This window comes from Haliotis cracherodii, unplaced genomic scaffold (genome assembly GCF_022045235.1).
Source record: "Haliotis cracherodii isolate W230 unplaced genomic scaffold, xgHalCrac1.p SCAF_8, whole genome shotgun sequence".
Lineage (NCBI taxonomy): Eukaryota > Metazoa > Mollusca > Gastropoda > Lepetellida > Haliotidae > Haliotis > Haliotis cracherodii.
The window spans coordinates 12,610,254-12,748,159 of NW_027266341.1; the positions used below are offsets into that span (position 1 = coordinate 12,610,254).

Below are 137,906 nucleotides of genomic sequence, written 5' to 3' on the forward strand. Positions count from 1 at the left end.
ACCTGACATCCGACCCTTACCGGCATTGCAACCACGGGGAGACAGGACAAGTACCGTGATACTCCCCTGGAATCTCCAGGGGGGACAAGTATGGAGAACTGGGGACCTTTAGTTCATATTAAAAAACAAAATATTGCAAAATATTACAAAAGAAAGACTGGTTGGTATTATGTGTCTGAGTGGGGTATTCGTATTTTAGTGTGAAAAATAGTGTGAAAAATAAAACCAGCATAAGTCCTGACCGGTACAAATAGTTACGCACGCACACACAATTGCAATCCAGGGGGGCTACCACAACCAAAACCTTACAGAATGGTATTCACATAATGTTATGTGTGTAGATTCAATCATGCCTCTTCGACTTAACGTGCATTATCTTACCATTCAGGTATAAAACACATGTAACGCGAACACATGTTGTTATTGCTTAAAACTGCAATCATCATATCTGGTTACTTGTATTTCTCTAGTGTCAGAGATAGTAGCCGGTTGGCACTTTTGTGTAGCATTTAGTGTAGATATATTTTTAGACCAGAGAAAGGGAATTTTCAATATTTTTTGAAGATGCTTGATTTGACAAGATAGAGCGACTGTCTTTTGATGATCTTGCATATTTTGGAATTGTAATGTTTCCAAACTGACTTTACAATATAAAGAAGCGTTTTAACTAACTGTTGCGCACTTAACAAAGACAAGAACAAAGCTTTGGTCACATATCTCCCCCATCTTGAAGTCACAACATTGGATGCTCTCTCTTACCTACCAGTCTCTTCATAACACTGGCCCTGCCCATCTTCAAGCAATGTTTCTCCAATACAAATCAACCAGAAGCCACATGACCACAATCTCTCCTGTTTGTACAAAAATACAAAGTAAAGTACTTCGGTACTCGATCCTTCTCTCGTGATGGTAAGAATCTATGGAACTACCTTCCCTTCAGCCTCAAAAGTGCATCTGGTATGGCTTAGTTTAAGTCTGGGCTCAAAACATACCTTTCGGAACGCTACAGTTGAATGTGCATATTTTTGTTATCTCACTATCCCCTTTCTGTTGTATATATTTACATATGCTGAACTTGCGCATTGCGTATGCCCCTCGGTGATGTGGAATTTGGTGCTTTTCATTATCATTATGTACAGATTAAAATAAAAAATGCAGCAAAGAGTGTTTGGGTGATCCTGGCACAGTCAGGCTGGTTAGGCCCCTCATCGTCTCAGAGCCCTTGCCCTGTCTGTACGCAGCCCAGACAGCGAATGGGACTTCTTCCAGGAAGCGCTGCCTCCTCAAACCCACCAGAACTTTTCGGAGAATGTGAAGACTCTCCAACACTGCAGCCTTCTGCATTACCCAGATTGTCAGAAGGGCTGTATTCCTGGCAACAAACCCAGATACTCTCCAAATGTCAGTGAACAGATTTGGAGGTACCACACCTAAGACACCAAGAACAATGGGGAGTGGGACAACTTGGTACTTGGGATGCAAGCGGAACATTTCGAAAGCGTGGTGCGCATATTTGCAGTCTTTTCCCTGAATCTTGTCAAAAGGGACAGAAAATTCAATTACATAGGTAATTTCATTGGATTTATCAGAATGGACAAGACCAGTTTGTTGGGCTGGATAGGTCTGAGGCTGTATACAGCCGTATTCCAAAGAATTTTGTATTTATCATTTTCCGTGACGCCTTCTACATGTTCTGGGTCGTGCTATGGATGGACCACTGTGTCAAAACCACAAGCATGGCGAAAACGGTAATAAAATGATCGACCCATTCCATTATGTCGTTTAAGATTCTGTGTTTGTGCCAAAGCTGGGCATTCACTGACAATGTGTTGGACAGTCACATTAAATTCATTGCATAATCTAAATTTCATATCCGCATTTTGATGCAAAATCACACATTAGGGGTTTCGAGTGGGAAGTGACTGGTCCTGAGCAGCAAACAGAAAGCCTTCTGTTTCACTTTTCAGGTCAGGTTCAGCGTTGTTTACCTTCTTCGCACTTTGCACATAAACTCGATGCAGTGGTCGTTCAGATAGCCGCAGATTGTCTGGGGGGATTTGATATGGCACTTCGCTTAGTTGACAATCATTTCTGTACCGTCCAACAGTACACCTACATGTATCATCAAAATCAACGCTGACATTGAGAGATTATGTCACACATACTTGGCTCGTGTAAGAAAACTCTGGAATGCCTTGTGTTCATCATGAGTCCTGATAAGAGGATCATCGGACAAATACATGTGTGCAAAAATACAATTCTATCATGAAGAGCCTCCACGTTAATCAAACCACGCCCTTCCATTATGATTGGTAAATATAAGCGATAACGGGAAGAGCGAGGGTGGTTGGATCTATTGTCTTACTTGATTCTTCGTGTGGGGATGTCAATACCTTGTTTTCTTGTTTCGTCCAATCAACAACACCAAACACGTTGTTTTGTTGAAGAGAGTCCTGAACAAGTCGAGCAATATGAGGCCGGGCGTTGTCATGTTGAAAGGTAATGCCTGGGCCATGACGACGCAAAAAACGGTAGAACAATAGGGCCGATGATCTCGTCGCGGTAGCGCTGTGCATTGGGATTTCCCTCTACCACTATCAAACGGGTCCTCTGTCTTGCTGTAATCCCACCCTTTACCATAACGCTGCCGCCCCCGAACCGATCTTCTTCCATGACGCAATGATTGACGTTACGTTCACCTCGACGTCCGTACACTTGAATCCGTCAATCGCTGTGGCTGAGGTGAAAACGAGACACGTCAGTGAATAGAATTTGTCCCTACCGCATGGCCGTCCAGCGTAGACGCTGTCTGCACTACTGTAGACGTGCTTGACGTAGGTTTCCTGTCAAAATGGGACGTCTGGCGGGTCTTCTGGCGACAATCGCTGCACATCTGAGGCGGCGACGCACGGTTTGTGAAGATATTTGTCGAAGGCCAGGGATGCTTCTTGCAGTCACTGTTGCTGGCTAGAATCGATTTCGTAGGTGTGTTGTTCGAATCCAGTTGTCTTGTCGATTATTGGTTACGCGTGGCCTGCGGCTCCAAGGACGCATTCTTCTGTTGCCAACATTGCCATAAACAGCAAATAGTGTTTCTGTGGACGTTAAATTGTCTTGCAACATCACGTTGACTCGATCCTGCTTCAAGCAGACGCTCATTTTCGTACAAGCGTGGCATTTCGTATTGTTTAATAATTGCGTAATTTTGTTGTTTTTTGCTGAGTGGTTGTTGTCAGCACGATGCTAAACAATGCATATGAATCCCGTTAATGCACATGTTTTTATACTCATTCTCGGGTAGTGAAATGCATGGGGCTTGCATAAAAGTCAACTTTTGCATGGAATGCATGCTTTTCTGTAGCAGTTGCGTTTTTGTAACTTGATTCCATACATGTATTACAATATTGAAAACCAAACTTTACTTGTTTGAAAAATACACTAAAATATTGGTGTCACGGAACTTTTGTTGGTGAGTATATTTATTGACATTGTAAACAGTAAAAAGAAGTCGGTACTCGTCTTCCGTGTGCTCAAACAGCTGTGACATATACATTTGTACATGACACACTCAATGACGTCATATGTATCCATATCAACTGAACTCGCCAGTTAACAGATGTTGCTTCTTATAAAAAAAAATACATTTTTATGACATGTACTTCATACTCACAATTACATGAAACGCCTATGACAAATTTATCAGAATTGGCTGTCATGGCAGCTGCACATTTTGTTACATCATAGTATTCTAACAGTTTTAGTTTAATATTTTGCAATTGGAACGTTGGCAGTCTTTGCTGTTTATTTTCGGAGCCGAGATTTTTCACAAATATAACTATTATATTTAAACGGTTATTATTTTTTTTCCGGGAAACCAAAAAGTATATTCTCCTTGTTTAGAAAGTCTGCAGTTCGTGTTCCCATTTTCAAATATGTTGATTTTGTGGCAGTTTTTCACAGTTAATGTTGTGTAAAAATAACGTGATCTCTTATCTTATTTTAGTAAAGGAAGTAAATTGGGCGGAAGAGGAGGATAGTTCAATCTTCTGTAAATCTTAACTTTTGACACAGATTTGAAATATGTTGATACGAAACTTATTATTCTTAAGAATTCACGAAAACATTTGACATCCTAAAACGTCAGAAAATGGCCATTCATGTATGTTAAATCGTTAATGAACCGGACCCCCTTAATGTCTCATCCTTCATAAAACTTTCCTGATCAATTAAGAGGTCGTTGTTGTGCCAAATTACTTGACCGAGATCTTCATTGCGTATTGGAAGAATACCTTCAGTGAAGTCAAACCGAGGTTAAATAAGATCAAAACAAAATGTGAGAATATTTTGTTTCAAATTGTTACAGTTTACTTACAATATATCTTTATCGAATTTAATTTAGGAATATGTTTTTCTAACATCGCACAGCATTTTGATCCTTTCTTGTAGTATCGCCCTATTGTCGACAACTTTTGAGTTTGAATTAATTCTTTTTACTTTGAACCCTTCGTCTCTTGAGCAACAAATTATTTGTTTCCTTTTTATCATATCGGGCTTATTTCTCCCAACAAACTTTATATATTTATTTTGAAACTACCATTGGCATTATCTGGTGGAGTAGGTATAGAAGAAAACCGGTGGTTTAGTATCGGTAAAATAATGGATTTTAATATGGTATAAACATAATTTAAGTTGATGTTGATGTCGGTTATTTGATCAAGGTTTAAACTACATTTTATTCCTAAGAGTGAAAAGGGACTCTGTTCCCAGTCCAGTTACCATTGTTGACATTTTTTTATTCTTGAATATTTTTTTTAACCCTATCCATAGAATCCTTGTTTTGTCTGTGTTTACTTTAAGTCCAGGGAACCGTGCATATTGTTCTAGGATACCTGCATATGAGCAGTGTTCGGTACCATCTAACATGCGTGTGGTATCATCTGCAAACAGTGCCGATGAGTATCATTAATCCTGGTATCTGGTACCTGTCTGTACATTCCATCAAGTTATAGACACGACTAGTTATTTCTCCGATATATCTGCCGGGCATAAAACTTTTTTTATCTTGTCGAGTACAGATGTCATTCTTTTGGATATAGGGCGGTGGGCTAACCTAGAGGTTAAAGCGTTCGTTCGTCACGCCGAAGACCCGGGTTCGATTCCCCACATGGGTAGAGTGTGTGAAACCCACTTCTGGTGTCACCAGCCGTGATGCTGCTGTAACATTGAAATACGGCGTAAAACCATATTCGACCTACTCACTTTAATCAGTAGCCAATAGCGACAGTGGGAGGAAGATAAAAAACACACATGGAATCATCATCTGTCATCATTTTAGTTGTTATCTTCTGAGATTAAACACCCAAATATAAAACAAGGAGTGCTGAAAACGTATATATGGACGCACAAATGGACGAAACACTTTGAGTCAAGTCACATTTGTCAGCACGAAAAGTAAAGGTAATGTCTGTAGTTGCCTACCAAATGAGATTGTGCTGTTAACATGGTCGTCCGCAGGAGTAATTTGTGATTTACGCCCTCGGCTCTATCACTTTCACTAATCGCCTGAAAAGGGTTGGTCTTGAATTCTAATAATGCAGCAATTTGATAACCACATTGCACTCATAATGTTTAAAACATGGTGAAATGTCGCTCTTTTTCGTTTGGTATACATATCAACTATAACACTGCACTTCAATTGTGCTTGTTTCTAAAAGAATTAGATTTTAATGAGAAATAAATTCATGTTTTATCATTTTCAGTGAAGTCATTACAAGCTTCACAAACGACATTTGTTATGCATTCATATTTTCGGTTTATTATTTAATTCTAATAATGGAGCAATTGATAATAATTAGTACCTTACTATATTGTTAAAACATGGTGTACTGCAGCTCTTTTCGTTTTGGTAAACGTATGCACTATAAACGGAACTTGTTTTTAAAAGAGTTAACCGAGCATAATGGAACCAAAATGTGAAACAACATTTGTTATGTTTAGCATACCCTTATCATTTTGAAGCCGTGTCAAGTTCAGTATATAGTCCTGGAGTCAAGTAACGCAGCGTTCCGTGATAGCTTCGTGACCAGCCTACATGACCATCACTATAAGCTGCAGCTGAATAAGGCAAACATCTTCAAATACCACATTATTCCCTACACCGGCCACCTCAGCACTGGACAGGACAAACCATCGTCTGATTATAAGCTAGTGTCACCTATGTTCGCAATAAGGTTTATCATGCCACCATGTCAGAATGATGAGATCTGATTGGTCCACATGATCTTGATAAAATACTATGTAACCCGCCTTGGAGGGTAATACATTTTTCAGCGGGGGAATAAATCTCTTATACCCCGCCACGACCAATACAGGCTGCAGGTGCATTTCTGAGAGACAGAATAAATCCCTTATACCACGATACAAAGCAAAACGCTGCACGCTTTTTCCGAGTCAATGGAAGTCACGTGACATAGTACAAGTTAACCTCAGTTCAATCGAACAGCTGTTTTCTATCAATTTTGAATTTGTGTTTAATCACATTAACACATGTCTGTAAGATGAATTCGTTGTGACATGATCACTCCGGCTAGTGGTATAAAACCTAACGCAGGACGCAACAAACATGGAAGAGTCTTTGGTTCACCACTTTCAGCCTTTTACACCAGCGGGATCCAGGCACTCAAGCATCGTGAGAAGTGGGTGGACCTCTGAATGAAATGCGTAAATAATTCCCTTCGCGAAAGTTCCTTTTTTTATCTTTATGACACATCATATTTTGCATATTTACAACACATTCAACTTCAGTGCTGGAGTGTCTGGATCCCGCTGGTGTGAAAGGCTTCCTCCTGGTGCTTTAAGAAGACCTTCACAGCAGAAATGACGCCATTATTATTTGCATAATGCTTGCCAATGAGATCTTCTTAAAGTGTGGGAAGAGGTGGAATCTAATGGGCCAATTGTGATGAAAACGGAGCATGATCAAAAAGATCAGAGCCACAGTTCACTGCTGTTTAGTCTCTATCTGAAAGTGGTGAACCAAAGACTCATCCATCAACTCGTTCAACAAAATCAGCTCGGTTTGCTTCTAAACGACCTAAATACTCACTAGAAATGTTTATTCTGGAGAGATTCTTATCAGGAGACTTGGAACCAAGCCTGATGAAGCCTTTGTCGTGCTCTGTTCATTTCTCAGAATTGTATCAGCTTTGTGACGTGTGATGAGTCATCGATCGTCCATAATTATATTTTGTACTTTATCAACGTTATCCTAAGTGGTGGCAGATGTAGGTCTTCCTGATCTGCCTTCCTTCTTTGGATCATCTTCGGTGCTCCCTCTGCCGTTCCTGACAACCCCGCTGCCCACCTCTTAACAGTGTCAAAGGAACAACTTTCAATCCAACTACTCAAACCTGACAAAGATAATGTTGTCAATTTACTTTTAATATCGACAGAAATGGAAGTTTGAATGAAAAGTAACAAAAATGCTAGAATTAACTTTATCAATGATAAAAGTACGAATTACTCAAACATGTGAATGGATCATTATTAGTTACGGTTGTAGACTTTTACACAGTTTTTGTTTTTATTACGTTCAAAGGAATATTCGTAAGTATCTCTTTTGTTCTGGAATGTTTATTCTTATCATTAACTGAATTTGAAACCAGATATTATCTCTGGACCATTTTATTTTCAAGTGCAATCCTGCAAATGTGAGACCGGTGATAAGGGTGAACCTATTTCTAAAATATTAACAACTTAGTGTAAACGTCAGCGGTTTTTGGTATACACGTCATTGATAATTGATGTAAACGTCACCAGAAACGGGAAAACACGTCATTGATAACTGGTGTAAACGTCATCAGCTATGGGTACAGACGTAATCATTAATTGGTGTAAACGTCATCAGTAATGGGTTCCATGTCACCACAAGAGTATGCCGAGTATATTCCCGGCGTCCCAAGTAGAAATATTGCTTCAAAATTGACAATGGTGTCGTCATATATACTCAATAATCATTATAGACAGGACCTCTTTTAATGTGCGCCGAATTCTCATACCCATGCATGAGTAAGTAAACATATGTTATATGGATTTCATTTCTTATGTTCTTTTAATCACAGACAGTGCTGGCCATATCAAAGAATTATTTGCAGCACCACTTTGGTTGTCTGTGGGATAAGTGAGGGAATATTGGCTATAGGTATGTAGATCATACAGAGAAGAAACTTATTCTCTATGTTTATATTTCCAGGGTAATACAGAGAAGAAACTTATTCTCTATGTTCATATTTCCAGGTGTTCGCGAAAACATAGATGATTTAGTCGTCTGAGGCGGTCGTAATTCGCCCCAGCAAAAGTGAGAAAATGCAAAGATCTGCCGTCCTCTCAAATTAAAGGGGGCTTGGCTCAGACAAAGTGGCTGTCCAAGCAAATTAGATTCTAATCGTTTTGTTTGTGGATTGAAACTAGTTGGGTGCGGTGAGGTAACCTTGTGGTGAAAGTGCTCAGACGTCACGCCGAAGGCAGGTGTTCAACGGGTACAATGTGTGGAGCATTTTTCAAGTTTCCCGTATATTGGTGTCGTTTTTGTAGAAAACGGGGTAAAACCATTCTTACTCTGGATCTGTTTTAGTTATATCTATCATGTTTGTTTGAAATTGAATTTGTGATATCAACAACCAAAACAACTTTGCATATTTTTTATGATCGTCGCTATATGGTTGAAGTAGTACCGAATTGACGCTACATATTTCCTAACTCACTCTTAACTCAAATACCATTATGTATATCGATTGAACAGTTAACGATTATCCTTGGGGTATCTTGGGGGTTCCAGGATACGTTAGGTCCCAAGCAATCTGTGCTGGTCGTACGAGTTGACTTGGACAGTTGCTCATGATATCAACCACAAGATTGTCTTGTCCAGACTCATTTATTTAAAGACCGCGTCATAAGGCTGGAATAAAGCCGAGTGCGGCTTTAAACAACAAACAAACAAACAAACACAATATGACCCAGATTCGATTGTTCTCAGGCCGCTTTGCGCCGATTCATTGTGATTTTTACATGGAACAAAGAACAACAAACCCAAGTTTTCCTGAAACTACAACTGAAATACGGTTCACAAGATAACTTGAACATTAAACAACCTCTTTTCGTACTGAAGTAAACTACACCGTCTTCGTCCCAGTAGACGCGGCGTTTCAAGCGCTACCGGAGCAGATGATTTCGCAGCTATACCGGAAGGAGAACCTGCCCCAGTTGACGGATCTGGTCAAGTATCACATCGTGCCGTATACTGGGAACACGCACCGCCACTGGACAGGGGAGACAGTCAACACCCTGGCGTCAAAACCTGTACGCATGGTCACCTACCCCCACAACCAGGTCCGTCGCTGTAACATGGCGTCCTCAGTGTCTAACTGGTTTTGTTTCCCTTTCTCGAATTTGTTTGTTTATTGTTGGGTTTCCGTTTGTTTGTATTTTAATTCATCTTTGCATTTTATGTTTAATGTTGAAAAGTCTGCGATTTGGTTTGCGTGCAGGTGACTGTTGTCAACGGCGTCGTCCTCACGGAATCCAACCTGAGCGTCTCCAACGGACATATATATCTGCTGAGCACTACCCTCTATGCTCCTAGTGGTGACATTGTCCAAAGCCTTCAGCAGGACTCAAAGTACTCCATGTTTCTCACTGCTGTCGCCTTGTCAGGAATGACGAGCAAACTTAAAGGTTTGAATAACCTACACTGGTTTTATCTGAAGTTCTGGCACTGTGGAAAACGCTGAAAAATAATTATCAAAGCAGATACATGTATGTCGGTGTTAAATAGCTAAATACCATACGTTGACTTGATACGAAGCATTCAAGTACACAGGTAACCGTTGTTGACCAGTGTCATAATACGCTGCACTAAGTACAAAGGTTTACGATTTACATTGATATGATACACTGGGTTCAAGACACCATGTTAACATTAATGTTACGGTTAAGGTCGGAGTCCATTTGCTCAATTTCATTATGTTATACCATATGTCAATTCAATTTAAATGTTTATTTGGTGAATGGAAAATTGACAAACGTTTTCTCTACAGAAGACAACATCACAGTCCTTTCTCCTCCTGATGACGCATTTCTTAAAATGAATAAAACTAGAACGGATGCTTTGTTTAACAACATACCCCTGCTACGAGGTAAGTGATGCTTTGTTCAACACCATTCCCCTGTTACGAGGTGAGTGGTGCATTCGACAACATTATTCCAATGCTACGAGGGGAGAAATGCCGTCTTCAACACCACCCCATTGCGACGAGGTGAGTCATGCTTTCTTCCACATTTCCATGCTACGAGGTAGGTGATGCTTTTACAACTGAACATGCTCTTTCTTCGAAAATGTCAAAGAGCGTCATACTCTTGCTGAAAGGTTTTTGATCAAGGTTACAGCATTCAAGGCGTCAGTAAGAAAAGTGGATGACATAATCAAATTTGACGGATCTGTGACAAATATGATCTCCGATGCAATTCCCTAGTTTGATTGTACCATATGTTCCTGTAACGAAATCCAATTGGTGATGCTTGGACGTTTTTGAACTTTTGTCCATCGTTCAGCGCACGTCTCTCCCCGAGAGGGCGGCGAGGTGGTTGCTGATTTGGATTGAGACCGTGTTGCCGCACACAGCCAGATTCCGGATTATGAGGAGTTCCTTCCCTTGGCGACCATTATAGCGGTAGAGTGCTTTGGTCATGACAGTCTTGCTCAGAAGGTTTACTTTCAGGTCACACACGGATTAGGGCAACCGGCCAATATATCAGGCCACCTGTAAGGTAATTATGGCGACAGTCAGTCTCACCATTATTACCCACTTGGTTTCGGGTGTATGGGAAGAGCGGCCATTTGTTTCTTTTCCACGTGGTCGGCGTGAATTGTCGAATGTCTATGGGAGACATTGTGGAATTTGAATAAACCTGTGTGTGCTGAGATTCCTCTCTTGTGCAGTTTATTTGGTGATATATTATTGGAAATTTAAGTCGGGTTTGAAAAAAAACACTGCCACGCACCGTATGCTCGGGTATCTTCAAGTGATAATACACCGTAAGGCTTCTTCGAGTAAACAGTTGACTTGCTTTGGCATGTGTTTGGGGCAGGTTGCGTTAACCTTTGGGCGAACAACTGGTATCACTATGTGATAATGATTCATGAACGCATGCATATGAAACCGTCGGAATTGTACAATCGACTCGAGATTTGGTATGAATATGGAAATGATATTGTCGCTTTATTCATCAACCATCCCAAGCTACGAGGTGGTGGTGCTTTCTTTCAACATGCCCTTGCTACAGGATGACTGATGCTTTCTTCAACAATATTCCCTGCTACAATATGGGTGGTGCCTTCTTCAACAATATTACCATGCTACAAGGTGAGTGATGCTTTCTTCAACAATATTCCCATACTACAAGGTGACTGAAGCAACACGTCCAAGCAAAAAGGTGTATGGTGCTTTCTTCAAAAATATCCCCATGCTACAAGGTCAGTGATGCTTTCTTCAACAAAATTCCCATGCTATAAGGTGAGTGATGCTTTCCTCAACAACATGTAGTTGCTACGAGGTAAGTGATACGTAATTTAGAAACATTTCCCAGCTTCAAGGTAAGTGAAGTATTCTTCACAACACTGACCAATGTCTACACTCACATGAACTATGAATTCTGTTTTGTTCCTTCTCAAAAAGTACATCTGGTCATTAAAACATATGAAGGTTTTTTCCAATGCCCTGTCACTGACGTATTTATTCGCCGAACAATCTACTCCCAGCATTGGTGGAATTCCACATCCTGCCAGGCGTCTACTACAGTTATGGCTGGTATGGCAAAGAGAACATCCACGATGACAACCCAAAATATGACATTACCTACACTGTCCACGAATACGGCAAGTGTTAACTTCTTTATTTCACTGCTAGAACAAATGCCCAGTGGAGTTACATTCTAAAGCCATCAGTCAAGGGTTAACCTCAGTTGGCGATACATTTTAAATTTTCATACTGATTATGAGCGGTTTCCCTGCTCTAGCCCCGACCATACCTTGTACATCGAAGTGTTATGTACTTGATGGAGCAATAGTTTTCTCTCAACATTTCCTTTATAGTCTTTCTAAAGAACTGCCATGAGCACAAGCAGACAAAAAGAAGTGTCTCGTGAATAGTGCTCCTGTGTATGATTGAACTGTTCGAGTAAACAGCATATTTCACTGTCCACTAAAGGTCCACTAATTCTCGAGGTACATGCAGCTCGAGCGAAACATTTGTATAGAGGTTGTTGGTTGGGGTACAGTGTCGAGAAATACCTCTCCACGTGTCTCACATGACAAACACCCATTTGACCAAAGCCAACGACAGTGCTCTGAAGCGAGGATATTGGTACTCCCATGTAAGATGAGATATCTGTAGTGGCCTAAATAGAACTTTAAGTGTTCATGTTATAAGTGGCTTGATAGTTAACACTCGCCCACTCAACCACCAACTCACTCACTCAATCTTAACAGGTCACCATCATTTCTCGATTACCCCATTTGATGGAACCGTCTGGAACAAGGATTGGCTTGCAACTAATGACGTCATTCATTCCATCAGTGGAGTGAAGTATACATGGCCGTTCATGGGAGATCTTAACAAAATAATCGGCTAAAACCAAGGTTCGAGACAACATACTAAATAAAGATAAGTTGATGTTAACTACCGTATATTTGTCATTTGCACGGAGATAATCCCTATCGGTGTAAGAGCTGCTGGGGCTTCGGTCCTGCTCCACAAGAAAATACATGTTTCAAGCATACCATTATACGAAGCATACTTCTGAACACACTGCGGTGAATGATCATGTGGTGGTGACAGCATGTGCAACTGTTCATTCTGCTTCCGGAATCAACAGATTCGAGTGATTTCTCGGACGAACCATTTTATGGTTCATATATTATTTGTCTATAGTTTTGCAAAATGACCAAAAAATGCGTTCATTTTATTTGTTTTAAAAATGCAGGTTTAGAACGTCCAGTGAATTCCTTGTTCAACTTAACTGCAAGAACAATAGCATGACGTCATCGTACTGGTTTAAGCGTAAGGATGGGATGACATAGGGATTGTAAAACATTTGTCCTCGCAAGATGAAAAGGATTCACAAAATATGGTGATTAATGAAGATGACTGCATGTGTGCTGATACTTATAACGTGGAAGGGGGCACGGGTGGCCCAGTCGTCTAAGGCGCCGCGACTCGCTGTGTAGATTTGCGTCCCTTGGACACGTCAGAAACCTATGATTGTGGGTTCGAATCCCGGTTCGACCCGATTATGTTTCTAGGTTTGTCAGCACCATACCCGTGCTCGTGGGTTTCACCGAAGTTGTAAACGTCTTAGACCTGCATCACTTCGGGCTTTCCTCCCACATTGAGCTGACACGCTGCGATATAACTGGAATACTGTTAAAAGCGGCGTTAAACCCAACTCACTCACTCACTTATAACTTGGAAAGCCAGTTAGGTGATGAGGTGCATTTAATTTACTTACAGTAATGACACAATTTTCAAACAATGCTTTTCAAGAAATATCCATTTTGCTGGAGTTTTTGATCACATGGTTATATGAACGGTAAGGGTCGTCTGTCAGGTGATTGCGAGCGGCTTTTTTTACAGTGTGTGAACTGAAAGACAAAACTCGTGTAGATGTTGTATTAAGCTAGTTCTAGGTGCACGCACTGCTAAATATGACCGCTTGCAGTCACCTAACTGTCGACCTAAGTCAATGTCGCGTCCAAGATTATTGCACTTATACAGCGATGTGCATGTACGCGTGTGTGGCTGCTTGTTCTAGTTCGAACTAATGCCGATATTATAGTGCTAGCTTAATGAGATACCATAGCGCAGTTTATTATGACTACCCCACTCAGACACAGTATACTGACTCCGAGCCGACTAGTCCTTGTTTAAGCCCTGGAATGCCGAGCGCCAGACAGGGTAACAACAAGTACCATATTTTAACATGACGCGGCCGGGGATCGAACCCCGGACCTTCTGCTCTCCGGGCGAACGCTATACTACTACACAACAGAGACGGTCAACCTGGCTTGTAACAAAACGTAATCAAACCTCCCATGGGGAGATAGGAATGGGATGTTTGGAACATAATCCGTATAGAGAGATTAGTATGTGTACTTGGGACATATACTACCCCGAACGGGGCGACTGGCACAAGTACCGTGATACTATACTGCCCCTGAATCCTCAGGGGGAGACATGCATGGAGTCAAGAAAAGGGCAAGCATGTTTTGCTATACCACTAACACGTATCAAGGGACCCTATTCGAAAAGCCTTCTTAATGTTATGATGTATGTGAGGTGTATAGAGGCTTGAATGGTAAATATCCAGTATTAGGAATGACCATTGTATCTTGCGAGCCTTGAGTTTATTCCTTATACGGGAAGCCTGGTACAAGAGTGATAATTACTTCTTTATCATATGATATGTTTAATTCTGTCGTCGAAAAAAATGTTGTCATCTTTCACAAACATTATCTAAACATTGCACGATTTCCTGGAATTTGCGCAATGATATATACTACGTCAAATGGTCGGTGATTTATTAGTCGGACACTGTCGACAGCTAATATAATTCCAACTAAAACATGTTTCTTAGACAGTGGCCCAACTACATATAGGAAAGTAGCAATTGCCTACAGAAATCCTTTCAACGCCCGCAAGAGTAACTGCCCTTTGTTAAGCGGAAGTCACTCTTATCCTGGTCTATGGGACGTAACGTTTGTTTAGAGTCTGCCTGTCCTGTCACAACTTTACAAAGTGCAAAGTCAGATGTACACACAACAACAAAATGAACCAAGGTAGTTCCAACATAATTCAGCCAAATCAAACTTTTGAATTGGGGAAAAGGCCCCAAGCACCAGAGGTCTACAAGCACAGATATAGAAACTGATCCCGCTGGGCTGGTGTCGTCGCTAAACTGTTTCGCAATTTATATCTCCAAAGGTGACAAAGCTGGAAATGTCTCAGCTACGTCCCAGTTAGACACTGATTGTCGGTATCTTATTGTGATAAGGATAGCAATTAGGCCAGTAAAAAATGGCGATAGTTCCATGTATATACAATTTCTTTATTACACTGAATGCGACTTTTCGCCGAAATGCTAATAAACTTCAAATGAGAAAATGATCTAGATAGTCAATGCAGACCCAAGTAATATCCTAGCTACTCTATTCGTAACCTTCAATAAAAAAAGTTCTCTAAAAGTCACATTGGGTGATTATAACGGCGTGTCAGCTCATTGTGGAAGGAAAGCCCAAAGTGATGAAGGTTCAAGCCACTTACCACTTCGAAACCTTTAGCACGGAAATGGTGCTGGCTGACCAATGGTCATTATCATGGTGGATCTTGGATTGAACCCACTATCAGAGGATTCTGAAATGCCGAAGAGGCCTTACACATTGGGTCAACCTGAGTAGATTAGTCCCGGTCATATATCCTGATGTACAAGGTGAGCTACAGTAATCTGCTATCAGTCAGAGCCAATACATCTGGCATATTATCAGGAGCCGATAGACACGGTGGGAGGCAGATAACAACGCACATGTTTTTCATGGAGATATCATCTTGTATCACTTAAGTGGTTATCTTCTGAGATTAAACTCCCAATCATAAAACAAGGAGTGCTGAAAACTTGCACATGTGGACGAATCACTTCTTTAAGACCTCGAGTCAAGTCAATTTTTTTTTCAGTACGAAAAAGAAAGCTAATGGGTGTATTTGCTCTCCAAATAAAACTGTTATCCGTGTGCCTTGTGCTGTTGGCATGGACGTCCGCCGGAGATGGGAGAACTGTGATTGACGCCCTCAGCTCAAGGTTCGACTTCATCACCTTCACTAATTTTCTGAGACGGGTTGGTCTTGACAAGGATCTCACTACGGGTTTGTTGCAATATATTTTGGCAGTCTGAGGATGCTTTTTAAGAAAATGTACCAAGATACTTCATCAAATTTGAATGGGAAATAAATTTGGATTCAAGTTTTATCATTTCAAGTGGAGTCATTACAAGCTTTACAAACTGAGGCGCCATGCCGTTTGTGATGTATTCATGTTTTTAGTTTATTTTTTATTTCTGATAATGGAGCAACTGATATCCACTGATAAGCACATGAACTGAACTTGTGCTTGTTTCTAAAAGAGTTAACTGAACTTAATAGAACTAAAATGTGCAACAGAACACACTTGTATTTCTGATAATGGAGCAACTGATATCCACTGATAAGCACATAAACTGAACTTGTGCTTGTTTCTAAAAGAGTTAACTGAACTTAGTAGAACTAAAATGTGCAACAGAACACACTTGTATTTCTGATAATAGAGCAACTGATATCCACTGATAAGCACATAAACTGAACTTGAGCTTGTTTCTAAAAGAGTTAACTGAACTTAATAGAACTAAAATTTGCAACAGAAAACATTTGTATTTCTGATAATAGAGCAACTGATATCCACTGATAAGCACATAAACTGAACTTGTACTTGTTTCTAAAAGAGTTAACTGAACTTAATAGAACTAAAATGTGCAACAGAACACACTTGTAATGTTCAGTATACCCATATCATTTAGTCATTTAATCAAGCATTAAATATCCCCGTGTCAAGGCCAGTATATGGTCCTGGTGCCAAGTGACGCGGCGTTCGAAGTCCTACCAGACAGCTTCATGACCAGCCTGCATGACAAGCACCATAAAAGGCAGCTGATGAACATCCTCAAGTACCACATCATCCCCTACACCGGCCACCTCAACAAACACTGGACAGGACAAACCATCAACACACTCGCGTCTAAGCCAGTGCGGCTTGTCACCTATGTTCACAATAAGGTATGTGTGTTGGGTTAATGCTATATATTTCATTACCGTCGAGACAAATAATTTTGGGCATACTTACAACACATTCAATTTAAAGAAATATCATCGACAAAATCTTGATTTGTATCTCTGACATTTGGCAGTTTTTTGGATACAATTTTATTTTATACGTATTACATTTGGCATTTTATGCAAGAGTGGAGTAAGGTTTCTGAGCATAATTATTGTTCCCGAGCTTAACTATGTTGGGTTTTTTTTCAAAATATGAAAGATCAAATTAAGAGAACAAATTAATGGTTTAACCATTTATGAGTGAGTGAATATTCCAGCTATATCACGGCGGGGGACACCAGAAATGGGCTTCACACATTGTACCCATGTCGGGAATCGAACCCGGGTCTTCGGCGTGACGCGCGAATGCTTTAACCACTAGGCTACCCGACCGCCCCAACCATTTATGAATCAACGCATATGTCAAAACACTCGTCTCTCGTTGCAAATAATCTTTCAAACTACACATTTAATAAAATAAATGCATGAAATGAATTGCATAAATTTAATTTAAATTAGGACGTCCTTTTCTTGCAAAGAGACATTTGTCCAGCGACACAATGTCTTTGGAAACCCCGCCGCAAAATTATTTTTATGATACCACACATACACACGCGCGCGCGCGCACATCCAAATCAAAGGCCATGTATATCAAATAATTATAATACCATTTTTCTTTTTTATTTATTGGACCAATATTTAGTTAATGTTTTGAGAGGCTCAGTGTTTCCTCACAATATTACTCGTTGCCACAGGTCAGTGTTGTGAACGGCGTCATCATGAAGGAGTCAAATGTATCCGCATCTAATGGTCACATATACGTCATCGATGAGGTTCTAATTCCACCATCACAAAACATCTACAATGATCTGGAGCGAGACGTACGCTTCTCCTCTTTCGTTACTGCTGTCAACCTTGCCGGCATGAGGGATCGGTTGAAAGGTGGTACTAGATATATACCAGTCAATACCTGCTAGGGATATTCGCTCATAGTGGCGGGTCTGAACATCACTAGGCGAAAGTGACTGATTTTTTCAAGACTCCGGTAAACCTCATCAGAAGGAGTCTCGTTAACATTATGTTTAGGCTGAAATCACAGATTTGTTATATTCCCATTTAGTATGAACGGTCACTGTTACCGTATTAGTCATTTTACACTAACTGATGTCTGGAACATGACTGAAGTCGACTTCGTATACTTTCTAAATCCCAATCGTCAGAGCCACGAAACGGAATATTTTAGAATATCATTGTTTGTGTAATGTTACTTATTGTATTTATTGACTGGAGTTTTTGTATTTATGACTGAAGTTAGTGTATGTATTGCTGAAATCTTGTAACTGGGAAGCTTAATCGTTTATCGCACACTATGTACAAAAATGGCAAAGCATCTGTACGAGTTAACAGGGATGTAATGACATATATTTAGGGCAGAAATAGCCGTTGGGCACGGCTGCATATTGTCACCTGTTCTATTTCTATTGTATATTGAAGAATTGTTAAATAAATCATCTCGAAGGACCGTAGAGGAGTCTTGTTGACGGACACCATTAATCATCTTTGAATACTGTTGTTTTGCGACGATGACGCTATCTTAGCTGACATTACCATGTTATTACAAGAACTGAGAAATGGACTATTAATGGATACGCCATAGAGGTAACCTCAAACTACATTTTTTTAGGTATAATCTTTTTAAGCGGAAATATGTTTACAAAGGCACGGGATACAATAACTATACAAGCGGCGAAACCTTTTCATGTTATTAAGCGGTTTATTAGAAAATATAATATTAAAAGACCTCCAACCTAGTTAGCATTTAAATGTATTTGATTTGGAAATTCAGCTAATTCTATTACGGCTCGGAGCTCTGGGGTTTGAAGTTTCATTACTTTATTGAAAGAGTTCATTCAAAATTATGCAAAGTATTTGGAAGTATATACATGCTTGTACATATGCCTTTATGTTGCAGAGGACAACATTACAGTCCTAGCACCAACCAACGATGCCTTTCAACAACTGGAACATTCAAAGACAGACGTATTGTACAACAGCCATGCAATACTACAAGGTAGGAACACACCTTAAACATACAACCTTTTTTAATGAATCCGTAATGCTTACCACGAGTAACATACACACAATTATGAGAGTCGTTTTCTTGATTTCTTTGTGAACTTGTCAAACACGTGGTGGACTTTAAGAGCAAATGGGAATTAAAGATTTTACAGATACTATAGTAAACAAGAATGTTTTGTAGCCATTGTTTGTTGACAATTCACTATGTAATCTTTGTTCTTAGTCCTATTATTTGTAAACTCTTCTAATTATTGACAACTGGCATAAAATTCATGGTTCCATTAAAGTTATGTACCACATGAACCATCTGCTATATATAGATCGTATTGTACTATAGGCCTACATGTGTATGTCCTCTTCAGTAATAGTAAAGAAGATTGTTATCAACAGAAACGCTGACTACTTTTTTACTCTAGGCTTCGTCGAGTTCTACATCCTCCCTGGTACATTCTTCACGCACGGTTTCTACATGCACGAACAACTCAACATGACACACGCCTACGACCTTGTGCTCAACATTCGTCTCGATCGTAAGGATAATTCTATGACGCATTCCGCATTTTTGTAATGCAGCAACATGTTTTGGGAGTTTGAGAGTTCTCATAAACCGTTGGGTGGCTCGTATTAGCTGTTTTGCGTCACGTGAACTCTTTATAGTATCTGCCTCGCTTACTGGATCCGCTGAATGTGGTTCGAATCCTAAATGATCATCACATGTCACCTCATACGTCACCATCATACGTTTCATTAAAGTGGTCAATGAGAGACATAACATTCGGTTCTTTAATCTGGGTTTTCCATGGAGAATATAACGAAATCACTATTCATTTAAACGATGTAATTTGCTTTGGACGATAACTCATTGGGTTTTACGTCGCCTTCAGCTGTATTTCAGAAAACAAGGGACACCGGAAATTGCCTTCATACATTGTACCCATGTGGGAATCAAACCCGGCTTCGGGCGTGAATAGCGAACGCGTTTAGCTGCAAACCCGGCCCTTATTGCAATTGCATTTGTGCAGAAACGGTAGATAGGGAAATCTATACTTGACGACCTCCTACATATTGATACGTCCTACACTGGTTGACACTGACGAACTGAACGAAGGTACGCTAAACTTCGTCACGAGGATTGTCTTGATTATAAGATGCACCTGTAAAATCTTCCGAGTCGTTTCAGTTGACACAGCCACGGCCAGTATTCTGTATCGTTGTTCCTTTCACACACATTCCAAATCAAACGCTTAAGAAGAAAAGAGGTGTTTAAGCATCGAAGTTAGGAGGACCACGCTTTCTTGATCCTCCCCTACAACACCATTATTTTCTCCGTGGACCAAATGGTCATACACGAACGATCAATCTAAATATTAAATATTAACGATTATGAAAACAAAATTGGTTCGCACACAACGTGATTTGTTTGGGCGTACTATACACTAAAGGTAAGCTATGCATTACTTTTACGTTATATGGTTACTGTTTGTGGGTGATATTATGAGCGACGTACCACGCCTTCGCTGACACGCGTGTCCTGTGGATTCCGGGTTAGGAATGGTCCCAAGCAACCTGTGGTGGACGCAAGAGACTTCCATATAGATTAGTGGTCAGAGTCGTCAGTGGCTTAGTTGATTGCGTGTCATCTTACCCCGACGGCGTTGATCGTTGCTGATAATACCAATCACTGGGTAAAATAGGTCTTCAGCAACCCATGCTTGCCGTAAAAAGCGACTATGCTTGTCGTAAGAGGCGACTAACGGTTGATGCAGTCATCGAATCCCAATTGCGTGGATCGATGCTCATGAAATCAATCACTGGATTGTCCTGCCCAGACGCGATTATTTACAGACCGACTTCATATAGCTGGAATAATTCCGAGTGTGGCTTTAAACAAAGAAACAAACAATTGCCTGATCGATACCATCTTACGACAAGCATGGTTTACGGGGGACCTATTTCGAGCTTAATCAAGTTATATGATATTAATTGGGTTGATCTTACAGATTAACCATATCCTTTACATTTCAGATAGACAAATGGTGCACTTTAATCCTGGCTTCGCCAATGTGATTCAGCCGGATTGGCTGGCTACGAATGGCGTCATCCACGTCATAGATCACGTGATTCTCCCAAAATGGTTTAAAAATCACGTGCTCATTGGTTGATACAACACTGTAGAAACAACAAAATAAAAAAAATTATCATTATGTTTGCTGTACTTCATACAAGCGTTTTCTATCTCACAATATATAGTTCAAGAACTTGAAAAAAGTGTTAGATAATTTCCATATTTCGTTAAGTGAACACTGTTATGTACAAAAGGAAGTTTGAGAATTCCATATTTCGAATCATGTGATTTTGTCCCCAGTTCCTCGTCAGTCCGGAAAGGCTGCAAACACGACACTCTCACATTCTCACGTGAGACTTGAAACCTTCACGAGGGTAGATAAGTTACCCAGTAGAAAATATTAATGGCGATGAACGCGGCAGGAAAAAGAAATCGAGACACTTTGTCTATTTTACTGACACTGTTCAGTCCCAGTGCATTCCGAACATGCTTGTTGAACTTTCTGTTCCTCTTGTCCAGAATGCACTTGCCCCATTTTGTAAGGCATTGTAAACACCTGTTGCACCCGCCTTCTGTGAATATACCGCCCCCTGCAGTTGTGGCAGAAGTGAGATAACTCTCTTCAAGCTGAAAACAAAAAGTACATACATAGTGTATTGACTTTTAAACCATTTTAACAGTTTTCCATTTTTGTCGAATCTGCTTTTGTATGGAATATATTTTTCTTCTTCAGTAACGAAATAGTGATATTGACTTTTTTAATTTAGAACTATGCCATGAAGCAGACTGATTAATCATCTCATTTCCAGCACTCGTGTTGCTTTTGTTTGAAGACATTTGATTTGTTGTGCGCCAATAGACCTTTTTATGGTCTAAGTCCACCAAAACCCAAATATCATACCGTATTAAAACAAAAGTAATTCTCTGAGTAAGAGGGGCAGGCAAGGAAGCAGTGCTACTAAAATGAATACATAGAATCACAATACTGCAGAGCCATAGGCATGATCTTCCATTGTGAGAGAGCATGAAGAATATACTTTTATAATAGCGAGTTGGATTTAACGTCGATTTGAACAGTATTCCAGTTATATCACGGCGTGGTAGCTTTATGTGGGAGACAAGCCCGAAGTGATGCAGGTCTTATAATTAGACGTTTACCACTTTGGTGAAACCCACGAGAGCGGGTATGGTGGTGGCAAAGCTAGACATTATCGGGGCAAAAAAACAATCATAGGGTTCAGGCGTGGACAAGGGACGCAACTCTGCACTGTAGGTTGGACGACTCTGCCATCCCTAGAGTTTTGAACACAACATTGTTTCCCTCGTTCTACTCAAGGTTATTGAAATTACGGCGATAAACATCAACATATCGAAAAGTCCAGATTTGTGAACAATAACACGATATGCGTATAACGCTGTACACAACCAAAAGAAGCACATGTTATATAAGTTGTTTGTGGTTCATCATATAAGTCTACCATTTCTTCATCAGAGAGACCTGGGATGTGCTTTCTTCACACCGTAAATAGCTTAATGCGCAAATTCTACTTTCCCAGGAGAAATATAATATAGGAAACGGGCGAGGTTCGTACTGGGTTCGTACATTTTGTACAAACTCGTGTCAAATACATACTTGTGTTCCATAGACAGTTCTGGTTATGATTGAAATATACATTTTGAAATATCATTAAAACACTTATACGTCTCCAGCCGTGCCCTTCCCGATATAAATCTAAGCGTCACAGCCATGTTGCAATAGAGTAGTTACGGTGTAGCTTGGTGTGCAACGAGGAAGGCTGTCTCTTCACTGACACGAATTCACTCTATTTCCACTATATATACTATTTTTACTCTTTATCTTTCTCTCCCTCCTTCCTTTATTTCTCACTCGATCCCTCTTACTCTTTCTCCTTAACTCACTCTTATCAATTGTCCGCTCCTACCTCACCCACTGTGTCACACCCCTATCACTAATTCTCCAAATCCTAGTATCTGAGGCCCCTATAGTTAACTGTGCATCCCTTATGCCATCGTGGCTTCGACTTGCCCAGATTATGTTATTCTTTTATCAGTACCATAACCGAGCTCTCACCTCCCCCTCGCTGTCGTCGCTCATCATCTCCCGATCGTCGGTGCTGTATTTTGTGAAGTAGTGGACAGCGGCGAACTGGACAATGGACGCCATGACAAACAGGAAGCACATGACGACGTAGATGTCCAGTGCTGTGTAGTAGGCCACGTGGGGGAGGTCGTCTCGGTTCTCCAGTGCAAGGAAGGTCATGGTCAGTATGGTGGTCGTGCCTGCAGCAACAGTACCGGGTTAGAGAGTGACATGTCTGCCTCACTCGAACAAATTGTATGGAAACCAGCCTATGAATTTGTTTTCTATTGTGAGCGACATACACACACACACAAAAAAAAACACAAAAAAACACAAACACACACTAAAACACACACACACACACACACACACACACACACACACACACAGATGACAATGGTGGGACATTTTGTCAGTACACAATGCTCTTCAACACGATGGGCGGACATATTGCTTATCCTAGCGAGAATGGTTTATTGTGTACAAAGGAGATGTGCACAATCAATAAACATTTCTTTTGGAACGTCCCTAGTGAGAAAGTCTGCGAGTGGGAGATTGAAAAGTACCGAGCCTAACTATGATTGACTGCGTTTATGGAGTTGGTTCCTGATTATTCTTCGGAGTACGGAGGATGTTCAATGAGTTCCAAGACCTTGCAGCCATGGTGACAACAGACGAAGCAACACACCGCGACTTTAAGCCTTGATATTCTCACACAGGTGCCCGAGCATAATATTATCTATTATTGGTAGGACCCTTTCGGGGGGGGAGGGGGGTACTCAACCAGAAGTATTCCTTTCCATTGAATTCCCTGAAAACAGGATCCATCACCTTCCAAGATGATGGAACAAACTTGGCCTTCTTCGTTAGATGTTTCCACTGCTTTGACTGTTGTTGATGGTGGTGAACTAAAGATTCATCCACGGTTACAAATCGCACAACAACATCAGTTTGCTTCACAACGATGTACATTCGCGCGAGAGACCATCAACCTCGAACATTTCGGGGTCCAAAGCACTGGAACTCAGCGAGCTGAAATCTTTGTCCAATTCACCGGTCAGACTGATATAGGCCATGCAGTGTGTGGTGAATCGTCGATAATCCATAATCATATCATATGTGTTTTGTAATCATTTTCCTTAATGGTGGCAGTTGTAGGTCTTCCAGGTCTTGGATCGTATTCGTGGCTCCCCCTTTCCCTCTAGAACTTCGCTGCCCACCTCGTAACAGCAGCAGTTCATCCCTCAACATTGACACCATGATCAGCTGGAGGTACTTGATGACATCGGGTTAGACAGTTCTGTCCATTTTCATCAACAGAGAATATTTGATGCCTGGTTGTGTATGTAAGCATGCGAAGTATTGAACCATACATCTTTTGTAGTTGGGTTCAGAACTTCTTCGCCACTCCTCGTATGTAGAAATATGGGTTCAACGACATCAGCGTCGATATATCTGAATGTCATGATCAAACCGAATAAAATCTCTGACATGTTTATTGGAGCAACGTGAGAGGTAAACACATCGTAAGCAACTCTGTTTTATCGCGGTAATCTGGTTTATTTAACGCGGCCACTTATATAATGAACTCTGACTACATATTCTGCACAATATGTGCAAGGACGAACGATGTAAGTGTACATTGAAACTCAGAGTAGGTATATGAAACAATCAAGTCCCTGTTATATAGCAGTTTCAAGTCATATATCATTGCAGAGCAATACCTTTTCAGTGTTAGTCTAAGAAAATTTAGTTCAGCACTTGCAAGATTCCGATGTTCATCACACGATCTTTTAATTGAAAAAGGTAGATATCAAAATATTCCGAGAGAAAATAGACTCTGTCCACTGTGTGACCTAGGATTAATTAAGGACGAGTATCACTTTTTACTGGTATGTCCGCATTATGATGAACTAAGAAAAGTATATTTATCAAAATATTTTCAAGTAAACTATTGTACATGTAAGTTTAAAGTATTACTGACCACTAGCAACATGGAAACCATAAGAAATCTTTCTATGTACATATCTCATGCTTTTATATAAAGAAAATCAAGTTTGGAAATTATTTGATTGTACCAATTGCTCCTGTAATCATGATTGTACTATAGGCCTGTGGCCTCCTCAGTACGTTGAATAAAGAAATTGAAATTGAAACAATCAACTTTAAACTGAACAAAGAAAACCTGACAAACAAAACTTTTCAATTCACTTAGAATATCGACCTTAGAATGAAATGGAATTTTCCAAAAATAAAACAATACTAAAACGAACGTTATCAATGCTCACATTTACTGCATAATGTGATACTCACCTTACATCAAAGGCGTAACTCGATGATGATATCTTTAGAAATCTTCACGATTTACACAACTCCATTGCTAATGGGCGCGAGTTTCTGTTTGATACCTTAATAGAATCCGAAAATAGCCAAACCAACGGAAATCAGAATCTTCCACACTGGTGTATTACTAGGTTTCCTATAACATCGAGGAACACTTTAACTGTATAACAAAGTTCATTACGACATGAGAGACAAATCACGTGAAATAACCAAACTGCTCTCTCAGACGTCAGATCAATTAACGGTCGGGTATTTCCGGAATAGCATGAAACTCGAGTGAGGTTGTTTCACCTTTTTCACTTTCCAAAAAATATATTTTCATAATCTATTCAGTGGATTATTGTGTTATTTGTTAACGATAAATATTGTCCTCTAGGCCTGTGAGTGAATGAGTGAGTGAGTGAGATTTTACACCGCTTTTAACAATATTCCAGAAATATCACGACAGAGGACACCAGAAATGGGCTTCAAGCATTGTAAAGACGAGGTGAAATGAACAGACTTCTTCGGCAGAACGACCGAACGCTTTAATGACTTGTCTACCAAGTAAAGCATGAGAGAACAACGGATGAATGCCTGACCTTCTCGTGAAACATATTCTGTTACTTGTGTATTACGTGACATCACATACAATGAACCCGGTGACGGCTAACCGGATGAGCACGTCCCGTGTATCATCAACACTGTAGGGAGACGTCCCTTGTGAGAAAGTCTGCGAGTGGGAGGCTCAAAAGTTCTGAGCCTAACTATGATTGACTGCGTTTATGGAGTTGGTTCCTGATTATTCTTCGGAGTACGGAGGATGTTCAATGAGTTCCAAGACCTTGCAGCCATGGCGACAACAGACGAAGCAACACACCGCGACTTTAAGCCTTGATATTCCCACACAGGTGCCCGAGCATAATATTATCAATTATTGGTAGGACCCTTTCGGGGGGGAGGGGGGTATTCATGTTTTACCGAGAGCGATTCTGTCGGACGTAGCCTCTCGGTTGATCCAGAAGGAGACCCAGGAGAGCACGACCAGGAGGCAGCAGGGCACGTACACCTGGATGAGGAAGTAGCCGGTGTGACGTCGCATGTGGAAGAACACCGTCAGGATGGAGTGTACAGCTGCAACAGAGACACCCGGTTATCAGTGCACCTAGTAATGGATCCATTAGAACGGGTAATAGATGGCACACACTCCCCTGAAATTCATCACAAGAGTATTAACGCCGCAGTCATATTCCAGATATTTAACGGTGGATAAATGCAAGTAATACTTGTCTATGCCAGACAAACCAGTGACAGAGAGTATGAATAACGAATCGATTCATAAGGGTACGATGGAAAGCTAACATGGAAGACCCTGACCGCCAGATTCCGTTTTTCGGTTGTCTCTTAATTAGGACAAGGATGAGTGAGTGAGTGAGTTGGGTTTAACGCCGCTTTTAACAGTATTCCAGTTATATCGCGGCGTGTCAGCTTAATATGGGAGGAAAGTCCGAAGTGATGCAGGTCTCAGACGTTTACTACTTCGGCGAAACCCACGAGCACGGGTATGGTGCTGACAAACCAAGAAATATAATCAGGGCGAACCTACAATCATAGGTTTCTGGCGTGCCCAAGGGACGCAACACTGCACAGCGAACTGCGGCGCTTTGACGACTGGGCCACCCGTGCCCCGAGGACAAGGATAAGGTACTAGGACCTATACTGAAGTTCTAGAAACTAGGTTTCATTGATCGGTACGTATCAGCCAGCATTACTCCCATATAACAATCACAAGCCTAGTGGTTAAAGCGTTCGATCGTCACGCCGAAAACCGAGTTCAATTCCCCACACGGGAACAATGTGCGAAGCCCATTTCGGGTGTCTCCTGCCATGATGTTGCTGGAATATTGCTCAAAGCGGCGTAAAACCATACACACTCACTCAAACCAGTGCCTGAGAGCTGACTAATGATTCTAGTCATCTAACAAAGGCGACCCTGACAGATTCCGTTTTTCAGTTTGGTCATCGGTCAAACATGAGGTACTGGGGGCCTACACTGATCCGATGATTCTAGGGGTTAGGTTTCATTGATCGATCTGCATCACCTACTACTACTCAGAAATAATAAACCCAAACCATTACACCAACCCTTATCAAAGGTGAGGGTGCCTCAATGGCGTAATTAGCAGCAATAAGCAATTAGCAGCAATAATGCTCCTTTGTTGTGATTTTCTACAGATTCATCTCTACAGACAAACAGGTGTTGCAGAAAGAGACACTTGAGGTCGACATTATGCTTGTTTTAGTGCACACCTGGAACACTTGTCGATAATAGTTGGAGGTGAATGTTTACCCAAATGACAATGTCAATGCAGGGCATGCTTACCCTCTTCGCAAACATCTCGTGTCATCACTGATTTTCAGTGATCCAAACATATATTTTTCACAGCTATTTTGCCATTCACGCAAAAATGGAATATATTTCGTCGGATAATCAGGTTATTATCTGGTTTTGACGTTTTGTATGTATTGGTAACATGACAAGCTAGAGAATAACTGACATCGTTGGCAAACCATTGGCAGGGGTAGGGAGAGTCGTTACTGCAAGCTTTATGATTACTAATGACATTTGCACTGCGCCTATCCAATTGCAACCATCGCGAAAGTTGTCCTTTTTGTCGTTTTGTTTGTTTGTAGTTTTAGGCCGCACTTAGCAATATCTCAGCTATATGACGGCGGTCTGTAAATAATCAAGTCTGGACCAGACAATCCACTGATTGATATCATGTTAATTGGGATTCGATGACCTGCATCAACCAAGTCATCGAGCTTGACCACCCGATCCCGTTAGTCGCCTCTTTACGACAAGCATAGTCACCTTTTACGGCAAGCATGGATAGCTGAAGACCTATTCTACCCCGGGTCGTCACCCTTTTTGTCGTATGTTAATGTGCAGATAGTATTTGAAGGAATAATCGCATAATTTGATCAATGAAATATACATGTCGGAAATGTACGAGCTACATTCATGTATTAAGTTTCAAATCCTTAATGATAAATTGTGTGCATGTAGTGTAGGTCTCTGGGTTTTACAATAGACCATGCATCTGTTATCTATAAACTCGTGCAATGGTAAAGTTAATTGACTGAGTCTTATTCTAAATAATGTGCACATAGATGACTGAAACAAATGAAAACCATCAGGATACCATTACGGAACGTTTTGGTCTTAAATCTCATATATGTTTGCAGTCAGAAAGTCTTGTATGACTTATTTCTTTTATACTGCGAACCAAATGATATGAAAAGACATTCATTGCTCTCTGTGGCAGCTTCTACATTCCATCAGCTGATTTAGATCTAATAAACTCGAAATTAGGTAATCAAAATACTACCAAATGTGCATCAATATACTTATAAAGATCGATACTGCCATCATGACCAAATTAGATCTGTGATTATACCTACTTTCGGAATTGTCTGTTTTTTACAGATACGTACCTCCCTTCAGGTATTTGGAAGCGTTGTTAGCAGGAAGACCAATGATATCAAATTGTGACATCGTTACATCCGGGTATATAGATATCGCCTCCTTGTTGCCATAGCGCCAGATGTATATGACATCGTCGTGGGAATAACCAACTGTTTGCCGGAATAATATGAGAATAAATGTCATTTATTTCAACATTATACAACAATGACATTTCTTTCTCAGAGATACATCATGAGATTACCATCATCTTATGCTAGAGTTACATTACTTTAATATCAGACTCTTATTGATATCGCGTTAGTCAAATTTTTTCCTTTATTCTACAGTTTTAAGAAGTTATTAAGATACCCATTCATTTGACATACGGTGGATAATTGTATCAGTAAACACAGAATTGTATCATCGCGAATGATATGTATATTCTTATCAAAGAAAGACATACCGTCGTCTAACATATTAATAGCTTCCCAATACACGTGTCATTATTTCCTTTACCATATATCTCCACTACAATGATGCTCGTACTCCCGTTTCAGATCATTTCATCCGATATTCTAATGCGTTAAAAGCAAACTGTTGGGCTATTGTCTGAACATTTACCGAAAAAGAGACCATTTTCATCTTTACATATCAGTTCAGTTATTTGATTAATTACAAGACTTAAACAGACAATCACAATAAAATGTACCTAATCCCCTGTACTTACAACTTCCCACTCTCAGAGGACATTTCTGAGTATCCATTGGAAACGATTCCAAGTCCATCCTGCAATGTGCCTTTATGGTCAGTCTGAAATGAATTGAAAACGTAGTCCTGAAGGAGTGAGTGAGTGAGTTGGGTTTAACGCCACTTTTTACAGTATTCCAGTTATATCACGGCGTGTCAGCTTAATGTGGGGAGAAAGCCCGAAGTGATGCAGGTCTCAGACGTTTACCACTTCGGTGAAACCCACGAGCACGGGTATGGTGCTGACAAACCTAGAAACATATTTGGGGCGAACCGGGATTCGAACCAACAATCATAGGTTTCTTACGTACCCAAGGACGCAACTCTGCACAGAAAAGTTAAAGGATGACGCTTGGAAAGATTGTCACTGCTGAACCATACGTCGTTCCCAAAGAAAAATCATGTGATACGTATTTGCATCAAATCGGAAACTTATTGGTTGTAAGTGACCAACATGTTTGAAAAACCATTCACACGTCACAATCGTGTACCATGTTAACCAAAATGTTGGTGAGAATAGATATCCATATCTATTTCTCGTCAACAGTTTGTCAAACTTCACAAACTTGTTTGCAAACTTTTTTCGCATTGTTCACACACACCAAACTCATGTCTGTACATATGAACCTGCGAACTTGAAGCCACCTTAAAAGATGCAACTGTGAAGAGCGATTGGCGGAGCCATAGATGACTGAACCACCTGTGCTCCCTGTTCCCAATGAAACATCGTCTCAAATGAAAGAAATATTGTTCTAGAGCATTTATACACGTCAAGTGTACACATCGATCGGACGTATACCTCATTTGTTTGTATCCCACGTTATGAGGTGGCTTACCTATGAAGGGACGTGTATGCACATGTGTGTGTTCGTGTGTGTGGCTGCTTGTGTCAGTCTGGAGTAATGCCGGTTTTATAGTGCGAGCCCACTTAGAAACCATGTCGCAGTTTAACATTGACACCTCACTCACACACAGAATACTGAGTTTGAGCCGACCAGCCCTTGTGTTATTCCCTTGATGTCGAGCGCCAGGCAGGGTAATAACAAGTACCATCTTTTAACGTCTTAAAGTATGACGCGGCGGTAATCGAGCCCCAACCATCCGATCTCCGGCCAGACGCTCTATCCACAACGGAGTAATCCGATAAGACATTGATTAGTCCTACCTCCATGTAACTATGAAATCAGACCATGTAAGCAAAGCCATGGCTACAACAGAAGAGTACTAACGAGCATACGATATTGTGTTTAGAGCTGTTATAAACAGAAGAGACTATACATAATTATGGAACACAATATGTGAGGTTGCAAGAGTACATTAATATCATTGTCTAAACTTTCATTGTCATGAGTGTAATTATATCAAGTTTGACAGACGTCAGTGAGTGAAACCCTCATATACTATTCTGTGTGGCTCAAATGGGGAACAGAAGTAATTAATATACCGCTGGAATTACAAATTGATGTAAAACATCAATAACATTATTTAAAGATAATTAATACAACTTGTCATGTCACCTGAATGTGTCAATTTTATAATACAGTAAAGTACTGTTATAACGAAATCAAAGGGACCACTCATTTTAGTTCGTTGTAGCCGTAGTTCGTAATATGCATATATACAGCAAATAGTCGGGACAAAAAAGTAAGTTCGTTATATCCGTCAGTTTGTTATAAGCGTGTTCGTTATAACCGTAGTTTACTGTATTTTAAAGTAAATGTGACTGTACCTAAATACAAACCCCTTAGGTATTTTTGTCCTTTCCAATCATAACTCATCAAAAGCTATCTTCAAAGGTATTCAATATTTCATGTGCAGCAAAGAAGCCGAAAACAAATTTCATACAAACTGTTTAACCGACATGTCCTACCCGCACAGATTTAGTTTAACAACAATATTTTTATTGCTCGAAACAAAAAACATTGCAGTAGTTGTGACACAAAACATGCTCAATGGTATCATTTGAATCTTCCATATAGAGGGGCGGTCGGGTAGCCTAGTGGTTAAAGCGTTCGCTCGTCACGCCGAAGACCCGGGTTCCATTCCCGACATGGTACAATGAGTGAAGCCCTCCCCCCCCCCCCCCCCCCCCCCCCCCCCCCCCGCCCGTGATATTGCTGGAATATTGCTAAAAGCGGCGTAAAACCTCACTCACTCACTCACTCACACTTCCATATTGATGTCCCATCTGTTCAATACATGGGCCTATTTTGGTGCATGGGACTAAGCTTACCACTTAATCAATTCATTACTAGTCGTTACAATATTAATGAGGAAAGGAAATGCCTAATGTAGCAATGACTAAAATGACATTTGATATTTGTAATTGAGTAGAATTGTCATAAAAGGTACCCGAGCTGCAATCAATCACACCAACTTGATGAAATTAATCCGCCACGTTGATCAGGCCGTTGCATATATCATGCAGGAATGTCACAAAGACATGGAAACCCACTCTTTCCCCACTCTCCGTTAACGACAATGACTCACCACGTGGAATCAATCATATTTACAACGTTAGCTTTCGTATTAGTCTCATGAACAGTTTGAATACAAAGTTGTTATATTTAATAATTCAGAAGGAATTGTTCAATTCATAGGTTATAATAATAGCAAAGCCGAAGACCTGTCAAAATTGTAACGTGTCGTTATTAATCACAAAGCGTGAATGTGTGCTTCCCACATCACATACGGCCTATACAAACTAAGGTGCAAAAGAAAGTATACCAAGTTTGTTTTCTATGAAATAGAAAATTGAAAGAAATGTTGCAAAATTTGATGATGTATATTCATCCATCAGTCATACCTGCAACTGTTTAGAAAATGTAATATGTGGCTGGGTAATGTTTGTGTAACAATAATTTTATTCAATGAAGATTGGGGTAAGAAATGAAATTGCAACCACATGACCCCTACTATGTTTGAAAAGTACATTTGTGCCGAATTCTGTGCAAATTTATTGATTTTAAAAAATGACTAAGATACCCATCAGCAGTTGCGAATTATATTTTTATTAATTTATATAAAGTTATAAATTAAATTATACATTTTATTAAATATACCCATGTCGAAAGTACTCTCTGAATGCTGACTAAGCACCAATACAGTTGGGAAGTTTTTATATAATATCGCTCACGTAAAATATTTTCAATTGAAAATCAGAAATATGATAAAATCAACCTCAGTTTACGTGTATGAACCGGACTGTTTTTTATTACAACTTTGCGAGTGTTCCAGGAATGTTGGTGACGTTGTGAATATTGTTTGTATCTGTATCAACTGACATGCCATATTGTATAAATTTAACATATTAGAATGGTAAATATCTAATATCTTTTTGTCAGCGCGCACAGAAAAACATATTGTACAAGCATGTGCTCTTGGCCATGAGTCCTTTTCACAGAAGAAATAAACGTGTTTCTTGTCTCGTTTTGAATTTGATTCATATTAAATCAAATATGTTTAACACAATATATATTTTGGCTCAGTTAGAAAATCCTGTAACAGTACAATTTCTAACGCAAAGACCAGAAACCAGAAGGATTGCTTACCGAATCTTATCCAATACATAAATTGTATCTAGTCTAGCCTGCCATAATGCCATAATTGCTGAAATGTCAGTATCATGACATGGACAAATTGGAGAATCATAACAGAATAATCAAATACATATCACACACTGACCATTCTATCGGAGTGGTGATTTTTCTACTTTTGGGATATTATAAGGATGTATGCTGGTGACACTGGATGGCCTACACGTTCATGCTCAGAGTAATGTGTATGTTAATTACTGTTGACTACCAGTATTCATAACCCCTTAAAAGCTATTCAGTTAAAAGTACAGAGCAATAAATCTCAAGCAAATGTGCCAAGCAGTACCTTTGGGAGAAATAAATATTGCCATCACTCTGTAGTCTGAAGAACTTGTTGGGCGAGGTAATGGAATGGAGATATGATCTGCCCCCGTTCAGGAAGAATGTGTCAGGATACCATATCCTCTCCAGCATCCTGCTACTGAGGGAGAGCTCTGAGATCCCCTGCATGGTCGCGTTAAAAGCCAGGCGAGCATCCTGCCAGAACTGCCGGAAGTAGCAGTCCATAGAATAGATCTGGAAAAACAATTTATGACATTGTTTAAACATTTAAGATCCTTTTGAGATTTGGAAACAATGACACACCTGACTGAACCTCAAGTTAAGGGAATCTTGGAAAATAGGTCGCTGTTCATGTTCATTTAATCATCGCCAGTATCATATATTACTTACATACTTTAGAGGAATCAGAATGGCTATGGGTTTTACCAAAGAGGGTACTATCGACATTTCTCAGTTGCTTGGGTACTTCACACTATGTACATCTTATTCAAATTTCATGGAAAGACACATTTTGCACAACCATGCTTTTCATCATCAAATGTCTGGTAAAGTCTGGTAAAGTAATTCCAAGATAATGACTGATTATTTTTTGGGCCATTTGAATTGATTTGTCTATCAATGTGAGGCACAAGTCAACTACTGGCCAAATAACACTGAACTTTGACGGACCCTTCTTTAAGAAACATATTCTCTTATACATTAATATGAACACATAACACACACTCAGTCATGATGTAGTGTCCTGCGTTACGCAAAGCATGCCACTGAGACCAATAAGAAAGACTTTAAAAGTGCATATTATTCCAGAGATGACTTTATTATACGAACCCTCGAGTGAGTAATGTGAAACACGTGACATATGTTCAAAAGACGTTTATGTACTAAATAGCAATTTACAATAAAGGGCCCCGGACGACGAGAAAGTTATGGTGGTAAGAACTCTAGAGATTAGTCAATGTTTAGTTGATAAGCGGTTTATTGTCGGAATATCAAGAGTACAGTCATTATCTGCATCATTTACAGATATACATAAAGTTAGCATCCTTGATACCTGCTGATGAGCGTTAGGGATGGGTGGTGCGATCGTGAGTGAGTGAGTTACAATTTAACGTGGCATCGGCATTATTTCAGCCAAATAGCGAGGAGAGCAAGTTCATATACATGTATGCACGGGTGAGTCATGAATGCGGTGCGATCGTGCGTTGTTATCTGTAGAAAAGTTTCTCACTGCTTTGGTTGGTTGGTTTGTTTGTTGTTTAACGCCGCACTCAGCAATATTCCAGCTATATGACGGCGGTCTGTAAATAATCGAGTCTGGATCAGACAATCCAGTGATTGATAGTATGTGCATCGATCCACACATTTGGGGTCGATGGCATGCATCAACCAAGTCAGCGAGCCTGACCACCCGATCCCGCTAGTTGCCTCTTACGACAAGCACAGTCGCCTTTTACGGCAAGCATGGGTTGCTGAAGACCTATTCTACTGCTTACACTTCGAACCAAATCTAACGGAATATCAATTAAAGCGTTGTTTGTTTTTTTAGTTATAAACACTTCATTCAGGCCATATCCCAGCTGTAAGACTCTGGTCTGTAAATAATCGAGTCTGTACTAGACAATCCAATGATGGACATTACGAACATCGATAACGCGACTGAGGTACGATGACAAAAAGATGTTTGACCAAAACGTTTTAGGTAACATTTGGAGAACATTTTCAAAGTTGCTGCATCAGTGACAAAAACAATGTCCGATGTTCCTTATTCCCTATTTTGACAAACATGTTTCCGGGTTTTGTAGGTGAACAATTGACTTGCCTTTGCATGTGTTTGTGACGGGTGCCGCTGGTGTGGCATGAAACGCTCCCCTTTACGCCAACACCTGGCTTCATCAACATTTGATAGTGATTCATAAATATATAATCATGATAAAGTACAATGGCTCTTTATATGATTATGGAAATAGTTTGGTCGCTTTTGTTAATAGTATTGTGTGTCAACCATATACCAGACAATAATCAGCATCAGGATAAAGGGACCGACGGAAGCACATACATTTATGACTGTATTTCTGCCGTTAAAAACAAGAGCTCAACTTTACATTTGTGTATCCAGCATTTGGATCATCGACGTCTTCACCGCGTCCACTAAATGACTATCATGGTGCCTCTGAAAGCCGCAGTGGCCCTTGCATCACCACCGCATCTTATAACATAACTTACGTTGGATTTTATTTAAGCTAAATACCTCATGACAAGCGGCAATTGAAACGAGTCTTGAAATCGTGCAGATTGTGCAACACGTGCAACTCCTGCAGTCTGTGCACCCCGTGCATGTGGATCTGGCAGCACTTGAGTCTGGAACTGTGTGCATTCTTCAGACACAGTGGCAGAAATTGAGATGGCGTCGGAAAAAAAAGACACGTACTGGGTGACTTTGTTACATAATCATCGATCAAACATATTTTCCTCTGCCCAATCATAAGCCAATAGCAGTCGGTCATTAAGTCAGCGTTATCTCAATACGTGTGTACTGGGAGCCTGTCTGATCTTATCGGACAATTTCACATAATTTACAGCTTTCACTAAACCACTTTGATCCAGAGACATTTGTTAAATTAATTTCTGTTGAATGCAGCTAATAATCAGGAGTGACGGTGATATAATGTATTATTCACTTCATACATTCCGTCCATGCCAAGAACCAGTCACAAAGGGATATGGGTACATGTATCCTGAAACACTAAAGAAACGCCGCTCCAATTACACACGATTTTAAAGGCGTTATAATTGCTTTATTCTACGTTTCCTCGCAACTATTTTGGACCGACTTGGCACAAATACCAAAGAGAATGGTATTGATCATATGACACTGTCACTCCCGGAGACAATGACAGAATAGAAGCATTAGGGCATTAATATCTGAAACAGTGGAACGGTTTATTGAATTTGTAAACACTTCATCATCGTGTTTTACTCAAATTTAACAATGTTTCAGCGTTTAGGAAAGCGCCCTGCACTCTGGGATGAAGCTGGTAATCCCCACCGAGTCTCCGCTACCAACATCGCTTAATCCTGACGTGTTTGTCATCTTTGGACTATGCACATGGTCAGATGTCACCATATTAAACATTTTGCTTGTTATTCATGAGCCAATAATGTACAGCATACACATAACAGTTCTCAAATCATGCAGGCGCATTGGTGGTGAAACATTCCTAGTATCTCTAATGTGTTTGTTTGTTTGTTTGTTGTTTAACTCCGAACTTCATAATACTAAGGATACATATGCATACACATTATCTCACCCTGGCTTCCCCAGTTAATAATGTATGTTTGTTGTTTAAAGCCGCCCTCAGAATATTCGAGTTGGACTTGACAATCCAGTGATTGATAGCATTAGCAATAATATGCCAACGAGGTACGAGTTAATTCAACACGTTGTATCCTACTACCAACATAATTTGCTTGGGACAAAAGCAGTAAAATTGAGTTGGTCCGCAAACGTCATCTGTTCCTGTTACGAATGTCTGTGTGTGGTTCATCCACATCACTACGAAGCCATTTGTCGGGGAGAGGGGGGGGGGGGGGGGGGTGAAGCCAGGAACGGTGGAGTAGCCTAGTGTTCACTCGTCATGCCGAAAGCCCGGGTTCGATTTCCGACATGGGAACGATGTGTGGACCCCGCTTCTGGTGTCCCCCGCCGTGATATTGCTGGAATAAACCAAACTCACTCACTCAAGCTGTTATTAAGGATGATTTAACTGGGAACAGTTCAGATAAACGCGGTTTCGCGTTTCACGGATCCCTGCTAAGTCAGATATGATGATTGTGAAGCTATAACGTGATCTCCCGCTCTGTGACAGGAGTGAGTGAGTTTGATTTAACGTATCTTGAACAGTATTTCAATTATATCACGGCGTGTCAGCTTGATGCGGGAGAAAAGCCCGAACTGATGCTGACCCTGTAACAACAGAACGAAATCTACATACCGTGACTCGGAGGTTCAGCTTCCGTCGCTTTGGTTAGCTTTGCATCGCGATATAACTTAAACCGAATTAAGAACGTTTATACGGACAGTGAGTGAGTGAGTTGGGTTTAACGCCGCTTTTTACAGTATTTCAGTCATATCACGGCGTGTCAGCTTAATGTGGGAGGAAAGCCCGAAGTGATGCAGGTCTCAGACGTTTACCACTTCGGTGAAACCCACGAGCACGGGTATGGTGCTGACAAACCTAGAAACATAATCGAGGCGAACCGGGATTCGAACCCACAATCATAGGTTTCTGGCGTGCCAAAGGGACGCAACTCTGCACAGTGAATCGCGGCGGTTTAGACGACTGGGCCACTCGTGCCCACTATACAGACATAGGTTGATTATGAAGTGTTTTTGTACGGATGTCATGAAATCACCGCCACTACAACTGACACTACATCTCCGAATGGATGTGACCGACCCACTTTGAGAAAACCGATCAATATAAGGCACTACCTTGAGATTGGTACGTACTTTCCATTATGCCTTACAGTTTTTGTGTGGAGTTGGCACACCATTCCCATTTGCAAGTAAACGTCAGTTAGCTGTTGACATCCATCGTCCTCATTTAGTTTCAGCATGTGTAGCCGTCCTCATATCCATGGACAGTTGTCGACTGAGGGGGATAATAGTCTCGTTATATTCGAAGAAGCCTGTCACATCTACACCTTTTTTGTTATAGAAACTGTAGACTCCCTGTTTTATAGAGGTGGCACGTGTGGCCCTGTCATCAAAAGCGCTGAAATTCACTTTACAGAGTTGTGTCTTTTTGGCGTACCAGGAATCTATGATTGTGAATTCGAATCCTGGTTCGCTCTGACTATGTTTCTAAGGCCGTCAGCATCATACTAGTAATTGTGGATATCACCAAAAGGTAAACGTCTGAGACCTGCACCATGTCCACTCACTTGAAGCTGACACGCCGTGATATAACTGAAATACTGCACACACTCACTCACTCACGCTCTCACGAACTCACGCACTCACTCACTCACTCACACTTAGTTTCCGTGAACAGCGACATACGTAAAGACGTGTCAGGAGACGACAGATCATGCATTCAAATTATTACAGTAACCTGCTCTTTAAATCTTAATTCTCAATTTATCTGGTGTTGAATGTAGATAACCTACACACCTGAATCACATGTACTCAGTCATCGATCCTTCCAGTCGACTGGCTGCATTATCCCGGAGGATATCACATTTAAAACAATGCAATATTATTTGTTTCTTGTTGTCGGTGTGATTAATCCTCAGAGATTGTGTTATGGAAATACACCAATACGCCGAATGAATCATCTGATCAAAATAATTAATTCCAGTCAGAAGAGATACAAAAAGCTTTCATTCACATTGAAATTTGTAATTATTTATCTATTCTAAAACGACAGCGTAAATCAGGATGAAGGGAACTGCACCAAGTAGAGGTCATTCCTGAGATGCTGGAGACTGAAGAAGTGTAGTATTTCATGTTTAATTATTCCGTATCTATAAGCAATTACTGTCGGTTGCTGACGGATGGTCGTGCGTAAGTTTCGTATTATTTTATTAGTATCATATTTATTTCAACGAAATTAAATTTCATTTTGTATTGGTATGTTTGGACCCAATAAGAAGTGATGGTACTCAAAATGTCCATGTGGGTCAACGGGTTTGCCATTAAGCTGTCTTTCTGAAGTGTGCGTTCATATTTATTTCAAAATATAACCTTGAAAACCGAAAACGATTAATTTTCAAATACAATACTTAACATAGATGAATACAACTTGTCTCATTGTGACAAGGAACTTAAGGCATGTTTTCTCTTTTCACGACCACCTGGTGTCATCACTGATTTTCAGTGATCCATTCGCCGCTATTTTGCCTTTTTCGCCCGATGGAGCCCCCAGCTTGCTGATCTGTTTCTTATGCACACGAGTCGGAGTTTCTGTTCGGAATGGCAAAGTCAAAACCAGGTAATTTAGTCAAGAACGTTAACTTAAGCTTCAGGTATTCCGATGATCTGATATCGTTTAATAACCATCAATTGGCCAATTCCCTTCTGATTACCCACCTGAACAAGAAATAAAGGAGACCCGTGGGTCCGCCTCATCTGTTTCATATTTAGATCTATGCATAACGATTCAGAGTGACAAACGCTCTCCACAAGACTGTATCACAAGAGGGATGACTTCAACCTTCCAATAGTCAACTTTCCCTTCATGTCGAGCAATATTCATGCTGCTCAAGCCATTGTTGTTTACATTTCACAACCTTAGAGATACAATCGAGCATGCCCTTTCTACTATGATTTCAGGGGCGTCGTAGGACTATTGCTGAGAATTTGTTTGATAAATGTTACAACATTAGACCTCAGTAAAGCTTTCAAAAGTTTTATGGTAGACATGTAGAGAATATTTCCAAATTTGACGCACCGCTGACAAAAATGATTTCCGATTCAGTTACCTTTTTTTAATTGTACCACATGTTGCAGTGTTTTGTCACGCGAACATTTGACTTGCCTGTGCATGTGTTTGTGACGGGTGCCACTGGTGGGGCAGGATACGCTTACCTTTTCGCGAACACCTGGTATCATCACTATCTGATAGTGATTAATAAACGCATATTCATGGCCTTGTCTGGTTTCTTTTGAATATAATAAGCGTTTTGTCGCTTTTATTTATACCGCAGTGGTCATATGACGATGGTATGTAAGTAATCGACACAAACCAATGATTGATAATATAAGCAACCCTCCACGCCTCCTGCATCTTCCCGAGGCAAGAGAGTTAACTGACTTTAAAAGTCCAGTTTCCACCCTAGCCGAACTAGGCTGGAATTCCTGGGCTCGATCGTAGCGCCACCAGTGGCTATTACGAGTAATGTCCTTTCTATGCCTCTCCTATTGACCAATCAGATTCAAGCTCTCGTATCACTTGCATTTGTTTCAAACAAAACGGTGGCGCCCAGTCAAGACGATCTGATCGATAATCAAGATCTATATTGTGATGAAACGAGTCTTACATGGCGAAGTGCATCAAATCACGTGAGAACCTTGATTAAAAAGATGAATAGATTTAGAAAATATCTGTTGACAACGAGTTAGCGGTCGACCAAAATCTGCATGACACTTTACGAACCGAATTTCGATTTCGGTGCGCGATTTTGATTGGACTATGACTCGTTAGCCCAGCCAAAATGTAACTCCATAATACCAGCGACAAGGGTGGAAACTGAACTTTTATAGTGAGTTAACTCTTGCTTCGGGAAGATGCATGAAGATAGGCATGACATACCAAAGATTATGACCATCACAACCGAAATCACCACAGTCAATGTTAGTTTTAGAAAACCATGAACGTAGGACTATCTACTTCGGACAATGATGACTTCATCAAAATTGTAAATTGTTCTTGAAATAAACCAAGTTAATAATCTTCGCATATTCTCTTAATGGTGACCGCCTCCGTCAAACCAAAGACGTTGAAACACGGTACTTGATGTTACCCTATGGGATCGGCATTAAGAGGATAAAACAAGGAGCGTATAAGTGCAATGCTCTTGAACGGAACGTTATTCCCCAAGTTACCCCCTCACCTCCTAATGGTAGCCACGCATGACATTCGCTTCCAGTCGAACATATCATAAAATTGGAAAAAATCTTGAACAGATACAAAAGTCTTTCAGTTTCGTTCATGTTTTGTTGGCCATGTGTACAACTGTTATTATTGTTTGACCTGATTAAAAAATAAAATCCATGAAAAAAAACAAGTATCAATCCTCGCAGGGTGCGATGTATGTACACTGTCCCTTATTCAATTAACCAAAGATTCGGTCGATAGCAACAACTACCAATTTTTCATCTCTTTTATTGCACTCCCTACTTATTCCGTTCGACATATGTCCGGAAACCAACGTAAAAACACACCGACTGACACTTAATCTGATGCGGGAGGATTTTTTGCAATCTCCAATGCCAATCTAGTTTAATTAAAGTCAGATAGCTCTCGCAAAATCTAGAAAATTAACCGCCCTGAATGTATTTGTTGGACCCCATGATGTCATGTTCCGCGAGACGCGAAGATAGATTGGAACTAAAAAGTGCCTTCCTTAAACACATCTAGATTAAACTGTCAGTAGAAACACACCGCCTGGCTAATAGATACTTTTATGTATAGTCCTCGCTCAGACATAGCCATTGAGTACATTGTTAAACATGTTGGGTATTACTATATAATTGTACTGTATATCATAACGCTGATAGATGGGCAAAAAACATCAAGCTGACCCTAACTAACATTATTCTTCTTGAGATGCCTTTCAAAATAATAATTCTTCGGATGATGAAACATCCATGGTTAATAAGGTTAATATAATGGCATTTGAACAAAATAATGTTTTGCCAAGAGGCAAAATCATGATTCTTTAGGTTAAATGAAGGTCTGGTGATTTAAGCATTTGTACGGACTAGGAGACAGTAATGTTAAATAAATGTACATGCATGAGCCATAGCTGATTTCTAAAGCCAGATTTATAGGTTAGTAAAGCCGATAAGAAATATTATCACATCAAACACATATATAGAAACAGTGATGAGCACTTATTACAGTTTTCGCCTTATTGATTTTTGTTAAACTATTTTATTGAATATATTCCCACGATACCTCGAGACACTAAGGATCTGAAACTGCATCTAATACATATACAATGATGCAATATAATTAACCATATCCAGGCCTGTGCTAGCGGACTCACATAGGTACCTGTTCAGCGTCACAGAAAAGGACGTGACACTTCATCAAGAAAAAATCGCATATATGGCGCGGTTGTTGTAGAATGTTCGTGTTTCAAAAGAAACCCCTTTATCCACAACCAGCTATATAAAAGAAAGTAAAGTCCTTAAGTCCCAAGTAAATGCTCTCTAAATGTTCTTCACCGCAGGGAGATATAAACGGATAATGTGTGTTATGGCCAAGATTATTGTCCCGTCAAAGGAACTGAAAAGCAACCAAAGAATAAAGCCAATAAGCATTTCCTTGTACACCACGTTCAGAAGATCTCCGCCTGGTTAAAAGGGGATGTTTCATTTAGGTTGGGCATGATGCTTTGAGTTTGACCAGCAACCGCTTGGTATGGCCAGAAGCTTGACGTCGACGGATACTAATATGTTTTACAGCCTGACGCTCCACTTACCATATCCTTCTCTGACATTGGGCCCATGGATCGAACCAGGATGTCTGTCTTCACGACGAGAGGAGGACCTGGAAGATAAATTGGACTCGAACACTTAATGCAAGGGGGACGACTTGAGTACAGTGGGTTCGTCGAATGAATGAAGGCTGTTAGCACTGAATTTGTCAAACTATTATTCGGTGTTAAACTCTGGAAACATAAATCATTATCCGGTTGCAAAGAGGGCGAGCCCGAGTTGAGACAATATCAATCAATGTCGGTTTGGAGCCATTGACAAATTGTCCTCATTTGGCTTGTAAGGTAAACGTGTCCTTGGGGAACAAATATATTAAGTTGGCAATACTCCGGGGCAGTTTCCTTAAGAATCAAATTTCGGGTTTATTGCAGTTAATTAAATTAATAAGTCGACAGATGCCTTTCTTCACCCTGAAGGAAATTTAAATTATGAAGAGTTAACGGAACACGTTGTTGAATGGCCATAGCATGGCATGGTTATATATCAATATTACCGTCATGGTGGAATTCATCCTACAACCGACCACAATGCTCAATTATGTGTGTCTTGGAAGTCTCGAGGGACAACCTGGTGTAACTCCAACACAATCAATGATCATCTCGCCCTAGGTTTATGGTGCGGTAATCCTTGGAATGGTGTCACATAGTTCAAATGTAAATTAACGCAATTAGTCCGCAGAAGAGGTATGTTACATTTATCATATGCTTTATATAAATGTTACAGGTAAAGGCTGAGTCTGATTGGAAACTTCATGAGGCAACAATACAGCCAGTAACACCGCTACTACTACTACTACTAATAATAATAATAATCAACCAAGCGAGGTGCCATATCAAATCGACCCAGACTCATTTTTTCTAGGAGTGACTATCTGAACGACTACTGCATCGAGTTTATGTACAGTATGTTGAGAAATTCAGCAATCTTGCAGTCCTCCGTTTCGATGAATTCAGCTGGATTGAAAAGTGAAACAGAAGGCTTTCTGTTTGCTGCTCAGGACCATGTCACTTCCAAGTGGAAACCGTCAATGTGTGATTTTGCATCAAAATGTAAATATGAAATGTAGATCATGTTATGAATTTAATGAGCTTCCAACACATTGTCAATGGATTCCCACCTTTGGCTCAAACACAGTATCTAAAGAGACGTGATGGAGTGGCTCGATCATTTTATTACCGTCTTCGCAATGCTTGTGGTTTTGACACAGGTTTATATGGAAAAAGGTGCATACAAAATTCTTTGCAATAGAACCAGCTTCAGACGTATCCAGGCCAACAAACCTGATCTTGACCTTTTTGACAAATCCAATGAAATCATTTTCTGTCCCTTTTGACACTGATGTGATTGACAAGATTCAGCAAAAACATGGCAAATATGCAGACCTCTCTTTCGAAATGTCACGCTTGCATCCCAAGTACAAAGTTGACCGACACCCCATTGTTTTCTGTGCCTCCCAATCTGTTGACTGACATTGGGAGAGTAACCGTGTTTGTTACCAGGAATACAGCCCTTCTGACAATCTGGGTAATGCAGATGCCTGCAAGTGTTGGGGAGTCTTCACATGCTCCGAAAAGTTCTAGGTGGGTTCGACTCGCTAGCGCTTCCTGTGAAATGTCCCATTCGCTGTCTAGGCTGCGTGTAGGGGGGGGGGGGGGGGGGGAGGGGGCTAAAGGCCCTGAGCTGATAATGAGCCAAAACCAGCCTGACAGTGCCAGGATCACCCTCTTTGCCCTCTTTGCTGCATTTTTTTATTTTGATCTGTTCATAATAACAGTAATAACAAAAATGTCTTATGGTGTTGATAATGTTAATGAGGAGGAGGAGGGGGGGATAAGTGAAACTGACCGCCACACAATACTCATATTGTCATTAAAGAATGTTCCATCCTGGGTTCTATATACAAACTTGATATGCTTATCTAGGTTCCTTCCACAAACATTGGATGCAGGCGGAAGAATATAGTTCCTTGAAACGTTTTCTGGCAATTACGTTTACGCCCTAATGTCTCCCGATGTACCGAATGCTGACGAATTCAACGACTACATAGTCACAAACTGGGTGGATTATGAAGCCAGATTCCCTCTTTCGCTGTGGAACCATCACCAGACATTCGGCCCAAGGACCAACAACAACCTGGAGGGTTTCCACAATCGCCTCAATGCATCACTGAATCATCGTCATCCTAATCTCTACAGGTTCATCAAGATCATCAAGAAGATAGAGAAATCTGAGAAGACCAAGCTATCTCAGTTAGACCTAGGTGCAGCTCCACCAGCAAGAAATCGTGTGTACAAGGAGATTGACAATCGACTTTCCAGACTGAAGGATCAGCTATCCCAGGGTGTCAAGACACCACTCCAGTTCTTGGATGCTGTTGGCAAACTTCTGAAGATGGATTAAGGTTGTGTCAGTGTGACAACCTCGATGTGATTTGTGATGTGAACTGTGATATTAACTTTAACTTAACTCTTAGTGGCAAATATGTTAAAACAACGGATTTTAGGGATGGATGAATTAAAATGTTGAATGAAATAAAGTAAAAGAGGGTATGAAGCATCTTGAGCCATTTCTTTTGTCTATAATAAGACAAGTCCATTTTTATGATAGGGGTTAATTACCTGATTAACATATGCAACCAGGTATGACATTGTTGTTTTAAGGTGTCTCACAACTGGGCTGTCTTAATAATGGGAGGAGACCGAATGATGCCATATGCTCACCTCCGAAACCCGGTCTCAGTCGTCTGTCATAATCATCCAAGAGACTGTCTAGCAGCGTCGTCATATTCATACCTCCCCCATAGTTCCAGGCAGTGGACGCCGCGACCTTCAGTCTTCAAGGACATACAAGAAATGTAAGTCAATTGTCTGATGTAACCTTCGTCAGCTCACCGTTACACGTCTTGCGTGTCAAGAATTACTGTAATAATTTGTAACAAAAATGATGTCCGGTGCAGTTCCCTACTTTGACTTGTACCATATGTGCCTGTGTTTTGTTTTTGTTTTTGTTTTTGTTTTTGTTTTGTTTTTGTTTGTTTTGTTTTGTATGTATGTTTGTTTGTTTTGTTGTGTGTGTTTTTTTGTTGTTGTTTTTTGTGTTGTTTTTCTTGTTTTGTTTTTTTTTGTTTTTTTTTGGTTTTTTTTGGGGGGGGGTCAAATGAACAGTTGTGTTGCCTGTGCATGTTTTTGTGACAGGGCAGGATACGCTTACCCTTTAGCAGACACCTGGTATCATCACTATTTGATAGTGATTCATAAACATATGTTCATGATATAGTCGGAATCGTAAAATCGACTTTGCTTTTAGCAGAGATTTCTTTTGAATATGGAATGGGTTTTGTCGCTTTTATTTCTATAAATAAGTTTTATTACATTACTGGAGGCAGGGATGGAATAGTGGTCTGAGGCGCCGCTATTAGTTGTGTAGACCTGCGTTCCTGCCAGAAACCTAATGATTGTGGGTTCGAGACCCGATTCGAACTGATAATATTTCGCGGTTTGTCAGCTCCCGTGGTCATGGGGCCTAAGACTTGTGTCAGTTCGTGATTTCGTCTCATATGAAAATGACTCTCACTCACTCACTCACTCACTCACTCACTACTATTACATTGCTCTTACTGTTATTAATATCATTTTAATAGTTTCTTCAAATAATTACAAGATGATGTGCATATATGCATTTATGTAAACTAATGTAAAATCTCTTTAATTCCAGTTCTTTTATCTCGACTTTATCCTTTGATATACTCGATGTATCGTTTATTGTGCCGGCAGAATCATTATCAAAATTTGTAAAATGACGGTACACCTTTTGTCGGATAATTGGAAATATTTTGGAGTAAACGATGTTCCATTACCGTGCGTAAAAAAATAAATGTAAACATTCAAAACAATTTACTTACATTAAAATCGAAATCGTTAATAAACTCTCCATGGCACTTTTACTGGCTTCGATCTCCTGAAATAGAAAAAAAATATTACGTTATCTCGTAAACAGATTGCCAATACGCCGTATACAATACTCTGAAACAACCCAATAACACTTCAAACAGCATTATGTGTTCATGTTATAACACACTTAGTTTTTCCATGACACAAAATACACCCAAAATTGTTATTTTTGAGAACTTCACACGTTACGAACTGATTTTCTATTCCCCCATGCTGCAGGAAATAACCACTCTCAGGTATTAGCTATAAAGAAGAGAGGTAGTGTCACTATCTCAGGACCTGATCGTTACTCTAACTCGCAACCTTTGTTCGATCTAAAACCCAATAAAGTTAAGCTCCGGCATAAAACATAACAAAGGCTCATACGGCCCCTCGAGGGGTCTTACAAGGGCATACTCGTCTGAGAATTTTGGCAATAATGTATATTGATTTGGCTCTTCTGTCCAAATCCATACCGCAGAGTGAGTCATTTGTTTCCTTCGTCAAGGCAAGTGTTCTTAATTTAAGTGATAAAAGACCACAGAGCCACCTACTGCCAAGAATATTGCCCTGGCCTCTTAAAGCAACCTCAGTCTAATTTCCTTAGCCTGTTTCTCGTTTAGTGCTCAACGGAACTATCCTCACCTTAATGATTCGCTGTGACCAATATTAGATTTTGCAATACAAAAACCCAGAGAGACGCCCTGCTTACATTTCTTCTACAGCACACCATTAAAGTTTCGATTAAAGTTAGAGTTATATAAAGACCTCATCATAAGAAACATGGCAATTTCACACCTGCTGAGAAATTTCCACATTACCAAATGAACACAAATATGTTTTTATGTTACATTTTGTATTTGTTATCAGATGAACTTTTCTAAACCTAATTTGCTGCAGATTGGTACTGTCACGGAAATATAATTGCAATGTATAGCGCAATGACATTATTAACTATCTCCGAAATTCCTCTACTGGTATAGTAATAGTGTGAACTGCAGTGTATTGAAAATCAGTACTGCAGTCGTGCATTACATCTACGTGTATGGTAATAACACGTGGTTGATATGAAATACGTTACTTTAAGTGTCAATTTGATAGCGAAAGGTACCGCAATACTTCATAGGCACAAGTAAATTATACGCATTGAAATGAGAAAGAATGAATTCATATGAAATGAAATTGCGTTGCGGTATTAACTCTACCAGTGATCGTCAATGTAGGTTAATGATTTATCAATTTTATTTTGTTTGGACCATTTTCTTTTTCTGGTAAAAGAAGGATTTACGCATGTGAATACATGTTTATAATTTTTTTATTATAACTGAGAACTATAGCTGGCCACCTTGTCATGGATTGTAGCTGAAAACAACGTGATTTGAGTCGATAGGACAGGACTATATTACACTCATTTCGCTCTCATTACACATTAGTCAGCGAGGTAAGAGGTACATACAGATGCAGATGCCAGGCACATAGACAGTATTCCTCCATACATAGATGTTCGTGTTCAATATGTACACATATACATGTATATATATTTCAGGAGGGACCAAACGGTTACAGGTTTTTCAAGAATCTATTGCTTCCTGAAACAATTACACTTTTTCAAGTATATAAACATAGATATCAAAGCAGGGGTACTATGGTGCCAAACATCCAAGAGTTAAGGAATGGATGACGACTGGGACTTTGACACAGTAATCTGTTCCTGAAAAATGATAGGGGAAAACATTTGCCATTATGTCTTACTACCAAAACATAAAAAAAACTGTGGGCAAAAGAAACTAAAAGCATATATATATATATCGGTTGATTTCAACATATGTTTGATTTTCAATTGAAAATATCTTATTTAGCGACAGTATAATCCAAAAAAGTAGTAGGCTGGAGCTTAGTCAGAACTCAAAGAATACTTCTACATGGTAATATTTTTTTTATACAACATAATTATATTTCAAACTTTTTAAAACAAAAAATCGCATAATACATAACTACTGATAGGTATCTTAGACATCTTATCTTTATAATTCAATAAAATTGCTTTTTCAGCACAAAATTACCACATTTCAAACATGGTAGGGATCATATGGCTGTAAATTCATTTCTTACCCCAGTCTTCATTGAACAAATATTTTTACACAAATTTACCCAGGCACAGATTATTGTTAATAAACTGTTGCAGGAATGAGTGAAGGTTAAATGTACTACATTCATAGAGCCATAAGTTGCATTCAATTTTTGATTCGCTTCAGTATTGATGAACCTACTAGTAATTGAAATTGAACATTGATCTTTGATCTCCGAAATCTCAGATACCTGGGATATGTTGATATGATATATCTGATATATTCGCGGACTTTGAATGTTTTCATTACACTACATATAAATCTATATATCCAGTATCAAAGGATTGCTGTCCTAAAATGACAGGCGAAATGAAAATGTTTCATTCATTTCATTATAACGCATAACGTGTTCAACTTTCCTGGTTTTCAAAATGACGGTATCAGCTTAGAGTATCTCATTAACATTTACGATCGTCTAATTTCGTTATATATTTTCATTTCACTGTGTTCCATTAGACTCGAATTCATCTTAAAGTAATTATGTCTATACGATTTTAATCTTTACCCAAATGATACTTCCCAGAATACCATGCAGCGAACAGATGACGTTATATAAATAGAGACCGAACTACAACATAATGTCACAGTCATTACAACAAATGTGCTCTACTGTTGACAGCTGTGTTCTTAAAGAGACCATCGTTCTTGATAATCCTCGTCGTGATAATACTGAAACACTTCCCTATCACTCACTCACTCACTCACGTTTGCATTCTTACAAGCCATCTGACTTCTCAATAGTATGGGCACATTGGTGGTCCATGAGTCTAAGAGATTTCAGAGTGACCTCCCTTAGTTATGCCAGGATCCACTCAATGATCAAGATTCACTCAATCTTTACAAATCTGTCAAAATTTTGTTCCATGGCTATGCGGTTCATACGACCTGTGTCATTTTGTACGGAGACGAGATATTTTTCATATACCGCTGCAAAACCAGATATATTTTTTAATTAAAACTATGAGCATAAATGTTCTTTATAAATTACAACCTCGCAAAATTCCTTTCATTTTTTTTCTTATTTTTTTCATAATTATTTTTTTCAAGAATGTTTTTCGTTTTCGATGAATTCCTGCTATTGGACAGTCCAGAAACCGCCTTATGACACCCTCACAGGTTATTCACTTGTTTCGCCGTCACCATCGACTCTGTTCGCACCTTGACTTGTCACAATGTATGCCCACAGACGTCCACGGGATGGATCAATATCATTACCACACAGTTTATTTCACGGACAATAATTATTTGTACCTTGTGAAACCCTAATGATAAATGTGTGTCCAGTGTTATTAGCAGGATGAAAGGGAGTTCATGAGCTGGACTTTCATGTAAACCCTTGTCCGACACTAAACAGTCCCAAGAAATAGATTTTACTCAAGTGAGGTGGACAGGGCGATATTTTAAAAGTGTGGCCAGTCGCTTCAGCTTAATTGAAAGTTGTGAAAGATCATTCCGACCGTAAACTGTTTCTCACCCTCCTAAGGCCACATGTTCTCATACACATGTACGTGTTATATTGCTGAGTGCTGCTTTTAAAGACATTATTCAGGCGCCGATGAACCTCTGGTAGAAGGGGAAGATTTATACCTCCCTTTATAAAACTTTATTATGAGACGATCAAATCTAGCTGATGAATCTGGTTAGATGAGATTTTGAGACTAACCTTCGAGATTCGAGGAATTACTGATTATCTGTTCCGAACCTGAAACTGTCAACAGTATTTCATGAGTGTTGGATCATTTGCGAGGTACATTCTTATATTACCTATGGTCATATTTCCTGAGTAAAATATAGAAAATGTGTGAATCCGACCACAGCTCAGTAAATATATAATTGATGGAATGACGTCACATAAAACCGACTGTTACGTCATGTACTAAGGATGTTTGTTTGTTTGTTGTTTTACGCCGCACTTTAGCACTATAGCAGCTATGTGACGGCGGTCGGTGAATAATTGAGTCTGGAGCAGACAATCCAGTGATTGATATCATGAGCATCGATCCACGCAATTGGGACCGATGACATGCATCAACCCAGTCAGCGAGCCTGACCACCCCAATCCGTTAGTCACCTTTTACGACAAGCATAGTCACCTTTTACGGCAAGCATGTGTTGCTGAAGACCTGTTCTACTCGGATCTTCACGGCTCGAACTGAGGATGACCTCATCTTCTATGTGACAATGTGTTGATACGACAACACGTTCCTATAGGCACGCAGTGACAACAATGGTTGAACTGGCATGATTACGAAAAGACAAAATTATAACGCTAAGCGGGAATTACTTAAAATAATTTCAGTGGTTTGTCTGTTTTGTGTTTGTTTGTAACTAAACGAACCTTGGCCAAACAATCCAATTATTGACATCATCAGCAACGATCTACGCAATTGGGATACGATGACATGCATCAACCAAGTCAGCGAGCCTGACAACCCGATCCCGTTAGTCGCTTCTTACGAAAAGCGGACACGTTGGTTGCTGAAAACCAGGAATCATCTTTTGGTACTATAATGAAACACTATAAAGGTAACGACAAAACAAGCAGTATCAGCATCGTTCATACCCAAACGTTGTTAACGGATTTATACAAATAATGCTACCTCCAAATATCCATGCTGATCTCCTGCTAACTATGCATTGTTTATTTAATATTCCCAATATTTAACGGAATGAACGTCAGTGTAAACGGATTGATAAATGTTCAACCTTTTTCGTCCAAGCCATAATTGCAGAGAAGTATGGTCCCAGCTTCCCTGATAAATCGTTTAAATGTCTTACATTGTGAATAATGTCGTGACTTACACAAAATAGATTTAAGCTTTTGATGACTTCTAAAAACGTATCCTGACTTGCACGATTTACATGTATAAAAGATTTATTGGTCCTACGTTCCCGACATTGTAAATTCTTCACAGATCGATCAAGTCACGATACGTTTTTAGGAAGTCATCGAAAGCGTTTCACCAAAGTGTAAAATATCACGGGCTTAAGTTTGGTTCTTGGTTAATTTTGAAAACTTTTTTTTAAGAGATAAACCTTATTTATGTCTAAGATGTGACAGGTATTGAAGGTTAAAGGGGGACTTGTCATGTTTGAATCATACCATTGAAAACCCATTTTAGTATCTCCAACTCACTTATCAGTATGTACACTGGGATAGACAACACTGGACTTTGAGTAATCCGAATTTCTGTCAAATCCGGACAACATTGACGGTCCATCTAACAATGAATAAAAAAATTAAATTAATTAAAAAATTTAAATCTTGCTAGTACCTCACTAATTCGGATCTCTCTCTAAACCGGACTAGCCTTTGGGGCAGCCTAGTGGTTAAAGCGTTCGCTCGTCACGCTGAAGACCCGGGTTCGATTCCTCACATGGGTACAAAATGTGAAGCCCATTTCTGGTGTCCCACTGGTGATTGTGCTGGAATACTGGCGTAAGAACATACTCACTCACTCATTCACTAAACCGGACGTAAGAAATCGTCCCCCTTAATCCAGTTCAGGCAGATTCCACTGTACATCTATATAACACTTAATGCCTTTCAACTTAAGCTTCAGGGTCAGATATAAATTACGATATATCTGCATGCATACTCACACTGCATCTGCCCGTAGAGCTTCTTAATCCCTACTAGAGAGCTACTTGAGAGTCAAGGCGGCCCCCGTCCTCAGAGGGGGAGGAGGGGCAGAATCAATAGGTGACTCCGTTTGTGAAGTGGCTAAATCGCCATACCCATTAATTACAGACCATGTCACTGGAACACATGGATGCCATCCTATCCTCAATTACAGAAACATCACCCTTGTATAATTCAGTTGGACACTTGACCGGAGATTTACCTGATAAAATTACAATCTGGATTTTCTTCCGGAATCTAGTTTAACGCATTCACTACCATATTGGTTAGGGTTCACCGATTTGTATATATGCCTCTGTTTTCATTTCTTAATTTAAAATAAGTAATGTTCTACACTTCTACAGATTGAGACATCTATTATTCAACGTGTTGATGTATTCGGAACAGCAGTACATGAGTCAATACTGCCATAAGGACATTCGTGGTCAGGCTCGCAAATTGCGTGGATCGATGCTCATGATATCAATCATTGGATTGTTTGGTCCACACTCGATTATTTACAGACCGCCGTCATATAGCTGGAATATTGCTGAGTGCGGCGTTAAACAACAAACCAACCAACCAACCAATCTTGCCAAGCAAGACGACCAGTCCTGTCATATTGGTCCACAATGTATATTCACGGTTTTCATATTTGGCATAAGCACACCATGGCCAGTATCAGATTCGACGAAGATCAGGTGTCTCTGCTGTCACAGTCGCGGGTGCCGGATTTCGCTGTGCCGAGTCTCTGCCTGCCCGGATCTGCTGATCGCAGTTTCGAATCCCCAAATCATTTATGATTCTCGGTTTATCAACACCTCTCGACCTCGTGAGTTTTAGCAAGGTGGTAAACCTCTAAGGCCTACGTCACTTTGGGTTTTCCTTCCACATTAAGCTGACACGCCGTGATATAACTGCAATACAGTTCAAAGCAGCGTTAAACTAATCTCACTCACTTACACAAAATCAATACATATTAGCAGATGATCTAATCGTTTCTAGTATCTGATGTCAAAGGACTGAAACCAGTGTCTTATGACTGATGTCGTATTTGTATTCAATGATATTCCTGCAGACAAGGTCCTACATACAATACCGCCGTCATATAGCTGGAATATTGCTAAGTGCGGCGTTAAACAACAAACCATCCATCCAACCTACATACAATTAACCAGTATCTGCACCATACAAAGCACACAGTTGGTGACCGCCCCCGTGGCCTAGTGGGTAGTGCATGGAGAGCGGGGTTTAATCCCCGGTCGTATTATACCAAAAGAAGTTTAAGGATGGTACCAGATGTTATCTCGCCTCTCATCCGGCATTAAGGAGGTAAGACTAGGACTGGTCGGCCCTGAGTCAGTATACTGTGCCTGAGTGGTGCATACATGTTAAACTGCAGCATGATATCTCAGTGGGCTAGCACAAAAAGACCAGCATTACTCAGGACCAGTACACTTAAACAGCCACACGAAACACAGACACGTACATGCATGAACGTCACTAGATTCCAGGATTCACTGAAGTGAATAGTGCTGAAGATACTTTCAGATACATACCATACTTTCATGATACATGATACATGATACATGATACCTCATTTGTGGCCGCCTCCGTGGTCTAGTGGTAGAGCGTCGGCCCGGAGAGCGGAAGGTCCGGGGTTCCATCCCCGTCGCGTCATACCAAAAGACGTTAACTTGTTGTTACCCTGTCTGGCGCTCGGCATTAAGGGACTAAAACAAGGACTGGTCGGCTCGGAGTCAGTATACTGTGTCTGATTGGGGTATTCATGTTAAACTGCGGCATGGTATCTCAGTGAGCTAGCACTTTAAATCGGCATCAGTCCGGACTAGTACAAGCAGCCACACACACACAAACGTACATGCACGTCGCTATATAAGTGCAATAATCTTGGACGCGACGTTAAACCTCACCTCACCTCACCTCACCTCACCTCACCTCATTTGTGAGCATACTTGACTTCAACGAGTTTACGGTATGCTATCAATATATTTAACAGTTACTTCAATTAAGCCAATACCAACGCGACAATACTTTTAATTCTTGCTTTTATACTTATTTTACAGTTTAGTATCTCGAATGAACAAACTCAAACGTATTAACTCGATGACTGGTTTTATTATATATTTCATTAATGCCTGCAGTATGAATAGGTCCAGGTCAGAATAGGTCCCCAGGGTAGACTATATTGGTCGTAAGAGGCAACTGAATGGATCGGATGGTCAAACTCGGTTGATTGCATGTCATCGTACCCGGACGGCGTGTATCGTTGTTGGTGATATCAATCAGTAGTTTGCCTGGTCCAGACTCGATTATTTACGGGCTGTCGTCACGCAAAATTGCTTCCTGTGACGTTAAACAACAAACAGAAAGAAAAATACCTGATTTCAGATATGCGAGGTGCCTTCGCGAATAGCTGATGTCATCACGGATTTTCAGTGATTCATTCATATAATTGTGCCTTTTACGCCCATTCGACTTTTTTTTGCGATAATCTCCCAATTGTCAGACAGCTTATACCAAGATTAGTCAAGGTTGGTTAGTCAAGCAATGTTACCTTTTTACCTTTCATTAAAGTGGAACAGACCAGAAAACACACATTTTGAGGAATTTACAAGATAGGTTTATTATGCACTTTTAATCCTCAAATCATCCCAGAAAACACACTTTTTGAAGTATTCATTACATTATTGCAAAAGACACTACATACACAATACACACTGATCACAGTTAAGATCAAATGCAACTTATAAACATAATCATAATCTGCTTAATCTGTATCACTTAACGAGTTGGAGTAGCATACTCTGCCCACAGTTGGGAGCAGCTCATTAATTAGTAGGTAAGTCCAGGCAGTTATACTGGTCACACTTGACTGGTCTGTCCGACAAATGGGATGTCTGACAATTGGGAGTGAACCTTTTTCACCTAAAGTGGGACTGATTATTCTCAAGCCTGGACGTTTCGTATTATGTCTGATGTGAGAGCAAACATATAGAGAATCTCACTCGAGTGTCTTTTGATATCAAATATATCAACACGAGTTGATAAAAGTGGGAAAACTCCGAGGCTCGCCTAGGATTGTTCCACTTTTATCAACGAGTTTTGATATATTTGATATCAAAAGACACGAGGGTGAGATTTTATTTATCATCCAACATCATTCTTCCAACTTTTTCAGTGTCTTAAGTGTGTGTCTTAAGGGAGTGTCTTAAGTGTAAAAAGTACTGCTTACAGCTTCGGTAGCAGAGCCATTAGTGATGTCATTTGATTGTAATGTCATGGTAACCAATGGGGTCACAATGGTCTGCAAAGCATTGTGATGCAATTTCATTTCAGCTATAGCGATATCTCACCCAAGCGATCTCACCCAAGCGATATCTCTGGTGGGAGCCAGTTTTGGACGATAAATGTGGCTAACTGTTTGCAACAATGGGTTCCTTTAGGAGGCATGGGTGTCCCAGAGGCGTCGCAATTCGCTTTTCAGAGTTGCGTCACTTAGGCACTCCCTCACCCCCCACCCCCACCCCACCCCACCCGACCCACCCACCCTACCCCCACCCCACCCCTACCAACCCGCACCCAACCGCCTTTCCCTTCCATACTGCTCAAAGCTCATTCACTAACTCACTCACTCCTATTACTCCTGACTAGCTTGATAACAGCAACATATCGCCGAATGAAGTGATTGCAGCTGTTAACTACTGGCATGGATTTAAATAATAGCATTCGATGTTACGAATGCGAACATATTCAAACTTCAGAGAATCAGTTGTGTGTGGTGGATACCGTTCACTGAGTTCATTGTAATTCTCTGATTATTTCGTTTCTTTCCACAGCGTCAAGTGATAATTCGAACAGCGAAGTTAGAAGTGAAAGGTTATCAGTAAGCGCCTTGGTGTCTGAGATCTTACGTATGGATTGCCCTTCTAAATATGCCTGGATTGTATTATCTCCATCAATGACGTGTATTGAGTGAAATAACCACACTATCTGCAAATTGATTTTTTTTTTAAATCATCATCTCTAATCATCATAGAACATCGCTTCGTGTTAGCAAATTGGAATTAAGCGTCTTTTTAATCAGCATTAAACTGCGAATCCTTTCATGTCTTTAAGGCGATAAAGTTACAATTAACTGTAGTTATAAACCAAGCTGTTCATCTATTTTCATCCAAAAACAGCCGAAGGACTAGCGATACAAGCACCGTTGTTTCGCGAACACCTGGTATCATCACTATTTGATAGTGATTCATAACACATGCTCATGATATAGTCGGAATCGTACGGTCGACTCTGCTTATGGCAGACTTTTCTATTAAACGTGGAAAGGGTTTTGTCCCTTAATTGTATTGTTTCAGGCTTATGAAGTTTGTACTAACGACGAAACTCGAACATTGATGTAGAATAACACTGCCAATACAATCATTAACGTGTTTCGTCTTACCCCAAGGCGTCGTCATTTCAGTGACTCACTTCAATCGCATGTTTCACTCAAAAATGTTAAGCCTTATTTAATGCGCTTGGCAGCTGATATAACAAAATATAAAATAATGCGCTTGGCAGCTGATATAACAAAATATAAAATAATGCGTTCGGCAGCTGATATAGCAAAATATAAAACAATGCGTTTGGCAGCAGATATAGAAAAATATAAAATAATGCGTTTGGCAGCTGATATAACAAAATATGAAATAATGTGTTTTCCCTCTTTAAACACCTTATGGAATTTTCTAAGGTTTCGTCCATCCATTCAGGCTTCTCTAACAGTAGCATATTGTTCTCTTCATAACACCATACATGTACATGTATGTCATATTGTTCAAAATGTATATTTCGTTGTAGATATTTTTCGTTACTGGGTGTTATTATCAGGGAATATAAAGTATTCATAACCGGGGTGTGAATATGGTATGCTTGTGAACTAGGTGTCACCGTGAACGTCAATAATTTCCATACATTATTTAATATCTTGTAATTAGCACACGTGTGTCTGAGTTCAATTAGGAATGACGCCATTGCGACACGATTGTAGTTACTGATAAAACAGAAATATACGTGTTCATCATTATACCAAAAGATAACGAATGACAATTTAGCATTCCCACATAAAACATATTATTGTTTGCGAGTTAGATTCAGCACATGATTGGTTTTAGAAATCTGTTTCTTGACAAACGATTATTTCGTTTCCATCATGAAAGAGACTTGATATAAAGAACGTTTAATAAAGCGTTTATGTCATGACGCTCATCAAATTATAGAAAGATCACTTTGCAAGAAGGTGTTTTTGTTACAGTGTAGTATTAGTTGTTTCATATTGATGCCCCTCACATGACCAACACCTGTAAGGACATGTCTGACAGTGACTGGCAGGTGTTTTCTCAGTTGTAAATTCCGTGAACATTCAAACGATAGCTGGCAGCCACGGGTTGGATTTGCAGAGTTGCCTTCCTTAGGCGCACCAGAAGCCTCTGATAGTGGATTCGAATACTAGGTTGAAATGTTTCTAGGTTTGTCAGCACCATGCATTTGTACCCATGGCATGGTGGCATATCTATAGAATCTGAAATCGACTGATTATTCTCTGGCGTTGATGTATTTTTCAACATGTCACTTAGCATGGACAACTAAGGAGAATTCATTTCACTTGAACCCGTGAAGATCCGGGTAGAAAAGGTCTTCAGCAACCCATGCTTGCCGAAAAAGGCGACTATGTTTGTCGTAAGAGGCGACTGACGGGATCGGGTGGTCAGGCTCGCTGACCTGATTGATGCATGTCATCGTATCCCAGATCGATGCTTATGATTTCAATCACTTGAATTGTCTAGTCCAGACTCGATTATTTACAGACCGTCGTCATATAGTTGGAATTTTGCTGAGTTCGGCGTTAAACAACAAACAAACAAATCATTTCAATTGAGTAAAATAACAAACTAAATATCCATATGGTTATCCTATGGCGTGAAAACGAATATGCTTTTTTACATACTATTACAGTACAACGGTTTTTGTGCGAGTAGAGGTATGTTGCAAAACTGTGGATGACGTCATTATCAAAATATATGACGTCACACCAGTGTAAATATTGTACACATTCACCTGTTCATCAATGAACCAGACATTATAACTACCAAAACTTACCGACTCAGCTAACCTACACATAAACTGACGTCAGGGTGAGTTTTGTTTTAAGCCGCTTTTGTCAGCATTCTTATAATATCATTAAAGGGGACACCACAAAGTGACTTGACACATTGCAGCTATCTGAGGAATCGACCCCGGCGTACGGTGACAGAAGCAAACGCTTAAGCCACTAGGATAACACTCTACCCAAAAACATTAGAGCATATTATACTATTAAAGTAAAAAAAATTAAATATGATTTCGAAGTGTCACATGTGATGTCAAGGATCACGACCAGTCTGGTTGTGTGGTATGATAGATACCATCCTTTACTCGAAGTTTTTTGTAATTACAAACATCGACCTCGTCACACTAGTCTGTCTGACTGGCTCAAAAATGTATGTACATCAAATGAATCAGATACATTATGCTTAAGGTAAGACATATCGTTTATTATTGGATAATAGTTTCTTATTTCATTCCACTCCTGCTTGCCAATCAAGCAAATGCATACCACATACCATATGGTACCAAATCTACCGTTATCCCCTGTTTAAATCCATTTGTAGTATACTATTCAAAAGAAGTTAAAGAACACCCCATGTTTCAAATCTCATGACAGGTTAACATAGTCACAGGGAAAAATCGGGTGATCTGTGACTTCTTTTGCGTAATATATTGCCAGGATAATCATAAATAGAGATGTCACGTTGTTTCAATCGGCCCATCAGACAAGCTCCGGGTACTGGGGTACTATTCCACCTCGGAATACACATGGTGATCCCACGAAGACCATTTTTCTATTAATTCACCTGACTTGAACTGGATAAGTAAACATGTTTAATCTGTTTGAAGGATCTGTTTCAAAACTGTATGGACAGATGAGACAAGACCTGTTCTTTGAGGATTAATAAACTTATGGTCAGTTATAGAAACGTGATCTGGTCTTAACACTAGTAGATGACTCTCTTGACGACACGGGATACCCGACGTCGTATACTTTAAAACGCGTGACAACCCTAACGAGCAGCAACTCTAAACCAACTTCTTAAATGAAAACCTTCATTAAGTCAGGTCAGAAAGTTTACAAAATCAATCCAGGCAAGTCCATATCGGATTGCGGCGTGTTTATAGCGACTGAGTGACGAGTCGTGAAGATTGAGAACATACATCACCATGTGTGCGAGAGACCGTGTTCAGAGTTCCCCACCACAAGAGGCAGACTTTCCTATGGGTTCATTTTTCTTTCTTTTGTAGATGTGAGTATGGCCTATCTCGTTGTTGACATTACCCCACGGCGCCAAACTAATATCTTTTGACAGTCCTATATGAGGGCCGGCATCGATTACCCTCACGACCTTTCACGATTGATGCCGTTTCTGAACTTATTTAGAATAGCCATAGCGCCATCTTGTCCAAGGGAGTGTCGTTCTGGTGATTTTAAGGCTACTTTGGATACCGTGAATGGAAAGTTTATGACAGTTTATGTGAATTCGAAACTTTAGTAGAGATTGATATCAATAATGGTGAACATTTGATTGTGGGTGACGACAAGGAGAACGGCGGACGAAATATAACTCTTCGTTTACATACCACATAGCCCTTATATTTAAAAAAATGAAATATTCATGAATTGCGCAACTGTAAACGTCATTATTGCTGGTTGCTTGAACACAATGAATAAAGATATCTGAAACTGGTTAAATAACGTTTTTCAAGCCTTTGCCAAAGTAACGTTTGATTGCAATGCCCATCGTCCATCAATACAATTACCTTAAATACCCAATGTGAATAACAGCAACTGTCATATAAAGCTACAAACCTCCCTTTTGTCGACTCAAATATCCTTACCATTTTAACCAGCAATGTAATAAAAAACAGATTTAATCACACTGAGAAATATAACACAATACACACCTTTTTCGTAAAAAGCAGTCAAAATGTAAGTATTCAATTAGGACACGACCCTGTAAAAAAAATTATTTAGACTTTCCTTACTAACAAGGTTTATGTCTCATTTCGTCTATTTATAACACATAACACAATTCTTGACGTCTCAAGTGTGTTCACGAAAAAAACATTCATTCACCATCTGAATGGATGTTGTGAACACTTTTGTATCCGATGTCTTTACAAAGATGGATAAGTAGAATAGAGACTGAGAGATTCCACCACGACACAGCATCTCATTCAGAATTAAGCACACATGCTTAAAGCGTTCGTCAGTACATGGTCGAACTGAGTGTGAAGAAAAGCAACGTGGCAACACTCATCCCATATGACAGAGACCAACACGCCCTCAAATTGATGATAAACACACACATACTTTGTGTAAACGTTCTTGTCTACCGTACAACGTTAACAGGACTCGTCAAACAAAAAGTCATCAAATGTCACTTAACTTACAAACACCAAGTACAGAGTAATTATGAAAAGTCTTACCTCCAGTATTTAAAGAACTTCATGTAAGGCCAATCCAGTGATCATTAATTAACTGAAATCCTGGCCCGTGAAGCGGCACGCGCGGACCAATTCATTGCCACATTCTCTGTCATCCACAAACCATCCTAGCGCTTTCAGTTTTGCCGGCTGTGAATTCATTACAAACTCCCAACACTACCGGGCCTCGCCTGCGGTCATTGTAGTCATTTCGCTTATTACGTACAGCAAATATCTGCCCTGTCAACTCCTGTGAAGGGAGTTTTGTTACTGTTCCTGTTTCGGGGTCATAGAAAGACCACGTGTATCAGTCAATGGCTTCCTGTATTGACCACGTTCGATGTCTGCTTGTTTGGATTACAGGCAGCTCGTGTTGTGTTAGAGAGCAGGTGTATGCCGAGTGGACGTAGCGCTGGTTCTGAAGACGGGTCTTGTTACTAAATGAGTTGTTTCCCATTGATCCACACAGCAGCAAGGTGTCTTAAATATTGAGTTTATGTAACGTAATATTTCTAAATACACAGGATTCTTCAAATGTTCTTCACTTTAGAGGCATTCTGTACAAGAAAGCATGTTGTAATCAATTTTATGTAATATTAGAACTAAAATCAATGCAACATCGCTTAACATTTACCGAAGAAATTTGTTTTACTTTATCGACATCCGAAGTTTGAACAATACGAATTATTTCACATGGAAATATATTCATAGCAAATTATTAAAATCAGTGTGATGCATAACAACATTTCACAGCGATTAGAAATTGTCTCATATCTATAAGCAGAAATACACCGGCACCATCTAACAATTGTTCGTACATGTAACTAATTGCAACTGCAGCAGAAGGCGCCAGGATGCAGAGCTTGATTTCCAAGTAGACATGCATGGAAACATGATGGACACGGCCACAGAAGTGATCAATATACTTATGGCCAAATGTACATGTCCTGGTAGGATATTACTGACTAATGATGGGCAACCTGCCTTTTCTCGTCGATACAACATGGTAACAATCCGCCGTCAGTACTGTTTTACGTTACACACATACGATCAATGTCCCAAGAGCTTTTAGTTATTGCTCCGTCTCAAGGCAGTAGCCGTATTCTAGCCACTAACCCTTCAATCTACTTTGCGTGTCTATAGATTACCGCTGACACAACAACTCGGTGATGTATTGCCTATTGTGTGTTGTAATAATTGTGAAGAAGATGCTGGATAAAAAATGAACTCGTATGTTCGTGAGTATGATACTTACAAAAAGTGCAAAAGAAGCAAAGATTGACATTGGTGACAGCTTTATCGGCGCATAATGAAAGTGCGTTAGCACAAAATCACTACTTGTGTCATGCCAGGACCGAGTTTTGTCATAAAAGTCACCGCAATGCTAGTGGTAACACAAACCGAAATTAGTTAACGAGTTTCAATGGCAAAAATAATTTCATAAGACCTCGAAACACGATCAAGAGGTTCCCCATTTATGCTTCATTGCAAATATGATATAGAATATCGTCTATACTGCCAAAAACAACCATCTGAGAATTGTTGGTCGATCAAACCCCCTTATTTGATAAGCACTTTTGCGCTGGCGCCATCACTACAAAGGGAGACGTCTTTCTGGTAGTAATGAGTTTCTATAACGCTATTACCTTACCCGCATTTGCAACAAAGATGTCTTTGTTGATCAAAGTTGGGAACTTTAATATCGTGTTGCTTTGCTTTGAAATTTGTACCACCATATATGCAATTGGCATCAGAATACATGGTATAGAAGGCTATTGCAGAAGTCGTATGAATAATAACATTTATTCGTTCCATGTTTAACTGCTCAGTCGAATAATTTGAGATAAACGGTATGTATTTTTCCGACTGTTTTCTTTATTATATTGATATAAATAATCAACTATGAAGAAGGATGATGATGATGATGATGATGATGATGATGATGATCTCGATCAGCGTTGAACCTGCCGAAGATTTATATCATCACGATGATAATTATTATGGTGATCGTAGCAAATGCTTCAAGCCTATTACATCTTGAAAAGCCTGACAGTGTTTAAAACACAAAAGGATTAAGGCAAACATACAGCGTTGCAAAATTGAAATCGCATGATGAAAAACCTTTTAATATGTGACAATGCCGTGTTCTATTAAATTAACAAGATATTTTCCTTTCAGCATCTGATTTACACAAGACGAATATTTACAACACTGAAAAAGCATGAATAGATCTAGTAAGACCCAAGGGGGTTCACATCTCAAGCTTGTTCATCCACGTGTTAAAGTGAAATTGCCTCTGGTAGCCAGGAAGGTCTCCAAAGTCTCCGAGAGTTTCAAACACGAATTTCTCTGACAAGCAATCGAAGTGGCATGATAGCTCTTGAAGGGAACCAAGTTAAACTGCTCATCTCGCACAAATTCCCAACAAGCCATTTTCCATCGGTTGAACTAACGAAGCAGTAAAGTTGTGCAAGAATTCAGAGATTCGCTATCAATATATTGAATTTAAGGCTCTCCATAAGGAATTTGATTTTGTGAAGAATGTCAGGTCTTGAACCTTGTAGCACGTGGACACACGGATCACAGAGGGGCTAGGAAGATGTATTATAAAATAATTGTTAAAGTAGACCCTTAGGTTAGTGGTTCCAAGTGTTTACCATCTTTTAGTATTGATGGTTTTTCGTGTTTCACATCATGCCTCTGAAGAAATAGAGGCGGCGGTAGAGGAATATGGCAGGAAATACGAATAATTAGATGATTACTTTTTTCTGAAATAATGATTGCATGATTTGAAATTATGATGCAATTGATTAAATGTCACTTTAAAATTATGTTTTTAACTTTGTAAGATAAAAGCTCAAAAATATGAATACAAACCAGTACCTCATTAGCAATAGGATATCCATGTGAGGGTGGTATTTTGGGCTCTGCTGTGCCATACATGATGTAAGATATGCATCATATAGTTTATTTCCTATAACTTTCTATCAACAGGTGTCCATCTCTTGTTCCATCTCAGCTGACATTTTTCAATCACTTAATCCTAACTCGCTGCAATCACCTAAAAGAATTACCCGCTGATAGCTCAGCTGTATTCATAAACCAATTAAATTATCATTAAAAGTAGAAGCCTGAAGCACAATGATAATACACGTTCCAGATACAAAAACTGTACCGATTTATTAAATAGCCAGTTTCCAATAACTCAACCGCGCAGCTAATTTCTAAGCATGACAGTACAATCAGAATCAACAATGATGTGGAACTGATGTAGTTTGCTCTTAAATTTCGCCATTGGCCAATTACATTGGTCTTATTTTAAAGACGAAACGACTCCCTTGCCGCTCACACTGGCAGTAATAGTGCCAGGAGCCATTAACACTGATACACCCTAGTGGCACCTCACCTGTAGCACCACATTACAGATCCGCCAATGTGATACATGAACACATCGAAATGATTCCCTTGATATTACTGTTCAGCATTTACTGGGCTTGATGTACTTGTATGGACTGCCTGAACTCTCGGCAGTATGGAGCGTATTCATTTAGGCGAACTCTCTTTTTCTTTCTCTCCTGTGAGGATTGCGGGTTAAAACAGGTCCCCAGCAACCTATTCTAGGTTTAAGAGGCGACCAAAAGGATCGGAGGTCAAGATCTGTGACGTGGCTGATTGCATGTCATTGGATCGATGTTCATTATGTCAGTCACTGGATTGTCTTGGGCAGATTTGATTATTTACAGTTCGCTGACATATAGCTTTAATATCGCAGAGTGCGGCGTCTGAAAACAAAACAAAAACGTTTGCGCTAGTCTCATGAAACTATTCTGGAACGTCCCAGTCATCATATATGTCTTTCTATCAGTACAACGAAAGCGACCAAAGTTTAACCCTTTCCATAATCATAAGAATTCTCTGAAAGCAGAATGATGTACGATTACGACTTTTTTTTAAAGCATGTGTTTATTAATCTCTTTCAAATAGAGATGATACCAGGTCTTTTGCGAAAGATGACTCCGACAGATGGCACCCGTCACAAACACATGCAAAGCCAAGTCAAGTGCTCACCTGGACAAACATGGGAACATATGGTTCAAGTTTAGATAGGGTACTTAGAAAATCGGTCACTGATGTGTCAAATTTAAAAATCTACATATGTCTACCATAAACGTTTGTTCAGATATACAAGATGCTCGTTTTACTCCCGACGACTCTGATACCTCCGATGACACTGAGGAACTGATCACTGGTACTAATATGTATAAATTATTGTTTATCCTAAATGAAAAATACAGATGTTCATAATTTTGAAATCTTTTAGGTAGACTGATAACATTTAACGTGTTCAAAGACTGACAGATTTTAAAACATTATCCTGGCAAATATCAGCGCCACATAGGTAGATGGAATACAACGGTTAAAATTGGATTGATTAATGGCTTTACGGCTTCCCATATGCCGTTCCGTAGCGTTGGGGTAATCTTGTGGTTTAAAGAGCTTGCTCGTCACGCCGAAGATCCGGGTCAGATTCCCCACATGGGTACGATTCCCCACACGAGTAGAATGAGCCCATTTCTGGTGTCCCCCGCTGCGGTATTGCTCTAATATTGCCACAAGCGACATAAAACCATATTCGCCCACTCACTGTTCCGTAGCTGAGGATATAATGCACAAAACCTTTGTCCATTGTTCGTCAAAGTACGAGATACTTTTTTACCCGAATACGGTATCATATTCCCGATCAGGAAATATCCAAACAGCATGGTAAAATTTGAAGATCAAATAATCAATTTGTTGTGGCTTAAGACAGAAGTCTGTGTAGCAATGTGTTGGCCTTCTAATATCTGTAATTAATATCAGTACGAGACATTTCTCGAAACAGATTCAGTCCGATTGGCATCCAAAATATATCTTTTACAATTACTGCCTGCTCGCTGTGGCCATAGCTATAACAATGCTGCCTCCTTTTCATAGATCCTCACAGCAAACACAAGGGAATTGTTGCTTCCAATTAAGGTAGGTTGTCTGACGCGGCTTGTTGGACTACAACTCAACTTGCCAAAATGTCCACCATGGGTCAGATTAAATAATCGAGGGGTAATTAGGAGGTAGTAAATGTGTCTAGGATTATTCCTTAGGCGTCGCGTTAAGCAGCTGAAGCAACGAGGAGTAAGGCTGATGATCCTAGTTGATGAGATGAAGGCTGTGTACAAGTGCAGTATGTTGCTTGTGTAGTCGTAGTGATGTCATTAAGATTTCTGTTCCCAGAAGGAGATGTGTACAAGAGTGGTGTGTTTTCTGTGTAGTTTAAGTAATGCCGTCATGAATGCCGCCATCACTTACTGTAGAAGGAACAATGATGGTAGTGAACGGGTGTAGTGTTTGACTTGTACATTTGTGGTAGTATCTCACCCAACTAGAGGACAAGGAGTTTGTGAAGAAGGGAAGATGTGTACTCTGCTGCTTGTGCAGATGAACTATCAGGACTGCTGTCACCGGTAGAATGAGTATGGTTGTATGTCGCTTTTTGGAATATGATAGCAAATTTAAGGCGAGGTACACAAGAATGGGCTTCACGCGAAGGTTGTGTAAAAGTATTGTGTGTTGCTTGTTGAGTCGTAATGGTGCCTTTAAGACGTATCACCCAGTAGAATACGATGGACGCTTTAAAAATGTGTGGTGTGTTGCTTGTGTAGTCGTAATGTTGCCTTTAAGATGTGTGTCCAAGTAAAATACGGTGAATGCTTTAAAAATGTGTGGTGTGTTGCTTGTGGAGTCGTAATGTTCCCTTAAAGATGTATCTCCCAGTGGAATACGACGAAGGCTTTGACCACGTCCAGTGTGTTGCTTGTTGGGTCATAATGTTGCCTTTACGATGTCTATCCCAGTAGAATACGATGAAGACTTTGAACACGTATTGTGTGTTGCTTGTGTAGCAGTAATGGTGCCTTTACGATGTCTATGTCAGTAGAATACGACGGAGGCTGTGAACACTTGTAGTGTGTTGCTTGTGTAGTCGTAATGTTACCTTTAAGATGTATGTCCAAGTAGAATACGACGAAGGCTTTGACCACGTCCAGTGTGTTGCTAGTGGAGTCATAATGTTGCCTTTACGATGTCTATCCCAGTAGAATACGATGAAGACTTTGAACACGTATGGTGTGTTGCTTGTGTAGCAGTAATGGTGCCTTTACGATGTCTATGTCAGTAGAATACGACGGAGGCTGTGAACACTTGTAGTGTGTTGCTTGTGTAGTCGTAATGTTACCTTTAAGATGTATGTCCAAGTAGAATACGATGAAGGCTTTGACCACGTCCAGTGTGTTGCTTGTGGAGTCATAATGTTGCCTTTACGATGTCTATCACAGGAGAATACGATGAAGACTTTTAACACGTGTAGCGTGTTGCTTGTGTAGTCATAATAATGTCCTTACCCCAGCAAGAGACGAAGAAAGTTGTCTACACGTGTTGTGTGTTGAGTTGTCTACACGTGTTGTGTGTGGCTTGTGTAACCCTGGCAACTAGGACCGCTGACCCCAGTAGGAGAGGATCAAGGTTGTTTACACATATATTGTGTTACTGTTACTACTGACCCCAACAGAAGACGATAAAAGCTATGTGCAAGTCTTGTGTATCAATACTGTCTGTAGTTTTTGTGTGCAATTATTTGTGTACATAGCTTGAAATTTGATAGAACTACAATTGACATTATATTATGAGAACGATAATAAACTACTTACTTCAACGACTGGGTTTTTTATATTCCTCTTGCTATCCCCACTGTTATACGTAAAAAATGATAAAATCTGAGTTTATGAGTGAGTGAGTGAGTGAGTGAAAGTAGTGAATTTCCTCCAGAGATGAATAGGCTTCACACTTTGTACCCATGTGGGGAATCGATAACGGGCCTTCGACTTCGGCCTTGGGTTTTTTTAAATTGCGTTGATCATTATATTTTTAATATCATCTGAAATATCGCCCTAACGTCATAGTTTGGGGAAGTAAAACTAAACTGCCGGGCTACCCTTCAAAATTGTACTTGACCAAAACATTACAAACGTTACTATACTGAAACAGTAGCCGACACTGCAAAATTTGGGTCCAAAACACAACTATGATACCTGTATCAAATACATCACCATGGAATAATCTTTTCTTGTTTGTTTCATTTTAAGCCACCATCAAACATTCGTGTATACTTTCTTTTGCCCAGCAGTTTATATATCTACAGCCGAACGATGCATTTCACCTAGGATCACGGTTCTAATCGACGTCATTAACCTAGTAACTGCTTCTTACAGATGCCATAAGTCAGTCTCGAGAAAAACCAATCTAGTGTTCGCAGTCAGTTTTAATCTGTAAAATACTTTTCCTCTATCAGCGAGTAAAAGAACATCCTTTCAGCTTGTAATAGGCTATCTTAGCTGATACATTCCTCTGGGGCATAGGAAAGACAGTGAAAAATATTTGTCGTGACCCACGCCGTAATACGTTGTGGATCAATATTATCTCTTCATTCCTAATCTGTGTTCTATAATAAAAGTAGGCTATTTTACAAGAAATCAATACATAATCAGAGACCCATGTTCAAAGGTCCGCGTGTGATATTTTATTTCACCGTAGGCTATCATAAAGCATCATGCTATCTAAACTTCATTCGAACTTTATGATTGGTCAAGATACGTATTCTCTTTATAAGGCCTGCAGCAATTGGTTAATTTCAAATAATCATACTCCTCCATCCTTGGAAACTGTAGTTTGTTGTATACGATGTTATGATTAATTATATTTCTGGGCAGTATCAAATATTCATTGGCAAAACTAAGGAGTAAAATGTCCATTGTTGTACAGGTGTCGCTGTCAAAGATGAATTAACATTAATATCATATTACGTACACCCTCGAAGCGATACACTTGGTAATACAATACGATAGATATACAAATAGGCTTACCTTGCAGGAACTACTTTTAATAACCCCCATGCAAGTCTACTCGTTCAGTTAACTTTTGTCTAACATTCTTAATACGTTCGATGTGTGGGTGTTTTTCTGAACAAACATGGCTCCAAATAATATGGGATTATGTGATAAATGGGTCGGTTCACTCAAACATTGTGTTCATACGCAGTTCCTAAGGTGAACTCTCAGTGAATGAAACTACATCTCTAACATCGATTATTCTAAGAGTTACATGTGTTTGATCAATAGATAAAAACAAAAATTAAAAAGTGGTATTTTTTCGATCACCCAACATTCTCTGTACTTGTCCGGTTGGGATCATCGAAAGGGTACATATGTTTCGTAGCAGAATTTGTGTGTGTGATTTTATACTTAAAATGTGTACATATTCCATATTAAGGTTGCTCTCTGCTGGTTTCATTGATATGTCTGTCTTTGTGGCAAACAAAACGAAAGCACTTACCAACAATACAGAACCGACAAATCCAAGAAGGCCATTACGCTGACAGTATTCATAAAATATTAAACAATGTCTGTCATAAAACAGTCGAGTGTACAATTCCGACTACATCATGAGCATGTGTTTCATATTTAGATCTATACATAAAAATTCAGACTGACAAAACACTCTCTACAAGTCTGTATGATTTTAAACACAGGTCGAAATTTTGCTTTATACTTTTTGCACACCCCTTCAGCTAATAAGCCAGTTACAAAGATTTATCCTGACGAACTGTCATTTACCTCTGGTAGCCTAGTGGTAAAAACGTTCGTGCATCACCCGGGTTCGATTCTCGACATGGGTACAATGAGTGAAGCCTATTGCTGGTGTCTCCTGCCTTAATGTTGCTGGAATACTTCTAAAAGTAAAACTCACTCACTCATTTTCAAAATATGCTACTTCCGTTTATGTTGGGATTATGAATACTAATATGATAACTGTCATTTATTGTGTATATGGAACACCCAGTTATATCACAGCAGCATGTCGATAACTGGCGTGTTATCATTGCGATCGGATGACACGCAATCAGACAAGCTGCCATGCCTGACCACCCGATCCGATTTAGTTTCAGCGTTCCAAACGACATAGATGAGTTGGTTCAGACGTATTCAGCCCCTTAATGCCTGCGTGGAGAATATTATACAGAATCTTTTCATGGTACTGGGATGTTTGAAACAGCACCAACATCGGAAATTTAAGCCTCGCAAACTGTATGTTGAGTATATATCTTCCCGGGCACTGAAAGAGTTTACACTCTATTCGAATCGGTATTGTGACAGTTACGTCTACTATTTGTATATTTTCGTAGAAATATCCAGTTATATCCCAGCAAACTGCCTTCATTGATGTTTATGTGTGAGAGGTACAGGAATTCTCGCTCTATCTGCCGTCAGTATTCTCATATAAACTACACTTAACATTTATGAAATACAGCACTTGGGATAAATTGACAGTTAATAATTCAGGAAGTCGCTCGAGTCAACTGTACCTCCGCTAAGTGGTCTATTTAATATAGCCAATCCAGTCATGAACCAGACTGATACTCACTGAAAGGCGTGGCAGTATGCTTTAATTGCATTGCGGCTGGGCAAGCAAACGTTTGGTCTCTACTTAACTGTATTGCTGCGTCAGAGAGTCAGAGAGTCAGGGAGTCAGGGATTGGTTGAAGGGGCAGGGACACGGTGAACTGAACAAATATAGTTTAACATGCTAGTGATCGAGGAATGCTTTTTTATCCTTCAATACATATCGGTGCAGTGAAGCAATTTTTGAATGTTTAGATTTATCACATCCCACTGGTGTCACACTAGTCGTCTGTTTAACTGTGCAGTAACGTCCCTTAGGCGTGTCAAGATCTTATGATCTAGGGTTCAAACCCAGACTCTCCCTGATGATGAGACTTGGTTTGTAAGAAGCATACCCGTGGAGTTTAGTCACGCCGTGATATAGCTGAAATATTGTTCAAACAAACTCACACGCTCCCACTGAATAAAATGTATACCTTACAATTGATGGTTGATGAACTTAGATGTTGATAGTGGTAATACGTGGTTATGAAATATTGTTGTTTTAATTGGCACCAGATGTTAATTACATACATCGATTACACATTATGATACAGATGTTCCTATCTTCATCTTACACCATATTTTCAGTGTTCATTCTGCACCGTTTGTCCATGGCTGACTTTCATTGGATGGGTTTTGGCATCACTACGAACAAGAAAGATGAAACTTAAAAGTCCTTACTAATGCTAATGTTCGAAGAATATTGCAGAGTATTAATTTCCCAATGTCGGTCTATGACCAAACTACATGGCTTTCGTCTGTAAAGAAAAATACGCATACAGACAGACAGACATTTGACAGATGTCTGACAAATTTCGACAGACATTTGATAAATACATTTCAATTTCATATATAACTCAGCCATTCTGGCTGATTGTGTGCCCCTGTACCGTACTCGTTTTTGATATTTAACTCTATATAAATAGGAAATTGCAGGAAATTGGCAGGAGCCCCTATCTCAAGTATTGATGATTTAGCCTAAACCAAATGATTCTGTAACCGCGGTGGTATCAATTTAATATAAATTTGTTATGAGCAACATGTTTGTCATATGAGATACGATATCATACAGTTTAGTGATATAGAATGCAGATTGGTTTTTTTATTAATTGACATAAAACATCAGAAGAACATTGAAAGGTTTTAGAGAAATAGATAGATAGACCACTGACGTGTGTGGTGTCGGTTTGGTCATTATCATCCAGGTTGAAATATTCTTTGCTTGTTTGTTGTTTAACGCCGCATTCTGCATTATTGCAGCCATATGACGGCGGTCTGTAAATAATCAATCTGGACCAGACAATCCGGTGTATTTTACATCATGATCATGAGCACTGATCTGCGCAACTTGGATAGGATGCGCACGAACCAAGACAGCAAGCCTGAACACCCGATCACGTTAGTCGCCTCTGACGACAAACATAGGTTGCTGAAGATCAATTTTTACCTGGGATCTTCAAATGGTGCTGGAATATACACTGCATCATGAAATACATTGTCACGTATGTTGACACCCTCACTCGAACTCGAGAATAAATTAAACTAAATCATTTTCTTAGCATCATATGTTCTACCAAGATAACGGACTTGATGTAGACTAATTTTAATCGTTTATAATTGTCGACTGCAAAATGATACCAAATGTAACATACAAGAAAATATGAAACGTTCAACGCCAGAGATCAGTCAGACTCGATATTTAACGGATTCCTTTGGGCGCAAAAGGCAAAACAGCTGTGACAGTTATGTAAAATGATCACTGAAACTCGGTGATGACACCAGGTGCTCGCGAAAGGAGTAAGCATGTGTCGCCTTATCAGCAGAACCGCACTCAAACAACATGCATAAAAAAGTTGTCGACTCCGGCATGGCTCAGCGAAACGGTAACGCGTTAGCTTAATAAGCATTCAAGTAGTTTAGATGAAATCTCCTGACAGGTTTGTAGGATGTAAGCTGTAAGATAGGTTTAAATCAAGTTTATTTATATGTTTATGACTTACGTCTGTAGACAGCGTGCTAGACGTGCAAGTTGTGAAGGAATTGAACTGGGCTTTCAACTCCAGATTGTACAGATGCAATGACTTGTGCAAATACCGTGAAACAAGCCCTTGGAACAATGGCCACTATTTGCTGAGATGATAGTCGATTGATATTTCAATATTTCCCGAGACAAATGTAGTTAACGCCTTATTTATGGTCATGAAAGTGTATCAATTTCCATATTACTGGCTTGGGGATAGGGCAGATGCAATTTCATAGCAACACTCTTCGCTACTCCAAATATTTGTCGACAATCTGCTTGATGTGAAATTGTTTCTGGAACCCTTTACTTCGCCCAGAGTACTTGCTGGAGCGTACTACAAAGTCTTGATGCTGAATTACTTTCTGAGTATTTGTCGGCATTATATTTGCAACTGTTGCGCTGTTCTAAGGTTTTCTTAAGACCGTGTATTACAGGGAGGTTTGCCATCAGGCAATTCAAGAAGACATTGGTTGATAGACGGATGTGTGGTGTAACGTAGTTTATTCCGGAGGAGTACGTTCTATTGTTTAAATATTTCTGGAAATTGCATTTTTACCCAAAACATAAAAAGGACAAGGTGTTGTATTAATACTAGACATCTTACCTCTTAAGAACTTTCAATAGTTCATTATATGTACATGTATATTAACTGTAATCACCCCTTTTGCACGCATCGAAAACATATTCAACATGTGAACCGTATGATTAAATATTTCAAAAACAAGTATTAACCATTTTCTAAATGAAAGATAATGAATGATATGATCAGATATGTTTCCACTCATTTTTTCAGACTGTCATGCTTGAATCGCCCTGTTGTGTACATACCTCGAACTCCAGGTGTATCTGTGGCTATATTAAATACAGCAAATATGTCTGTGTTTAATGTGTAGTCGAGGCTTTACGCCGCTTCTAGCAAAATTCCAACCCATGAAAGGGCTGCGCACACAGACACCTCAAATTTAGAATGTCTTCATGTTCACACATATTTGCTTATCAATAATTTATGTGTAATATCTCAGAATGAATAAAGTGAATGCAAACGCAGTAATAGTACATACACATCACGACGCCCTGTAAATATTAGAGTCTAGACCAGGCAAACCAGTACAAAACATTCAGCCAAGTCACATAGCCTATCCACCCAATCAAAACTAGTGGCCTCTCTCGATTATGCTGGGAATCTCCTTTTATCATTGCATAAATAAAAGCGACAACGCCCGTTCCATAATCATAAGCACTTACTGCTAACGGTGTCCAATATATGAATAATTTTGTGTGAATCTCGCCAGGCACTTACTTCCGAAGTACGCAGCATACAAGCTCTCACACATCGTTATGACACTATGTTAGAGGATACCACTTTATACAGTAAACAGTTTATCATTATCATACATTTAAAAATAAATAAATGCAGCAAAGATGGTTCGGGTGATCCTGGCACAGTCAGGCTGGTTAGGCTCATCATCAGCCATTGCCCCCTCTACACGCAACCCAGACAGCGAATGGGATTTCTCACAGGAAGCCCTGCCGAGTCAAACCCACCCAGAACTTATCGAAGAATGTGAAGACTCCCCAACATTGCAGACTTCTGCATTACCTAGAGAAGGGTTGTATTCCTGGCAGCAAACCCGGGTACCCTCCCAATGTCAGTGAACAGATTGGGAGGTACCAAACCTAAGGCACCAAGAACAATGGGGAGTGGGACAACTTGGTACTTGGGTTGCAAGCAGGACATTTCGTTAGCGAGGTCGGCATATTTGCCATGTTGCCTGAATCATGTCAATCACATTAGTGTCAAAAGGACAAAGGATTCAGTGATATAAATGATTGCATTGGATTTATCAAAAAATACATTGTCAGGTTTGTTGGCCTGCATACGTCTGAAGCTGTATACGGGCCTATTCCAAAGAAATTAATAATGATCATTTTCTCGTACGCCGGCAAAATATTCTGGGTCGTACCCATGGACCTTTGGAAAACCATAAGCATGGCGAAGACGGAAATAAAAAAGGGATTGAGCCCCTTCATCATATCGCTTTATTATTATTGTTGTTGTTTTTTAAAAAAAATTCTTCTTAGTCTTATCGATTCAAAGCACAAATCACATTCATATTAAAGAGGTGTAATATTATCCGGAACTGTTGAAATTTGTTATCTCTTGGTCTACTTTGTGTACCAGGCTACAGATCGTTTACCGCTGCAGCGGAACGATGATACATTGGATGTGAAGAGAATGAGAACGATTTCCTTTTGTCCTAAAACAATTATCTACGTATTTTTTCGCCCGTTAGGGTAACAGCTCAGTACACAGAACCTGTGAGATCAAAGAAAGACACTACGTACTAATCGTTACTTGATACTTAATAGCAATGCTTTTGTGAGTTAAACAAAATGTGCAGTGAAGGCAAACCTTTTCTTTCAATGTTAAATGAAGAAGTTATAAAATCAGTTAGTATAAACCAAATGCATTGATTCAAGAACAACTCATGGCATCTTCATCCATTGCAAACAATAGGATAATGTGGAATTAATGGATTTCTTGACAAACACTACCCGAAGCAGTCATCATTTACAACGCGACTCTCTATTTGATTAAGGTTTCCTTATCTGATAGTCACCGTGTTATAACAATGCCGTGTCAGTGTGAAAATATTCGATCTGAGTGAACTTTTTCCCACAAACTAAATTACAGAGCCTGGCCAGATGCGTTTGGGTACGTGTTTGAACCCATAAATTGATTAAGTTCAATTAAAGGAAAAATTTTGACAACCCTGGACAGTTTAATTCAATAACTCAGACAGGTTTCCCTTTTTTAAAAAGTGAAGACGTGCTGTTGGCAAACCTGCAGCTAGAACATGTTTTGGTGTGGGAGGGGACTGTGGAGAGGGGGATGCAAGCTTTGGGGCGTATTTGAGTTGATGACTTTCTGTAACACGACGTCTTTGAAGAAACGGACACGCGCTCCAATTGGCTCAGGAGAGATGTTTGTTTGGCTTTCGGATGTTTGGAGATGCTGCCGATAAAAAACCCGCTCACTTAGAATATCAAGACTAACACAGTGTTGTGCTGATCCGAAACAACCATAAACAACGAAATGAGTCATCGCTCATTGACAAAGGTCATCTGGTGTCACGTGATACCCATACCGAACAAAGCACGATGCCACTATACGGTGTCGGCAGTGATGATCTGTAATGACTCGTAATTGAATTTAAAATCAGCTAGTTCTTTACTCTACAAGTATATTCAATAGTAGCACAGTTTTAATACGGCTTCTTGTTGATACTGGGCCAAATAAACCAGTGGTCAATGCCATGACTAACGAACGAATGTGTTTTACCAAACGATCTGACTCTGCACTTATGCCAAGCATGAAAGGGCATATTCTGTCCAAGAAGGCGACTTGAAATGATATAGCTGACTCCTTTTATTACAAATAACACGACACATGGCCATTGAATTTTATTTTCAGGTCACATTATTAACAGCTTATGAAATATCATGATTACAACTTTGCCTTTTACGCCCATTGGAATTTGTTTCAGCGGGTAAACGAGGCTGGTTATATTATTCTCTGGCGTTGACGTTGTATATTTTCATGTTAGCCTTTGAGATATTCCTGCAAGCATCTGGTTTAAATCGATACAAGGTATGTAGCCTACAACGGTGTATTAATGTTCAATCCTGACACTAGAACATCGCATATGATCTGTTCTCGGCTATGTCTAATTAAGAGTTTCAAATGTATGAAGACATGACCAGATTCGATTCTATTTAATTCCTATGTTTTCACTACAATATTTCATTGCCAGCGGATGCTATCAATCTTACATTGTCTTATCATTTAATCATTTTAAAATAATAAAATTACTAATATCCGGAGTATTAGTCTACTTATTTCTGCTTTGTTTAGCTGTTGGTTGATTTTTGAAAACGTATGCGTTAAACTCAATAATGTTAAACCGAAAAAAAATCTGATGTTATCCAATGTAATATCAAAAGAACCATTCAGACAATAAGCTAATAACATCAATAATCAGTCTCAAATATCTGCAGAAACAGATTTCATAAGGTGTAAAGGGCACAAAAGAGATGAAAATCATATGATTGGATTACTGAAAATCTGTGATGACACCAGGTGATCGAGGTAGACATAATAATGTCCACGTTCCACGAATCTATAACTTCGATTGTAGAAGGTCTATGTTAAAGTCTTGCATTACGATCATCTTAGCGCTACGATCGCTGGAACCCGCTTCTTAATTAAACATACCGTTTATGGAAAAAATGGATGAGGCAGTGTGACAACTCCATGTAAAGGTCATAGCATGGGAAAGCATCGCCAATCACGCTCACAACCGACGTATCATATTTACATGAATGTCCACAATATAAAATATTTTTAGAATGACTTAACCATCTTCCCGAGGCAAGGGAGTTAACGGACAGGAACTCTGGAGTTACAGTTTGACTGGACTTACGAGTCTAGGCATAGTCCAATCAAAAACGCTCAACGAACTAGACAGACGGTTCTTTGAATGATGGATTTAAACGTGCAGATTTTGACTGACTGCTGGATTTACAATTTGAAAGCATGTGTACTGTCAACTGGACATCGACAGATATTGTCCAATTTTTTCATGTTTTTAATCAAGGAGCTAATATGATTTGCTGCACTTCGTGGGGTAAGACCCGTTTTATTACGATATAGATCTTGATAATCGATCAGATCGTCTTGACTAGGCGCCGCCAATTTGTTTGAAGCAAATGCAAGTGATGTGACAGGTGGAATCTGATTGGTCAACAGGAGGAACATAAAAGGGACATTACTCGTAATAGTAACTGGTGGCGCTATGATTGAGCCACAAAATTCCAGCGTAGTTTGGCAAGGGTGGAAAATGGGCTTTTGTAGTCAGTCAGCCTCGGGAAGATGGACTCGACGGGCATTAAGAACCTTCAAATTGTGATATTTAAACGACATACATCTATGAGAAACACTCAAAGTTATGAACTATATTCCTATTAAAATAATACATAATATGTTTAAGGAAAATATACAGTTAACGCAAGAATATTACTCTCAACACTCTAATATAATGGCCGGTGTGGTTGGTGAAAGCCAAACATATTCAGAATGTGCACTTACATGTACATGTATGAAATTCGATACAAAGAAGGGCAAATCCTACTGATGAAAAATAATCTTTGTTCAAAGGGTTTCGGTCCTAACATATTTAAATGAGGTCATTCAAACAATACAGTCATGTACTTCACCTATCTGATCAATCAAATGTTTGATGAAGACAGAGCTAAAAATACATAATTTCCCAAATTACACAGAAACAATGTCTCAAAACACAGATTATAACATCTAGACCGACAGAAAAAAAGGATTAGATCAGGATCCGACGTCTCTCTTTACAACAAGACAACATTGTGGCAATGTTGGGAAATCTAAAACACTGGCACCGTGTGAACCTTCCCTCCAAATATGAGTATCCCGCTACGGAAGATGCGTCAGGATGTATGTTGCACAAGGAAAGTTGATGTCCAATAAAAGTCGATTTTGACACATTATTGACAGCTTAATTCAATAAATCAGACAAGTTTCCCTTTTACCAACTGTAGGCCCGCTGATGGTAGACTCGCCGCTGACGTGAGAGTAGGAAGGACAGGGTTTGACTATTTTTTGTGAGCTGAGCTTTGGATCATTATATAGGTCGATGCCTTTGTGTGGCATGTCATCTTTGACGAATTAGTGACATGTTGCTTTTAGCCCCAAATGAAGTTAGATTTTCGGCTTTTGGGTGGTTGGACCATGTCAATAGGTGACAGAAATCACCTCTAAACCAGATCTCGGTTTCTGACAGTATAAAAGGATACTCATACATATATTTCTGCTTGACTTTTCACTACGTATGCATGTTTTTAAATGAATACATTTCATGTCTCAAGTTTGAAAAACGTGATGGGAGGAGGTAGAATAAGATCAGCCAGTCCTATTCTCACCGTTGTTGTTCCTCAACTCAAGTGTGGAATATTTCTGTGAAAAAACATCGTACATATCGCCTCAGAACCTTAGCTACTTAGCTGAAGCAACATGAATCATCCTCTACGTTCGCGTGCGTACAATCACGACAATACGTCGAAACAAATATTCTTTGTCGCGTGGACTGTCTTCTCTGTCGGTTGCACTAAATTATTCTGATTTTGATTTGCTCATATTGATCACACTAGGTCGGCGGGTATGGTTCTGCCGAGAACACAAGGTCGGCGGGTATAGTTCTGGCGAGAGCACTAGGTCGGCGGGTATAGTTCTTGGGAGAACACAAGGTCGGCGGGTATAGTTCTGGCGAGAACACAAGATCGGCGGGTATAGTTCTGGCGAGAACACAAGATCGATGGGTATAGTTCTGGCGAGAACACAAGGTCGGCGGGTATAGTTCTGGCGAGAACACAAGGTCGGCGGGTATAGTTCTGGCGAGAACACAAGGTCGGCGGGTATCGTTCTGGCAAGAAGGATATAAAACACGTATATTTGTTAAAACTTACTTTACATACATGTTGCAGTGTTCAACATCCAAATCTGAAGATTAATTTGAACAGATGCAGATCACTAGATCAGCTGCTGCCTTCAGCATACCAAAGCATTAAAATTCATGAACCTGTTTTCGTTGTGTAAATGCGATTATGTGAAAAACATGAAGTCCTACGTGTTAATGGTGTTTTGATCAAACCGTGAGGCATCCAGCTATATAAGACACAATTGGAGTCGGGCGTAAACCTTGAAGGCTCGTGTTCCTCACATCCTGACAACTGACATTTTTCCTTTCGTTTTCTTCCTCCTTCCAATATGTAATCCTATTAATTGATTATTTCCCTCACTGATATTTCCATTGGCGAATCGATCGTTCTGTTGAAGACCGCCTCCGTGGTCTAGTGGTAGAGCGTCCGCCCGGAGAGCTGAAGGTCCGGGGTTTGATACCCTGGCGCTTCATAAAAAAAGACATTAAAAGATGGTTCTTGTTGTTACCTTGTCTGGCCACATTTTAACCTCACCTCGTTTTGCTGACATGTTGCCTCTTGATACCCATGCATGTTATAATACGGGTAGAGTTTAAGTGGTTTTTGGACCATGAAAATGTTTTTTGTCTCTTCTATTTCCTTTTCTTGAATCGGTTATCAGCGTTCAAATACATCAGTATTTACTTGTTCTATACAACTCTCTCACATGCCAGTGGCATGAACATAAAACCCCGTATTTATTGGTATTTATGAATATTTATCAGAAAAAAAACATTCTGCTAACACAGCGAGTTCAGTTGTTAGTTCAGTTCAGTTCATTTCTCAGAAAGACCCAATAACGGTGGTACATGAGAAACACTATGAAATGAATTCATAATATAATATTCTACCATGACATTGATGCATGCTTGATTCTGATTGGATAAAAAGAGGTTTCCTTTTTGCTACGGAAACCCCTTTCAAATATATTAAGCCTTTTCACACAAAAAACGTGCGTATGAATACATAGATAGCCTACATATCCATTCACAGAAAATGGCTGCCGATCGATCACCCCCATATGAACTGTAAAACATATCTATATTTCCTCTTATACACGCTGGGTCTCTAATACCAGACAGGTCTCTAATACACGCCGAGTCAAGGGCTCTCGCGAAATTAATAGACGGCGTATAGTGTCAAATAATGGAAATACGGTAGTTTGATATCGGATGTTTGGGGTGTTCTAGGCCGCAACCCTGACTGCTTCGATGATGACATTAAAAGATTTAACGAAGGCATATCTTTTGCATACAAATGAAATGTTTATGAAACTGTTAGAGAAATGTTCTATGGTGACCAGAATCGGAACAATTTAAGCTATTTCCTCATTGAAACAACTGACAATGAAAGTAAAATATAACATTATAAAAATTGTTTGAAAAAACAACATCACATCAGCAGGGATAGTTAGTCAACGTGTTACTGTTGAACAGCATCACACTGTGCATCAGTACTGGGTTGTCTTCTGGTTTCCTGCAATTCTTTAACAGCACTGTTACTGTGAACAATTTCTTTGGCAGCCATAACTGAGAGTGTAGTGCAGATACATGACAACCGGGACACGTTAGGACGGTTCTAATTTCAGGGTGGGGAGGTATAATTCAAAGATTCACACATTCAAAATAAGTGAAAGAGTGATATCTGATAAATTTTGTTGTGAAAATAATAATTGTTCATTTTTTTGGTAACTTTTTCTGAAACCCACGAACAGGTAATTTCATTATTGAAACAACCGACAATGAAAGTGAAATATAACATAATAAAATGTGTTTGAAGACATTTTATTCATGACAACATGGTGTTTACAAACCTTTTTCTGATCGATATCCATTACCATCTCCGTCAACCACCACCGTTAGCATTTGGCAGGAGGGGATTTGAAAGTGCATCAGAAAACACTCCCTTTCAAAAGTCCACGAAAACAATGTCCCAACTGAAGTGACAGCTTATCAAACTTGATGAAATTCATTTCAGAACACGCACAATTATGAAGATTATACACGACCTACTATTTCTGGACCAGAAATGTCTAAGTTCTGTCACTATTTGGCTTTGGATCCGTGAAATCTTGAAATTGACAGGTCACACCATGCAGATTCCTCGTTTCAAAATATCCGGCTCGTCTGCAGCCTAAACAGCGGCTAGCTGTTCAGTCATATTCAGTTCCATTGGTAATCATATGGATGTACCAGCAGGCTCGATCAATCCCAGTAAATCTACAGGTAAATGTTGAACCACATCATAGATCGGGGTTGTCATCTTGCTTCTTTTAACTAGATCAAGTTAATGTAAACACATGATTGTCAGCCATTGACAGCTGTGAGGTGTGAGTAACCGTGATTTAGGTCAAGTTCTGCCACATCCAAGTTCGGGGTGGAGAGGCATTTCCTTTGATGTTATTAAAGTTTGGTGTAGAAATATATTCGTTTAGCATTTTTAAACCTTTTTCTATTACCCGTCACCCCTACAATAGAAATGATGGCATGTTCGATTTCCAAGAAATGACCTCTCTCACAAATTTCCGAGAAACGACAGCCATTCCACAGTGTTCAACAGTGTGCAACAGTTTGAAAGAAATTGAAACATCTCTCTTTGGATTAAGTTAGGAGTGTTATTTGTCAACTTCGTTTGAAAAACTATGTGTTTTGAACACTTATTATGAACTACTCACGACTTTGGTGTTTTTAATCTTGAACTTTAGTAATATTTGTTACATATATAAGTACCTGTGACCACTTTTCGGAATGTTCTAAGATCGCGGACCTGTGCACCTGTGTTATTACGCGTTGCAAGAGAGCGCCGTTTTCAAAGCGTTGTTGCCGTCATGGTAGAATGGAGATAAACCTACTGTGTTTTGAAATTTGATGTAGTCCCACTGTAGAATAGAAACCTCTTTATTATAATTTGGAACCTCGCGTTAAAGCGCTCGGTTCAAAATTATAATAAAGAGGTATCTATTCTACAGTGGGACTACATCAAATTTCAAAACACAGTAGGTTTATCTCCTAAATGATATCAAGATGACAGGAGAATAGGGCACATACATAGAGAGATTAAAGGTTACAATGAAATGTGACAGAAATAAAGTGACAAGAATCTCATACACGTTTTTTAACAGCTTCAACATTTCTAAAGATGGTATTGTTGAAATTTGGATACGTTTTTCATATCTTTTACTCTAATGCTGGATAAACAATTTTTTTTCAATTTACACATAAAAACTGTCAAGAAAATAAATCTAACGAACAAAACCTCATTCTGTGCTCACAGCAGCCTTGTTGTGAGAAGTCATTACAAACCAAGACATTGATCTCAGAAACGCCACAACGTTCGCGTACAAAAAACGTGACCTTACCCTACCTAGCCTACTTCAGGTTGTTTGCCATGAAGACATCCCGGTAGTTTGTCAAGCAGATAGCTTGTCCGGTTGAATTAAACTGCAGCTGCCAATGTCAGTTATTCTCCCAGTTCAACTTGACTACCTTCATTTCCCTAACACATACCTCAAGGCATCTGCAATGTTTTCACGATAAAGGGTTTTTCCTCTGGACGAAAAACCGATGACTCTGACGCTCATTTCATTCCTGTTTTTAGGCAAAATAGTGGTGAAAATTTTATTAATGGATCACTGTAAATAAGTGATGTCGTGAACACTGGCAAACTACTTCCACGCCTTGGCATTCCCTAAATGACTAAATACAGAACCGTTGTTAATTATCAGTTTTCATTTTTATGATAGAATATCCCGCTTGTATCCACCAATGCCCACACCGATAGTCACTAAACGTCTACTAAACGTCTATGAATTTACTTCAGTACCTATTCAACACAACTTTAATCTCCGTTAAATTACTCAGCAATGAGACCCATGAAGATCCAGAGTAGAATATGTCTTCAGCAATATCCATGAGTGCCGTAAAAGGCGACTATGCTTGTAGTAAGAGGTGGCGTTAAACTACAAACAAACAAAAACTCAGCAATGGCGAAAGTTAATACCCTGAGACACAATCAAACAGGGTTTTTTGCTATGAATATGTTTGTTCGTATACTTTTAACAAATGAATAATCATTAACACTGTTTCATACTCATTAAACTGTGTTTCAGAAAAGAATATGTTCAAATCCACTGTGTTGCCCTCAACAACTTCAGTAATATCATCAGGTTTGGGTACAACAGAGTTATTTGGGGTGGGATGGTTTACCTAACACACTTCATTGTAACACCAACACCACAATGAACATTATTCTGTGTAATCGATATCAATTTGTACACCACAACTTCCAATTATCATCATTGAATTACCATCTTGTTACTTGCACTTGTATAAAAAACTGCAAAGGCGTATTTGTTTCATGAATGAAATTGTACCAATAACTTCCTTATCTTTAAGTGACATCTTAGATTCATATTATCAATGAAGACAAAGTTGAATTACGGTTTCTTCTGGACACTGAAAATCAGTATAAGTATTTTCAAAAGAGATGCCTTCAAACAACTTAAACACACCAAATAAGTCCTTCTGAGTGAGTGAGTGAGATGGGTTTAACGCCGCTTTTAACATTATTCCATTTATATCACGGCGTGTCAGCTTATAATGTGGGAGGAAAGCCCGAAGTGATACAGGTCTCAGACGTTTACCACTTCGGTGAAACCCACGAGCGCGGGTATGGTTCTAGAAACATAATTGGGGCGAACCGGGATTCAAACCCACAATCATAGGTTTCTGGCGTGTCCAGGGGACGCATCTCTGCACAGCGAATCGCGGCGCCTTAGACGACTGGGCCACCCTTGCCCCTAAGTCCTTCTGAGCCTTCAGCAGCAACCTGCTATTACCATCTAATACCATCTAGTAAAGCCGCAGCTTTAATGTAAAACAAAACGTGAAGTCACCCCAGTAGTCTTCCCCCTGCCGGCAATTAGCCATGAAACATCCGTGAGCACCTGCCTGATCACCCGATCCTCATGCTGGAGCACAATTCCGAAACGGGATACCTTCGAGATTGTGAAATCTTAGTTAGTTTTTTATTTGTTTGCATTATACTAACACAAACCAACTTGGAAAAAAAACAAATTGTTTAAACAAACTAAAAGCAAATAATCAGAGTACCGGAAATTTATATTTTGCAATGCGATCTTATTTTTCCATTCTGCTAGTTGCTGATATGGAATTTTATCTATGCATTAATACGGTGTTATGGAAAACACATAACGTCCGAATAAATTGTCAGACAGATTAAGTACGCCCAAAGTACTTGCTGGAGTGAACTACACCGATTTGATGCTAGATTACACTCATTTTCACAACTGTGCTGCTGTCGGATTTTCTAAGAATTGATGATGGTTTGGCGTCAGATTATTAAACAAGAGACCGGCCGTAATATTTAAGTTTTATGTAACTTCAAATTGAATTCTAATTCATTTTATTGCATCAATCATACCTGGTTGTATGCTTTATGTGTTCATATAATTGGTTAAGATAGTATACATTTAAACAGCGGTGACAAGGTTATGATACCAGCCCTACAACTGCCAAATGAGACGTTAGTAGTTGTACAACCCTTTCATAATCCCTATCTAATGTTTGCATTGATTTAGAATATATTCTTCACGGGCAATGTATGACTTAATACACATATGGACATATTCTCTAACGAGATTAGTTTCAAGTAATTAATCCCATTAAAATACAATACAATTCTAGATCTACACATGACACAACATGTGGGGAACCGAAATGGGCTTCAGACAATAGACCCATGGGGGAATGGAACCGGGGTCTTCAGCATGATGAGTGAACGTTTTAACCACTATTCTGCCCTACCCCCTAATTTCTTCGAACATATCTTCAACATATTTGTTCTCCTCCGTATGTGCAGAAGCGTATAAATTTATGATAGGAACAGTAAAAACGAAAGTATACCCTCATGTATAATGTTTTCTTTGTTTGTTGTTTAACGCCGCAATATTCCAGCTATATGACGACGGTCTTTAAGTAATCGAGTCTGGACCAGACAATCCAACGATTGATATCATGAGCATCGATCCACGCAATTGGAATACAATGACATGCATCAACAAAGTCAGTGAGCAGACCACCCGATCCCGTTAGTCGCCTCTTACGACAAGCATAGTCGCCTATTAGAGCAAGCGTGGGTTGCTGATGACCTGTTCTACCCCGGATCTTCACGGGTCCACATGCTTAATGTAGATGTATTTGATACGTGTATCATAGACGATACTATATGATTCATAACAGTGAGTATCTCACAAACGGTTTTATTTTGGTCCTTACATTTGCAGTGTTCCAGCGACTGTTTTCAGCCCAGTAACGTTTTGATAACGAGTGTGATGTATTGATCAAATCCACTTTTTAAGTGTATACCTTTTTTGCTCGGAAGTTTACTTTTTCACATGCATGACCTATTGACGCTATGTTACAGGAAAACAGTTACATGTTAAATAACCCCTCGAGAATGTCAATGCTCGAATCGTACTCAAATTTCCATTCTTGATATTCGTCTCTGAAGCTATTATGTTCCTGGTAAATGATTTGAAGCCAGTGGGACAGAAAAATCTCATTTTCATACATAAATGGTCTTTTCAGACTGTATTCCTATCAACACAAAGCAAACAATGCATTCATATCAAAGCCGTATACATTTTATTATATTGATGATATTTCTGAGTGGAATCTCACGGAACTATCAAACATCTTACTTCTGGGTCGACTCCGTCTATCAGACGCCAGATCGTATAATCGTTGCAGTGGAACAATGATGTGTTAGAGAGAAGGGAAAAGATCTACTTTTGTGTTCAGGCAAAAATCAATTTGTTTATATACAGTTTCCCCCGTTTAGATGATATATAAGTACAGACAAACCATGAGAATCAAAGAAAGTCATTTCGTGTTTATAAGTATTGGATTTCTTTAACTTTACTTCAATACCAGTTAAAGTAAATGTGCAGTGGAGACAATTCTATTCTTTCGATCCAAAGAATCTTCAGCATGGTTATAAAATCAAGGACTATAAATAAATTTATTGATTCAAAACCACCTCATGACATCTGCGTTCATTGCAGACAATTACCATAAGGATGCTAGACACAAGTGGGATAATGTAGAATTAGTGGAGTTCTTTATACAAACACCATCCGATGCAGTCATCATTTACAACGCGGCTCTCTGATTGTGTAAGGTTTTAAAATCTTATGTCACTATGTTACAGCAATGCTGTGTCAATGTGAAATTATTCGATCTCTGTGAACATTTTCCTCCAAACTACATTATCGAGCCACGCCAGATGCGTTTGGATACGTGTTTGAATCCACAAGTTGATTGCGTTCAACTGAAGGAGAAACTTTGACACATCATTGTCAGTTTAATTCAATAATTGAGACAGTTTTTTTCACAAACGGTAGACGTAATGATGGCAAAGTTGCAGCTAAAAAAAGGACTAAGACGAGCAGAGTAATCTGATATTTTGGGGGATGTGAGTGTTTGGGGTGACATGAGGTCGACGACTTTGTGGTAAATGGCGTCTTTGAAGAAACGAGACGTGTTCCTTTGACTCAGAAATGAGGTTTGTTTTGCTTTCGAATGTTTAAAGATCTTGTCAATACAAAGACGCTCAAACAGAATATCAAGACTAGTACTGTGTTCTGCTGATGCTAAACCAATATTGTATTACGAAACGAGTCATCACACAATGGCAATATGGTCATCAGTTGTTGTGACAGGTGATACTCACATGGAACTTTGTAATGATGTATATTACACGCTGTCTGAAGTGATGGTCTGTATTGATATCATGACTCGTTTTGACATTTCAAATGCCAGTGAATGTTGTTTCAACAGCCATATCATAACTGTGTGTTGATACTGTGCCAAAACAATATCAAAGTGTCTGAACATACAGTTTTACAACATAATAAAAATCTGCCTGCACTTACATAAAGCATCAACAGGATGCGACTGAAGATGGTTCTCATGATTGCCACCAGTATTCCAATTGTACCAACAAATCCCCGTCTAAAAGATAAACCGTAATCCTTAATAAAATCGATGGTTTACTTTATATTTACAAGTGAAATTGATGTCATGTTGATTCTCAAAAACTCAAAGGATTTGCTAGATGTTTTGCAATCAAGTGTAATTATATCAAAACATTTGACTTTTTAACGTCATTCCTTGTTGCATGGGACTCTGGTGATAAAAGTGGTGTACATTGGTATAGTTACATCTCTGTTTTCAATGGTTCTGGACAATTTGTCAAATATGGAAGCAAATATCATGAAAAGTCTTCTGAAAAAGAAAATGTGAAATGCTGGACTTCTTCATTGGTAACAACTATGTGGATAAGACATTTAGGCAAGACGTAGGCATCTCCATAGGAACCAAACAATCAAACCAAGGGAAATTCGGCTAAGAAGTTTTGCAAAAGCTTCAGGTACATCGATGATCTGATATCGTCCAATAATTTTCAAATAGTCATTTCCCTTCCACTGATTTACCCACCTGAACTAGACATTAACGAGACCAGTGAAACCGCCCCATCTATTTCATATTTAGATATATGCATTAAGCTTCAGAGTGACGAAAAACTTCCTACAAGGCTGTCTGACAACAGGGATGACTTCATTCCGATAGTCAGCTTTCCCTTTATCTTGAGCAATGTTGATGTTTACATTTCACAGGTTTTGAGGTACAATCCAGTATGCTCTTTCCACAACGATATTCTTGCTCCAAGGTTGTTTGGTCAGTAAGGCTTTCCAAATATTTTGTGGTAGACATATAGTACATGTATTGGTACAGCTTCATTAGGTGATTCAGTTTAATGAAATAAAGAACAATGAGTCGGCCAATCTAGGATCAAATGTTTGTGATTCCTGGAGACATGAAGGAAATTGTTCTTATTTAACACCAATAAAAATGCTAAAAGAGCTATGATTCTGCTTTTGGCAGAGATTTGTTATGAATAGGAAAAAGGTTTCCTCGTTAAAATGACAATTTAAGCACATTCTTCGGATAAAGAATATCTAACGCTTAAGGGTAAAACATGTGTATAAAGATCTCCAGATCAAGAACTTAAAGATTAAACGATTTAAGTATTTTATAGCTGTATGTAAAGGTATGATGCATGGATGTTTAGATTGCACTGTGACATTATAGAGAGAGAGACAGATTTATTTTGCACGGAGGCCATCAGACCCACAGCACAAGAGAGGTTTACAAGTACGATTTTACAGAGATTCTGTCTACGATTTTACAGAGATCCTGTCTGTCTGTTTGTCTGTCTGTCTGTCTGTCTGACTGGGACATTATATTGTGAAATGAATACTCTTTGTGTGGCACAATCTGAGTGCCGTGGGATTCGAAGCCATGGCATACTTTGGGCTTATCACTCGATACGGATACCGTGTTTAAGATAAATAAATTCTTACAAATTTGAAAAAGAAGTATGTAAATATGGATGGTGACATGAATATCTCACTCATTATATATTTTATGTTTAAAACATATTTATTTCATAATGAAATGGATTGGCTAACAAACAAGGTATATGTATGTATATAAAACAATTTGTTTCTATACATTTTCCTCGTTTGGATGATAGATATAACTACGAACTATGTGAAAGACATTTCGTGTTAATCATGAAAAAACATTTCTTGTATATTATTATTCATTTGGGTTCTCGTAAAAATTTTCTTTAATTCCGATAAAACTGAATGTGCAGTGAAGGCAACTGTATTCTTTCAATCTAAACTTGAAGGCGTTTCCGCAAGGTTCTATAATCAATTAATGTAAATCAATTGTATTGATTCAAAACCACCTCATGACATCTGCGTCCATTGCAAACAATTACTATAAGCATGCTAGACAGACTTGGTATAATGTAGAATTGGAGGATTCTTACAAACACCATCCGACGCAGTCATCATTTACAGCGCCGCTCTCTGATTGATTAAGGTTTTAAAATCTTATGTCACCATGTTATTACAATGCTGTGTCAATGTGAAATTATTCGATCTCTGTGAACTTTTCCATCCAAACTACATTACTGAGCCACGCCAGATGCGTTGGGCTATGTGTTTGAACCCACAAGTTGATTGCGTTCAATTAAAGGAGAAATTTTGACACACCATTGACAGTTTAATTCAATAATTCAGACAGGGTTCCTTTTTTACAAACTGTAGACGTAGTGATGGCAAACATGCAGCTAAAAAAGGACCAAGAAGGGCAGAGTAATTTGATGTTTTGGGAGCGCAAGCGTTTGGGGCGAATTTGTGATCGATGCCTTTGTGTAACACCGCGTCTTTGAAGAAAGGCAAAGGTGTTCCTTTTGGCTCAGAAGAGATGTTTGTGTGGCTTTCGAATGTTTGGAGATCTTGTCAATAAAAAGACGCTCAAATAGTATATGAAGACCAGCACTGTGTTCTACTGGCGCTAAATCAGTACCGTATAACGAAACGTGTCATGACGTGCACACATTACAAAGGGATAAGGGATACGGAACTATGTATCTGAGTGAGTGAGTGAGTATGGGTTTATGCCGCTTTTAGCAATATTCCAGAAATATCACGGCGTGAGACACCAGAAATGATCTTCACACATTTTACCCATGTAGGGAATCGAACCCTGGTCTTCGGCGTAAACCACCAGGCTACCCCACAGCCCCACTAGGTGTCTGATGATGTACAGTGTCATTGTACGTTGCCGGAAGTGATGATCTCTAAAATCATAACTCGGTTTTGAAAAATGAAGCGTCAGCTTTTCACGCCATATGCAACAGTAGTAGAGCTCTATCATGGCGTCGTGTTGATACTGGGCCAAATAAACAAGTTGGTAATGGCATGAACAACGAACAGTCTGAAAATACTTTTTTACCACACGATAAAAATCTGTCTGCACTTAATCAAGCAAATCGGGGTCTTCTCTAGAAGGGGATGTCACTCGAAATGTTTCCTGTTTGGGGGATTTATGATTTATGCATTATGAGTTGATGCACCATCGAGCAAATAACACTTTACACGAATGATATTCCCAGGTCAAATTACATTCTCTCATAACTTGTACTAGAACAAGATACATGATACGGTAGCAGTTGTTTAGCTATGACATATGAAGTTTGATGTTTTAAATTCATCATGGTAAAACAATTTACAAAATGTCATGATAGTTCTATGTCTGTATTTTTTGAATGCCAACGTTGGACGCAGAAAAATAGTTTTGTGCATCATTGCCTTCAACAACTCATAATCAGTTACTGAAAAACAATCTTTACAAAAATACTTCAAAAACATATGAAACAAATTCAGTTGATCCATAAATTCATTTTTTTCTTCGTGCATTTCAAAGTATTATCTGTGATGTTTCAGCAATAGTGCTGCCGCATTTGTCTCTGAGTTTAGGAAGAACTTGATAAAAAGATGGCAACGTTTTGCTTCAATTTTGAATCGTGGTTAATAGAAGTTTAGGTAAAAAGGAGATGAATGACGACAGTAATTCTCAATCACGTTCTGCTCTCAACTTGTTTGAGGGCTTTCTTAAGATCATGTCAGGCGGTCATTTTGTTCATACCAAATTCATTAAGGAACATAGAGTTGGCCAATCTAGGATTACGCTTCATGACATGGTACTGGGAAGTAAGTCAAGTGATGTGTTTTTTATTGAAATGAAGGAAATTGTATTTTTCTTACACCAACAAATGCGAAGATAACTTTACTTTAATCAATTAGAGCACATTCATCGGATTCTATCTTTTAAAGATAAAAACATATATAAAAGATCCTCGGATAAAGATTTAAATATTTTATAGATGTTCTGATTTTACGGGGACAACACATTTTATATTGTGAAATAAATAGGCTCGAGTGCCACATTCTGAGTGCTTGAAACCTTATGAGTACGTGTAGAAAGAGGGTGCTACATAGATCACCTGAGCCGATTTGTGCAGACTATATATATATATTATCCATAGCATTATCCTGCATATTACGTTATAACTCAATGGAACATCTACTCATCCATTGTATACTTGTTTAAATACAAGAACTTGTTATAGCAGCATTTTAAAATTATAATACTATTTCATGTAACTAATATTCCAACAGGGTCACAACACGGAAAAGAAAAGCATTTCCCACTTTGCAATCGAACCCAGGTTAATTTTTGGATTAAAATTGATCTATTTGGCTCAACTGAGTACTATCTAGAACACATTCCTTGTCTGTGAGGGGTGGAAAGGTTTACCATATTTGCGGGATGCTGATGGCCACAACAAATAATAACAATTTCCCATATTGCGTTCTACATATGACATATGTATATGTTTCATGTTGAAATAAATGAAATAGTCCGACAAGCATTTGGATCTTATATAATACAGAGCCTACATTGGTCCCGGTATCTGTGACCAACACTTAAGCATGACACATGGTCTGTTGTGTTTGTTCTCAGGCCAATGGTATTCAAGTGTTTAAATGCAATGGAGAAATGTGCTGATTTGAAAAAACATAGGACAAAGTTCTCCATTTGCCTTTTGTTTCAATATTCTACGTGGCTGTACTGTTTTCCCTGTATTTGTATCTTATAGATGTAGTAAATATTCATTACGAAAGAAATATTATTATCCTGAGTATTTGTAAGCAGACATATGTCTCCGACTGATCATTTTGAATGTTTTCATCTGTCTCCATGAAGTACAACAACGACGATGAAACTAATCCCCCTGTATGTTTTAACGGTAACCAACATGGTTGCATGCTCTTAATTGTAATAAAGATGTTGATTATCCATAAATCTTATCCTTACATGGTTGCATGTGTATTAGTTTCCTATAAACTACATGTACAGAACCTCTTTCAACTCACACTGAGGACCGCCTCCGTGGTCTAGTGGTAGAGCGTCCGCCCGGAGAGCGGAAGGTCCGGGGTTAGATCCCTGGCCGCGTCATACCAAAAGACGTTAAAAGATGGTACTTGTTGTTACCCTGTCTGGCGCTCGACATTAAGGGGCTAAAACAAGGACTGGTCGGCTCGGAGTCAGTATACTGTGTCTGAGTGGGGTATTCATGTTAAACTGCGGCATGGTATCTCAGTGAGCTAGCACTATAAATCGGCATCAGTCCGGACATAGTACAAGCAGCCACACAAACACACACACGTACATGTACGTCGGTATATAAGTGCAATAATCTTGGACGCGACGTTAAACCCCATTTCACCTCACCCCAACTCACAACGATAGGCTCATTGTATGGGAACCAGATATAACATATTAAATGTCAAACGCATTACAATTACAACATGTTAAAAAGATGTTTTGCTGAGAAAAAGTTTATTTACGTTTACTATCTAGCACAAATTGTGTCCTAAACAATTACTCGTTTAAGTCATATTGGGATACTTCGATATTATCAGAAAATCAGCAATGGCCAAATATTCAGTCAAGTCAAAGATGAAGCGACCTATGCGTTGTGGAGACCATATGACGTGAGCAAACAAAGTAAAACAAGGCCTTGGAACAATGTTGACTGCTGCTGACTGTTGCTGACCTCTTGTTACAATTGATATTTGCTGTGTTTTCTAAGATAAATTGCTGTTACCACAGAGCACGGCCAGGACTCTGCAATTCCCATGGTATTTACATATTGATTTGGAAAAATACAATTTCCTGGAAGACCTACTTCAAATATTTATCTACATTCTTCCTGCTATGTAATTTTGTAACAGTCCCCTTTTTGCATCTATAGTAGTTTTTTGTAGATTATGCTGCCTACAGATTAATAAAGAGAAATACAAAATATATTTTATGTTATATCTTAAGCCCGGTGGTTTCATTGCATTCGCTCACTTAAATTTACATGTGATCCTGTCGCTCTTTGGCCAACATGAATGTACATGTAAGCAAATGGCTTGATTCATACAGGTTCTTGAGGTTAATGAGAGGAAAATCCTACGTATCTTTTGTGACGAGTGACACCGGTTGGCTTCGATACGCCCACCGTTTCGCAAACACCTGGTGTCATAAACAAATTCGAATGATTTAGTCGGAATCGTACAGTCGACTGTGCTGTTGGCAGAGATTTCCTCTGAATATGGAAAGGGTTCTGTGTAAACTGCATGGATGAGCTTGAAATACACCTGTTTGCATACAAATATCCCCTCGCTAGGGTCGTGTGACCGATAACAAAATAAGCAGGCATAACATTCTTGGTACAGTTCGTTCTACATGGATGGAGAAAAAATTGTATTTTATCATATTTGGGGGAGGGATCAATGTCTTAAACGAAAATTCGAAATAATTAAGCTGTTAGGCCAGAATATTACCGTCAACACCCTCTAGTTACCAGCTGGGCCCCGTTCCACAAAGCCATTTTAGCGCTAAGGTTATCGTAACTCCCATACTTTAACACTGGCTTACGATAGTCGTAGCGCTAAGATCGCTTTGTGGACCGGGGCCCAGGGGCGGTGGGGGTAGCCTAGTGGTTAAAGCGTTCCCTCGTCACGTCGAGGATCCGGGTTCGATTCCCTAAATGGGTACAATGTGGGAAGCCCATTTAAAGCGGTATAAACCGATATAAAACCATATTCACTCACTCACTCTCGTGGCCGGTGTGGTTTGAATACATGTGAGCCAAAACTATTTAGAGCATTCATTTACAGGTATGAGTACAAATAACTGCCATTCATGAAAACAAAGGAAACTATCTTCAAAGGAGGATTCGGCACTATTCCAAAGAACGTTTGAATCAGGTTATTCAAACATCACTTTACCTATCTGATCTATCAAAATGTATGATTGAGATACATCTACCAATACATAATTACCCCAGTTACACAAAAAAACAAAGTAACAAAACACTAGGTATAACTAGACCTACACACACACACACACACACACAAGTCAGCAGATCATGGAGCCCTGAGTTTTCCTTTACGATGGGAAGGCAACCTTGTGGCAATGTTGGAAAATGTGAGATCACTGCGACAGTGTGAACCCCCCATCCAAATTAGATCAGCACGCTACGACAGATGCGTCAGGGTGTATGTTGCTCAAAGGAAGCTGATCGTCAATTAAAGTCGTAACTTAGACATATCCTTGACAGTTTAATTCAATAAATCAGTGAGGTTTCCATTTTTGCCAACAGTAGACGTGTTGATGGCACGCTCGTCGTGTATGGGTAGGAAGAAGGCCAGATCTTGACATTCTTTTCATTGATGCGATCTTTGGAATGTCCTTATCTTTGTGTGACATGTCATCTTTCATGAAACAGTGACAATTTGTTTTTTAACCCATAATTAAGGTAGAATTGGGTCTTTTGAATGTTTGGACCATATCAGTGGGATCCATTAATCACTTTCAGCCCACATATCTGTATCTGACAGTTTAAAAGGACCATCACACATTTTTAAGGAATGTTTAGTTGGATCCATGCTCTTTAATCTCACAATAACCAAACTCGTCCGTTTCTTCTTGGCTTTTGGCTGCGTATAAATAGTTTTACTTCGTAAATATCATCTCGCCTGTTTACCAAACGTACCATGTGACAATGTTAGGGTTGAGGGTGAGCTAATTATTTCCAAATTTAACACATCAGTGACAAAAATGATGTCCGATGCAATTTCCCATTTGAACATGTGGCAAACAGTTTCCCTGTTTTCCCAAGTCAACAATTGACTCGCACCTACATGTGTTTGTGACAGGTGCCACCAGTGGGAAAGGATACGCTCACCTGGTTTCATCATATTTGATAGTGATTCATAAAGACATACTCACGACAAGGTCGGAATCGTACATTCAACTCAGCTTTCAGCAGATATTACTTATCATTCTGGAAAGGGTTTGTCGCTTTTGTTTAACCTAACAATTAAAGAGATTTAGAATATGGTTGGCCAGTCTTATCCTGACGATTGATGACAGCTGTATTTAGTTTTAAACTCCAATGTGTAACATCATTTCAATTACCTAAACTATCAATGAAACGCATTTTGACATGCATCTATCTCTACATCCGCTTGTTGACATTCACTACAATATTGAAAGTTCCCTTCTCTCTCTCCAGAAAACATTACAAAGTATGATGAAGTCCTACCTGGCTGTGTTAATCCAACTGAGTGACATCCAGTCATATGAAATACAATCCTAGGAACATGTGAATCATTAAAGGACGTATGCCTTATACATGTATTTTGCAGTATAATTTGGGGAGTTGTTTTTGGCATTTTTGTCCTTGGTGAAGCTAGACATTGTGGCGACTGGAAACGGAACTTGTTTCCTGCTTTTTCCCTTTCAGTTTTCAGTTATTCAGTTATCTTTACGATGACTGGCAGTGTGCTGACCTTTATCTTATTGATCACCAAGTCAGTGTGTTAATATTCTACCCCAGACACTCTCACAAATCAGTGGCATGAACTTACGTCAATCATGTATTGTTGTTTTATTAATATTTATCCGAAAAAATCCGAGTTCAGTTGACATGGATATATGGTGAGGTGAGGTGAAATTGGGTTTAACGTCGCGTCCAAAATTATTGCACTTATATACCGACGTGCATGCACGTGTGTGGCTGCCTGTACTAGTCCGGACTGATGCCGATTTATAGTGCTAGCTCACTGAGATACCATGCCGCAATTTAACATGAATACCCCGCTCAGACACAGTATACTGACTGCAAGCCGATCAGTCCTTGTTTTTAGGGCCGTAATGCCGAGCGCCAGACAGGGTAACAACAAGTACCATCTTTTAACGTCTTTTGGTATGACGCCTGGGGATCGAACCCCGGACCCCGGATCCCGAACCCCGGACTGGACTCAACACGCCGCAGCCTTCTTGACGTCATGTATGTGTCACAGCTGTTTGAATCTAAGTAAGACGCGAGTCCAACAGGCAACTACCGACTTTTTTTCTGTTTACAATGTCAATAAATATTGCTTTGTCGGGTGATATTGAGATACGAGTGGTTATACCCTAAAAGCCGTTTCATAAGTAAATGGACATTGATTTCTGAACAAAACAAACTATATGTAGAGAGTTGGGACAGGATGAGGGAGTGTCACTAAAATGCCTAGAAAAGTAACTTGAATAGATATAACAACAACACCTTGAATCAAAGGTGGAGTGAGGTGTGCGTGCATGCGTGCGTGCGTGCGTGCGTGCGTGCGTGCGTGCGTGCGTGCGTGCGTGCGTGTGTGTGTGTGTGCCTGCTTGTACTAGTCCGGACAAATGCCGATTTATAGTGTTTATCCCCTTAATGCCAAGCGCCAGGCGGGGTAACAAAAAGTACCATTTTTTAACGTGTTTTGGTATGACGCGGCCGGGGATGGAATCCACGACCATTCGCTCTACCACAAGAACAAGGAGTCGGTTCAAAATTAAACACGTTGTGGTTGTTGCAAAACTGTTGCTCAAAATACAGAGAACATCAAAGGCTAATCGAATTATTTACTTTTTGACACATCTGAAAATCATTTGACCTTACACTTGTAGTAAAATCTATTATAATTATCTAACGTTCATTTCACTAGAAACTTACTAAGATTACATCAGAAGCTTTATCAACCGTTACTCGTGTTCAAGGTCATGGAGTTAACTGCGGTTCTGTCCTTTTGACATCATGAAAACGTGAAATCTAATTATTTATTTCGATTCCAATTTACAAGAATGAACAACCATGACACCTAGTCTGTCGGACCTATTGATCCCATGCGTTTAGAGTGATTTCCACGTCAGCACCAACAAGTTTTGGAAGCAAACTGCAATGGCTATTATCGGCTCTTTCCTCGGTGTCATGATCACGTGACTATATCGTTACTATTTCAGTGGAATTTAAAACGTCAACGCCAGAGAATAACCAGTTCTCGATTATATGCCGGAACAGATTCCATTGGGCGTAAAAGGCAAAGTTATTGTGAATGGAATATGAATAAATGCAGTGATGACACCAGGTATTTGCGAATCAAGGTCTCAATTCTAAGGTAGTGTTATTACCATGTAAAAAATTAACCTTTAACAGATATGTAACTTAATTTCAATCAAGCAAATGGCAATTCATTCAATATTTTAAACAAGTTATTTTCGCTGAGCAAATTTAGGCAATGTTTAAGTTAGTTAGTTTTTTTTTGTTTAAACCAGTTTGCCAAATATGAGAATGGATTTTCTTTTTTCTAAGTGCGCAACACTGACAGCGAAACAACCAGCTATGGTGGTGGCAATGTTGTTGGCAAGTGATGACACCATCTGTTCGCGTTACATGTGTTGTATGCCGTTCATGATAAGATAACGCATGTTAGGTCGAAAAAGCCAGATCAACATATTGGTACAATATGTGAATTCCATTCCATAAGGTTTTAGTTGTGGTAGCCTATCCTCTGGGTCCTCAAGTGTGGATTTTTGCGTGTGTGTGCGTGCGTGCTTGCATGCGTGCTTACGTACGTGCTCTGGAGCGTGCGTATGAATACACACATATATACTTACTTACATACACTTACAAAGCATATATATGTATTTCAATATAAATTGTCAATGCAAGAGAATTAATAATCAGTCTAGATCATCCACCGAGACAGATTCCATTTGGAGCAAAGGGCAAAATAGCTGTGAATGGACCATTTCCAATTAGTGATGACTTTGTTAATGTATGATGTCAAGCTGATATGAACACTGACCCGTTTACACACGCCCTACGGTTACCTTCGCTCCAGGAACTAATTCCGTAATTTCTCACACGGGGAAATTGTCTGTGCAGTTAAACGAACCTTAGCCTGTCAGTGTTTAGTGTAGCTACTAATAAATGTGTACTCGGACAACTTCAATCAATATACATTGGTCAAAAAGACTTGATTCGGACATTATTTGCAAAGCACCAATTGGTTAAATCGATCACGGAATGCAACGACCACCGTAAAACATGGCTGGAAGAATCTCCGACCACCGCTAAACTACTGGTACATGTATGTCCCCGTAGGGTGAAACATTAGGCCTGCTGACTCACTTCGTGGACAGACGCGGTGTTCCAAATGGATTTTTGTAGGGGAAAAAATCTGATCAAAGTTAAATCTGTCTCCGTCCAAACAATGAAATATCTAACCTTAATTACTCAAATCGGTAAATCAAACAACAGAAAAACCTTTAATCGAAAGTTTTCAGCAACTGAACATGCTAAACATAATGTCAACCCTATTTCATGAAGAAAAAAACACATTTTAAAAGATATGACATAGTTTCGTTACTTGGATACATATGGTTATTTAGTTGTACCAAATATTGAAGAATGGTTAATATTCCTGGCAATAATATCTCCAAAAGCAATTAATATTTGTCATATCTAAATATATTTGTATTAATGTCTGTGTATTCAATACATAAATATAAAACATAAATACAATAAATACATAAACATAAAACATAAATACAATAAATACATAAACATTAAACATAAATACAATACATACATAGATATAAAACATAAATACAATAAATACATAAACATTAAACATAAATACAATAAATACATAAACGTTAAACATAAATACAAAAAATACATAAATATAAAACGTCAACGTCAGAGGATAATCAGCCTCGGTTATCAGCTGAAACAGATTGGTTGTAAAAGGCTAGTGAACAATATATGAATTACTCGTTTCCACGTACACTGTTTTTCATTACATTACGGTAATAAAGACATGCTTCGCCAGCCATGTCAGAAAACAGGTCATGTGTTCAGAAAGCAGATTATTTGACAATGATTCGCGGTCATTTGATTATGAGATTGTCGGAATCGTATAATTACTTTTTTTGCAGAGATAATGGAAAGGGTTTTGTCGATATTGTTATGTATAAAATGATCGTTTAAAATATACCTAATGACATCAATGATCACAATGAATATGGAATATATTTGGTGAAATTCATATTATTCATATTGAAATTACAAACGTGTATTGTCAGAGAGCCTCCTATGTCATATGGATCGACCGTATCCTGCAGAGATGAATTAGTTTCGTCATTACAATTTACGAAGATTTTGTTCATTTCTACCAGACTGACAACAACGAGCATGAGTCTTTTTTTCGACCTATTATTCCTTCAAATAACAGACCGCCTCCGTGGCGTAGTGGTAGAGCGTCCGCCCGGAGAGCGACGTTTAACCCCATTTCACCTCACCTCACCTCACCTTCAAATAACAAAACGAATGACAAACAAAACACTCCTGTCCAGAGCAACAATCTTCTATCACCAAATGAGTTATTCCAAGTCAAGACTTTGATCTAAATATAACACATTAAATATTAAACGTCATAATCAGTCTTGACAATCCTCCGAAACTGAATCCATTTGGCGTAAAGGACAAAACAGCTGTGACATTTATAAAACAAACATGACATTATCCTGCCCTTCACACTGAAACGTATTTGCTATGAAGACATTCGTGCAGATAACTTGTCTCACTGAATTAAACTTCGGCTCTCATGTATTCTCTCAGATCAACATGACCTACTCCCTTCTCCTGACACACACCACAAGGCATCTGTCACAGCATCGTAATCTGATATAAGAAACAGTGTTGACATTAGACTGTCAACCTCATATCTGTGTAAGCACTATTTTGCCTGTTACGCCCAAAGGAATCTGTTTGGGCGGATAATCGAGACTGGCTATTCTCTTACTTACTTACTTACTTACTTACTTACTTACTTACTTACTTACTTACTTACTTACTTACTTTGGAGATTGAACGTGCGCTTTCCGACTAATGCGTATTTCGCACACGGGGGCTATTCTCATGCGTTGACGTTTTATATACCACCGAAAAAGTGACGCTATAGTCACGTGATCATGACACCGAGGAAAAAGCCGATAATAACCATTACTGTTTATTCTCTGGCGTTGACGTTTGATATGTTCAGACTCTTGAACTAAAATAATATTCTGATTCAACACATGTACAAATATGACATTGTGCTACATAGTCTAGTGTATGCACTGGTTACCAATACATGTGGCACTGTGAATATTTCATACGGAAACATGTTTTTTTTAATGAAACAAATTGTTTGCTGAAACAAATGTGTATTTCTGAACAATTTAAAATCATACTTCTATATAAAAAAGTAGCCATAACATGGGTACTAATCAGGGCCATCTTCCCGAGGCAAGAGAGTTAACTGACTATAAAAGTCCAGTTTCCACCCTTGCCGAACTAGGCCTGAATTACTGGGCTCGACCGTTGCGCCCCAAGTGGCTATTACCAATTATGTCCCTTCTAAGTCTCTCCTATGGACCAATCAGATTCCACCTCTCGTATCACTTGCGTCTGATTCACACAAACAGGTCGCGCCCAGTCAGGACGATCTGATCGATAATCAACATCTATATTGTGATAAAACGGGTCTTACATCGCGAAATGCATCAAATCACGTGAGCACCTTGATTAAAAACATCAACGGATTTGGAAAATATCTGCTGACAACGAATTGGCTATGCACATGCTTTGCAAATCCTGCAATCGATCGAAATCTGCACGACAGTTTACGAACCGGATTTCGATTTCGGTGCGCGATTTTGATTGGACTATGCATAGACTCGTTAGCCCAGACAAAACGTTACTCCATAATACCAGCCTAGTTCGGCAAGGGTGGAAACTGGACTTTTATAGTCAGTTAACTCCTTTGCCTCGGGAAGATGTATTCAAGCATGATCATATACGTATTTATTTCTCACATGTACAGAATTGATTGCCCCAAGTAACTATTGCGAACAGGAAGGGTTTCCTCTCAGCTTTGGCCTGTAAAGCGCATCCATTACTACACACAATACTACGTTTCCGTGTTCACACTGTTGAAGACAGAAAAAAACAGTGGAACACCTGTGCCACTTGTCTTTTGTGGCAGTTGCACTCGGGTGAGTGCTTATATTCAGCATTCTACTTCTTGTCGGGAGAGACGACTACAGTAAACTACGATTATAACGAGCCCAAAGGGACCACAAATTTTGATTCGTGATGACCGGAGTTCGTTTTAAGCATATATACAGCCTTTATACAGCGTGTTCGTTATAAACGTAGTTTACTGTATATTGGTTTAAGTGGTGAGTATCGGTGACTTGGTGGATTGCGTGTCTTCGTGAACATAGAACTTCAACGATAGAGGATAACCAGTCTTGATTATCCATCGAAACAAAATTCCATACGGCGTGTAAGGCACAACAGCGTGTGAAATATCCATTATCTCAACCTACACATGTCTGGTGTACTGTAACAGTTAGCGTTACGCTCACTCTGGGTACAAGGACATACATTGTGATTCCATTCCCCGATCCTCATTTTAGTCGGCTCTTGCCACATGTATGAAATTCGGGCGACCTACTCCTTCACGAATACTCACCTGTTAGTAGTTTGAGGATCAGTTTCGCATTTGATCATCAGATTAAAATACTACACATTTAAATATGTCTGCATGAAAATCTCTAAAAAATAGTTTTAACATATTGTCAGTAATAGCACTGATATGGCGTTGTATGTATTTACGTTCAGAAATACTAACATACGACTCAAGGAACGCTTCAATAGGTGTTCACTCCGCAACACTTTGTTACAAACTGTTCTCGAACTATATTTTATCCCAACATTGTTGACTCAAACGCACAGATCGGTTTTCGATGGCTATGTGTCAAGTATCATTCCATGCACTTACTGCCCATTTGCACTGAAAATAAATATTTTATTGATCCTTTCACAAAGAAAAGAAACCCCCGCTGACAAGTGACTGTAACATTCAAATTAAAAAGAGAGTAAAGATCAGATTATATCATAGATGCAATGAGGATCCCCTGGCTTTCGGAGCAGGGGTTATTTAATGTAATATGAACATAGGTTATTAAGCATGCGTTTTTCTCACCAATATTGAATCGCATCACATCACATAACGAATCATTGTACGAGACGGCTACGATTTTATGGTGTTTCAGCTTTAGGTTATAGCGATAGTTTACACATCTAAGTAGATATTGTGATGGCTATCGGGGGACATCTGTTCTGTCGATCGCATGGGTGTTTCAAAGGTCGTTATGCTTTGTAGATAGCAGTGTTAGATTGACTTTGTTCGCCAACAGTCACCATGCTTAGTAGATAGCAGTGTTAGATTGACTTTGTTCGCCAACAGTCACCATGCTTTGTAGATAGCAGTGTTAGATTGACTGTGTTCGCCAAAAGTCACCATGCTTAGTAGATAGCAGTGTTAGATTGACTGTGTTCGCCAAAAGTCACCATGCTTAGTAGATAGCAGTGTTAGATTGACTTTGTTCGCCAACAGTCACCAAGCTTAGTAGATAGCAGTGTTAGATTGACTTTGTTCGCCAACAGTCACCATGCTTTGTAGATAGCAGTGTTAGATTGACTGTGTTCGCCAAAAGTCACCATGCATAGTAAATAGCAGTGTTAGATTGACTGTGTTCGCCAAAAGTCACCATGCTTAGTAGATAGCAGTGTTAGATTGACTGTGTTCGCCGACAGTCACCATGCTTTGTAGATAGCAGCGTTCATCCCTGGTCGTGTATCTGACTCATCAGTCTTTCCAGGCACGGCCTTTCATGAAGAATCTAATGTTTAGTTCTATGTAGATCCTCTGACATAATTGATGTGTAGACAGAGAAGGGCCAGACATTTATCACATAGATCAACACGGACATTAATAGTTATTCACATTCTTTTCCGAAATGATTTAAGGATTCAACACGGATCACGGCAACCAGCTATATATCTAAAGTTGACACGACTGGATTGCAAATGCGTGTTCATTGGCACAACCCTCTATACCATTTTTAGGATTGCTTGTAAGGAAGGAGGAAAGATTTTTAGAAGTCGAAACCTGAGAACAACTTTCTGCTTATTTACGTACATATACGTCTGTAAACTATGCGAACATAGCTCATGAGTGTATGGATCAATTTATTGGAATGGGGTGCTTGGAAAAATATTTGATTATGTTTGGTCGATCACAGAATTCAAACAAAATCATCATTGAAGTGCTACATCCACTATACTTGTAATTAGGTAAAGGCTACTGGTAACATAGCGACATTATGAAAACATGGTACCTTTATCACCCATTAGAATGACATCTCACAAGCCCAGATTATATTCAGTGGTGACATTACCTCATTTGTATAACATTTAACGTAACATATCAATTGTCACATCTAAATGCTAAGTGATGGCATTTCATTCGTCTTTCCTGACCATCGATATCTCCTTTAGAAACGTTACGCCATTCCTCCTAAATACATGCGTGGCTGAGGACGTTCACAAGAACTATAAACATTCATGCAACAGACACTGGAACTGCGTTTTGTCACTTAATGTATCTATTATATTAGGGGAGATGATACTGACAGTTAATGTTTGTACCAGATGATCAGATGCAAACCTGTTTGATTAATGGTGCTTAGCGTGATTAATTACATGCTTCTTTTATCAATGGGGCTAACATGATTACAAACAGACATAACTGGAATGTTACATGTGGCATGCATTGTATTTAGCTATTTTTTGTGATCGAAAACAGAATGCCCTGGGCGGATATGCAACGCATGTTTTCATCGTGCTTCCCAGCAAGTTGTATACAGTGAGCCACCTTGCAGTGACAAATATTGCGACAGACGAACACAATGACTAACATGTTCCCGTCTCCTGACTGACAGGTAGCAAGAACAGATGTGGTGTTCACAATCCATACTTGGAATTGGTAAGGATATATAGAGGCAACGCATGTCAACGTTGTCCATACCAGACTATTTATAGTTATAGATATACCGTAAGACGGACTAGCATTGACAATATGTTAAAAGAGGGTAGCCATTCGGGTCATATATACACATCACTGACAGTTTAATTCAATACTTCAAACTGCTGTCCCTGTTTTATTAACTGTAGACTACTGATGGCAAGCTCGCTACTGAGACGGGAGTAGCTTCAAAGCGCCAACGCCAGAGAAGAATTAGTCTCAATTATCTGCCGAAACAGATTCCAGTGGGTGTAAAAAGTAAAATAGTAATGAAAATTTCATGAATGGCCGATTTTTGGTCCTGAAGATTTTTGGAAGGCAAGCACTGGATCATAATGGAGATTGGTACCTTTGTGGGGTATGTCATCAGTGACATATTACTTTTGGACCATAATGCAGTCAGATTCTGGTTTTCTTTTAAATATTGGAAGAATAGGCTTCTAGACAAAATCTCTTTATATGAGAGGATAGATCGATGATCACACATTTATAAGGCATCATCCGCTGTTAACCACGCTTTTCTAACATATTCTCTACAAACATGCTCGTCCTTTCTTGACTTTTCACTCCTGATGAATAATATTTTAATATGATGTTTCAAATCTGAAAGCAAATTGGCATAGCGTCATGAACGTAGCACAAATTATATATTATATTCGTTTAATAATTATCAGAATTTTTAACCTGTTTAGATGCCATATTGGCACATGATGTTTCCTCTTGTGCCGTCACATCATATCATTCCGTTTTTAGATTGAGGTAGTCAAGTATTTGTTTTCCTAAAGTATTGACGATTTATAACGGGAAAGTGAGTTACAAAACATAATACAGGCCATAAAGGCCACTTAAAGTTCAGATATGACAACATTGAATAAAAGACAATGATAATACCACACAAATGTGTTTTAAAGTACAGAAAACATTGAAATAAAATCGAAAACACCCTTTCCATATTCATAAGAAATCTCTGCAAACAGCAGAGTCCAATGAACGATTCCCACTATGTCATGATCTTGTGTTTATGAATCACTGATACAGGAGTTAGCGAAAAGGTGAGCGCGACATGCCATACCGGTGACACCCGTCACAAACACATGCAAAGGCAAGACAATTGTTCACCTGAAAAACATTGGCGCATTATGGTACGAGTCAAATTAGGCAACTGCATTGGAGATCATTTGTGTCACTGATGTGTCAAATATGGAAATGTGGTGCACGTGTCTACCATAAAACCTTTTCATAGCTTTTTATAACCCAGATCAATCAACTTTTGAGTCGTCTCATGCTCTTTAAAATCTTGGTAAAAAAGAGCATGCTTGACTGTACCTCAAAAGCTCTTAAATGTTGATACTAGATGGTGGCGTTGCTGGAATATTGCACGACATAAGGGGGAAGTTGGTGGCCATGAGGATACCTACTTATAACCTTAATATCTTACCCCAAAATATCACTTATATGTTATCAATGAGGAAGTCTAGATTTTCACACACTGTTTTCTCGGTAAACGTTGCTTTCAATTTGACAAATTGTCCTGAACCTCTGAAAATAGATATATAAGAAATGCCCCATGGATTGAACTTTTTCCTTTAGTTTATCCTATGAGATAGTGGTGTTCAAAGTTGTCAAAAATGTTTTGACGGAATTGTAGTTGGTTGCAAAAATTCAAGCATATCCTTTGAGCTATCGAGAATCCACATGGTATTAATTCCACGTGTCTCAAATACTTTCTGTGAATACAAAGAACGTCCTTCCTTGATTGTATTAAGGGTTATGGTTAATCTTTGAGACAGGTGTTTGGTGGTATACAACGATGTGCATCTCTAGAGTACAGTCGATCAGTCAACATGACACGACTTCGGTTTTGCTTGTACATTCTGGCAAAGGCCATTTTACAATGCTACTGCGCCAATAGCATACAAAAGAACAAACACAACAGCTACATTTGTTTCAATATTATATGTTAAGGGTGATAGGGTGACTTGTAATCGTCACTGAAGCCCCAGGGTCGTACCACAAAGCGATCGTTGCGCTAAGGCGACCGAAACTGCCATATTTTAACATAGAGTTCAGACAGTCGATTTGTGGAATGGACCCCAGGAACTACTTCAGCCGTTTTCCTTCGATGAAGAAGTTGTCTGTGCAGTTAAACGAACCTCAACCTGTCAGTCTAGGATATACCTACTAATTTCTGTTTACTTAGATATATTCATCGCTATTCATTGATCAAAGCAGCAATTGGTTATTCGAGAATGGAATGCAACGACCGCAGTACAAAGTACGTCCCCCCGAAGAATGAGGTATTACTCGCTGCAAGAACAGACACAGTGTTCCAAATAGAGTTTGTTTAAAAAATCTGCTGCTAATTAAAGCTGTTTCTGACTTAAATTCCTCGAATCAATAACTCAAATGATAGAACAGCATTTGATAGTAATATGTCAGCTCCACATAATGTCAAAGCTCCTCCATGAAGGAAGAAAAGCAATTTCAACAATCTGACATAGTTTTGTTGATTGATAACATATCATTATTTAGTTAAGATAGCGAAGTTACATCAAATGGTGAAGAATGTATAATATTTCTGGCAATGATATTTTCCAAAAGCAATTAGGATGGGTTATCGTTGTATTTTTGCCTGTGTATTCAATACACATTAACTAAATTCATTATCATTCATGTTCATAATAAATAAAAAAGCACAGTTCCCGATCCACAGGGCGGTGGGGTGAACTACTGGATTTAGATTCAAGAGACAAAGCCATTTCAATGGTGATAAGAAATATCTGCAAAAAGCAGATTCTTTTGTGCGATTTATTTCAGCTATAGTATAAGCATGTGTAAATGAATCACTATCAATTAGTGATGATCCCAGATGTTCACGAAACCATACTGAAAAATCCATTCCGTCCTTAAGCTAACTAGATCCGATCATCATTGATCATTTATAGTCGCCACTTTTCCTGTCCTTATCCTGCAGCCACATGTCATGGAAACAATCTGTAAAACATAATAAGTTTGCTTTCAATGATCGAGCATGGTAAAGACAACACATGTCTCCTATCATCCATATAAATGACACACCTATATTTGCGCATGTATGAACACCATTGTCATTTCATTCGATTATATACATTGTCCAGTTTTCGACTGATTAACGTTCAGACTATAACAACAAAACTGCAGTGTTTACATTATTTATTCATCATGTATCTGTTGCATTGTTAGAAAAGCATTTTAGGCGCCCACATTGCAGAACGGTCTACAAAGTCTCTGAAAGAATGACAAACTCGCTATAGTAATGACAAACTTTCTAAAGGAATGTTCCATCTCTGGACTTTTTAAGATCCATACTAAAAAAACTCATCTATTCCAGCTTTCTTCCTCATGTTAGTTTCAATAGTGTCCCCATTTCTCATCAACCCAGTAATTATCTATCCATTCTTCTTTTGTATATAATTTTCATAAATTGGTACATTGTGGCGCTTTGAGCATGCTTCGATCAACGGGTGGATTATAGCGCATCACAAATACATGTATGCATTATTATTAACGGATGAATTTTTTTAAATGCTGCAAAAAGGGTTTGGATGATCCTGGTACAGTCAGGCTGGTTAGGCTCTTCATCATGTCAGAGCCCTTGCTCCCTCTACACGCAGCCCAGACAGCGAATAGGACTTCTCCCAGGAAGAGCTGCCTAGTCGAAACTGCCAAGAACTTTTCGGAGAATGTGAACACTCCCTAACACTGCAGCCTTCTGCATTGGCCAGAATGTCAGAAGGGTTGTATTCCTGGCAGCAAACACGGGTATTCCCCAAATGTCAGTCAACAGATTGGGAGGTACCAAACCTAAGGCAACGAGAACAATGGGGAGTCGGACAACGCATATTTGCCATGTTTTTCCTGAATCTTGTCAATCACATTAGTGTCAAAAGAGACAAAAAATTCAATGATATAAAAAGACAAAATTCAATGATATAAAATGACAAGATCAAGATCAGGTTTGTTGGCCTGGATAAGTATGAGGCTGTACACGGGCCTATTCCAAAGAATTTTGTATTTATCATTTTCCATGACGCGGTTTACATATTCTGGGTCGTAACATGAATAGACCTCTGAGTCAAAGCACAAGTATGGCGAAGACAGTAATGAAAAGATCGCGCAATCATGTCGCTTAAGATAATGTGTTTGTGCCAAAGCTGGGCCATCCACTGACAATGTATTGATAGTCTCATTAAATTCATCGCATATTCTACATTACGTATTAATAATTTGATGCAAAATCGAGTTCGGAAGTGACTGGTCCTGAGTAGGCCAGTAGATTTCATCTAAGCGAGGGACTCTGCAGGGTTGCTGGCCCTATCAACACAGTTCACATAAACTCGATGCAATTATCGTTGAGATAGCCTCTCCTTGAAAAGCTGAGTCTAGGCTGATTTAATATGACTCTTCTCTCGACTGACACTCATTTCTATACCGTCCAGCAGTACAGAACCACATCTAGTTTAAACAAAAACTGTAGAATGCCTTGTTTTCATCATGAGGTATTAGTAGTACTAGCAATAAACAAATTCTGATACTGTAACAGAATTACGTCGTGAGTGAGTAAATATAGTATTACACCATAATCGACAGTTTCCCATCCCTTTAACGACAGACAAGGACACGAGCAGCAAACCATATTCCGACCCGGAATACCCAGGGAAAATGTGTGTTGTGGATTAGTTTAGAAACACATCTACTCAAACATTTTTGTATGGAGAAGGAAAACAATCACGTTTACACATAATACCAGCAAAGAGTGAGAGCTACAGAGATATGTTGGAGATATGAAATGTATGCATGCATTGACGTTGCTTTTTTCTGCACGGACCTCGAAATGTAAGGATAGCAATCACATAACGCCTCAGTAAAGTGCGCAGTTTGTTCTGGAACACTGTGTTTGATGCAGTTTTTCCCAACATTGATAAATCCAACGTCCGGATCAATCCCCGATAGTCCTGTTTGTCAAGTAATATTCAGTGCATTTATTGCCCATTTACCAAGAAAGGAAACACTTGCTGACAGGAAGCTGTAACATAAAAATTAACCACTGACAAATATGAAAGTAAAGATCAGATTAGTTCATCAATCTAATTGTCAATTCCTTGTTTGCTTAGTTGGGGGGTGGGGGTGGGGTTCAATTTGACATGGAAAATAGGTTATTGAGTATGAAGGAAATTATTCTTTTTTCTAGCTAGATTAAACTGTAACAATACAATAAAGTCATAATAACGAATCAGGGGCGGTCGGGTAGCCTAGTGGTTAAAGCGTTCGCTCGTCACGCCGAAGACCCGGGTTCCATTCCCGACATGGGTACAATGTGTGAATCCCATTTCTGGTGTCCCCCGCCATGATATTGTTGGAATATTGCTAAAAGCGGCGTAAAACCATACTCACTCACTCACTAATAACGAATCCTTGATTTCTATGGCTAAACAATTTCGTGAGGTATTAGGTAACAGGTATAGGTATAATAACGGTTATTTTATCGTGGGAAATTTGTTCTCTTGCTTCGAATTTGATGGCATGGAGATGTTTCAAATGGTTAAATTATACATCGACTGTGTTCGCCCAATCTCAATGCCTTGTAGACGGAAGGGTTACATTATGCATAGACAGTTCGCCCACAGTCGTGCTGCTGACTCGTCCGACCTTCCAGTCACTACCTTTCGTGAAAGATCTATCTACTGTTTAAATAAATCTAGATGCTTTGACATAATTTGTTGTGTAGACAGAGAAGGGACAGACATTTATCACATAGATCAACACGGGAAGTAATTAATATTCACATTCTTTGACTTACTGATTTAAGGATTCAACTCAGATCACATCAAACAGACAACGTAGTCTAATACATGGCTAGATTGTCAACGCTTTACCTTATTTATAGGACTATATGTATAACATAGATGTCGCAAATTTAGAAGGAAACATTTCCTCTTGTTTCGATTTACTGATACGTCTGTGCACTCCAAAACAGATGCCATGTTTCATCCTGGATAGGTTTTAACAACCATTCGGTTTATAAGACTTGAATCGCTGCTCTACAGTCCTCATACATGCAACATTTTATGATATCACCATGTGGCATTTCAATGTTTATTCGGCGTCATTGTACTATTCCGATTATATCATAAGCGCGTGTTTATGAATCAGTATCAATCACTACCAGGTTTTGGCGAAACAATAAGCGTATACTACCCCACATGTGTACCAGTTACAAACACATGCAAAGCCAAGTCAATAGTTCACCTGAAAAAAACAACGAAACATATGGTAAAAATTGGGAATTGCATCTGACATTTTCGAGTTCAAAAATATTCATATGTACATGTCACATAAACGATAAACGATCACATATAATTCTTCTTTCCTGTCGAGCAATATTTCTTCCAGAAGCTCTACCTTATTCCTGTAAAAGTTCTACTTTACTGATGTGGTGCTCAAGAAATGTACGAAGTCATGCAACTGACAGGACTCGAACTGTGCTTTGTCACTTCTTGTTTTTTAACTATCGGCATCATCAAAGACCGTGATCCTAACCGTTAATGGTTGATTAAACAAAAAAGACACGCTAGATTAATGGTGTTTAAAGGGATTAAACACATGCCTCTTTTATCAGTGGTTTAAAGTGATTAAACACAGACACAACTGCAATGTTACATGTGACATGCAAATATACTGAGCTATTTTCGATCGGAACAGAATGGCCTGGGCGGTAAAAGTAACGCATGTCAGCACTGCCCATGCAAGCAAATTGTGTACAGTGAACCTATAGGGTCATATGGTTTCAGAAATATCCAATGATGGTGACAACTTACCGTGTTTCTAGATTGACAGATGGGCTAGCACTTCACATATAAAGACTACCCAGTGAGTGAGTGAGTGAGTCAAATGGGTTTATCGCCACTGTGAACAGTATTTCAGTTACATCAAGGCTTGTCAGCTTGTTGAGGGAGGAAAGCGCGAAGTGATGCAGGTCTTTGACGTAACGTCTTTTGTGAAACCCACAAGCACTGGTCTGTTTGTGACAAACCGAGAAACATGATCGTAGCGAACAGGGATTCGAACCCACAATCATAGGCTTTTGGCGTGCCCAAGGGACGCAACTGGGTCCTCACACACGGTTTTGACTTGAATTAAAGCACATACATCTGATCACAATGGACTGCAGGCTGCATATCTCAGGTGTGAGTCGACCGCCTCCGTGGTTTAGTGGTAGAGCGTCCGCCCGGTGAGCGGAAGGTCCGGGGTTCGATCCCCGGCCGCGTCATACCAAAAGACGTTAAAAGATGGTACTTGTTGTTACCCTGTCTGGCGCTCGGCATTCAGGGGCTAAAACAAGAACTGGTCGGCTCGGAGTCAGTATACTGTGTCTGAGTGAGGTATTCATGTTAAACTGCGGCATGGTATCTCAGTGAGCTAGCACTATAAATCGGCATCAGTCCGGACTAGTACGAGCAGCCACACAAACACACACACGTGCATGCACGTCGCTATATAAGTGCAATAATCTTGGACGCGACGTTAAACCCCATTTCACCTCACCTCACCTCACCTCACCTCACCTCACCTCACCTCACCTCACCTCACCTCAGGTGTGAGTCAGCCACAGCTGCACCTGGATGCAGTTCTTTGGTCAAGTCAGCACTCACAAAGCGTGTTACTCATTTCTGCAAGTCAGATTACCAACAGACTGTTACGAATCATGTTTCCTTACATGCATATTCAAGACGTCAACACCAGAGAGTAATTAGTCTGGAGTATCAGCCGAAACAGATTCCTGACAGTAAAAGGGAAAATAGAGATGAACTTGAATATGAACGGGTAAATGAAATCAGTGTGGACACAAGGTGTTCGTTAAGATGTGGCGTTCACAATAAGTAAATGTTTGATGGTTGCTTGATATGAAACAAACAAGAAATGGTTGTTCGGTGGTGATGTATTTGATTTGACCGGTATCATAGGCGGTATCATAACGTTAAAAATGTTTTGGTCAAATCCAATTTTCAAGTGTATACTTTCTTTTGCCCGGCAGTTTAAATAGGTATGTTGGAGGTAGCTGATATATTATCAAAAATGAAGATTGAACAATTATATAGGGCTCTTGTTGATGGACTTTTCAGAGAGAGACATATCACACTAGAAGAATGGTACAGTATACACGTGAATACAACACATCGTGGACACCTACTGAAGTCACTGACTGGTAGTGCTAATGAAGCTGTATTTTCGCAATAGATGTTTAGTAATCCAATTCAGTTATTGATATGTTATTCCATAAGTTTATGGAAATGAAGGCGACAAAACTCTTTCCATATTCATAAGAAATATCTGCCCCAAACAGAGTCGATTGTACTTTTCCGACTATGTCATGAGCACGTGTGTATGAATCACTGTCAAATAGGGGGCGGTCGGGTAGCCTAGTGGTTAAAGCGTTCGCTCGTCACGCCGAAGACCCGGGTTCGATTCCCGACATGGGTACAATGTGTATTGCTGGAATATTGCTTAATTCACTCACTCACTCACTGTCAAATAGTGATGATACCAAAAACCAATAAATATAACATTCAAGAGTTTGAGACATACATGGTTCTGATTCAGGGTAGATTATAACTAAGAGTGACTCGCATATGTATTTCATGATATAATAATAGAATAAATGTCGTTAAAAATCAAAAGCTGTATTTGATTGTCATAAACTACATCATAAGAGGATGATAGCTAGGTATAACGGAAATCCATACACGTTGTCGAGCTTTATGATCCAACTCAGAGTGTCCACAAGCCAGCACTGGGTCTTCCCGAACCACATATTTGCCTTTTTCTACCCCTGGCACCATAGGGGCGGTGGGGGGAACAACTCGTTTTAGATAAAAGCGACAAAACGATTTCCATTGTGATAAGAACTTTCTACTGAAAGCAGGCACCATTTTACGATTCCGACCACATCATAAACATGTGTTTATGAATCACTATCAAATAGTGATGATACAAAGTGTTCGCGTGAGCGTCTTCTGTCCCACCGGTAGTACCTGTCACAAACACACGCAATGGCAAGTCAGTTGTTCACCTGCAAACAACACGGGAACATATGGTACAAGGGAAAGTGTGGAATTGCATCGTACATCATGTTTAGCGCTGATGCATCAAATTTGGATATGTCCTCTACATGTCCATAATTGAAATCTGTACTACGGCCTTGAATGTTATAACCCTGATCAAACAACTTTGAGCAGGAGTCGCATGCTGCTCTTCATAGAAAGAGTATGTTCGAGTGTACCCCGAAAGAGAGTTGAAATCATCCTTCATCCGCCCAGTCGAGCGTGTATTTTCTGTCACCCTGTATCTCTCTGCATATATCTACATATGAAAAAGAAGAGGCGATTTCACTGGTGTTTTTTATTTCTTGTCCCGGTGGGTGAATGGAAGGCAACTGGCTTTTTAACAATTATTGAACACTATCTCATTATCAATATACCTCAATAAGTTCAAATTCCTGGCCAAATTCCTTCGTTTCGATTTAGCCAATCCGAGTTTAACCATATGCTTGGAAATGAATAAATGTGAATATTGCATTGTCTCTTGTCACCATGATGCGCGATACATTTCCCATGCTATGACCCTTACATTTTCTTTCCGCCTTACTCACTGCACTTTGTATATAATGAAAATGGGTTAGTGGCGGGTGCTACAAATAGAAGAGGACATGCTCAGCCCTTTTGCGAACGCCAAGTGTCACCAATGCTTTTCAGTGGTATACATCATCACTATTGTGCCTTTTTATGCCCTGTAGGATCTGTAACGGAGTATATTCGATCTGGATGGGGTTTGTTTTGTGGTGTTAACATTTTAAATAGAACACATCAAAAGCAGACTGTGTTATTGTTGCAAAAGGGGGCGATATGCTAACATTCGTATTATGTACTTAATACATCTGTCACTTGTTATTTTAGTGTCAGTCACACAATCCAACAGCCAACAAAGGAGTCTTTTAGTGGTATAGATTATCTTCCTCTACGCATAAATACTTGTACACGTCCTTGTTAAAACAAACTCTCCACCAGTATTCATAGAAAACCCCTATCAGTCCACTCAGCTGTTGTCATGCCACAAAGACAGATATATGATTGAGTGTTTATCAGTATGTAAATTGAGACGTCATTGACTTGCGTACATTAACAATTGTACTACACCAGGTGTCAGCAAAATTAAACTATATGTGAAAGTCGTGGATAATATTGGTCGAGGAAATTAAATTAGTACCAACTATGAAATTCCAGGAAAAAAGGATATTCGTTTTCAAATATATTTTTTTATATGATAACATTCCTCATGCGCGCCAAAGTAATTTCAAAATAAAAAGAATTTTTATAATTGATAATTCAATTGCATTGTAGACAGCCAGTCGCCTATAGGTGTATTTAAATAGAATTAGCACATGTACATAAACAGGCTCTTCAATAATAACAAAATGTAATCTGATCGTGCACATTCTCGACTGGATGTACAACTAAAAAGTCTCGATAAGCTTTTTGTATTTCAAAATAAAGATCCACATACATGTACATTTTGTGTAGGCATTTCTAAAGTTTCTAAAGTGTGTTATCAAACTCCATGAATGGCAACACAGTTTTATTTGTTTCAATCAAGTTTTAACATGAAAGTAATTTTGCATAAGCCTCGCGTTAGATTAAAGACTCCACATACACATACAGATACCAGTCAGTTGTTTCTCAAATGCATTTTGAGTTTGACAGTTTGTGGCCCTTTCACCTTTTATTTTGCCACACACAAAATGTGTATTCCCCATGGCAAAGTAATGATAATGACAAACATGTAAGTTTATCTTTCATACACTATTTTCAACACCACAAAAGAGAGTGTTGGGTAGCCAAGCAGTAGAAGTTTCTGTGGGTGAGTGAGTTTGACAATATGCCAGCATCATCACGACGTATCGATGAGACAATCGAACGGTCTTCGCCGTGATGAACGAATGCTTTAACCACTGAGCTATTTGTGAAATTAGCAGATTCATAACTTCCGTAGGGCAACGCTTTCATCACGAAACTATTACCGCAACAACAGCAACGTGTTGTGACATTTTTTATTTTGGTGAAAAGGTTGTGTCGTCTTTACTGCACGGTGATTACTATTTATTATATCGACCTAACCAGACTACTGCATCCCCTTGGTGGCATGAACGTCGTTCAAGAAATTCAGGAACAGCATCACTGTCCACACTGTTTCACATCTTGTGCTGGTCTCAGAGAGTCATGTAAATGCCTCGTTCATCTTTACAATAATGAAAGATCGCTGTACGAAGATGGCAATCCCTAGGGAGGGTATATTTGGATGGATGTTTAATTGATATTTAGATATACAGTAGAGAGGGAGAGTACCACATATATCAACAGTGGCGGTAATTATAAAGTATTTTCCTTAACTTATGGGGTTTCGGGTTCCAGTCAGATCACGTCAAGCGGTCGTTTGTCTAACTAAAAGAACTTTTAAATGCAGTGAGACATCCAGTTCGGGCTTCTGCAAATTGGAAGCAGTGAATACTGACAGGAAGTGCTCGTGACGGTCTACTGACTGAAGTTGAAAATCTTTATGCTCTTGAATTTTTTACCCTAATGCATGAAACACGTTTATAGGGGCCGACAATGTAGTGTAGAACATAGCCAAATGCATGAAACACATTAACATTTGCTGATAGATTAGTGTAGAACATAGCCAAATGCATGAAACACATTTATGGGGACTGATAGATTAGTGTAGAACATAGCCTCATGCATGAAACACATTTATGAGGGCTGATAGACAAGTGTAGAACATAGCCAAATTCTTGAAACACAATTATGGGGACTGAGAGATTAATGTAGAACATAGACAAATGCATTAAACACGTTTATGGTGACTGATAGATTAGTGTAGAACATAGCCTAATGCATTAAACACGTTTATGGGGGCTGATAGACAAGTGTAGAACATAGCCAAATTCTTGAAACACATTTATGGGGACTGAGATATTGATGTAGAACATAGCCAAATGCATTAAACACGTTTATGGGGACTGATAGATTAGTGTAGAACATAGCCAAATGCATTAAACACGTTTATGAGGACTGATAGGTTAGTGTAGAACATGACGAAGTGCATGAGACATTTATGAGGTGTGACAGATTATGTAGAAGAACATAGCCACAAGCATGAAGCATCTTCGTGTGGATGATAGATTAGTGTAGAACATTGCCAAATATATGTAACAACTTTATAGGGGCTGTAGATCATTGTCAAATGTATAAAACTTCTTTATGAGGACTGGTAGATTAGTGATTACATATTCCCAGAACATACTTAACATGAACTGATATAATCGTGTAAAACACGGATTCTGCATGTGCTTCTATCCGTATTTTATAGTTGAATCACTTCAATTAGTCCTATCAAACCTGTCACTTTCCCCGACCCAGGCGCCAGCTTCGTAAACTATTTGAGCACAACCCCTGCAGGATATACTCCGCCAATGTAGAGTTATTATAAATGGTCACATATCGACACATCTGCCCACTACAAGTGGGCTTATTGGTGTAGGGACATGGTGGTTGTCCTTGAGTGTTTCTTTCCTGAACTCTCCCGTGTCTTACAAACAACGATATTCACTAGTGAGCCCGGGAAAAAACTGATATAGAAGGCCCTTTCATTCCCGGGATGGTTCTCAAGGTGATTAAACACAGACCCGTTTACATACTTGCATTGGATACATGCGTCGTGCAAATTAGTTCAGCGATTTTTGATCGAGATGAGAATGGTCTGGGCGTTGAAAGGAACCTTAGTCTGTCAGTCTGGGGTGTACCTACTAATTTTTGTTCACTTAGACATCTTAAATCGATATGTAATTGATCAGAAAGACTAGACTAGGATCTTATTTACAAAGCAGTAATTGGTGAAATCGACCGGAGAAGGTAACGCTCAGGGTGATAGATAGTTGGAGCAATTTCCACAGACTGCTAAACTGTGTCTCCAGAGAAACGATGCATCACACTCTTGTTGGCGGCCCTGGGATTAGAAACGACATTCACGTTAGATGTTTATCAGAACATACTTAGACGCATTGGTGTTTGTGGTAGCATGTTATCATGTCAACACACATGGACATTCTGGTAATGGCCAATTGTCGTGATTTATCTATTTTGAAATGTTTCAATGTCCATTTACAATGCAAATGTAAAAAGTGTAGCTTGATGTATATCACCCATGCATAGACACTAGAAATGAAAGTATCCCCATAATGTTGTTGACGTTCTGTTATATATGGGGTTATTCATGTACATACTACTCAAAAGAAGTTAAAGGACAGTCGATTCCTTCATATTATATAAGTATTTTGCCATGGCTTGACAGGTTAAAAGTAGAAATATGAAAGAATCGGGTTTTAAAATATAGGGTAGTAAAATATTGTTGAAGAGTGCATTTTGGTAAATTATGCATTGGCAGATTTTCTAACAAATCTCGGCTCACGTTTTATGACAAATCTTTTTCGTAAGCATGACGCCAACATGGAATAAAGACTCTGGTGAACAACTGACTTTGCGTGTTTTTTTACGAATGCCACCGGTGGGGCAGGATACGCTAACCTTTTCGCAAACACCTAGTATCATCGCTATTTGATAGTGATTCATAAACTCATGCTCATGATATAGTCGGGGCGGTCGGGTAGCCTCGTGGTTAAATCGTTTGGTTGTCACGCCCAAATCCCGTTTTCTATTCTCGACATGGGTACAATGTGTGAAGCCCATTTCTGGTGTCTCCCGCCGTGATTTTGCTAGAATATTGCTAGATGCGGCGTAATGCCATTCTCATTCACACACACACACACACACACACACACACACACACACACACACACACACACACACACACACACACACACACACATGCTATAGTCGGAATCGTACAATCGTGGATCAGGTATCGGGTATCGGGTTTCAATTGTTTGACGTTTAATGGTAGACATTTGGAGGACATTTGGATACGCTCACCTTTTCGCAAACACCTGGTATCATCACTTTATGATAGTGATTCATAAATCACACTCATGATACAGTCGGAATCGTACAATCGACTCTGCTTTTAGCAGAGATTCCATGAACAATTGAATATGGAAAGGGTTTTGTCTCTCTTATATAATGATTTTCATGTTATACTTCAGTGAAACTTCTATAGGTTGGCCACGACAAGTACATGCAACACAATGGGTCAAAAATCAAGTTCACGGAAACTCATCTCTCTCCTAGTCAAGTGACTATTGAAGAAATTCATCAGGGTATAGTTTCTTCAAGAATACAAGAACATTAATTAATAATGGAAATCCTGTTACAATCCTTAATACTATTTGGCTTAATAAAAACTCGTGTATCATAATCTGGGGATTCAAAGCATCAGGTTATTAACGTAAAGCACAGATAATGAATCAGGAACCAGATATGTATCGCATACTAATAGGCCTGGCTGTCCTACTGCGTTTCAACTTATAGATTTGCATCGTATACGACCTTTAAATTCAACAAAAACGGCTACATCAATTGATATCTGGCTTAATGTTTGTCATGGGAAATAATATGTTAATGTTATTCTATACAAATGTCACCTTTCGGATGGGATATACATGTATGGGCTGCTGGGAATTTTATTGTAGTAGTAGCAGTAGTAGTAGTAGTAATAATAATAATAGTAGTAGTAGTAGTAGTAGTAGTAATAATAATAATAGTAGTAGTAGTAGTAGAGGTAGTTATAGTTGAAGTCGCAAACTCAGTCTTAGCCGTAGTAGTAGTAGTAGTAATAATAATAACAGTAGTAGTAGTAGTAGTAGTAGTAGTAGTAGTAGTAGTAGTAGTAGTAGTAGTAGTAGTAGAGGTAGTTATAGTTGAAGTCGCAAACTCAGTCATAGCAGTAGTAGTAGTAGTAGTAGTAGTAGTAGTAGTAGTAGTAGTAGTAGTAGTAGTAGCAGTAGTAGTCTTGGTCGTAGAAAGACAAAACGTATTGTCAAGGTTGGATAAAGGCCAAATGGGAACAGACGGCTAATCACGTGAACGACGGTACACCAGGACTGATTGTGAGTGTCCACTGTGCCAGCCGGACGTGAGGCAAGTCTCTGTCAATCTACCTTGGTCACGTTGTGTAGGGAGAAGTGGGGTAAGGTCGATGATCCACGTACATGTGGACATATAAATACGTCTACGTAAGATCAACGATGTATGTAGGTGCTAATTTACGTCAATTCGAAAAAAATGGAATCTATTTTAAAATATTGGAAAAGGCATTGACCGTACACAATGGTTGTCTATGTCCCGTATCTGAGTGGTTGTTGGATTCTCTTTTCGATCAGCGCTTCAAAACCTACCACTTCTTTTGCTAAAAGGGGTCTTACAATTTTTTTACGCTTTTCAAATATCTACTCAGCCCGACGAACATTTTTGTAATGAAGACTCCTATGACCCCTGTTGTTGCACACTTGACATTTCAAGATGTCTTGTACCACACAGTATACCAGTAGACGCCAATGTCATTGGTGCGTTAACATTTAACGCAATCATTTATGCACTGTTTATGAAATATATTTCCGATTCAACTAATAACATGTAAGAAATGTTTGACACCAACAGATCAATACAGTTAGACCCAGTACTACAAAAGTTACCACACCGTGGAGGATAGCTATTTCAGCACAATTTTGTGAACATGTACATACCCATGAAACATAAAAAAGGCGATGCTTGTGAAATGCCGAAATCCATACCTCTATCCTGTCATCATTAACGAGTGCGAAATCGCATCCACCGGAAGTGCTCGTCAAGGCTCCAACATCTTCATCGTCATATTCCTCATATTCATCATATTCAAAACATCAATTATGAGAAGATGGCCCCTAAGTCGGTAATGAACGAAGGCCTCCTCGAAAGCCTATTGATACAAACCTAAATACTCCTTTCAATCGGTTGTTCATAAATTAGCATATTTTCCTCGGGTAATTGTTATTTTGCATGCCAACACCCTCACTTTAGTTCATGACCGGGATAGCGAAAGACACAACTGACTTAATCACTTCGCTATCTCGGTTCCTGGTCAAGTTGGTTATACTCCTCTGACCTTGGTCCCGATAATTAGAAATAATTTGTATTGAGTACACTTCTGTTAGTGGAAAACAAAGGTAAAAAGAAAGAAAGAAATCCCTGATTCAACAAACGGGTATAATACATATAAACAAAACCAGTGGAACTCATCTTCTCCATGCTCAACATTCGATCATATTACAGACTAAGTCCCGGAAGTGATGCGAACAGCATCTGCACTGAGCTAACATGGCATGACACATATGAAGAGATATAAATATGAGTTAAATACAACACGTCAACGCCAGAGAATACTGAGTCTTGATTACCTACCGAAATAGATTTCTTTGGGCGTAAAAGGCAAAATAACGGTAACAGTTATGGATCGCTGAAAATCGATGATGACACCAGGTGTTCGCGACAAGAGTAGGTATGTCCTACCCCACCATTTGCACCCCCAACTCACGCAATTTGCACAAAAAGTAAGTGTTTGTGTCGACTGGCGCCGCAAGCAAGTACTCCGGCCATAACGACGCCGACTTGTAAAAAATCGAGTCAAATGATGGTCCGACATAAGCGAAAGCACTGATGTTGTTTTATACAATGAATATAATATTTCTTTAGCCAAGAAACAAGGACACATTCCATTCAGGACGATGAGCACATTCCCCCGCATCATAAATTCTCTTTTAAAAGAATGAATACAATCAAGATACTGGTCCCCCCAAACATACCCCAAACCAAACTGAATTTATGATGATTAATATCAATAACACTTCCTGGTTAGACGTGTATCTCGATATTCATTAAACGCTCACATTCGCGTTCTTAGTTCACCGTACCGTTATTACATTCACACACCGAGAGAAATCTTTTTCACAAACAGAGATGCGGTCATATTGCTTAACAGTCCTGTTAATTTAGTTTACAAACACAAATGTGGTCATGTTTTGATAAAAAGGAGCATTTAATTCTTTTCGCACCCGACTCAACTCGTTTGTCAATTTTATGTTCGCAGTATCGGCTCTCAATGAATTCAGATTTTCGGGACCATTGTCCGAAACCGTCACTGTAAACCCTTATAACACAATAAAGGCATCGCGTCCATTACCGAAAAACATGGGAAAATTGGCTCTATGCAACAAACACTATAATTTCCAATTAACGTCAACATGTGTTAAGAAATATAATATACTGTTTTAAAAACGTGGAATATCATAACTGTACTTACGAGTTGAAAGATTCCCGCTTTACTCTGACGACAAACAGGAAAGGATTGACATTTCCGACAATGTTATTGCTCACTGTGTGTTCAGCTGATAGGTATTTTTATACTCACCAGATTGTGTTAAAAGCACCAACTGCAAAGGCATGGCCATTGATTAAATCAATATAACAGGGTGTGTACTGCACGCTATAATCAGGATACAATTATATATAAGTAATCGAAAACTGCAACAATTTCCCAGTTAGTGTGTTATTCACATCCATAATATTTGCATATTTATTCAAATAGTTAAATGTTACACAGAACTGCCTTCATGTAGACACGCCTGCGGCAGTTGGACGCGGCTGGTTAGAAGGTCTCGTTCTGGGCAAGACTCTCAACAGCGGCTGTAGCAACAGTTTTCACCCCGCCACTACCACTGCGTGCGATCGCTGTGCAGCTGAATAAAAGCGACAAACCCCTTTCCGTATTCATAAGAAATATCTGATAAAATCCGAGTTGATTGTACGATTCCGATTCATGAGCATGTGTTTATGAATCCCTATCAAATAGTGATGACACCAGGTGTCATCATGTTTCACCGGTGACACCGTCACACACGCACATGCAAGAACGTCATAGTTGAGTAGGTACCGTCAAGCCATCCAATCGGGATTGGCACAGGAACACCATCCACCAAACATGCAACAAAAACAATGGTTAATTGTGTAAGTAACCGTATATGAGACCGAATATTAATTACACGTTACAAGTGGCGATAATGATAATAGAAAATGCTACCATCTTGATCCCACTTCTCACTAAATGAAAATCTGCTTATAGAATTCCCAAACATTTTGAAGCTGTCACACTGAATACACGATTATCAGTCGTAAGAATTTACCATTACTGAGTTGTATTAGTGGCACGAAATGTGTCCCTAAAACAGTAACTCTCTGTAGGACCTTGAATGTGATATACAGCCAGGACGAACTTCCTGTGGAAAGTCTTTACGGCACATATACCTAACTTGATGTACACAAACAATCTGACAGTGGTTAAATGTTGACAAAGTCTGTCGTCGACGAGGAAAGGCTGGTGGGAAAATGGTTTCACAATATTACATCCGGCAAGATGGACATTGGAAGCCATAGCAATGTCCCTGCAAACGGGCTGATGGTGTATTGTTAGCCAGGTCTGTTTGTAGGCGTTTTTCAGCTGTAACCTCATCAATGGCCAGTGCCGCGGGATCATTCCCCCATCGCTGTCTGTGTTGCTGTGTTTGGAGGCTGGCTGAGAGCAACGTTGAACACGACGTCCGTAAACACTGCATCTGTTTGTTGCTGATGGCGTTGTCGTAACGGAATGGGGGAGATTTGACAGAATGGAATAAGGGAAACATTCCGGATGTTCGTGGTCATTGTGAAGGTGTTAATAGAGTTTATCTGCCCCGGGCAGCTTGACGTGATGACATTTGGGAGCATTGCAATGAATCATTGTCAATATGCTGAATCTCCCTATCGAACTGGCAAGAGGTGGAATTCCAATGGTTTCAAGAAAATGTGAAGTGCAATTAGAAAATGTCAAATAAAGTCATCCTTGGGGATTGAAAACGTGTATATTCAAATATGTGATAAATCGGACTAGTTACAGAAACTCACAACATCAATATTGAATTTGTTCAAATTTCAATAAAACCATCAATTTGATAAATGATTTTTCAACAAAACGCACTTGACCAAACACTACCAACTGAACGGCGCAGCAGTGGGATCATGATTCCGTCCCTTGAGCATAAAGTATGGCAGGATGTTGTTCACAATTCAAATAACTCATCCACGACAACTATGATTACCAGCTCATATGCATTCATTGGATGAAAACACACTCCGTTCACCATATTTCCTGATACCATATGACTTTATGACAATATTTTAACCCCATCCTACTTAGAGCTAGACTACCTCCCTCGTGTAACAACAGATTCATCATATGACTGTAATACTGCCACGTTGAGGTACAGATTTAATTGGTTTAAGTATTTGAATTACTTCGAAATTCGTATACACTTAAAAAATGTTGCATAAATCTTATTTAGTTATACAATAGGCAAATAGTCAATACACTATGTAATATAAATCGTATTTCCACTTCTTATTCTGAGTAATAGATAACACACAATAACAGCTAACTGACGATAGATCACATTATCAACATGCCTGAAACGTGGGCGTCGTTGCAATTGTCGCCATGTCTTCATCATCTTGTTCTTATGTTCGACACTATCGGAACAAAATTAACGGTTTTCAATACCTAACCATAAACAGATTATATTTGTTGTTTTTTAACTGAGATCTAAAATAATGCAATAAGGTATTTGAAAACTTATCCGTATGCTCTATCATCAGAAAATACGCTGGAACCTGATTCATGACATCATCAGTACTGAAGTACCCCAACTTAGGTCACTCCGACCCAATGGCACACACGATACCAGCAAATAGGCAGTAATTTAACAAACAACATGATTTTCCTAAATAATCAGAACATATTCTTGATATTTGTCTTATCGAATAAACGTTGATCTCAATCCAAGCAATATGAACCCAAAAGAGAGCACTATCACCGTGCTGCCTTTACTATAAATCAGCCAAATTACTGCAATTTCACAACATGATATCCCACAGTGATCAAGCATGTACTTGTTACGTGTCTAACTGAATATATATCCATGCATAATCAAAGTCTATATCACAGTTCATTGCCTCAGGATTCCTGTTCTAGACTTGTATGTCCCATTGATTTCCTATTCAGTTTAAATAGCCGCCATACTCGATAGTCGGACCATGACCACGTCAAAGTCTAGTTATTTAATTAGATTTTACAACTCGTGACTTCGCCCGCCACTATCGCAATGGTAATGTCAAAAGGTAGTACAATCTGTTACAATAACTATAAATGTGACAAGTCTTTTGCAGTAATGGGAATTAAATCTGATAAAGAAGATCTGTTTGTCTGACAAATACAGTTTGTAGGTTCAATGTATGCTACGTTTGACGTAAAGTACAATAGGGATATATAGAGAAATAGTGGATGTAGACAGATAATGTCTGTCTGTTGTGGAGAGTGTGGGAGTGCATTCGCCTTGTTCCATTTGGAATCAGCACAGCCTGATCTGCACGGGAAGGTAATTGTATCCTCGAGGGGGAACGGAAATATAACGTCGGTCATTCAAGGAATGATTTTATATAAATTCAAAGTACCGCGGTAAGACATGTGAGAGACAAAGTCGTATTTCTGTAATGTGTAACATATATATATATATCCGACGTCAATGCCCACGAGGAATATTCATACTGGTGTATTCTGAAAGGTCTGTGACAAGTATGAGGGCGGACGCCCTACTCTATTCGACTCTGGAGGAATCTGATATGTTGTGGCGACATTAAACTTTCTTAATAAATCATCCCTTCCATGACTTTATTCAAGCGACATTTTCTTGGAATGTGCAATCTTGGGGATTGCCACGTCGTCTCTTGTTGCGGAATTCCTTGTTCATAGTTGCGTCCCTCAGCCGTGCTGGACTCCTATGATCGTTGGATGGAATTCTCGGTTCACGCTGATTGTGCTTCTTGGCTTCTCAGCAACATACCTGAGCTTTGTCCAGTAAACGCCTAGGCCTGCAACGTTTTCCGCGTGTTTTTCCCTCATTTAACTGGAACACCCTGCTGCAGTGCTGTATAAGTCGACATTAAAATTAATCCAACACCCTTACTCACTGTATTACACAAGTGTGTGACCCGTGATGATTCCGAGGTAGAATATGTCTTCAGCAACCCATGCTTCCCGTAAAAGGTGACTATGCTTGTCGTAAAAGGCGACTAACAGGATCGGGTGGTCAGGCTCGCTGACTTGGTTGAAACATGTCATCGATCCCAATTGCGTGTATCGATGCTCATGATATTAATCACTGGATTGTCTGGTCGATTATTTACAGACCGCCGTCATATAGCTGAAATATTGCTGAGTGCGGCGTTAAACAACCAACCAACCAACCAACACAAGTGTGTGGTCACCAATACACCGTATTGTCAGTACTGCGTGCACCAGTGCTTTATGAGCATTGTATCATTTTCCACGTGTCTCTATTGCTAATGTTGGATCATTCCGGTCACTACTGCACTATTATCACACCACTATTGCAATATTTCACCAGTATTGCCCCGGTATTGGCAGTATTGCAGCAGTCTTTCCAGTATAAAGTCAACATGTCAACCAAAGAACAAACAGTCCTCTGTCGAAACAGGTTCCATAGGGCGTAAATGGTAAAATGATGATGAGAATTAATTGAATGTATCACTGAAATCAGTGATGACACAAGGTGTTAACGAAAACGATAAGCATGCCCCGCTCTACCGGTAGCATCCCTCACTCACACAATTTTCATTACCCAAGTTGATTTTTTAAGTATTTTTATGAAGATAGGTGAAATGGGGTTTGACGTCGCTTTCCAGATTATTGCACTTGTAACGACCTGAATCCACACGTGAGTGGCTGCTTGTACTAGTCCGGAGAAATGCCGGTTTTATGATGATTGCACTGAGAAACCATACCACAGTTTAACATGGATACCCCATTCAGACAAAGTACATGTATACTAACTCGAGCCGTCTAGTCCGTGTTTTATCCCCGAACGCCAGGCAGGGTTACAACAAGTACCACATTTAACGTCTTCTGGTATGACGCGGTCTGGGGATCCCACCACTGATCTTCCGCTCTTCAATCAGACCTCCTACCCACTTCGCTTGGGAGACGGTCGTATTTTTATGACACATATTGATACACCGATAGATCACTTAACAAACTATCTCCTGGTATTCAGACAACGTTTGCGATTTTGAGATTGACTGTTGGGTTGTATCTTTCTCAGATCAGTAAGCCCTCCAATCCGGGGGTTTAGACTCTAATTCTCCAATATTCCAAATAGCTCAAGCGGGAACAGTAAATTTTACACTATTGCTTTTATCTGAATCGACATTGATCAAACTTAAAGAAACCAAAAGCGCCCAATATGTTCCACATTGAAGAGGAAGACTATTTATTGCCAAAAACTTTAAAACACTGAAACAACACCCCTGAGAAACAAACTGATTCACACAAAATTAAGAATATTTTATCTCTGTATAAAAATGTCATCTATTTGTTCTTTTGTACGGTTGAATTCCCATTAGGATGAAGACGTTGTGGGGGATGCTGTAGAGCGATTCCAGCAGTAATTTAGAAGTGCTTCTCTAGAATTGTTCATTCAATTGCAATTTCGACGTTGCGGTTGCAATGATTGAAAGAAATTAGGATTAAGAGGATAAAAGAGGATAAAAGAGAATAAATTACGTGAAATAAAAGCAAGACATTTACAGCCAATTTCAATTTATAAAACCGGGAAATGTTGGAGTTTGTAAATTATCAGACGAAAGGTTAATTATCAATGAAAAAAACATTTCTGTCATTGAAATTGAAGTAAACCAGTTTGCTGTAAAGGTTTTGGAAAATAGGAATGTGTTCCAGCGTTCTGGCGGCACTGTGAGTGTTAAAGGTGCAAGATCAGTATTGCACTGTTCACATAATATTTCTCTCACTATTTTCCATATTTTTCCTATATCCCACTCTCCATCACCGACACGTTACCAATAGTTACGACACAATTTGGCAGCAACATGTTCAGTGGAGTTTCTCAAGTATGCGGAGGTGTCTTTACCTATAAGCACATAATTCTAAATTTACATACCGTTTTGATATTTCACAAAATCAGTAAATGCGCTTTCGTGTCACTGGATTTTCTGATCCATCGCTTGATTGTCTGGTTTGTTTACAGGCCGCCGTCATCTGGCTGGAGTACTCCCATGCGGCTTCAGGCAACAAACAAACATTAACTATTAATGCAAATTGTGGCAGGTGGCAGGTGCTACCGGTAGGGCAGGACATGCTTACCCATTTCACGAACATCTGAGGTCATCGCTGATTTTTAGTGCCCCATTCATATAATCGCTATTTTGCCTTTTATGCCCAACCAATACTCGAGACAGGTTATATTATTCTCTAGCGTTGAGGTTTTATATTTCCATACCCAGTGTGGATTCCTGGTTAGAGGGGCGGACGGGTAGCCTAGTGGTTAAAGCGTTCGCTCGTCACGCCGAAGACGACTTTATCTTAAGAAAAGGCCATCATCTGAGTATTTACAGTGCCTGTGTGGCGTCACACTCCTTGTTATAGCTCGAGTAATCGTGATAAATATGGCCGTCCAACAACATATGTCCGAAAACCTATGATCCGACGATATATGCTTGTCGTAAGAGGCGACTAAATGAATCAGATGGCCATACTCAGTGACTTTGCTGATTGTATGTTATCTGACCCATGTGGCGTGGATCGTTCCTCATAATATCAATCACTAGTTTGTGTGGCCTAGATTCCATTCGTCATATAGCTAGAATATTGCGTTGAACAATAACCAACGAAAAGCAATGTCAGTGCACCTTCTCGAACCTTCTGCGGTTATAGCAATGTGGCCTATTCCGTTCATCCGATAGTTCTGGATTTTGTTTAACGTCCAACCTCTTTACCAAGTGTAGGTACAGAATGGACAATGACGCGTTCACCCATATCAAACAGAGCACATTTAGCCATGAAGTTTTGATCTAGTCGGACGCTGCTTTTGGAAAGGGTTCGTTGCTTTTATTTAGATGAACACATTCTTTGCCATTTCCTATCTTGTACCTTACTCTGGATGTGCAAGAGGGCATGTAGGTGTTGTTCATGGGTACAATGCATGGTGCCCATGCTCCGTGTCCTCCACCCATTGTAATTCAGGGATAGAATGGTCCCAACAGCCTGTGCTTGTCGTAAGAGGCGACTGAACTGAACAGGAAACCAGGCTCGGTGACATGGTTAATTGCGTGCCGACAGCGTGGGACACCAATCATTGTTTGTCTGCATATAGCTCGGTGTTGACTTGTACCATATGTTCCCATGTTTGTAGGTGAACACCTGACTTTGTGACGGTGCCATCTGTGGTGCAGAATACGCTTCCTTTTCGCCAACAATTTGTATCATCACCATCTGGAAGTGATTCATAAACACATGCTTAAATGTCAGTCGGAAAGGTAGAATGGATCCCGGTTTTGGCAGAGATTGCTTAGGATTATGGAAAAAGTTGTTGACGCTTTTATTTTCAGACCGCCCACATAACTGGATTATTGGTGACTGCGACGCTCAGCAGCCACAGACACACTTGATATCACAAACCGTGGCATTCCTGGAAGCCTTGGAATTTACCACGCTTTGTCTCCAATGAATGTGGTTGAGTAACATGTTTCATAATAACGAACAGTGAAACATAGAGTCCCTTCCAATCTGTGTGTTTCTAAGTAAGTTTGGATTGATTGTTTTGTATAAATATAACTTCATGACATCATTTATAAAAAAATATATAGAGAGATTATCACACGAGTGTGTTTGGGGATGGTAAATATCCTGCATTAGGAATAAACATTGTATTTAGCGAGCCTTGGCCTTTACCATCCCCAAACACACAAGCGTGATAATCTCTTTATTATATAATGTCATTCTTTAATTCTGTGCTTCAAAATCGCTTTCCCTCGCTCACAAACTTACCGAAACATTGCGAGTTTTCCTGGAATGCGCGCATTAATATTTATTAAGTCATAGGGTAAGTGATGTGTCATTCGGACAGTGACAGTAGCCAATATAGTTCTAACTGAAATCTGTTACTTATCCATTGGCGAAGCAACATATACGCAAAACAACAATTGTTTTTAATTGCCTTTCGCGGCAATCCATCGGTCTGTCCACTACAGTAACTGCCCTTTGTCAAAGGGAAGCTACTCTAACCCTAGTCTATGAGACGTCACGGCCACGGTCAGACGTTGGTGACAGTCGGTCTGTCCTGTCATAACGTTAAGAATGTAGTCAGATGTACACACAGCGACAAAACGAAACAAGGTAACAATTCAAATATATTTCGGCCAAATCCAACTATTCTAATTTGTGGAGAAGGTTTCAAGCCGCAGAGGTCTTCAAGCACAGATATGGCTACTGATCCCGCTTGGCTAGGCCTCGTGCCCTCGCCAAATTGTTTCGAAATTTATATCTCCAAAGTTGCCAAAACTTATAAAATGCCTTAGCAACGTCACAGTTAGACACTGATTTTCAGTATATCGGACTGTTCTTTTGATAATGATAGCAATATTATCCCTGTAGTTTATCCAGATTCCCGATGATTAATTCTGACTCGATCGCCGAATGACGAGGGCGACGCCATGCTTGTTTATAAACAGTGAAAGTAGTCCCTACTTGACCTTTGATATTTGCATCTCTATCCGCATATGACCCCAACGGATATCGTTTTTATCCGTTGGCTTTATCCTACCGAGAAACCTACCCATTATATGATAAATGTTGATATCAAACATGGTATGAAATGATATGAAAAGACGGATGAATAAACCATAAACTGTAAACACTGGATACAACAACGTCGTCATGATTAGCAAATGTTTGGAATAATAAATAGTTCTTGTGACCTCATACTATTGTTTTCAGTGAGTATTGAGTCCAGATTATAATACATCTCAATGTCAAAAGGTGTCCGACTATTTAAAACAAAACCGTTGCGCAGAACCTCGTCAAGGACTCGGTTTATGAGCATGCTTCAGATTTATGTTAAGCGTATGCGAAAATAATATACTCAGTAAATAAGACAATAGCATTTTTGGATGACTGAGTAAAGAGGATTACAAACAAAAATCTTATATTCATAATTTTGCGAATTTTCGGGGAAGAGAGTAAACTACCGGGCAAAGTAAATATACACCCATGTTTTATGCCTGAAAAAGAAACAAACAAGAAATGGTCATTCTAGGGTGATATATTTGATACGGGCATTATAGGCGATATTACGTCATCATATCAATGAGTACCTCACGCCATGTGACTTGCACATGAAAGCCTTCTGTTTCACTTTTCAGGCCAGCCGACTTCATCCAAGCAAGGACTCTGCAGGGTTGCTGATCTTCTCAATATACTGCTCATAAAGTATCTATTCATACGACATGATGGGATTCTGTTATCACATATAGCGCATGAAAGCTGTCTTTTCCCCGGTTTATAATTAAGAGATGAGCATCATGTGTCAGATTAATGTATTCGATGGAAACCTTCTGGGCGATGACGTCACAATGGATTACATCACATGCTAACTGAACTCGCCTGGTTAGCAGAATATAAAAATATCTTAGTCAAAGTCGTTATGATAAATATTGATAAGACTTACTATCTACATGTAATTAATGTAGTATCCATTTCACCCAAATGTTAACTTTTTTAAATCTGGGATTGAAAAGGAAAAGACACCCATCATGATCAAGAAAAGTATCCACACACAATGTAAGTTCCTAAATATTTCTGAGATCTAGTCCTATTAACAACATATTTCAACCACAACCCTTCAGATTGCCGCACACCCCCATTCATTTAGAACTGAGTTTTACTCACTCACCAATCATATTTTGAGATCATTTAACGGTCAGTGCGTCAACACAGTCGTCATCGTTTCGCCACTACGTATATCATGATGGACCTAGCCATGCGGCGAAAACTCACCCTACATTCTCACACCCATACCGTCCGTCCCAACCTTAATCGTCTTCATTCAATTACCAAAATCTCAAATCAGTTTACTCCGATCCGTCTAACTAAAGAGCACACGTCGGACAGAAGCTGGTAAAGTAATTTTCAATTTCGTCACCAGTAGGAAGATTAATTAGAAGATTGTGTACACACTGTAACGGGATCTCTTAGAGTCCTGTCTAAACAAACTTGTTACTGCAACCCTGTAATCAATAATCGACCATCAACAGCCTCCTAAATATTATCTCCAATCAAACAAATCAGATGCAATTACTTCCCGAGAAATGCAATAAGTTAAGTGTAGATGTCATGATCGGCACACACGCCAGAAATCTATGGAAGCTGGAAGACGACAGAACCATTTCCTCTGGCGAATGGCTTTGTAATCAATTTGATTCCAAGATGATGGTAAGGTGACGCTGTTTTACTATAAAATACGTTTTCATGTTACGTTATGTTATTGACGAGACCTAGAGAGAGAAATCTATTCGTATATATTTCAATAAAATGACATTCAGACAATGTTCATGTCTGTCTCGCCTTTGCCTGAGGTGTGGCAATGCGCCATTAAATGTGATTCTTACCTTCACTAATGGCACTTTTACTGCTGGTTGCTTTGCTTATGACAAATCCTCCCGTAAGAACCTCACCGAACTGACGCTATCCATAAGAGTTAAGTAGCATAGCCCTTTGGAATGATGTATTACCATTTGCTGCAAGAACTATTGAAGGATTGTGGTATTATACAGATATGCACTTTCATGATATGACTAATGTGGCGTACTCGCTTACATTCAGTGTATTTCAGAAAAGGAATACTTTCATCTTCATCTTTACAAGGATCGCGCCTAAGTCAGAACCGGTGCAACCCAAACCACCGCAGTTATTCTGAAACACGATATTTCCATTAATATTGGACCGCGATTATTCCTTATTAACTTTTCATAGTATCAAAGCAAATGTAAAATCGATTTTCTTTGACCAGTTCCTAAACCTTTGAACGGTTCACAACATCTTTCAAGGCATAAAGAGTTGTTTCCCTTTCACAGAAATCTTTAATAACGAAACAATGAAACAATCTGTTCAATGTCGCCATAGAGACCGAACACTATTGTCGTGTATTCGCCAAAGCATTATTTTACCTCATGTTCGAGAGACATGCAATGAAAGCCTCGAGAGTCTGAGGACACGTAATGATGCCCTGTTATTCCGAGTACATGAACAAGAAACCCCGATAGTACGAGGACATAGAAAGAAACCATGTTATTCCGAGGACATGCAATGAAGCCCCGTTAGTCAGAGGATATACAATAAATCCTCGTTAGTTCGAGGACACGCAATGGAACTCTGTTAGTCCGAGGACATGCAATGAAACCCTGTTAGTCCGAGGACATGCAATAAATCCCCGTTCGTCCGAGGATATGCAATGAAACCTTGTTAGTCCGAGGACATGCAATAAATCCCCGTTAGTCCGAGGACATGTAATGAATCCCCGTTAGTCCGTGGATATGCAATAAATCCCCGTTAATCCGAGGACATGCAATGAAACCCTGTTAGTCCGAGGACAGGCAATGAAGCCCTGTTAGTCCGAGGACATGCAATAAATCCTCGTTAGTTCGAGGACATGCAATGGAACCCTGTTAGTCCGAAGACAGGCAATGAAGCCCTGTTAGTCCGTGGATATGCAATGAAATCCTGTTAGTCCGTGGATATGCAGTGGAACCCTGTTAGTCCGAGGACATGCAATAAATCCCCGTTAGTCCGAGGACATGCAATGAATCCCCGTTAGTCCGTGGATATGCAATGAAACCCTGTTAGTCCATGGACATGCAATGAAACCCTGTTAGTCCGTGGATATGCAGTGAAACCCTGATATTCCGAGGACATGCAATAAATCGTCGTTAGTTCGAGGACATGCAATGGAACCCTGTTAGTCCGAAGACAGGCAATGAAGCCCTGTTAGTCAGAGGATAGACAATGAAGGCCCGTTAGTCAGAGGATATGCAAATTGCATGAAAACCTGTTAGTCCGTGGATATGCAATGAAAACCTGTAAGTCCGTGGATATGCAGTGAAACCCTGATATTCCGAGGACATGCAATAAATCCCCGTTAGTCCGAGGACATGCAATAAATCCTCGTTAGTTCGAGGACATGCAATGAATCCCCGTTAGTACGTGGATATGCAATGAAACCCCGTTATTCCGAGGACATGCAATGAAACCCTGTTAGTCCGAAGACATGAAATGAATCCCCGTTAGTCCGAGGACATGCAATTAATCCCCGTTAGTCCGAGGACATGCAATAAATCCTCGTTAGTTCGAGGACATGCAATGAATCCCCGTTAGTACGTGGATATGCAATGAAACCCCGTTATTCCGAGGACATGCAATGAAACCCTGTTAGTCCGAAGACATGAAATGAATCCCTGTTAGTCCGAGGACATGCAATTAATCCCCGTTAGTCTGAGGACATGCAATGGAACCCTGTTTAGTCCGTCGATATGCAGTGAAACCCTGTTAGTCCGAGGACATGCAATAAATCCCCGTTAGTCCGTGGACATGCAATGAGACCCTGTTAGTCCGAAGACATGCAATGAGGCCCTGTTATTCCGAGGACATGCAATGAAACCCCGTCAGTCCCAGGACATGCAATATAAAACCTCTTTAGTCGGAGGACTTTCAATGAGACCCCGTCAGTCCCAGGACATGCGGTGAAACCCAGTTTGAACGAAACCCCAGTTAGTTTGCCATTACTCCGTTCCCACAATCCGGATGTATTTCTAAATCAGGATTATTTCACTTGGAAAGGTAAAGTTCAGATTAAAACTCATAGATCAATGTGTCGTCATTGATAGTAAGGCTCGTTAATACCACTTAAAGATAGTGCATGTTTACACAAAACCTCATTCTTCAAACATCACAACAGAAACGGTGACAGTGAATGTGTCGAACACAACAGGCGAGTAATGAATTAACCGGGAAGGGTGGGAGGGGTGACGCCTTCTTCCCCGTAAACGTTGTGGTTGTCGATGTTGTGTCGAACTGATAAGCACCCACACACTTACACTAAGTGCTGCCTATATCAACTAATTGACGGATGACTCTTTGCATGATAATGACTCCCTGTCCCTATCCCTGCTATTAGTGATATTGACACCCTGTCAATCAACTGAAGCAGGACAGGCTCTACTGCCAGTTAGTGCATGTAAATGTGAAAACGCCACACCGTTTCCATGCCGGTTGGTTTTTGCTTCATCGATTAATGTATCTGCAGATTAATCAATGTCGAGTTTCAATCAATGTTATTTACATGTAACTTGTCACACGTGTTTATCATTCTGCAGTGAGACGTTTCTCGCTGGTCCCTCTCCACGTCAACTACCTTTCGGATACATGAACATAGCTTTAAGTATCTAGTCTCTAGTCTCCACAAAAACTAGTCACGAAATCCCATATTCATAATGAGTGAGTGAGTGAGTACGGTTTTAGGCCACCTTTAGTAATATTCCATCAATATCACGGCGGGGGACACTAGAAATGAGCTTCACACATTGTACCCATGTCGGGAATCGAACCCAGGTCTTCGGCGTAACGAGCAAACGCTTTAACCACTAGGCTACCCGACCGCCTCTATTCACAATAAGAGACAAATATATATATGTATATACTGCTCTAATTAAGTTAATTAACGCCCGATTCTTTCATATTACTAACGTTAATCTGTCGTGGTATAACAGATTAACTTTTGCAATATGAACGAGTCGGGTGGTCCTTAACTGTTTTATTAGTAAAATATCATGGAGACGGTGTTTTTATTCACTTTGTATGTTGTCATCAGTGCTATTTTCTTCATACGGTCAGAATTGTGTCACGATCTTCCAAACTTCATATTCCGTCAAGGAGGTACCATCAACTTACTAATTATAACACCAGTCAAGCTACATCGATTTCTTACTTTCGAATACGTAACGATACATTAACACCAACTCCAAAATAATGTCTTCTGTCCTAAGCGTTGCTGTTCTCAGTTAACATGTTAAACGACCTTTTTCCACGTACCTAACTTATACTTTCAGATAAATGGAGAATGTGAACGCAAACGGTATTGTTCAGAACACGTAACCTTCAAAATCCATCTAAAGTAAAACGGGGTAATGACCCAATTTTCTCTCATGTTGAATTCTCGTTACTAAGAACTTCCAAGACGATGTAAGTAGTGCAGTGAGTATTCTTATGGTTGTTCATCACGACCTCTCCTTATTATTGGTCCCTGTGGATCCCAACACACACGCGCTTAATGATGGGTTGTGGTACTTACCAAACTGGATAGTTCTTCTGTCTATAGAAAGGCGCCGAAAACGCCTCTTTGAGTAATCGCCGTCCAAATTTGTACTCGGTCACTATTGATGTTTAGTTCCTTCATATTCGTCTCCTCATTAATACGCTACAAACATTAAGTTAGCTTGTCCTGTCGGAGATATGACCTCAAGATCCGCTAGTTGTCGATAGTTTACGCAATATATTATGAACAATAGAAAACCAAAGTGAACAGTCTGCAATTCCTTGAATCATTTTATATTTATTGGCCGTTTCCTAGATTTTACATAAAAGTGTTACACGGTTGAAAAATAACTGAAATAACACCGATCGGAAAACTTCTAGTTTTAAAAACAACCGCAGATTAAAATAGTTCTATTATTAAATAGTATTTTCATTTCTATGTATTGCACTATCTAGATGTGTTTCCCGTTTTCTATATACGAAACTGTAGAATCAATTCTAAACTATAACAATTTATGTTAGATATCTTGCACAAATAACATCATCTTAGGAACGATTGGACCTTTTGCACATAAACGATAACTTAATTACACCTCCCCTTCGAAGCCAATGATAACACAATTTCCCTTGGAGCCAATGCATATAAGAGGTCTTCTTGTAGAACCTTTCGAAACCCTACGGGTGTGTCAAAGCATGAAATATCGCATTTTACGACTGTCTGACAATGCAATCGTGCATCTCTACCACTGTGAAGCTGCACGTCACTCTCCCTCCCTGTGTCCGACACAAAAGATTTGATCACTGGCCACCTTTAGCATGTTCTGTTGCTTGTGATGCCAAATCAATAGCACCATGCTGCAGCGAGCGATGTTGGCGTTCAGCTATGACAGTGGTCCCCTTTAATACTGGAGCCAACAGCTAGGATGAGGAGGTAGAGCAGCTTCAGGATGGAGTTAGTCGGCGAAATATCAAGATGCACAATATGTTCTCATTTTATTTATTGAACACATTAATCCAGAACGACTGATCTAGAAAGGCCGTGTATTCTGTTCATTGCACGGGAACTGCATTCAGTCCGTAAGATACGCCTTTGTTTATTTGTTGTCACATACAGTTGACTGTGTAATTTGACACTGCTCTGGACCGGGGGGAAATGTCGGATTAGGCAGACGCCGGATTAGACAGTTTCATGGCTGAATTCACCATCTGTCATTCACTCATGATCAGTTAGTCCTTAACCCAGCCTATCAATTAAGGAAATGATTAAGCACGAATCCTACTGTTACACCAAACATAACAGTTAATTGGTTTTAACCATTGTTAAGCATTAATCGAGTGTTTATCAACGCTGTAAACTAAATGCATGTTCTAATGTTCAAGTAAACATCATCCCTTAAGAAGGCAAACACAATACAACAATAGTTAAGTGTATATTGAAGTTGTTCTAGTGTTGTCGTATTACGCAAAGTGGATTTTCTCATAGAACCACAAAACATTGTCGGAATTCGGAGTAGACAGTTGCCGGATTACACAGAATGTTTTATATGATAATATAAGGGTTCTTCTGGGACACAAACTGTTTGTCGGATTAGACAGAATGTCGGACTTTACAGGGTCCACTGTATTCATTAATAGCTGTATCATTCACCCATGCATTCATTTCTTCCTTCAGATATGTATAAATATGTCTGTTTAATATATTGTATATATATCCTCATTCATTATCAGCAATACTATGGCTTCATATTTCCATAAAACGGTTGAACTGGTCGGCGTCGTATGTAACTAAGCGGATATTGGTATAACCCAACCCATGTCTAATAACAGTTAATGTAATAATACATGATTATATAGAGTATTATATAGCCATATTATCAAGATAAATACCCGGGACCCATTCGCCATCATAGCTTGGTTTCGGAAGTGACTAAACATCTCTATCTCTCCCATCATTAACGTAGCACACAATCTCTCTCGCTCGTGACACGACTGTGACTGTGACGTTATTTTATGCGTCGTATATTTGCTATCGTATATCAGAGTGCTCTGATACAGAAAGGGTCCCGCGTCCAATGGATCGATTTATCATAATAGAATGGGTATATCCAGATAATACCCCCGATAAATGAGGATGATATTCATGTGAACAACGAACGTTCGACATTGGCTATTCGGGTTTTATTTGTTGTTAAATGCGGAAGTTAGCAATATTCCACTGATGTCAAGGTTGCTGTGATGAATTGTGTCTGGACCAAAGAACTGCCACAGGTTGAAATGAGCGACGTCCCACTCAGTTGGAGTACCACGAAAAGCAATAAGCTAAGACAACGAACCTGGCTATCCGATCCATTAAGTCGCCTCTTGCGACAAGCAATGGACATATTGTAACCCTGGTCCCCGAAGGGTCTGAACAGTCAATAAGGCGTTGGGTTCATTTGTGCTGACCTCCAGAATACTGAAGGTGAGGTAAGGTGAAATGGGGTTTAGCGCCGCGTCCAAAATTTATGCTCTTACATATCGACATGCATGCACACGTGTGCGCGCGTGTGT

The 137,906-nt window shown here is 39.5% G+C and overlaps 2 protein-coding genes and 1 pseudogene across 4 annotated transcripts; 2 read left to right on the top strand and 1 right to left on the bottom strand.

The window, feature by feature from the left end:
* The first annotated feature begins 7,908 nt into the window (after window positions 1-7,908).
* LOC139450809 (transforming growth factor-beta-induced protein ig-h3-like) lies at window positions 7,909-12,854 on the top strand. Its single transcript, XM_071232648.1, has 6 exons — window positions 7,909-7,960; window positions 9,167-9,387; window positions 9,546-9,732; window positions 10,095-10,193; window positions 11,816-11,932; window positions 12,545-12,854. The coding sequence occupies exons 1-6, from the start codon at window positions 7,909-7,911 to the stop codon at window positions 12,685-12,687; spliced, it is 819 nt and encodes a 272-aa protein (XP_071088749.1). The 3' UTR covers window positions 12,688-12,854.
* Window positions 12,855-15,335: 2,481 nt separating this feature from the next.
* LOC139449684 (periostin-like) lies at window positions 15,336-21,200 on the top strand (annotated as a pseudogene).
* Window positions 21,201-21,275: 75 nt separating this feature from the next.
* LOC139449683 (gamma-aminobutyric acid receptor alpha-like) lies at window positions 21,276-121,480 on the bottom strand. Of its 3 annotated transcripts, none has more exons than XM_071231182.1 (10): window positions 121,395-121,480; window positions 46,741-46,796; window positions 45,560-45,672; window positions 42,824-42,891; window positions 33,618-33,847; window positions 29,716-29,798; window positions 29,018-29,158; window positions 26,501-26,653; window positions 23,189-23,397; window positions 21,276-21,723 (listed from the first exon to the last, which is right to left on the bottom strand). In XM_071231182.1, exons 2-10 carry the CDS (start codon window positions 46,770-46,772, stop codon window positions 21,463-21,465), a joined length of 1,290 nt encoding a protein of 429 aa, XP_071087283.1. In that variant the 5' UTR covers window positions 46,773-46,796; window positions 121,395-121,480; the 3' UTR covers window positions 21,276-21,462. The 3 variants fall into 3 exon arrangements, with proteins under 3 accessions (XP_071087283.1, XP_071087282.1, XP_071087284.1); XM_071231181.1 differs by lacking the exon at window positions 121,395-121,480 and adding an exon at window positions 61,109-61,576; XM_071231183.1 differs by lacking the exons at window positions 45,560-45,672; window positions 46,741-46,796; window positions 121,395-121,480 and adding an exon at window positions 61,109-61,576.
* Between the last annotated feature and the right edge of the window lie 16,426 nt (window positions 121,481-137,906).

Coding starts and splice junctions, on each gene's coding strand:
- LOC139449683 (XM_071231182.1), bottom strand. CDS start 46,772: ATGGAGAGTTTATTAACGATTTCGATTTTAAT. Junction 29,159..29,715: donor TCCTCTGAGAGTGGGAAGTT/GTAAGTACAGGG, acceptor TCCGGCAAACAG/TTGGTTATTCCCACGACGAT. Junction 26,654..29,017: donor TTCCAAATACCTGAAGGGAG/GTACGTATCTGT, acceptor TCTCTGTTGCAG/CTGTACACTCCATCCTGACG.
- LOC139450809 (XM_071232648.1), top strand. CDS start 7,909: ATGGGTTCCATGTCACCACAAGAGTATGCCGAGTATATTCCCGGCGTC. Junction 7,961..9,166: donor GTATATTCCCGGCGTCCCAA/GTAGAAATATTG, acceptor TTCGTACTGAAG/TAAACTACACCGTCTTCGTC. Junction 11,933..12,544: donor CTACACTGTCCACGAATACG/GCAAGTGTTAAC, acceptor CAATCTTAACAG/GTCACCATCATTTCTCGATT.